The 118,349-nt window shown below is 40.7% G+C and overlaps 7 protein-coding genes across 9 annotated transcripts in view; all 7 read right to left on the minus strand.

Annotated features, from left to right (window-relative positions):
* Window positions 1-439, minus strand: part of LOC122649646 (rust resistance kinase Lr10-like) — a 1,351-nt gene extending 912 nt beyond the window's left edge. The window contains exons 1-2 of the mRNA XM_043842880.1: window positions 400-439; window positions 1-290 (exon numbers count right to left, since the gene is read on the minus strand). The exon at window positions 1-290 is cut by the window's left edge and continues 912 nt beyond it. Coding sequence (XP_043698815.1) covers window positions 1-290; window positions 400-439 — 330 coding nt within the window. The remainder of the gene's footprint in view (window positions 291-399) is intronic.
* A 7,068-nt stretch (window positions 440-7,507) lies between these two features.
* LOC122649653 (rust resistance kinase Lr10-like) lies at window positions 7,508-9,164 on the minus strand. The gene is made up of 2 exons (XM_043842887.1): window positions 8,926-9,164; window positions 7,508-8,838 (listed from the first exon to the last, which is right to left on the minus strand). The coding sequence occupies exons 1-2, from the start codon at window positions 9,104-9,106 to the stop codon at window positions 7,508-7,510; spliced, it is 1,512 nt and encodes a 503-aa protein (XP_043698822.1). The 5' UTR covers window positions 9,107-9,164.
* Window positions 9,165-14,213: 5,049 nt separating this feature from the next.
* LOC122649655 (rust resistance kinase Lr10-like) lies at window positions 14,214-15,746 on the minus strand. The gene has a single exon (XM_043842889.1). The coding sequence runs from the start codon at window positions 15,642-15,644 to the stop codon at window positions 14,214-14,216; it is 1,431 nt and encodes a 476-aa protein (XP_043698824.1). The 5' UTR covers window positions 15,645-15,746.
* A 9,539-nt stretch (window positions 15,747-25,285) lies between these two features.
* LOC122649656 (receptor-like cytoplasmic kinase 185) lies at window positions 25,286-33,186 on the minus strand. Its single transcript, XM_043842890.1, has 4 exons — window positions 32,691-33,186; window positions 29,411-29,702; window positions 26,716-26,812; window positions 25,286-26,668 (listed from the first exon to the last, which is right to left on the minus strand). Exons 1-4 carry the CDS (start codon window positions 33,184-33,186, stop codon window positions 25,286-25,288), a joined length of 2,268 nt encoding a protein of 755 aa, XP_043698825.1.
* A 2,600-nt stretch (window positions 33,187-35,786) lies between these two features.
* Window positions 35,787-52,141, minus strand: LOC122651893 (protein NRT1/ PTR FAMILY 2.7-like). 3 transcript variants are annotated; one of them, XM_043845454.1, is made up of 5 exons: window positions 51,920-52,141; window positions 51,619-51,836; window positions 50,822-51,369; window positions 36,215-36,646; window positions 35,843-36,173 (listed from the first exon to the last, which is right to left on the minus strand). In XM_043845454.1, the coding sequence occupies exons 1-5, from the start codon at window positions 52,041-52,043 to the stop codon at window positions 35,951-35,953; spliced, it is 1,545 nt and encodes a 514-aa protein (XP_043701389.1). In that variant the 5' UTR covers window positions 52,044-52,141; the 3' UTR covers window positions 35,843-35,950. The 3 variants fall into 3 exon arrangements, with proteins under 3 accessions (XP_043701387.1, XP_043701388.1, XP_043701389.1); XM_043845452.1 differs by lacking the exon at window positions 50,822-51,369 and adding an exon at window positions 39,905-40,461 and having other exon boundaries at window positions 35,787-36,646; XM_043845453.1 differs by having other exon boundaries at window positions 35,787-36,646.
* A 6,567-nt stretch (window positions 52,142-58,708) lies between these two features.
* LOC122651891 (probable LRR receptor-like serine/threonine-protein kinase At1g67720) lies at window positions 58,709-104,144 on the minus strand. The gene is made up of 17 exons (XM_043845450.1): window positions 104,004-104,144; window positions 96,105-96,111; window positions 82,023-82,127; window positions 70,524-71,055; window positions 69,718-70,223; window positions 69,386-69,518; window positions 69,180-69,251; window positions 69,029-69,097; window positions 68,866-68,937; window positions 68,166-68,234; window positions 63,842-63,996; window positions 63,501-63,742; window positions 62,325-62,451; window positions 61,966-62,034; window positions 61,677-61,863; window positions 59,565-59,700; window positions 58,709-59,274 (listed from the first exon to the last, which is right to left on the minus strand). The coding sequence occupies exons 1-17, from the start codon at window positions 104,112-104,114 to the stop codon at window positions 58,939-58,941; spliced, it is 2,928 nt and encodes a 975-aa protein (XP_043701385.1). The 5' UTR covers window positions 104,115-104,144; the 3' UTR covers window positions 58,709-58,938.
* On the minus strand, window positions 86,490-105,037 carry LOC122651894 (mitogen-activated protein kinase 3-like). The gene is made up of 6 exons (XM_043845455.1): window positions 104,835-105,037; window positions 104,587-104,716; window positions 103,294-103,431; window positions 102,837-103,169; window positions 102,132-102,315; window positions 86,490-87,162 (listed from the first exon to the last, which is right to left on the minus strand). The coding sequence occupies exons 1-6, from the start codon at window positions 105,035-105,037 to the stop codon at window positions 86,987-86,989; spliced, it is 1,164 nt and encodes a 387-aa protein (XP_043701390.1). The 3' UTR covers window positions 86,490-86,986.
* Window positions 105,038-118,349: the final 13,312 nt, after the last annotated feature.

Raw genomic sequence — 118,349 nt, forward strand, 5'->3', positions numbered from 1 at the left:
TCGCTTGCCTAAATTCCCATTAAGGACTTTAATGGCTATTGGAACTCCATTTGGAAGTTGTCCTCTATAGACTACACCGAATCCACCGGAACCCAATATTGTGGAGTAATTTTTAGTAAAATCAGATAACTGTGAAGGTGAAAATCTGGTGGGTATTTCCTCTGCCATATTATTGAGAAATCTCTCTACAGTGACTGCTTCTACTTGTCCGGCATGTGCTGGTCCTTCATCATCTTTCTTGCTGAAGCAACAACTGAGGAGGAGAGGTCCTATAGTCATAGTAATCCCAGCTGCAGAAGTTGGAATTATATATATAGGAGAAATAGATTATGAAGAGCTGAAAACATCAAAATTAATTTGAAACTATAATTAGTTTAATTACTTGATCAGATAGCTTACCTCCGAGCATCCATATTGCAGGTGCAGGAAAATCAGACATCTATCTGCAGAGAGGCTGTTGAGAAGGAGAAGAAGCAAAGAATCAAGTCTGGTGATCAAGAGATAAGATCAATATAAAATAATATACTAATATAAATAGTTCCCTATTCTTCTTCAAGTCTTCTAAGTAACGCATTTTCTTGGTCAGAAGCTTCCGGGCAAAAACTCAAGATGTGAACCAGGATGCTTGAAGTCAAGACCTCCTGATAGCAATGGGTATTTACGTATCACGTACTAGCTACCAAGTGCGTTGGGCACTTGACCATAAAACTCAAGCAGTTGATAGGGTCGCACAGTGAACAAACCAGGAAATGGGATTAGAGTTTCATAGTCAACCAACATACAATTTTTCATTTTTACATACAATTTTTCAAGAAAGAGGGGCGATTGGAAAAGGGTTAAATAAGCGTAACCCCTAAAATGCACACAATATTCCTCATACCCACTAAGGTTATGACAATTCCACATACTATCCCTGAAAATTCCACATGCCACCCCTACTTTACCCCCTAAAGTCATTTAAGTCCAAAATGCTAAAAAATGATCAAACTACCCTTGGTTCTATCTTTTTTAAAATTTGAAAAGATCTAATTGACCTTACCTATTTGCGAAAATTTGAAAGGATTAAAATGCCCTCATCTTCCCCAAATCATTGTTTTCTTCTACATACCCACCATCACCCCCATGAAGCCCCACCTCCAACTGCTCCACCTTTATCAATTCCACCACCGAGTCCCCCTCCCTTGCCATATCGAGAAAATTAAACAAGTACAACCAGATCGAAGAACCATCCCAGTATTGAAATTATGGGTCGGAAGAGGTAAACCTGACTGAGACCGATTTATCGGTCTTTGCAGATTGCTAAATCCCATTTTGAACACCGTATCTTGTCATTTCGGTTCTGTTTGTTTCGGCTTAGAATTTTACCTGGAAAATTTTACTCAAAAATTTTTACTTCAAAAATATAACTTATAAACTTTTCAATTCTAATTCTTGTTTGTTTTTTATGAAAATAAACATTGAAAAACTTTTCATCATGTAGAATTTCATAAATAAAATTTACCACGTGAAATCGTTTTAAACCTTGTTTACAAAACAAAATTATTACCTTTATTAAAATAACCAATTCTTTATGTGAAATTACTAAATTACCCCTTACGGAGGTGGGATCGTTTGTAATTTCCAAAATGGTATGGATGTTGCATATAGAGCTATTTTACGAATAAAATAACAAACTTGTACCAGAAGTTACTGGAAAGCACGTTACTGGATAAATATTTCGCAAACAAAGCATTATTACAAAGCACGTTCATTCTTCCAGTAATTGTTAGCAAACGTGGTTTCTATCAATGCTTGGTTTGCGAAAAATCGGATTATTGGATAAAAAATTATGGCCATTTGAAATTTATCGGCCAAAGATTTAATTTTGAACGAAATCAGAGGTCTCCTTTTCTTTTTCAATTATTACAGTCAATTCGTTTCAAATAGTTTTTAAATTGTTTACCAAAATAAAATAGTTTTTAAATTAAAGTAAATTAATACGAGTAATTGTATGACCTCTATATATATATATATATGGTTTAATTAATTGACTAATTGTTAATATAGTACCGTTAACACTTTCTCAAGCTCTCTGTGTCAAACCATACTGTTGCGTGTGAAAACCTCCGGTGCTTGGTTCGCCCGTGGATGAACCTGCAAAAACCAAGCAATGAGCGCAAGAGGGCCGGTGTGGCTCCGGCCTAGGACTCTCCGATGCTCAAGTCAGGTCTTCAACGCGACAGCGTAACTGCATAGTAAAAAGCAAGATGTGGAATAGTGCTCCATACCTGGATATTCATAGAGTAAGGAGGAGATGAGACGGTTGGGAGAGTCCTAGTATGGTAGGAGTCCTTCTTTCGGAAGGTTCTCTCGCGTAGAGCGGAGTGGAGAGTTATTTTCGGGGTCGGACTCTTATTAAGGTAAGAGTCCATGTAGAGTGCGATTCCGTGTTGCGCTGGGATCGTGGCTCGGTCCTTATCCCGTGATTCTCGGGGTGTGCTGACGTGGCCCGGAGATCCCCGGTGGGGTGCTATGAGAGCCTCAATGGAGGAGGGCTCGGCCTACGAGGTCGGCCCGTGGGGTCGGCAATGGAGGTCGGCCTGGGAGGAGGTTGGTCTCGGCCATGAGCTCGGCTAGGAGTCTATGGCTGACCCGTATAATCTCGGCCTCAGCCACCGGCTAGCTCGCTCAAACCAGGCTTTGTCAGGTGACTTATCGGATATGGGGTCGGCCCAATTTCCTGCTCGGCCCAACTCGGTTCTCGGACTGAGGTCGGGTCGGCCACGTGGCAGCCTCCGATAGGTGGGGTGTTTTATGCCTCATCACATACCACATGGAGTCAACCTCTCTCTCTTGAAAAGTTGAGACAAATTTTCTCTCGGCCCTAGACTCTGATCTAAGTGGAGACTCCAAAATTCTAATCCTTTTCTCACTTAAAGGAAAGGGAGAACAAAGAGGAGACTCGATCGCGAGAGTTCTATTAACTCTGTTTGGGTCATCACCTAGATTCTTTTCACCTCAATATTACAATCTTAATTCATGAACTTGCATAAGTGTGAGGGTATTTACTTCTATGCTGGAAGCCCGAAACCTGTATCGGGTGGGGTGGCATTGTCTTTGATATGTACTTTGACGCCCCACAAGTTTAGTATATTCATACTTGATATCAGGGTTTGAAATTAGGGATCCTTCAAATCAGTCAGAAAAAAGCCGCATTTGATTGCTAATTTTGGATATAAATAGGTTATAAATCACTCAGCAAATGGCCCATCTGATTGCTCGTTTTGGATATAAGGTGTCAAATAATTTGTAATCTTACTTTTTTTACTTTTTTTTTATTGATACCTCTTAAGGTGTCAATTTGATCTTAATACCTAAAATCATGGTCATGATCCCATTAAAGAGTGGAGAGCATGAGTGAATCTATTGTGGTACAAAACATTCATAAACCTCAAGTGAATCAATGATCATAACTCCTTGAAAAAATAAAGTATCCCTCATAAAGATTTTAAAAAAAAAATGCAAATGACAAAAAAGTCATCTCTAGGTTTTTTTTCCTCTTCCGCCGCTGCCATGAACTATCTCCGCCATTAGTGCGTGATAATCATTCTCCGCCTTTGTGCGTGTTCTACTCTCCACCTTCGTGTGTGTTTGCTCTGTTTTTTTAACCACCTCATCACCAGCCTCTCCATCATGACTACTGATAAAACCAACGAAGAGGATATACTGATGACAACGATGATGCCAAAGATGGGGAGCCTGCAGTTTCGTCGGCGACACTCCCCTTCGCTGCCACTTCTTTCCCCTTCCTTTTCCTCTAATCTTCATCTATTCCAGTCCAGTCGCCGGATGGAACCCATGGCCAAATCCACAAGCAAAAACCATCACTGTCCATCTGCTTTTTCCCAATAGAGCACCCTCCCGTAGATGTTCGGTGCTGCCCAGGACGCCTGATTGTTGCGAGGACATTGGTAATGGGGCTAGCTCAGTTCGGCAAGGCTGAGGTCAAGAACAGGATTGCCTTGTTTTTTATGCTCCAAGGCTCTGTTTCAGTGTCTGGGGTTTCTGTGGAAGGTTTTTTCTTTTTGATTGTTTGTTTGCAGGTGATGCCGACTCAGGTGCTTATGACACCGATGTCATCTTCGGCTATGATGCTCCAGCCGCGTTTCAATCTTCACAAACCCTCTCTTGTTGCTGGACGAAGCTCCACTTACCGATCTAGTAGATCCTCGCAGATCAGTTTGAAAGTAAGCTGTGGCAGCGTTTATGGTGGTCTTTTTGCCGTCAATCAAAGCTCCACTCGTCGATCCAGCTGACCTAAGCCGATCCGGTAAGTTTGCTTGAAAGTAGACTGTGGCAACGTGTCGGCACGCATGGACAGTGTGGCGTTGGATTGTACGACACAAATGGGGCCCTTTCTATTGGCACGTTAGTGCATGCGCTTAAAATTAGCTGTTTTTACAGTTTGGTCTCTAGGGAAGTGTCTGTGAACCAACCCCTAGCCTGGATGACCCAGTCAATGGCATGTGAGATCGGGTCAATTTCCACTCCTTGGTATTGGATACCGTATATCCATACCTCGTGTGTATCATGTTATCTATCGGTTTTATGTATTGTGTTTTCCTTTGTTTGACGTTGGACTCGCATGAATGAATAGTCTTGCTTCTACCAAAAAAAAACAAAAGAATCGATGATCATAAAAAATAAAATAATAATAATAATAAAAGTTAGTCCAGTTGTAGCCCCCAAATTGCAAAGGTTCCATTTGTTTCATCGTAGATTTTTTTCCCCAAAAATTATTGTTAATTTTAATGTTATCATTTTTATGCCATAACATATGATTGAATGATCAAAGGAAGAATCCAATTAAATGATGCGGTGGAATCCTTCCTGAGTGCCAATTGCATCAATGGTCCAAGATACCCTACCATTATTTCTTTTGTGAAAATAACATCATGAGATGATGAAAGTTGTTTTTTAATTTTTATTACTGCATTTCATTGAAATATATATATTTTTTCCTTTTAACCCTTGTGCATTTTGCATAAAGACATTTTTTTAACATTGAAATAAACTTTGCCAAATGGAGTTATTTCACTAGGAGTTGAGGGAAACTTCATGTTATCGTGGATTCACACTTCATAGTATCATTTTCTATAAATAAAAATGTGAACAAAAGAACGCAATCGGTTGTGAAGCATCTGCACCAGTACAGGGGCCAATAAGAGTATGCGCAAGAATATTTAAATTAATGAGATTTTTTAGTTCATTAGGGGCTGAGCGGTAATTTCATGTAATCCTGTGTCTAGGTGTAAGTACTACACGACCGGTTAGCATTCTTATTCCTAAAAAATATGGAAAAAGTTCTTTGATCCATCTTGACAAGGTTTGCTAGGAAAATTATCACCTCAATTTGCCTGCCCGTCAATTTCCTCAATTCCCTCTAATGGAGGGAGGGGGACCCCACACAGGTAGTGTGTTCGGGCAAGGGGTAGGGTGATCATTTTTGCCCCCCTATTAGATGGAATTGAAGAAATTGAGAGGCAGGTAAATTGAGAGGATAAAGATCCAGTTTGCTAGCACCTCAATTTCTATTTCTCTCTTCCTCACATGAAATGACTTCGTTTCTATCCAATATACGATACCGTTTTGTCGCTCCTCGTTGGTGCACTCTACTATGCCACTTGCTAAGAGAACACTGCCATAAAAATATGAGCAATTGAAATTTGCATCTTTATATATGAGTAGGATATATCTCTTCCAATAAGTAGTAGATGTTTTCATTCTTATGAAACATCATAGTAGGTTGTTATTAGTGGAATAAATTTAAACTTAATGAGTCAAAATATGTAACCTTAATTTTTTGCCCTTTATTTTCATGACCATTTTTTTCTAATGAGGGTAATAGAGTCATTTTTATATGTATATTCGAAAAATATACCATGACAATGACACCTTTCGATAAAGACATAATGATATTTTCTTTCGTGTAAGAACGCCTAGTGAAACAATTCACTTCGCTACGACTTTCTTACCCCAAATTTTCACCCCTGTTATTGATAGGGCTGCAATAGGGTTGGGTTAGGCCGAGCTTTTTAAAACCATGCCCAACCCTTAGTCCCCTTAGTAGGGCTAGGCCCGACCAGCCCTGATTTAGGGCCTGAAAAATCCAACCTTGACCGCCCTCTAAATTAGTCTAGGCTAACCCTTATTAGCCCTAATACTGAACAACCTTAGGCATGAGGAGTATTGATATGGACCTTTTGAACTGGCTAAGCTGACAGATTGATTGGTTGATTATAACTCACTAACTCAAATAAGGATTTACCGATTACAAATGGAAAAAAAAATATATTAACACGCAAACACCTCTTAAAAAAATCTACGCACCTCATGCCCACCTTGGGACTAGAAAATACATATAGACATCATAAGCTTTGAGAAATCATATCAGAATTCAACAAGAATAATTGAATTTGAAATTAAAAGCCACTGGACAGTGGACACCCATGATATGGTTCCTTGCCCATCTTAGCCTTAAGGATTACAAATGGCACGAGTGGAAGATGAAATATGAATTTCTGATCCTACTCTTTCAGGGAAGAAGGAAGGGACTCAAGGGAATTGCAGGGGCTAGGCCAAGCTGGAAAGAAGATGAAGAAGAAGAAGACATGGTCGGGTTGGGTTGGGCTGTGCTCAGCCCAAGGCCTCAATCCTGGCCCGACCTAGCCTTTATTCAGCGCTAGAAATCCCGACCCAGACCCGCCCTCAGAGCGAAGGTATCTATCTCAGTCTAGGCTCCGTTCGGACTCAGGGTGGATTTGGGCAGGGAGGGCCAAAATTGCACCCCTATGCTATTCAATATATAAAGGATTTAAATAGTAATTTCACAAACTAGAACCCATCTCTGCAACCCATGTTTAGGAAGCCCCAACATCCCACGGAAACAACTGGAAATTGAAACTCCGCCTAAAAACTGAATAACTAGAATTGTGAAAAGAAGGGATTGAAGAAATCACAAGAACCATCCACTAAACAGTAAACATCCAGGAAGAATAATTTAACTGACTAGGTACGGCGTGTACTCAACCCCAAAATAAATGGCATTAACCGACCTAAGATTCCTACCAAGGAGGTTCTTGTCCAGTGTCTTCAAGAATTAATTCAAGGCTGGAGCTGAGGGACCTTCAATCTTGCTTTGAGAATCCTCCTCTGTTTTTGAATGCGAACCACTTGGGCGACAAGAAGCACTTTCAGCCCAAGAGGGAGGACCTTCAATCTCTCTCTCTCTCTCTCTCTCTCTCTCTCTCTTACACACACACACACACACACTTTTGACACTTTTGATTTATCGATTGATATCTTCAGTTTCAGAAATGGATGTTTGCTAAACCACTTGATATACCACATACATAAAAGAATAAGAAAACTTTAAAGAGAGAGAGAGAGAGAGAGTGAGAAAACTCCTAAACAAAGAAGTAAACTCTTTTTAAATGCAAAATTACAACAGTTCAATTTTCCTATTAGACTACTTAGCCAGCTCAATCTCCATCGTCCTCTTAATTGGGGTATGATAGGATGTAATAGAGGATTTCTCTGTTGGCTCACTTGATGATGGAGAATTCGAGTTTCCATTGCTTCCAGTTGATGGAATGGCTGGATCCACAGGAATAGAAACCAAATACTGGAATGGGTTATTTGGGAGTGGAGCAATTTCAACTCCTCCCTCTAACATCTTCACCACATTGCTCATAAGAGGTCTTGCCTCAGGTGAGTACTGAACACACCAAAAGGCTACCAAACAAATTCTCTCTGCTTTTCTTTTATCTTCTTCTTCTTCAATCCCCAAAAGTTCCATTAGTTCCATTAGCTCCCCTTTCTCATACTTTTCCCAAGTCCATTTTGGGAGCCATTCCTCAGATTCACTTACATTAGACTCACTTACATTAGGGTTGAGGTTTCTTCTCCTACCCACAATCTCAAATAAAAGCATACCAAAACTATATACATCACATTTATGGGTCACTGCGAGTGCCCTCCATACCTCAGGTGCAGCATACCCTGGTGTCCCTCTAAAACCCACTATGGTTACATGAGTACTATCCCTATTACAAAGCTTAGCCAATCCAAAATCTGCAACTTTAGGGCATAGTTTTGAATCAAGAAGAACATTACCTGCCTTTATATCATAGTGAATTATTCTCTGATGACATTCCTCATGCAAGTAGGCAATCCCTTTTGCTGTCCCAATTGCAATCTGATGTAGCTTCTCCCACTCCATTGCCCTCCTGTTCTCTCCAAACAAGAAACTGTCAAGAGATCCATTCTCCATGTACTCGTACACAAGTGCTTGCATCATCGGATCGAAGCAAAATCCATAGAGTCTGACCAAATTCACATGGTATGTTCTTCCAATTGTGCTTATTTCTGCCATGAACTGCTCTTCAACTATCTTGCTTAAATTCCCGGTGAGGACTTTAATGGCCAGTGGAACTCCATTTGGGAGTTCTCCTCTGTAGACTACACCGAATCCACCCGAACCCAATATTGTGGAATAATCTTTAGTATAATCAGCCAACTGTGAGGGTGAAAATCTGATGGGTTTTTCCTTGGCCATATCATTTAGAAACCTCTCCACAGTGGCTGCTTCTACTTGTGAATTCAGAATTACATTGAAAGCTTCATTGGTGGTGGTTACCTTTGAGACTAATTTGGAGGTGGATGGTGAAGGAATTGGGTCTCTTTGACCCATTTCAAGGCGAGCGTATGCTGGTCCTCCATAATTACCCGCCCTGTTCAAGCAATTGATGATGGCATATACTATCGCAACAATCGCTAAAGTACTCACAACTGCAGAAGCTGCAATTTTTTTCCGGAGAATTAGAATATGAAGAGCTGCAAACATCAAAATTGGAAATTATAAGCTTAATTGATCAGATAGCTTACCTACTCCGGCTACAACGATCCATTTATTCAGCTCTGCAGCTGACTTAAAAACTTTAGAAAATTCATCTTCAGGTGCTGGGTTCCTATTATTGAGCCATCCAAATCCATAAGAATCAAAATCAGCAGGAGGAACTCGTGTTCCATTTATCCATAGAGAAGGTGTAAAAGTATACGAAGACATCTATCTGCAAAGAGGCTGTTATTTATTTTTTGCCCCCTTTTTTTCTGTGAGAATTTGCAGAGAGGCTGTGGAGAAGGATAAGAAGCAAAGAATCAAGTTTGCTGATCTGAAAATATACTACTAATATAGTTCCCTATTCTTCTAGTCATCTACAGAACCCGTTTTCTTGGTCAAAAGCTTCAAAGCAAAAACTCAAGTAGTGGGCAGCACAATTTGGCAATATTGGAGTTCCAAAGTCAATCCACATGCAATTTTTCAACCAAGAACAGCAATCCAGATCTTCTATGGTGGCGCTGCCCATAATGGTCGGAGCGGTGCACAAACAGGGAGCGGTGCAATGACCGCATTACTTCTGCCCGAGCGCCTTGTCCGAGTGGGGGTAAGGCAAGCATTGCACCGCGCCTTATTTGTGTGCCGCTCAGACCGCTATGGGCAACGCGCCGTAGAAGATCACGATCCCAAGAACAAACAAGTCTTTGAAAAGGATCGGACACCAGGCTGTTGGGGACACGGTTTGACAAATCAGTATCGGATCAGCTGGATCGGCTTATTAGGATCGATATTGGTGGAGATTAGTACTGATTGTTGGACGATCCCGTATCAATGGATTGATACAAACAAGGGTAAAAATATTTAATATATATATATATATATTAAATCCCATTCTGGACACCATATTTTGTCACTTCGGTTCTGTTTGTTTCGGCAAAGAATTTTACCTGAAAAATGTTACTTATAAGTTTTTCAATTCCAATTCTTGTTTTTTTTAATGAAAACAAACATTGGAAAACATTTCAACAAGAAAATTTAGAGCGTGAAAACGTTTTAAACCTTGTTTACAAAATAAAATTAGGGGAAAGGTTTCATACACGATCGTGTAAACCATGTATGTGAGAGGGTGGGAGTTTCAAGACATTAATTAATGGGTGAGACTTTATGACTTTTCCAACTCTTTGTGAGAGACCCTCTCACATACACGGTTTACACATGAAAATTTTTCTCATAAAATGATTACTTCTATAAAAATAACCATTTTTTATGTAAAATTATTAAATTACCCCTTAAGGAGGTGGGATCGTTTGTAATTTTCAAAATGGTATGTACCAGAAGTTACTGGAAAGCACGTTACTGAATAAATATTTCGCAAACCAAACATTATTAGAAAGCACGTTTATTCATCCAGTAATTGTTCGCAAACGTGCTTTCTATCAATGCTTGGTTTGCGAAAAATCGGATTATTGGATGAAAAATTATGGCCATTTGAAATTTATCGGTCAAAGATTTTTATTTTTTTTATTTTTCTTAAATGAAAACCGGTCAAAGATTTTATGTTGAGCGAAATAAGAGGTCTCCTTTTCTTTTTCAATTATTACAGTCAATTCGTTTCAAATAGTTTTTAAATTAAAGTAAATTAATAAGAATAATTGTATGACCTCTATATATATATATATATATATATAGTTTAATAAATTAACTAATTGTTAATATAGTGCGGTTAACACTTTCTCAAGCTCTCTGTGTCAAACCATACCACATGGAGTCAACCTCTCTCTCTTAAAAAGTAGAGAGAAATATCGGTCCTAGACTCTGATCCAAGTGGAGACTCAAAAATTTTAGTCCCTTTCTCACTTGAAGGAAAGGGAGAACAAAGAGGAGACACGCGAGAGCTCTATTAACTTGGTTATACCAGTCCTTGGATTCTGTTTGGGTCATCACCCAGATTCTTTTCACCTTAATATTGGAACCTTAATTCATGAACTTGCATAAGTGTGAGGGTATTTACTTCTATGCCGGAAGCCCTGAACCTGTATTTGGTGGCATAGTCTGTGATATGTACTTTGACACCCCGCGAGTTTAGCATCTTTATACTTGATATCAGGATTTTAAATCAGGGATCCTTGAAATCAGTTAGAAAAAGCCGCATTTGGTTGCTAATTTTGGATATAAATAGGTTATAAATCAGTTAGCAAATGGCCCATCTCATTGCTCGTTTTGTATATAAGGTGTCAAATAATTTGTAATTTTATTTTTTTACACTTTTCTTATTGACACCTCTTAAAGTGTCGATTTGATCTTAATACGTAAAATCATGATCATGATCCCATTAAAGAGTGGAGAGAATGTGTGAATCTATTGTGGTACAAAACATTCAAATCATAAAAAATTTAAAAAAATAATAGTAAAAGTCAGGCCAGTTGTAGCCCCCAAATTGCAAAGGTTCCATCTGTTTCATCGTAGATATTTTTCCCCAAAAATTATTATCAATTTTAATGTGATCGTTTTTATGCCATAACATATGATTGAATGATCAAAGGAAGAATCCAATTAAATGATGCGGTGGAATACTTCCTGAGTGCCAATTGCATCAATGGTCCAAGACCATTATTTCTTTTGTGAAAATAACATCATGAGATGATGAAAGTTGTTTTTTAATTGGGAGAATGTTTTCTGTGTCGCAGCCTGCGTTGCACCCAGGCACATGAGTCTGCCACTCAGGGGGGCAGGGTGGTCATTGCACCCACCCCCATGTGTCTGGCGCAGCCTGCGGTGCGGCACAAAGAACAGTGCCCCTTTTTAATTTTTATTACTGCATTTGATTGAAAATTTTTTTTTTCCCTTTTAACCCTTCAGCATTTTGTATAAAGACATTTTGTTTACATTGAAATAAACTTAGCCAATTGGAGTTATTTCACTAGGAGTTGAGGGAAACTTCGTGTTATCGTGGGTTCACACTTCACAGTATCATTTTCTATAAATATAAATGTGGACAAAAGAACACAATCGGTTGTGTAGCATCTGCACCAGCACGAGGGCCAATAAAAGTGTGCGCAAGAGTATTTAAATGAATGAGATTTTTTTGTTCATTAAAGGCTGAGCGGTTTTTCTATAATCCTGTGTCTTGGTGCAAGAACTACACGACCAGTTAGCATTCTTATTCCTAAAAATTATAGAAAAAGTTCTCTCATCCATCTTGACAAGGTTTGCTAGCACCTATATTTCTATTTCTCTCTTCCTCACATGAACTGACTTCATTGCAATCCAATATACAATACCGTTTTGTCGCTCCTCGCTGGCACACTCTACTATGCCACTTGCTAAGAGAACCCTCTCCCATAAAAATATCAACAATTGAGATTTGCATCTTTATATATGAGTAGGATAAAGATGGTTGTTATTATTGGAATAAATCTAAACTTAATGGGATTTTCTTATTGACACCCATAATGTCAAAATGTGTAGCTTTATTTTGTTTGCCCTCTATTTTCATAAACATTTTTTTTCTAATGAGGGTAATAGTGTCATTTTCTTATGTATACTCGAAAAATATGTCATGACAATGACACCTTCTGATAAAGACATAATGATATTTTACTTTCAAATTATTTTTGAAAAGGTTTTCTTTCGTGCCAAAAAGCCTAGTGAAACAATTCACTTCGCGACGACTTTCTTACCCCAAATTTTCACTCTTGTTATTGATAGGGCTGCAATAGGGTTGGGATAGGCCAAGGTTTTTAAAACCATGCCCAACCCTGAGTCCCCTTAGTAGGGCCAGGCCCGACCCAGCCCTGATTTAGGGCCTGAAAAATCCAACCTTGACCGCCCTCAGGATCAGGCTAGGCTGACCCTTATTGGCCCTAATACTGAACAACCTTAGGCATGAGGAGTACTGATATGGGCCTTTTGAACTGGCTAAGTTGATAGATCGATTGGTTGATTAGAACTCACTAACTCAAATAAAAGATTTACCAATTACAAATGAAAAAAATATTAACACTCAAACACCTCTTAAAATAAATCTATGCATCTCATGCCCACCTTGGGACTAGAAAATACATATAGAACATCATAAGCTTTGAGATATCATATCAGAATTCAACAAGAATGATTCAGTTTGAAATTAAAAGCCACTGGACACCCATGATATAGTTCCTTGCCCATCTTAGCCTTAAGCATTATGCATGGCACGAGTGGAAGATGAAATATAAATTTCTGGTCCAACTCTTTCAGGGAAGAGGGAAGGGACTCAAGAGAATTGCAGGGGCTGGGCCAAGCTGAGAAGAAAAGGAAGAAGAAGAAGACATGGTTGCATTGGGCTGGGCCGTGCTCAGCCCAAGGTTTCAATCCTGGCCCGGCCCGACTCAACCTTGACTCAGCGCCAACAATCCCGACCCTAACCCGCCCTCAAGGCCAAGGTATCTCAGTCTAGGTTCTGTTCAGACTCAGGGTAGATTTGAGCTGGTAGGGTCAAACTTGCAGCCCTATGTTATTCAATATATAAAGGAATTAAATAGTAATTTCACAAACTAGTACTGCTTTCCCCTTTCACAATGGATCGATGCCCCCTCACCCCAAAAACACAAAAAAGTCACTCCCTCACCATCTCTTTAACGAATTTTTATCACCTCCAATTCGCTGTCCGCTCCAATTCCCTCCAATCCCTCACACAGGAGCAGAAATGACCATCCTACCCCACCTTGGGCAGTGTGTTCGGGCAAGGGATACGGTGGTCATTTCCGCTCGTATGTGAGGAATTGGAGGTGATAACGATCTTTCACCCATCAAACGTCACTCTACCCATCTTTGCAACCCATGTTTAGGAAGCCCCAACATCCCACGGAAACATCTATCAAACGGAATTAAACAACTTGAAATTGAAACTAAGCCTATAAACTGAATTACTAGAATTGCGAAAAGAAGGGATTGAAATCACAAGAACCATCCCCTAAAGATCCAGGAAGAATAATTTAAAGGATCGAATTGTGTCTTCAAGAATTACTTCAAGGCTGGACGGACCCTCAATCTTGCTTTGAGAATCCTCCCTTGTATTTGAATGCGAACCACCTTGGGCGACAAGAAGCACTTCCAGCCCAAGAGGACCTTCAATCTCGCTCTCTCTCTCACACACACACGCACACTTTTGACACTTTTAATTTATCGATTGATATCTTCAATTTCAGTAACGGATGATTTGCTAAACCACTTGATATACCACATACATAAAAGAATAAGAAAACTTTAAGGAGAGAGAGAGTGAGAGAAAACTCCTGAACAAAGAAGTAAACTCTTTTTAAATGCAAAATAGCAACAGTTCAATTTTCCTATTGGACTACTTAGCCACCTCTGTCTCCATCGTCCTCTTAATTGGGGTATGATAGGATGTAACAGAGGATTTCTCTGTTGGTTCACTTGATGGTGAAGAATTCAAGTCTCCATTGTTTCCAGTTGATGAGATGTCTGTTGGCTCACTTGATGATGGAGAATTCAAGTCTCCATTGCTTCCAGTTGATGGAATGGCTGGATCCACAGGAACAGAAATCAGATACTGAAATGGGTTTGGAGGGGGAACAATTTCAACCCCTCCCTCTAACATCTTCACCACAGTGCTCATAAGAGGTCTTGCCTCAGGGGAGTGCTGAACACACCACAAGGCTACCAAAGAAAATCTCTCTGCTTTTCCTTTATCTTCTTCTTCTTCAATCCCCAAAAGTTCCATTAGTTCCATTAGCTCCCCTTTCTCATACTTTTCCCAAGTCCATCTTGGGAGCCATTCCTCAGACTCACTTACATTAGACTCACTTACATTAGGGTTGAGATTTCTTCTCCTACCCACAATCTCAAATAAAAGCATACCAAAGCTATATACATCACATTTATGGGTCACTGTGAGTGCCCTCCATACCTCAGGTGCAGCATACCCTGGTGTCCCTCTAAAACCCGCTATGGTTACATGAGTACTATCCCTATTACAAAGCTTAGCCAATCCAAAATCTGCAACTTTAGGGCATAGTTTTGAATCAAGAAGAACATTACCTGCCTTTATATCATAGTGAATTATTCGCTGTTGACATTCCTCATGCAAGTAGGCAATCCCTTTTGCTGTCCCAATTGCAATCTCTTGTAGCTTCTCCCACTTCATTGTCCCCCTGTTCTCCCCAAACAAGAACCTGTCAAGGGAACCATTCTCCATGTACTCATACACAAGTGCTTGCATTGTCGGATCGAAGCAAAATCCATAGAGTCTGACCAAATTCACATGGTATGTTCTTCCAATTGTGCTTATTTCTGCCATGAACTGTTCTTCAATTAGCTTGCTTAAATTCCCTGTGAGAAGTTTAATGGCCAGTGGAACTCCATTTGGGAGTTCTCCTTTGTAGACTACACCGAATCCACCCGAACCCAATATTGTGGAGTAATCTTTAGTATAATCAGCCAACTGTGAGGGTGAAAATCTGATGGGTTTTTCCTTTGCTATATCATTTAGAAACCTCTCCACAGTGGCTGCTTCTACTTGTGAATTCAAAATTACATTGAAAGCTTCATTGGTGTTGGTTACCTTTGAGGCTAATTTGGAGGTGGATGGTGAAGGAATTGAGTCTCTTTGACCCATTTCAAGGCGAGCGTATGCTGGTCCTCCATAATTACCTGCCCTGTTCAAGCAGTTGATGATGGCATATACTATCGCAACAATCGCTAAAGTACTCACAACTGCAGAAGCTGCAATTTTTCGAAGAATTAGATTATGAAGAGCTGTAAACATCAAAATTGGAAATTATAAGCTTAATTGATCAGATGGCTTACCTACTCCGGCTACAACGATCCATTTATTCAGCTATGCAGCAGACTTAAAAGCTGTGGAAAATTCATCTTCAGGTGATGGGTTCCCATTATTGAGCCATCCAAATCCAGAAGAATCAAAATCACCAGGAGGAACTTGTCTTCCATCTATCCATAGAGAAGGTGTATACGAAGACATCTATCTGCAGAGAGGCTTTTTTTTTTTTTTTTAAAAAAAAAAAGAGAATTTGCAGAGAGGCTGTAGAGAAGGAGAAGAAACAAAGAATCAAGTCTGGTGATCAAGAGATAAGATCAACATAAAATAGTATACTAATATATATAGTTCCCTATTCTTCTTCAAGTCTTCTACGTAACGCGTTTTCTTGGTCAGAAGCTTCCGAGCAAAACCTCAAGCAGTTGATAGGCTCGCGGGGTGAACAAACCAGGAAATGGGATTAGAGTTCCAAAGTCAAACAGAGATTCACTCAAGCAAGAGTAAGGACAGACGTGAAATTCATAAAAGGAAATGGACTTTTTGATCCGTGAAGAAAGGTCGGTCTGTGACAAATGAAAAAGGAAATGGGATTGAGATCCAAATTCATTGAAAACGACCGAATGCATCGCAAATAAAGGGTGTCAATCGATACGGTATCTGGTATTCGGTATAGTATCGGTACAATACCAAAACCAAACACTCTATACCGATGTCATATTGAGTATGTTAACATTTTCTTATATCGATACCGTATCGTATCAACTACAATATCATTTTCCCATACTAATATTATATCATACGGTATTGGTCCGGTATATTGTTTTATTTGGTATGTATATGGTCCGATGTACGGTATTTGTTTTATGGTTTTTATATGTAGGGTTTTTTACAATTACCACCCCAAAATCTTTTATATTTACTATTATCCCCCCAAAAACTTTGAAACAACTGTTACCCTCCCCTATTGCATACTAATAACCAACTGACCCCCACCGTTACAGAACAGTAACGGAAGGGATTAGTTGTGAGAGTGTGCCGTTGTCACAAATTTTTTAGGACCAAAATGCTCTTTTGGGGTGGTAATTGTAAAATACCTCCCACCCCATTACCGTCCGTTCTCCTCCTCGTCCTTCTCCTTCTTCTTCTTCCATGACGTCGGTTGCAGAGAAAACGGTGTGGACTAGGGGAAGATTGTACAGTGATAGGGATTGACCCAAACACCCACAAACCCTTGACTAAAACTGAAGCACAAGATGAGAAGAAATGCAGAGAAATGAAGACTACTTGCAAACATCTCAGCCCAAGAAACAGAGAACCTTATCAAGTTTACAACTTGGGACTACAGTTTCCATTAACGATTCAAACTACTATGTTCAGCCTGTGACCAAGCAAGTCTTTGATCATTTCCCTTTGTTTGAATTCCAAGAGAGCACAATCAATCCAACGGGATCTAATCCCAACTTTCTGTATCAAAGCCACCAAGATTCCAGAACTTTGAATCAGAATCAAACCCATTTGGAAACGAGCTCAGAATTTGGGTTTTCTTCAATTAGCCGTCCAGCTTCTTGTGATAATGTCACAGAGACAGATATTTCAAAGAATTCTATCACCACACCAAGAGTGAGTAATGGATTCTTCTTCAATGAAGCAAGAGAGAGTTCTAGCAACAGTTGTAACTGTGGAGAACAGAATTCATCAGAAAATTTTCTCCTCTTTTTTTTTCAAATCTAAGATTAGGTAGCTCATCTTCTCCTTGCCCTGGAAATCTTTATGAAGGGAGAGCGAACCCTTAAATCTTTAAGGTGTATGTGTAAATGCTCACTCCTTAACCCCAAAATCACCATCAAAGCACAAGAGCAGAACCCCAAAACCCACCCCTTCATCGCCTTCTAGCAATCCCAAACCAAAGATCCTAACAGTAACAACCCTAAAACTCCGCAGGCCAAATCGGTCTCAGGTTTCCTTCTATTACTCAACAAAATCATCAAACCACAAACACCCAACTAACCCTCCATCTCCTTCCTCCTTCCCCATCCCTCAAATCCTCCCCCTCCGAATCCTTTCCAAATCCCCATCCCTCAAATCCTCCCCCTCCGAATCTATTTGGTTTCAGGAAAATAAAATAAATTTCGATTAGGGCATAATAGATTCTGGTTTTACCATCTTGAATTGGGCCTGTTGACGGCCAAGTAGTAGTGACGTTGTTTACTGTAATTTTAGCAAAAGAAAAAATTATAATTTACATATCCAAATCTCAATCCACCCATGAAAGAACTATTCAAAACTGTTATTGCTTATATCCATCATACCTGAAATGGGAGCAGGAAGGAGAAGGAGAAGGAGAGGGAGACGAAGATGGTTTTTCGATCCTTCTTCAATTTCTTCTTACAGCGAGAATTGGATTCTGGGTTCGCGATGATTGCAGAGTACACAGCCGAACATGATTGAGATCTGAGAAGTCCGAAGTTGTACGAAATAAAGGAGATCGAGTGATTGCACAAGAAAATGTTGTGGCAGATGTGCTTATGAACAGAGACAACGCTGCTCGAACCTTACTCCCATGGTGTGAAAGAAGATCTTCTTTAAAGAGAAGAGACTGGTGTTTGAAATGTATACTCTGCTGCTGCACATAGCTTCCGGGTTGATCGAAGAGGAAGAAAACAGCGAGAAGAGAGGAAAGCTTAAAAGGAGAAAAACGGAAGGAAAAAAAACACAAAGAAGTTCTTCCACCGATTTGCTGCAACAGGTGAAGAGGAAGTGAAGAAGATGAAGTGCAGGTGAAGTGAAGAAAATTTTCGTTTTGACATAAGGGTATTTTGGTCCTAAAAATTTCGTGACAGCGGCATACTCTCACGACTAACCCCTTCTGTTACTGGTTTGTAACGGTGGGGGTCAGTTGGTTATTAGTATGCAATAGGGGAGGGTAACAGTTGTTTCAAAGTTTTTTTTTTTTTTTTTGGGGGGGAGGGGGGGTAATCGTAAATACAAAATATTTTGGGGTGGTAATTATAAAAAACCCTTATATGTATTATATATAAATTAATATATATTAGTATGAAATATATTATATAATATATATAAATTAGTATATATATAAACATATATTATGATAATCTGGTATGGTATCGGCATTCGATAATTCGGTACGGTTTTTGTATGTACCATCGGTATCAACATCCATACTGGTACCGTACCATACCGAGTGTGATACCATTTTCCCATATCGTTACAATATTGAATTGTCGAATATCGATATCATACGGTACAATACGGGTAATTCGGGAGGGTACCGATTCGATAAACGGTTTCGGTACCAAATTGACACCCTTAATCGCACTAAGAGTAATTTTGTAGAGTTATATGATGTAATAATTCTGTTAACATAGAAAATAGAGAAGAGTTCTATTGTAAAAATAAAAAATCAAGTACAAGATAATGGACCTCTTGGAAATTTACTCACCAAGTATGAGACTCATTCATCACTAAAAGATCCCAAATTCAAATAGAAACTCACTCATCTAAGAGTAGAACTCACTAACCACTAGATGTTATATTGTTAAATATCTTCTGCCTCCATCTTCAACTATCGACTCCTCTCCCTTCTCTTTTGTAATTTTGCACTTCTATTCGTTTTTAAGGACTTATGTGCTTCAATTAATTGCAGATCAATTAAGAAGTATTTTAAAGATATTTGATATTTAGAGCATTAATGCATTCTTTGCAAGGTTTATAATTATATAATAGATTTAATTGGACCTTGGTCTCTAAAGGGGTTGAAATGTACCAGATTTGACATTGCGAGATTAAATTAAAGACCTAAAACTTTTCTTTTGAGTTTTTATTTTTGGGAGAGAGAGGCAATTATGTTTTATTTTTTTTATTTTTTTTATAGATAAAATATAATATCTTAAATAAAACATCCTTAATTCTCCAACTTGCAACTTTCGCCACCAATACTATTATGAAACTTCCCTCTAATTCTCCAATATATATTATAGGGTAAATTACACATCACCCCCTGGTTTTCAAGCGAAACTCAAATCATCCCCTGATTTTTGAAAAAACTCAAATCATCCCCTCTACAATAACGGTGTTAGTCTACTGTTAGTTATTGGTGTGAAAGGACTATTTTACCCTTGTACTAAAATATTAGAATTAAATTTACAATACTAACCTTCCTTCATCTTCAACATTGGTCAAGGGTAGTTTAGGGATTTAAATTTATTTAACTGGCTGACATCATCACTTAACAGCATAAAACTAACGGTAGGGACTAATTTGTCATATTGGATCTAAACCAGGAGTTAATTTGAGTTTTTTCAAAAACCAGGGGGTGATCTGAGTTTCTTTTGAAAACTAGGGGGTGACGTGTAATTTACCCTATATTATATTGTTTGAATTATTATATTAATATTTCTTGTGACGTTGTATTAGTGTTATTATATATTTGGTTGCTTAAGTTGCTTGATTTGGCATTCAATCTTTATTGGACTATATTAATATAATTATAAGCTGATTGGAATATTTTATTACTATTTGTGTAATGACTGTAATGTTGCATGGTTTAGTTATTTATTCATTCATTTCTTTAAATAAGTGGAATTTGCTCTAAATAAAAATATAGAAAATGTTCTCTGATCCATCGAGCAAGCTTCGCTAACACTTTTTTGTATCTTTTTTTAATCTTCCTAACATGAAATGACTTCCCTTTTGTCTAATATATGATACCGTTTTGTCGCTCCACATTAATGTACTCTGCTATAGTCCTATGTCGTTTGCTAAGAGAACCATTTTCCATAAAAATATCAACAATTGAGGTGTGCATCTTTTTTTGTCCATTTTTAGTTTGACATGCAATTTCTTTTCCAATAGGGTTAATATTGTCATTTTCACATGTATACTCAAACAATATGCATGACAATGATATTTCACTTTCAAAATATTTTTGATAACCCTTTTATACCCCTATCTTAAAAAAAATTGGGAATATAGTAACGGATAATTAAAAGAAGGTGTTAAATTCTAAATACACCTACAAAGGTGTCATACATGTAATTATAATATCCAAATATCTTAAACTCACTATATTAGAGGAAAAAAGAACGCTAACTGGTAGTGTTGTTTTTGCACCCAGTCACAAGACCACATGAATTTATCATTCAGTCCCCAGTGAAATAAAAAATCCCATCCAGGTTGATCCTCCCACGTGTGCTCTCATTGAACCTCATGCCGATGTAGGCGCAACATAACTAGACAATGATCTTTTGTCCATATTATAATTATAAAAAAACAAATTCTTGGGTTTTGTTTAGTTTAGTTATAAATCAAACTTAACTTATAGTCTATGAATAGTTTATGACCCAATTTATAAAAATAAAAAAAACAGATTCATCGACTTTGGTATGACTCGGGCAAAAATACCAAGCCAATACTGACTTGAACCTGGGATGGTTCAAGTCAGAAAATAGCATTTCCGCAAAGTGCATCAGGTACTGGGTTATTGGATTACTTGATCAGATAGCTTACCTGCGCCAATCCATTTTAGAGCTGTGATAAGTGCATCAGGTACTGGGTTATTGGATTCAGGTGGTGTATAATAAGAATATTCAGACATCTATCTGCAGAGAGGGTTTGTTTTGTTTTTTTAAATGAGATTTTGCAGAGAGGTGTTGAAAAGGATAAGAAGCAAAGAATCAAGTCTGGTGATCAAGAGATAAGATCGATATAAAATAATATACTAATATATGCATAGTTCCCTAATCTTCTTCAGGTCTTCTATGTAACGCGTTTTCTTGGTCAGAAGCTTCCGAGCAAAAACTCAAACACTTGGTAAGCTCGCAGGATGAACAAACCAGGAAATGGGATTAGAGTTCTTAAGTCAACCCAAATGCAATTTTTCAAGCTAAGAGTAAGCAAATAGGTGGGATTCGAAAAACGGAAATGGAATTTTTGATCGGTGAAGAAAGATCAGCGTGTGACAAATGAAAAAGGAAATGGGATTGAGTTCCGAATTCGTTGAAAAGGACCGAATGCATCGCAATAGGAGACTCATTCATTACCAAGTGTGAGACTCATTCATTTCTAGAAGATCCCAAACTCAAATAGAGACTCGATCATCTAAGAGTACGACTGACTCACTCAATCACTACTAGATGTTACATATTGTAAACATCTTCCGCCTCCATCTTTAGTTATGACTCCCCTCACTTCTCTATTGCAGTTTTGCACATCTAATCTTGTTTTTCAGAACTTAAAGTGCTTAAATTCTCCAGCTAAGGATGTAAATGGATAATTGAAAATTCAAATTCGATCCACATCCGTATCCGTTTAGAGACATCCATATTCGTTTAGAGATATCTGGAAAAAAATCCAAATACTTAACAATAAAAAATTAAGTAAATAATGAACTTGAGAGTTTTTTAGGATTCAATCGTTTCTAGAATATGAGGAAAAGAGAATCATGGTCTAAGAGATATGGTTTGAGAGTGAATTGCATCTGCTAGGTAGAGGGAGTTCGGGTTACATAAGGTAGAGAAGTAAACGGATGGTCGAAAATCCGAATTCGATCCACATCTAAATCCATCCGAATCTGTTTAGAGGTATCTATATTCGGCCAAGGAATATTCAGATCCGATCACATCCGATCCATATCCAAGCCAAATTCGATCCATTTACATCCCTATCTCCAGCCTGCAACTTTCTCCACCAATACCATCACACATGAAAGTAATATGCGGAAGTGATTTGTAAAAGCCTGCTCAACCAATGAGATTGAGTTCTGTATTTGTAGAGTTGGTACAAGAGATATCTCTGTAGAGATAGTTACAATTTCTATTTTGAATTGTTGTTACAACAACGGGAAGGGGATTGTTATCTTATCTTTAGTTGAGAGATTGTAGGAGATGGATTCTTATCTCCAACTGTGAGAGACTGCTGGAGATTAGGAGAGCCAACGTTCACCTGTGTTTGACTTGGTCTTTCACCTATATATGAAACAACTACCATATGTATTTTTTACAAAATACAATGATATATAATGTGTATTGCCTATACATACATCGTATCGCATACAAACATGTGTTTTTATTTCAATGATCTAGATTTATTATTCTGGTCCGACAAAGGATAAAAAGAAATGTTGTAGAGTTTCCCTCTTTACCATGGGTGAAGACAATGAAGAGAAACTCGATCCAAACTTTAATATCACTTTTATTCCATTTATATTTATTGATACCCCATTGAAATATCCACAGATTATATCCAAATTCTGAAACTTACACAATAATTCATAGTTTTATATATTTGGTATCAAATCGGTCATATCGATTTCGGCCTGTGACCGATACCGAATCTATCAATAGTATCAGCAAAAAGTAATGTTTCTTAAATTTGCAATCAATTTAGAATTTTTTTTTTTTTTTTTTGGTAAGGAGAAATCTATTGATTGAAGAGTGAAGAACACATGGTGTCTTTTTACATAGATTGACAAGCCATGGAGAGGATATCGGCCATGATGTCATACACTCAATAGACAAGGCCTTCCTACCCAAGGTATCGGCCACATTGTTGAGGGACCTTGGTAAATAAGCAAAGGAATAGGAAACAAAGAAGGTAGAAAGATAATGAATATCATGTAGGATGTGAAGGGTATCCACTAGGGGAGTCTTCAATGGGGAAGTGAGAAGATTGATCAGATCCTTGCTATCAAATTCAATCTGAACCTGGTCATAGCCTTCTCCCAGCATATGCAGCATGGACGTGCGAATAGCTAGAGCTCGCCTTGAAAAATGTTGGAGAAAGAAATAGGATCAGAAGCAGCAAGAACTGGAAGGCCAAGGGTGTTCCTCACCACAAATCCAACACCCGATTTTTCTTTGGAGTTCACCAGCAAAACATCACAATTTGCCTTCAGATGGCCTAAAAGAGGGGGTGACCAAGTTGGACCAGGCTCCACAAGCGTACCGGAGTTGAGGGAATTTTCTTTTGCTGGGATGTTGTGGCACTCCAAAATTCTTCAAACGTAGAGGAGGCAAGCTAACAAACTTCTATTGGGGAGAGCTTCATATTAGAGTGCAAGGAATTCTTACAAGCCTTCCACAGATACCAACAGACGAAGGAGCAAAGACTAATCATAGGTCAGCCTCTTAGTTTCTCTTTAGACAATATATCCACCCAATTTGAGATCCAGCTTGCGATACTAAGAGAGTTGGTGTTTGAGAAATTTATATTCAGTTGGCACCCGAGCTACACTGCATGGGCGAAGGAGCATTCAAAAAGGATGTGGTTGATTGATTCTGGCGAGGATCCGCATCAGTGACATTGGGGATCCAGGGAATTTGACGCTTACATAGCTCTTCTCCTGTTGCTAACCCGGATGCACAAGCCTTCCAAAAGAAGTGTTTGATCTTTGGGAGTGTTTGGCAATTCCAAATCATCTTCCATACCGATTTTGGGATAGGAGCCGTAGAGTTATGAGATGATGAGGAAGACACCTTTGCTTGGAATTTATTGCTTTGCTAGTTTGACAAGAGATAGTATGTTGACTTCACTGTGAAAATCCCTAATTTTGAAGCACCCCACACCATATGATCTTCCCTTTGAAATAGCGGAAGCTGAGTTTGCATGATAGCATGTTTGTCCGCCGGGTGAAAATAAAGATCCAAGAGATCAAGCCTCCACTTCATGTTGCATTGATCAATAAGCTGTGAAACCATTAAAAGTGAATAGTCTTCAGAGCAATCGATTTAGATTGATAATGCCCAATATGTTTTAACATCGTATTAGAATGAAAACAAGCATAAACCCATCTCTGCATCTTACCCTCTAGGCCTCTACCCTCCTTGCCAAACTCCATCTCCCTCCTCGCACCCCATATGCACAACATGCTCCGTCCCTACGAGACCTCACCCCTCCCAGCTCCATGGACCCACCTCTCCATTGCCTCTTTCTGTGCCCTATGCTCTTCTCCCATGGCTAAGGACCCTCCTGCACACCCCGCCCACAACTTTCTCCCTCCCATCCCAAAGAAGCTTTCAAAGGCTTGGAAACAAGTTTCGGCTGCTGGGTTTTTAATTCCTGACCATCTTCGGAGGGGTTGGGCTTTTTTAGCCTTGCAACCAACTGAAGTTGCCGCCGCCGTTGCCCTTGAAGCTGTGGCCTTTTTAGGAGTCGACCGTCCTCGTAAGCAAGGGCCGAGGCTAGCAATTGTGCCACCGCGAATAACGGAAGCGCCAATGGTAGCAAGGAAAGGACATCTCTGGAGATTCAGTTGGGCTTCCTGGTGAGACCTGAGCGCAACCTGCCCGTGACGGGAAATCTCCAATGTTTTCTCATTCTACACTTGATTTTGTCTAGTAGTTATCAAATGGTTTTCATTTTTTGATTGAAAATGATTTTCATTAATTTTTTAAAAAAAAATTAAATTGATCATAAACGAAAAACATAAATTTGATTGAGCACCATTGCATGGAAAAAGAAGAACAAACGAATGTATACTAGATACATTATTTTTACATACATAAAAGAATAAGAAAACTTAGAGAGAGAGAGAGAGAGAGAGAGAGAGAGAGAGAGAGAAAAGTAAACTCTTTGTAAGTGTAAAATTGGAACAGTTCAGTTTTCCAGTTGAACTACTTAGCCAGATCTATCTCCATGGTCCCCTTAATTGGGGTATGATAAGATGTAGTAGACGATTTCTCTGCTGGCTCACTTGATGGAGAATTCAAGTCTTCATTGCTTCCAATTGATGGGATGGTTGGCTCACTTGATGATGGAGTATTCAAGTCTCCATTGCTTCCTGTTGATAGGACGGCTGGATCCACATGAACAGAAACCAGATACTGAAATGGGTTTGGAGGGGGAACAATTTCAACCCCTCCCTCTAACATCTTCACCACAGTGCTCATAAGAGGTCTTGCCTCAGGTGAGTGTTGAACACACCACAAGGCTACCAAACAAATTCTCTCTGCTTTTCTTTTATCTTCTTCTTCAATCCCTAAAAGTTCCATTAGGTCTATTAGCTCCCCTTTCTCATACTTTTCCCAAGTCCATCTTGGGAGCCATTCCTCAGACTCACTTACATTAGGGTTGAGATTTCTTCTCCTACCTACAATCTCAAATAAAAGCATACCAAAGCTATATACATCACATTTATGGGTCACTGCGAGTGCCCTCCAGACCTCAGGTGCAGCATACCCTGGTGTCCCTCTAAAACCTGCTATGGTTACATGAGTACTATCCCTATTACAAAGCTTAGCCAATCCAAAATCTGCAACTTTAGGGCATTGCTTTGAATCAAGAAGAACATTACCTGCCTTTATATCATAGTGAATTATTCTCTGTTGACATTCCTCATGCAAGTAGGCAATCCCTTTTGCTGTCCCAATTGCAATCTCTTGTAGCTTCTCCCACTTCATTGTCCCCCTGTTCTCCCCAAACAAGAAACTGTCAAGGGAACCATTCTCCATGTGCTCGTACACAAGTGCTTGCATCGTCGGATTGAAGCAAAATCCATAGAGTCTGACCAAATTCACATGGTATGTTCTTCCAATTGTGCTTATTTCTGCCATGAACTGTTCTTCAACTAGCTTGCTTAAATTCCCTGTGAGGACTTTAATGGCCAGTGGAACTCCATTTGGGAGTTCTCCTCTGTAGACTACACCGAATCCACCCGAACCCAATATGGTGGAGTAATCTTTAGTGTAATCAGCCAACTGTGAGGGTAAAAATCTGATGGGTTTTTCCTTTGCCATATCATTTAGAAACCTCTCCACAGTGGCTGTTTCTACTTGTGAATTCAGAATTATATTGAAAGCTTCATTGGTGGTGGTTACCTTTGAGACTAATTTGGAGGTGGATGGTGAAGGAATTGAGTCTCCGTGACCCATTTCGAGGCGGGCGTATGCTGGTCCTCCATAATTACCGGCCTTGTTCAAGCAATTGATGATGGCATATACTATGGCAACAATAGCTAAAGTACTCACAACTGCTGAAGCTGAAATTTTCAGAGAATTAGATTATGAAGATCTGTGAACATCATAATTGGAAACTATAAGCTTACTTCATCAGATAGCTTACCTACTCCAGCTCCGACAATCAATTTATTCATCTCTGCAGCTGACTGCAAAGCTGTGGAAAATCCATCAGGTACTTGGTTCCTATGATTGAGCCATCCAAATCCATAAGAACCAAAATTTGCAGGAGGAACTTTTGTTCCATTTATCCATAGATTAGGTGGAAAAGTATGTGAAGACATCTATCTGCAGAGATGCAGTTGAGAAGGAGAAGAAGCAAAGAATCGAGTCTGCTGATCAAGCGATTAGATCAATATAAAGACAAAGGAAAAAACCACATTTTGTAGGTTCAGAGAACCCTTTCCCTATACTAATGTGAAAAGGATCTCTGAGGCTGAGGCGTTCTCCATGCCCTCTGAAATTGTCAGAGTGATGTGAGAAGGCGTGGAGAATGCCTTTTAACTCTCCCATTTTTCGATAGTCAATTGGTTGACGCTTGTTGGAGATGGATACTCGACGTCAAAATCGACAGAACACGTGGGTTTACTTTTCTCCATCTTCTTCGACTCCGGCGGTTCTAGATCTGCAACTCCAGCCTCTCATTGCCATTTTTAGTTGATTTCGGACCTTCAAATCACTTCCGACATTCACTTATTCTGATTCCCTTTTCATTCTCCTCGGATTTCAACCAAAGAAAACCTAGGTTAGGGGTTTTTCTGCAAAAAGTCTCCTCGATCGCCGGCAATTACCACCCGGGGCAAGGACAAACACAGTGAGGAGGTGAGATGGACCTCGTGGTACCGCGACAAACTTCTCCGGGATACTGAGACAAACCTGTGTAATCAAGTTTACATGGGAACAAGAAGGTAAGGATTCCCTCCTTTGCCTTAATTTTTATTGAATTACAGTATAGGTGCCTTCAATGTATGCCACATGTTTGTGTAAATGTCTATTGCTTCTCACAAATTCCACAAAGATCATCTATTCATATGCAGAACGTGATAGCAAAACCTGTTGTTCTATTCTCATAAATGAAGCCGGTTCATTCTTCAAGAACGGAAGAACAAACCAGCGCACCCAAACGCAATTTGCCGTTCTTTTGTTCCCGCAAGTCTAGTATCTTCGTAGTTGATATCAATATTATTTGGATTCGGTGAGGAAATGCTGCATTCGATTGCTAGTTTTGGATATAACCGGGTTAACTCTATTCTCAAATGAACTAACAATTGTTTGATTCTAATTCCATGTTTTGTCATAAGGGTGTATTCATCACCTCTCAATTCTATAAAATCTTTCAACCCATCTATCTCTCTCCCTCCCTGAACCTTCCTTTTAAGCCTTCCTACCTTGAGATAGACCTGACTGGGATTTCTGTGTCACGAGACACGATTCTCAGAGAGACTACCATCCACAGCCTATTTGGGTCCGAGTTAGTTGTCAGCTTGTTAGGACATTGTCCATTCCATCTCTCGGATCACTGGTTTTGTACCAATCCCCTTCGCCCATAATAAAGTTAGGCGAATACCCTCCTGATGAGGCATAAAACACCCCACCTATCAGAGGCTACCACGTGACCGACCCGACCTCAGTCCGAGAACCGAGTTGGGCCGAGCAGGAAATTGGGTCAACCCCATATCCAATAAGTCACCTGACAAAGCCTGTTTTGAGCGAGCTAGCCGGTGGCTGAGGCCGAGATTATACGGGTCAGCCATAGACACCTAGCCGAGCTCATGGCCGAGACCAACCTCCCGAGCTCGACCTCCATTGCCGACCCCATGGGCCTACCTCGTAGGCCGAGCCCTCCTCCATTGAAGCTCTCATAGCCCCCCACCGGGGATCTCCGGGCCACGTCAGCACATCCCGAGAATCACGGGATAAGGACCGAGCCACGATCCCAGCGCGACACGGAATCGCACCACACATGGACTCTTACCTTAATAAGAGTCCGACCCCGAAAATAACTCTCCACTCCGCTCTACGCGAGAGAACCTTCCGAAAGAAGGACTCCTACCATACTAGGACTCTTCCAAACCGTCTCATCTCCTCCTTACCCTATAAATACCCAGGTATGGAGCACTATTCCGCATCTTGCTTTCTACTACGCAGTTACGCTGTCGCGTTGGAGACCAGACTTGAGCATCGGAGAGTCCTAGGCCGGAGCCACACCGGCCCTCTTGCGCTCATTGCTTGGTTTTTGCAGGTTCATCCACGGGCGAACCAAGCACCGGAGGTTTTCACACGCAACACCTCCCTCCAAGGAGCAAATGGATGCCCACTTGGCTAAGGTCTGATTTGGTGATCTCTATTTCAATCAGATTAATTTCATGAAATAGTCAACAAATAGAATTTTGGTCAAGAAGTTAAAATTATTTTGATTGTATCAATATGAAATATTTCAAGAAGAAAAAAATCCATTTGACAACTGAATTTCTAATTATAGATTCATATATTTCTTTGGGAAAGGTGGCAGTGGCGGGGGCGAGGCTAAGGTGGTGGTGGTAGTGGCGGTGGCTGTGTAGTGGTGGTGGCAATGGTGGTGGTGGAAATGGTAGCAGTGGTGTTGGCGGTGACGGTGATGATAGTGGGGTAGTGGTGGTGATGGTGAGACCATTAGGAGAAGAAGGGTGGTGTTTTTATTTTTAATATGAGATTACTACTTTGCCCATCAAAAAATATATATTTTTTTTTTTGATGAAATAAAAAAAGTGCATTAAAAAAAACATAACCGAAAGATTACAATACCTATCATCAGATAAAAGTAGCGATATCCTAGCATGTTTTGCCAGGTTGTGTGATGGCTGTATCAAAGTTCTAGATTGCTTAATAATATTTACAGACTCAAAAGATTCCAACATAGTACTAATGTCTAACAAAATATGATATAGTTCCCACGGCCAAGGATGGATTTCCTGACTTGTGATCCAATTCTTCATATCCTCACAATCCATCCAAATATCTAGCTTCATACAGCCCAGTGAAAGTGCCTTTTGGACTCCCTCTTTGAGTCCCCAGAGCTCGGTTTCCTGTGTTGATCCTGCAGTACCATAATTCATAGATGAAGCATATAGTTAATGGTTGTAAAAAATAGCAAAACTCCAATCTCCAGCTTTTATAGTATGGTCGTAACTTCCATATGAAATCAGGAGAATGGTGTCTCTTGGGTTGTTGTGCAGGAAGAAGTCAAGTGGAAGTAGAACTTGGTTAGGTGGAAGAATTTGGTCATGAGTGTCCTTGGCCGTGTAAGTTGGGCCCTCCAAAGTATTCTTAGTACAACTGCCATCACCGTATATTTCTGGTGGAACGACTCAATCTTCCGGAATGAGACCCCAACCCTCTCTTAATTCTAAAGCATATTCCAAGATGGGAAAGAGATTTAATGATATTTCCTCCCATGCCATGGGAGCTTTTTCACTTTCTTTTTTATATTAAAACTGGCATTCGTTCCTTTACTCGTGTATCTATTATTAAATATGATAGATCTTTCATCCAGCCAGCCCACAACTTGGCTTTTCAAATTAGAACTACTAACATCAGATCGAACAATTAAAGTAACAATGTATCCTATCTAAGAAGTTTTTAATTTTCACCAAAAAAAAAAAAAAAACATCTGATAGATCAGACAAGGCTTTAATCTTATGGGAGTGGTACAATAGAGCTTTGAAAATCCAAGACCATGGGAGAGTGCATAGTTGTGGACAAAGTGTTGGAGGCATGCATTGGCATACATGGAGTGCATGCCATTACACAGAAGGGTATATAATTAAAATTACGCTATGAAATTAGATATGCGGCTAATCCCGGCATGATTTCTCTATCCATCAATTAGAATAGCCTCATCAAATTATTCATATGAAAGGGAAGGTGGCGGTTGAGAGAGAGAAGGCACAAGTACAAGAATACCCCTAATTAGGAATAAAAATAAAACAAAAATACCCTTATAACCCAAATTACAACAGTTCTATTGTTTTCCTTTTGGAGGTTGATCAAACATTTAGTTTAGTGTATATGCTACCATGTCTGATTTGCTATGGGTACGTGGTTGTATCTTACTATATTTCCTTTCCCCTTCTTTTTATTTTGTGAGGTGTACATATTAAATAAGAGAGGAATTGTCAGCGATACAATGAAAATGGCTATAATTTAAGGATTTCCATTTCCAAACCCACACGCTGTTGTACAATGCAAGGACTTGGCTTGTTAGGAAGTAGAGTTGGGATTAAAAATTATATTCATGTACAAAGATTGCAATAAAATAAAATGAAAGAAAATCAATGGATCAAATGAAAGTACCAATAAAACTAAAATAGAATAACACAACAATGTAGTCAAGGCATGGCATGGGTGTATGGTGTACCTAGACAACCATGTGGCCCAAGAGTATGGTAACACATGTAACGTTCCAAAATACCACCCTAGGAGTATGGGTCATCACGATAACCAAGATCAAATATGGGTTAAGAAGTGAACATGATAAACCACCAAATATCTCAAAAGTCATCTCGTATTTTCACATCTTACAATAATACAGTGAAAGTCTTAAATAATAATAATAAAATTCAATAGGAACTAGAAACCTATGGTTCAATGTGCTGGTGGCACCATAAAATAAAGATAAAAGTAAACTACTAAGTCTCTGTTACAACCCACGAAAATCTTAAACCTGCAAATAAAGTAATATCTTAAAACTCCAACTAATGTCAAATTTCAATCCTTCCATACTGAAATAAATAGAATAAATTATGGTAATTCATAATCTTCAGACATCCTCCTCAACTAGCTCAACATGACCCTCACCAACAAGAGCATCACAACTAACTTTTAACAACCACTCATCGCACAAATATAGGCCCGTTTCTCATCCTCATCTGAAAAATACTAGAGGTAAGCTTGGGAAAGCTCAGTGAATAAGGGGAAACATTATCCACATGATATCAATAAAAAATACATGCATCTCAAAACAGTATGGTATTTCTACTTATGTAGTTTCATAAACAAAACAGATTTCAAATCATGCTTATCAAGACAAAAGTCTTTATAATAGTCCATATGGCATTATTATCACATCAAAAAATCAAAGAAATAGTCACTAGTAATGAGACTCAGGCTTTTGGCTCACAAAACCGGATACCATGTTTCTATGGTGGGGAAAACACATTCCTTAATATAAGATTCATGTCTCACCCCTCAGTATTCATACCTACAATAATGGCAATGAGAGCGTCGAGCTCTTGGCTCACAAACCCGGATACCATGTTCCTACACAATGATATCACGTTCCTTATCGTATGGTCTCTTGCCTCACTCCTATCCTATTCATTCCATCCCAACATATAACTCCATGTTGAAAGGGTCGGAGTCCAATAATAACAATTATCCATCCACGTCATAAAGCATTGGGTCTCATCATACTTATAAAACCATCACGTTTCAAATAAATCATCATGCTTTAAATACATATGTTTTGAAAGAAGTAAATCAAATCATAAGGCAAAACCATCATGCACAATAATTTAATAGAACATGTTTTAAACATCATGCATATAATTCAAATCATGAATTTCTCAAAACACAATAAATCATGAAGATTTATGCAAAATAATCATGAGTTTCTCAAAACACAATATAACTTATTATTTTTTCCCTTTTATTTCTTTCTCAAAACCGTGTAGTGTATAATTCATACTTCTCTTTTTCGTATTCTCCTAAATTCTCTCATCGAATAGATAAATGATCAGAAGTAAAATCAGAGGAATGTGTATAAGGATGGATGGATGGATGATTTATTGATCTTCATGTATATACATACATACATACATACATGTACTCTATTAAAAGAATATCAATTTGGCTTGGTAGAATTGAACCAAGATTGTTTGGAATTAATTTATTTTCTGATCCAAGAAATCCATGGCTAGTAAGCCCATAGATTTCAAGTAGAACTCGGAAAGAAGGAATCTTTACTTTTTTTTTTTTTTTTTTTTTAAATTGAAATATATACCCGAGGCGCCGCGCATCAACTCACTGAATTGGTGATACTTCTGGTCCATTTTCTTTAAGTTGAAGCGATGCCTATGGTCCAAGACCTCCTCATACATCTTTTCCCACTTGTCAAAGGAGTACTTATGAGGAAACAAATTATCATCCATGGCATCCCAGATGGAATCCCATAACTCTTCATCGCCTTTCAAGTACTTCTCAGCCAGGCCTTTGAACTCTACATGCGCCATTGAAAAGAAAGACACATAGAATAAGAAGCCAGCCACTGTGATGGAAGGGACGATCCAGATCTTGTACGGGTGTGGGCTGCCCGTCCTGCCGTGCTGTGCAGACACAAGGCGGTATGCATTAACCGCTTTATCCTTGTCCGAGAGCCTTGCCCGAGTGAGGGTAAGGCGGTCATTGCACGTAGCCCTATATCTGTGCAGCATAAGCAGGACAAGGCAGCACACCGTAGAAGATTTGTACTCGTAGAAGAAGATGCACAGAGAAGGTGGCCTATTTTCTTGAATCAACTTCATCTACCTTTGATTCTGATGTCTTCTAAATCGAGCGGATCTTCTTTCTTCTGTGGTTGTTGGGTTAAAGTATTGGTCTCGGGAACAGGAGGAGGGCTTTCGTTTACGGATGAGAAGAACCTCCACCTCAACTTTGAAGAAGGAGTTGAAGTGACATTATTGATGATGGCAGGAGAAAAAGGGCTTGGAGGGGAGAGCAGATTGCGAGAATAGTTTATTAACAGAGCCGGTCTCCGGTCTCATGACTCTCTAAGAGGGTTTTTTGGTTTTTCCGGTTAGGGTTTTAGCAGTTCAGATGTCACTTAGGTTTTTTTGCTTTTCCGGGCAGGGTTTCATTGTTTTTTTGGTGCAACCAGGCAGGTTTTCATGGATGTTGATCTTGAGTAAGATTACAAGCTATACATTATAGGCTGTGAGAGAATCCTTCTCAAAGGGAAACTCTATCACAACAAAGTAGGAAAGTGTCCTACAAGCAGGACTGTAAATGGATAATCGAAAATCCGAATTCGATCCTCATCCGTATCCGTTTAGGGGCATCCGTATTCGATTAGAGATATCCGGAAAAAAATCCGAATACTCCGATAAAAATCCCAATCCGAATACTTCATTATAAAAAATTAAGTAAATAATGATCTTGAGGGTTTTTGAAGATTCAACAGGTTCTAGAATATGAGGAGAAGAGAACCAGGATCTAAAACTATGGATTGAGAGTGAATTGTATCCACTAGGGGGAGGAAGGTTCGAGTTACACAAGGCAGAGGTGTAAACGGATGGTCGAAAATCCGAATTCGATCCGCATCCGAATCCGTTTAGAGGTATCCATATTTGACCAGGACATATCCTAATCCGATTACATCCGATCCATATCCGAGCCGAATCCGATCCGTTTACAGGCCTACCTACAAGGAAGATTAAAGAAGAGATTAAGATAAAATAGGTATACTGAGATTTGGTAGATTTCTATTTTAATTTTGTGGGCTGATTTCTATTTATGAAATTGTTTGGTTTGATTTATGCATCATATTTCAATAAAATAGAAATTAACTTTAATTGAAATTCTAAAATTGGTGAGAATTTCTTTCAATTCCGAATTTTGAAATTGCATTCACTCTTGCTCTTTGATGTGCACATGGTTACGTTGATGGGTAAAGTAATAATTTTTATATTTATTAAAAAAAAATGGGTAAAGTAATAATTTTTCTATTTATTAAAAAAAAAAAAACCCTTGTCCTTCCGGCCACCACCCCTTTCTCAAAGACTCAAAGGAATATAACGAACATTTTCTCAGAAATTGAACTATCAAATGGATTTCGTATTCTTGAAATATTTCATATTGATGCTATTAAAATAATTGGAAAGAGAAAGCTATATAGACGCGTGCGGTGCGCAGCGGTCATTTCACGTGCTCCAAGTTAACATTCTTTCTCCCTAAAATAATAATTTTAAATTTTTAACTTAAAATCTATTGATTAATTTCAAAAAATCAATCCAAAATTAAAATCGAAATAATATAAAATCTGCAATGACAATTAATAGCCAAAAAGATGTCCTCTTCACTAGGAGGGGATACTAATAAGGCCCGGATCTCTTCAGGAAGGACCTTATTAAAAATGACTTAAGGAATGTGCTCCCTGATTTGGAGGTATCTAGGACTGAACAGACCCTTAAAATCACCCACCACTTCATGCTTAATATCATTTAAAGACCTTAACTCTATACATCTAAAACCTTATTAAATAGTATGCAAGTATCTTAAACTCACTGCAATTTAAAATCCTTGACAATCCAGATTGAGTTATTTCTGTTTTTGTGCCTAAATTTTGGTTTTGATTCACACACCGAAATGATAATATGAGAATATATCCCCAGTTTGGGCCCATGCTAAAAAAAAATGAAAATTATATGGTTAAACCAACTTTAGTATGGAAATTATGTGAACTAGTAATAAAGCTTGATCTTTTCGTCTTTATTGGAAAAAAAAATGTGTTATACTAGAAAGGTAAAAAGGTTAAGGATTATTTGACACTTCAAGGGTTGTCAATAAGAAAATCCCTTTTTTAACTAATATCATCTATTTTTTTCATGTGTTTGAACTTTTCTAAGAGATTTATGAATTTTTCGATCGTGTCACAGTGAATTTATACTAACAAATTTCAATTGATCAAGGGCGTACCAGAATACAATGAACGCTGATATATAAAGTGAGAAAGTGTGCGTGCTTTAGTCTCTTCCAATAATAGACCGTCAATATCATGTGTGTGCCGGGGTTTGGAGAGGGTTATATTGTACAGAACCTTACCCCTACTTTTAAAGAAAGATTGTTTCCAGATTTGAACCCATGACCACTTGATCACAATAGAAGGCCCGCCGTCAGAAAAAATAGATGACAGTTTGAGTATGGAGCTTCTAAAATCAAATAAAGATAAAAGATTAAGAAATTAAGAGCGTAAGGTTGCGTTTGGTAACACTCTCTGGAAATGGTTTCATCGATTTATTTTGAATAGAAATAGCTCTTTTAATGTTGTTTAATCTAGAATTTGTGCATAAAGATGGCAATACAATGTGATGGATGACACTCGACAAAGACTAACATGCTCTGGACCATCCATGCATGATCCATCACTCTTGGTCCTCATGAGACTCTGACCTAGAATTGTCAATATTTTGGTACTTGTACAACCTTGCACACGTTAGGTAATAGCCAAAGTTGGCCACTCCTATCACCACCAACATCCAGTACACGCAATCCATCCTCCCTCGGTTGATATTATCCGGCAACCAACCGGTGATCCTCCGTACCAAATCGATCACCGCCGTGCTCAGATAAAATCCGATCCCGATGATCAGTGCAATCATAGCTGTCGCCGTGCTTCGCAGTGGCACCGGAAATTCTTGATAGTATAAAGAAACCTGTCCTGGGAAGTGTAAGGCTTCGCCGGCGCCGACGATGAGTAATGGTAATGCCAACCACAATGCTGACATCGGTAGGACGGTTGGTCCGGTCTGGTCCTCGAGATGGTGGGACCGGACGACGTGGAGCCTCCTCGACTCCACGAGGGCAGACCCTGCCATGGCCATGATGTTGAGGACATGGCCGAGCCCTATTCGTTGGAGTGGAGTTGGTGAACGACCGGTCAACTTGTGCCACGTGGTGGGGAGGAAACGATCGATGAAGGAGATGGAGATGGATGTGGATAAGAGAGCGAAGACGTAGAAGGAGCCAGCAGGGATTTGGAAGTGGGGCCCAAGATGGCGATCCATGGTGAGGGCTTGGAGGACCGTGAGGCTGATCTGGATTCCGATTGGTGCGTTCAAGAAGATGCCAGTAGACCAGAGCGGGAAGAGTCGGAGTAGGTTTTTGAGGTCTTCGACTTGGTCCACCGTGCATAGCCTCCACGGCTTTGCTATTGAACCGTCCGGTCGGGTGTCACCTTCGGTTTGTATAGCTGCACGGTTCAGGAATCTGCACAAAAATTTGTATATTTTATGTTAGATTGGAATGACGATGGCATTGGTATCAACATTAATAAATTCAGATATTTTTATTGTATTATTCATGCATGTAATGTATGTAATTTTTGAGAAAATTTGCCATATTTTAATTTTATTTTATTTGTCTGTATTTTTTATTTTATCTATTATTTAATAATTTGTTTACACTAATAATACATAAATGGGGTAGGAGAGAGAGAAAGAAATATAGAGACAGAGCAAAAGGGGGATCTGGCTCCTCTCCAAGGAGCTCAGCACCTAGAGAGTGCCTAGGGGGCATCCAAGGATTGGGTTGTGTTGCACACATCTCAGTGCATGCCTAGGGATGTGTGTGGCATAGGCCAATGGTTGGATGCCCCCTGAACGTGTTGAGAGCTCCCTAAAGAGGAGCTCAATTCGAAAAAGGAGTAGTAGAGATGGACTTTTTAAAATTTGTTTAATTAAATTTACCATTTTTTCACACAATTCTATTTTATGGATTAGGAGAAAATCGACCGTGACTAACTCCATCTAATTAATCCCACACATATTAACAAAAACCAATCCCATCCTCGATTCCATACTCTTGAACCTCGAATCTAATGGTTACTTTTACAAGATCAATCCACAAGGTGTAGCAACAAGATTGTTCCCCACATAAAAGCCATTATATCTGGGAGGAAGTTTCTCATCAACACATGACTAATGATTTTGTTTTTTGATAGAAAATATGATTAATTATTGGTGCGTGACTTAAGCAAGGTGTCAAGATTACATAAACTCAACAACCAAGGAGTAGAAAGTGACTAATTTGTTTCACACGCATAGGACAAGACTTTCCTAGTCACTTAGCTAGGGAATCAATCACACTGTTAATCTCCCTGAAGATAAAATGAAATGAGCAATCTCCTAAACAAACAACATACTTGATCTCTATTTGACTAATGATTTGATATTTCCATATGGTTGGAGTCATGGCAACCTATGATCCACCATTGACAAAGTTTTTCCATTTAGCTTTTAAGAGGTTTTTATTCTGGCTGGAAACAATTCTAGACAAATTTTACTATAGCAAATAATTTTCAAAACTGATATGAATACTTGGAAAAGTTTTATTGGCCTAAAAAACTAAACCATGAAATAATAATATAGACAATATATCTATTAAAATTGAGTTTTACTCGATTTGATACAAGTACTAGTTGCACATGCAAGGGAGCATTTTTATGAGGGTGCGACGATCATTCTATGCACTCTTATGTCTAGTCATAGAAGCAGAGCATCGCACGCATCAAGATAGTGTTCTCTCTTTCTTTTTAAAATAATAATTTAATTTTTTAATGAAAAAATCTATTCATTAATTTCATGAAATCAATCGAAATAATATCAAATCTGCCCTGACAGCTATAGAAACTCTATCCTTATGCAAGTAGAAAAGGCCTGTTAGCCTTTTCCCATCAACCGATGGGATATTGATTATATATTGAGAATGACTTGCCAGCTACACTAGAAATGGTTTAGAGGAGATGGGCGAATACAATTAACTGTTCCCACCACCAATTACTCAAGAGTTTATAAGATTCGTTACCCAAAAAAAAACAAAAAAAAAAAAGAGTTTATAAGATTCCTACAAATTATTAACGATCAGCACTCTTTTTTATTTGAAAGGTTTTGACTAGTGAGACTAAGACAACAGAAGGACACATTGCCAAAAACTAACTCTTTAATTTAATGCCTGGCACTGTAACTGTTACCCACCTGTTGCCTAGCTTCAATAATGTCTACTTGCAACAGTAGTTCCACCAATTTTAACTATTCTATATCAAGCTTGGGAGCCCTTATTTCTTTTAAGTGGCATAAAGACTCGAATCATGAGCTGGGTGAACCAGCTAGGAAAGAAATTAAATATATATATATTTTTGGGTCATCCCCTATTGAGGGTCCATAGTATGGAAGAAAAACTCGATTGAAACCTGTCGAAATCATCGAGTTAACTCGGTTTTGTAGGGTTCCGAGATGAGTTGAAGGGGGATTTTATAAATTTCTGGATTCGATCGAGTGTCGATGGTTTCGACCATATTTCGATGGTTTCAACACATATGTCCATCGAAACTAGAGGAAACTTGACTCGAAACTAGGATAGATAGGTATTTATGTCAGAAACAGCCAAAAACTAGGACAGACACTTAGTTATGTCTAATATTATTTAAGATGTTATGCATAAATAAGAAAATACTCACTTATTTGAATCCAATAAAAATAACTAAAAAATAAAATTCCAAAAAGAAAAAAAAAGTCAACCCCCAATTCAAGAACAAAAATTGGATTTTCAATGGTAGGTGTAATTTTCAACTTTCTAATGCTGGGGTTTTTCGTAAATCAAAAAATTTCATAAATCTTAATATGATAAAACATTGCTAAAAACCAAAAGTGTGGTAAAATATTCATTTGTTTTGATATCCAAAAAAATATTTTCATTCAGAGCAATTTTGACAACATTCGAACACACCAAATTAAGTTTGACTGGTACATAACTCCTTCAATATAAATCAGATTTAAACAATCTTGGACTTGTTGGAAAGCTACAACACAAAGTTTTCTAACAAATCCAATGTTTTTTAAATCTCATTTATATTGAAGGTGTTATGTTCCGGTCAAACCTTATTCGATACCACGTTCAAGAACAATATACAGTATCAAACTTGGATCAAAATCACAATAATATTTTTGTTGTTCTCTATGTGAAACTAATGCATGGATTGGGTTTAAAGTGTCAAAAATAAGCAGCACAACAAGAATTAGGACAAAAAAAATTACTTTTGGGTCTCGAAACCAAGATTCGAGTTAATTGGGAGAAAATTCCAAATTTCGACCGAGATATGGTCGAAATCGAGATAAACTCAGTTTCTAACTGATCGAAACCCGAATATTTTAACCTTTGTCCATAGTCCATTACAGGTTGGTGTCCCAACTAAAGGAAGGATAGTTAGGGGGGGTGGATTACCCGGATGTGGATATTCACATCTGATGGGACAAGAATCCCAAGCATGGGTGACAATTATAAAAATTAAAAAATAAGGGTTGGAAGGTGTTATTTGAGTTTCAAACAAAGTTTCATTTTGTCCTATACTTTCAATATTTTTAATGAAAGGTTTTTGTGCTTGATCATGTTCAACAATTGGATGGGGGAGAGAATATATGTATAATACCATTTCTATCCCCTATTGGATGAGAGAATATCAATTGATACCTGAAACTTGGAGTGGGAGCTGAAGAAGTCAACTTTTCAACCTCAGTCTTGCCGTAGTAATAAGAAGTAGAATCCTGCAGGCTTTGGGTTTGGGAATAAGACACCATTAATGGTACTTCTAACTTCAGCTTCCGAATGGTTGCGACCACAACCCTAGCCAAGCTTATGAAAGGGCTTCCCTTTGGTGGCTTCACACTTCGATAGTACCGTTTCCCGGTCAAGAAAACTGCCAAGGCGACGGCGTTAGCGCCGGTGGCTAACCCAAACCCCCAACCCCATCCAACGTTGTCCTCTACATAGACGATGGCCGTGAAATTGATAACAGAAGAGACGTAGAGAGTGAAGAAAAACCAGTTAAAGAAGACCCCCTGATCCTTTGGCTTGTCGAACTGATCCGCACCCATCGTTGCTATGGTGAAGCGCGTGCCACCAACTCCTATGGACCCCAGAGTTAAAGCACTGTATAGGACCCCCAGTTGAAGCCTTGACGGTGTTTCCCCCTGTGAAGAAGGTCTTAGGGAGTGCATCGTCGCCGTTAGAGTTAACAGAAGTATACCCTGCATGCATGCATGTGCATTAATGGTCCATATATGCATGCCTTATTTTGTATTATTCAAAGTAAGTAATTAATGGGAGAATGTTCTTTGCGCCGCAGCGCAGCCTGCGTCCAAGCACATGGGTAGCCTGTGCAAGGGATAGGGTTGTTGTTGCGCTCACATCCATATGCCTGGTGCAGGCTGCGCTATGGCACAGAAAACAGCGCCCCTAGAAAATAATATAATGGAGACTTGATCAATATTGTAATTGATAATACCAGAAGAGAGACAAGAGAAGAAAAGGTGATGACAAAGAAGCAGCCAAAAAAGGAATCTGCGAGAATGGCACCGGCGATTGGTAAGAGAAAGGTGCAAGCGCTGACGATGTTGTAGATCTGGGCGGCGTCGACGCTCTTCACGTTGAACTCTTGGATGAGATAGACGATCAGGTTTGCTATCCACCCACCAGATGCCAGTGTCAGACCCATCACCCCAACTATATACAGGATTCACCAAACCCCACAAATTAATTAAACATGTGTTGATTTGATATCATAGATTTTTGATAAAGAAGAGAGAGAGGAAGAGATCGAGTGAGAACCTGTGATGAAGGGGAAGGTAATCCAACCCCCTCGTTTGGGATCGATAGTACTGTTTGTGGTTTGGGTTTCTGCGTGGGAAAGTTCGCCATGGAATTGCTGTTGTTGTGTGTCATTGCTTGACATGTTTTCCTTCTACTTAGCTAAGGTAGTCAGGGAGCTAGGGTAATCTACTGCAGGAGGAAGGCCCTTGAGAGACGACTGAGTATAATTAAATACCTTTTTTATAGACAATTGGGCTCTCCTCTAGCCCAGCAAAACAAGGGGTGTCTTTGTTATTTTACAGGTGGGATCCAAGTGAGCCCCTCCTTGAAACGACCATCCCCCTGTATTTTCTGGACTGGATCCTCCAGCTCCCGCCACGGCTAGACGAGAGTCAGATCCTTTTATAGACTCTTATTATGACCCAAAAATCGAAACAGGAGGAAGTGACTGCCCTACCCCACCCGGATGGAGTGCTCAGGCAGTGGATAGGGTGATCATTTCGCCTCTACCTGTGTGAGGCCTGCATCCACACCGGCCACACAGGCAGGCAGTAGTAGAGGATCCAAATTGAAAAAGGGATCATGAGCAACCCCTTTTAAGTCGATGAGCAATCAAGTAAAGTAGCCCAAGGCAATTAACCTTCACAAAGTACTTCAATACAGCAATCATCCACCTTCAAGCAGGGTTTTAGTAATTGGTATCGGAGTCTCGTTCAATACCGATCCTTATCGGACAGATTTATCCCTGTTTCTTTTGAAAAATTAAAATTTTTTTAAATTTTTACCCTTATCTATATCGATTCACTGTTACAAGACCAGTCAAGAATCGACCGATCCGATACCAATTCCTCAAACCATAGCTGCAAGAGGAGGTTAATATTATGAATTCATCACAACTTGGATTCATAGATAAGGTTCGTTCAATGATAAGTTAATATGCCAAAAGGATCCTGTGCAGCACCCTGCCGTGCAGCGCCGGGCTGGGTGCTGCACAGGAGCCAAGTCTCTTTGTTCGTGGAATTTAATGTCAAAGGTCTCTTAAACTAATCTTAATTTTCTTTTAATAATTCAAAAAAGGGAAGAGAATCAACTTATGGATTAAGTAGCTATCGTAACGCCCGGACAAACCGGTTTTTCCCTTGGCTCCGCGACTCCGCCTGATTAGAGTCCGACAAGAGGAATCGACTTTTGTCTCACTATTTCAAAAACAAAAAAAAAAAATAAAAATTGCACGTTCTGAGTCAACTAATTTTGGTTTTCGATGTCTTTCCAACGTAACATTAACAGTAAATGGCAATACCTTTTAAAAAGCTCAAATATTACCTAGTGCGTACGAGTGGATGGAACAGAACGGGTCCTCAATCCTTATAAAGTGATTTTTTCTAATAGTTTATAAGAATTCTGAAATGTAAACCGCACCTTTTTTCATGCTTATAAGTGTTTTTTTTTTTGTAATTTTTGGGGGTAAAGATATTCATTAATGAAAAACACGAGGAAAAAACAAAAAAACAAAATAAGAGTCATCCTTGTGCAATAATCAAGAAGAGAAAAAAGAAGAAAAGGAATTAAACTAAACACAATCCTTTTGGTTATTGGAAAGGAAATTCGCGATGGAATAGACTAGGTGCACCCATTGAGAATATTGATGATCATGAGATTGTCACTTTTAATACAAATGTTATGATGAGCTTGTGAAGAAGTCAATATGAGTGTCTTTCTCATAGCAGCTATTTCTGCAACACAAACATGAGTGGAACCAAGGCCTTCTGAGAAGCAGAAGTGGAGGTGGCCAGAGGAGTTTCAACATTTCTCTCCAACATTAGTCGGATCAGGATTTCCTCTACTTGCACCATCCACATTAATTTTAAAGAATCTTTTCGAAAAGAAACTCCAAGATATAGGTTGATGATTTGTCGAGTGCCTCACACCTGAAAAAAATGTTGAAGGAACTCATTAGAAAATAGTCTTGCTTTATAAGATATGTTAGCATTAGTAGTTACTTTTTTATGAAATGTCAAATCTACATAGACTATCTATAGAAACCAAAGAACAGTAAGGAAGGACCCACTTCTGAGCAATTGGGATAGAGGTAGGATCCGGATCCTCTACTTCCAAAACTAGTACTTCCATCCTACTTTTGGCAGCTCACGTACAATGCGCCACCTGGCCTAACCAGCATCCAACGGATGTTATTGAATAAATTCAAAATATTTTGAAAACCCCATAAGATCCTGTTGGAACCACCTTGAACCCTAAACCAAACCCACCTGATCGATTCGACTCATCAACCCAAACCCATTTCACTCAAACTAAACCCAAACCTGTCGTCTGCTTGGGGTTGGATTCAGATCGTTTAGGAGAAAATTCCCAAATCTTCCATTGTCGACACTCTTCTCTGCTTCCACCAGACTGTTGACGATACACCGTGAGCTCCCTTCTTCCATGTATCACGGAGGTTTTCACTGCGCCATGGAAGAAGGGAGCTCACGGTGTATCGTTGGCAATCTGGTGGAAGCAGAGAAGAACGTCGACGAACGAGAGGATTTGGGATTTTTCTATCTAAATCCAATCCTAGGCAGATGAGAGGCTTGGGTTTACTTTGAGTGAAATGGATTTGGATTGATAAGCCTAACCGATCGGACGGATTTGGTTTGGGATTCAAGGTGGTTCAATCAGGATCTCATGGGGCTTTCAAAATATTTTGAATTTATTCAATATCATCCGTTGGGCCTGGCAGGGAACTGGAGAAGATAATTTTCCATCCCCATAATAGATTTCCACGTCGTCATTAACTTAAATGCATTCATAGACTTCAAGATAGTTTAGGGGACTGTTTATCTTTCAAAACAACAATAATTGTGTACATGATCTCATATTTTGAGTATTTTCACCATTCCTCTAACCCATCAAATATGAGTGCTTATCTGTATGGTTTTCCTCCCAAAGTTGCTAGCTCCCAGAATTCAAGTCTTTGTAGGCCTTTTTCGTCTAAGGAGAATAGGAGATCAAGGTGCCACTTTTCCAAATTGGGGCTTACAAAGCCCTAGGCATCAATGGTATGTCAACCAAATTTTTAAGTCTAATTGGGATATCGTTGGAGGTGATGAATATAAATTTTGATTTCATAATTCGGTCAATATCTTTTCTTTTTTTGGCATCCAAACATAGCCTAAGGCTACTTTTGGATGCCAATAAAATATATATATGGATGCCAATAAAATATATATATATATATATAATGAGCCAAAATTCATGATGGTGCAATGATTGATTATTGTATCTATATCTCTTTACAATTCTAAATTTTTAAAATTTTTTCTGTTTTTTTCTTTTCTTGGCATCCAAACATAGCTTAAGAGTCCTACAATCACAAGAACATATCTTTGTCGATTAAATGGATGTTTGAACTCTTATAAAACATGATAGTAGCCAGTTATTATTGGAATAAATCTTAACCTAATATATATAGTGCGCAAGTATCTGAAACTCACATTGCAACTTTAAAAATCCTTTGACGATTGAGTTAATTCCCTTTTTTTTTTTTTTTTTGGTTCGTATTCAGTTTTGATCACAAACACCGAAATAATTTGGAGCCCTTTTTTTTTTTGGTCCATGATAAAAAAAAAATAAATAAAAAAAGGAAAATTATCATGAAACCCACATTGGCATGAAAATTATGTGGAATTTTAGAATTGCAGTCCATTGAAGCCTGTTGTCTTTTCGTTTACTGTCATTTTGATAAGAATTTCAAAAAAACTCATCTCTAAAACGGTATCGATGTTTGATCAGCCCTTTTCATTACTGATATGGGATTGTTAGACATTTGTTTTTTCATGTGTTCAAACTTTTTTGAGAGATTTATGAAGTTTGTGTAACAAGGAATCCTTTTCTTCTGTGTCAACCATGGTTTGAGGTATCGGGCGATTCTTATAAGTATTGTTGGCCAACGATCCCGATCCCGATACCGTGCTAATACAGCATCAGTGAAATGGTATGGAACAAGGGTAAAATAATAAATAAATAAATAAAATTTAAAGGAAAACCAGGAGTAAATTTGTTGGATAGGGGCCAGTCCGTGTCAGCCTATATCACTATTGTATCGGTTTTGAAGGTGAATTAAACAACACACAATCCGATATTATGCTCTAAAACCATGATGTCAACCGAAGATTTTCCCATAGGCTACATTTGTAAACCCTGTTTTTTTTTTTTAACCCGAACTTATCTGGGACCCGGGCCGACCCCTAGGATTTTATTAGAAATCAATATCAAGAATAAAGAATTACAAGGGGGGGACATTCTCGCCTTACCCCAAACCGAAACCAAAAGTCTCTCAAACACTCTCATCTAGAGCTCACCCCCTACAAGACCCCCAACAAAACAGAAGACCCTAAGTTCGCAGCACTGGAACACCTAGAGCATCCTCCCTTACAATCCTATGCAATCCCTGAGGGATGTCCACTTCACCATGATACTCCAAGTTCGAAGCTGAGACACAAGCTAAATTCGCCAAGAAATCAGCGGCTCTATTACCTTCACGGTATGTGAAAGAGATCATTGGCCTAAGGGAATCCATCAGGTTTAAAACCTCCTGGAACCAGTACCAACCTTCCCAAAAGCCACACTTCCTTCTAGTCGTGCATAGCACGGTAGTTGCAGAATCTGATTTCACATGAAAGTCCATACAGCCCAATTTCGCACACAGCATTAAGCCATCCCTTAGGGCCCGGAGTTCAGCCAAAGCATTGGTACACGGCCCATAGAAATTAGCAATTGCAGCAATTATGTCCCCCTCCATATTTTTAATAATACCGCCACCCCCCCCCCCCCCATCCCCGGATTGCCCTTACACGCACCATCAACATTAAACATGTCGAAGGAGTAGGGGGGCACCAATAAACCGGAGTAGGCGACTTATAAATAATATGAGGGTGCGAGATTCCGAAAAACTGAAGTAGCAAGGATTCCTTGAAATTTGGGGCTTTTTTAATCGAGTGAGCATAAGGGATCTCATTGATCCACTGCTTTATTACCTCAATAACACGGCTGGCTGGACGAGCTTTCTCTCCATGTCGGTGATTATTTCGTTCCTTCCATAATTCCCAAATAATGAAAGAAGAGAATAAACCAATAAAGATTAGAGATTAGAGTTCTCAGGCAACAACTCAATTCTTACAATGGAAGATAGCTTCTTCACAGCAGATACAAAAGACTACCAGAAGAAAGACGCACCACCATCAGCAAGATTAACACTCTCGATCTCGACCATCCACGAGTGTTCCATCACTCTTGGTCCTCATGAGACTCAGGGCTAGAATTGTCAATATTTTGGTACTTATACAACCTTGCACACGTTAGGTAATAGCCAAAGTTGGCCACTGCTATCACCACCAACATCCAGAACACGTAATCCATCCTCCCTTGGTTTATATTATCCGGCAACCAACCGGTGACCCTCCGTACCAAATCGATCACCGCCGTGCTCAGATAAAAGCCAATCGCAACGATCAGCGCAATCATAGCTGTTGCCGTGGTCCGGAGCGGCACTGGAAATTCTTGATAGTATAAAGAAACCTGTCCTGGGAAGTGTAAGGCTTCGCCGGCGCCAACGATGATCAACGGCAATGTTAACCACAATGCTGACATTGGCAAAACGGATGGTCCGGTCTGGTTCTCGAGTTGGTGGGACCGGACGACATGGAGTCGTCTCGACTCCACGAGGGCAGACCCTGCCATTGCCACAATGTTGATGACGTGGCCAGCCCCTATTCGTTGAAGTGGGGTCAGTGAGAGACCAGTCAGCTTGTGCCACATGGAAGGGAGGAAACGATCGATGATAGAGATGAAGATGGCCGTTGATAGGAGAGCGGAGATGTAGAAGGAGCCAGAAGGGATTTGGAAGTGGGGCCCAAGGTGACGGTCCATGGTAAGGGCTTGGAGGACAGTGAGGCTGCTCTGGATTCCGATCGTGATGCTCAAGAAGATGCTGCTGGACCAGAGAGGGAAGATTCGGAGCAGGGTTTTGAGGTCTTCCACTTCCTCCACAGTGCATAGCCTCCACGGTTTTGCGATTGAGCCGTCCGGTCGAGTGTCACCTTCGGTTTTTAGAGCTGCCCGGTTCAGGAATCTACACCAAAAAATGCATATTAGTAAATTCACATATTTTATTGTCTTATTCATGCATTTATGGAATTTTTTAATATACATTTATTTTTAATAAAATTCATGTATTTATGGAATTTTTTAATGTACATTTATTTTTAAGAAAATCATTTAGGAATTTCTATTTTTCATGTTTTCTATTGCTTAATATTGTATACAAATATGATTTTTGGGAAAAAGTACTCTCTCTGGGAGCATGGTTCCTGTGTTCAGACACAGAATGGGGCGAGATGATCACCTTCAACCTCATGAAAGACGAAAATCCTACCCTTATTGATGCTTCCCCACAATATTGACACAGGGGCCACACTCCTAAACCTTCAACCATGACTTTTATACCAAATGTACCCTAGACCATTATCTTCTCTCAAAATTTTTAACTTTTATCGACATGAATAGTGCTCATATTAATTTGGTGTACTATATGGGACCTATCACCGTACCATGCTTAACAAATATCAATAAAATCAGACAAATTAAATTGAATGTTTGAGTGAGAACTATGGGAAGAGGCAACTACATTGTGGGTGACTATGTCTGTAATCAATTAATTAGTTGCCATTTGAAAGGTTGTTCTATCTATTCTTTTTGCTAGATACAAGCAAGGGAAGCAGCCCCCACCTACGGTAAAGCCATCAATAGGGACAACGCACCGATAATGATATAGACAATATATCCATTGAATTTTATGAGCTCGATCTACTCAGTCGATATACTAGATTAGCTTCTGGCCTAGATATAATTTAGAAATGAATCTTTTTAAGCATCACTATGCTTAGTGATAGCGTTTCACTATTTACCATTTGAGAGTACATAAATTAGTCCATTTGATAGCACTTCACTATTGGCCACTTAATTAAAATTGTATTAATGAAATGTTTGCCAATATATTGTCATATAGCACAAAGTGAAATATGAAGAAAAATCCGGTTAGCCTTCTCTTAAACAACTGATGGGATATTGAGAATGACAGCCCTTTTACATCAGTCCCTAAACAATCGATGGGATATTGGGAGTGACAGCCCTGAGTGACACTATCCTTAGATGGGAAAGATACTCTAGAAATGATTAGGAGGAGATGGGCAGATTTCTTATTAAAATTTTCCTCCATCAAATGGGATCCAGATCTTCTACGGTGCGGGCTGCCCGTCCTGTCATGCTGTGTAGACACAAGGTGATGTGCATTGATCGCCTTACCCCTATCCGAGCACCTTGCCAGAGCGGGAGTAAGGTTGCCATTATACGTGGCCCTGTGTTTGCGCAGCACAAACAGAACAGGGCAGTGCATCATAGAAGATCTATGTTGCATCAAATGCTCTACTCAAAAACCCAAGAGTTTCAAGGATTTAATATTGCATTAACACATTAAATACCCCACAAAGACTCTATATGAGGTCAGTCAGCTTTATCTTTTTTTGGAGAATGTTTTTTACGTGAGATGTAAGGTCCACGCCCGCACAACAAGGGCCGGAATGATCGCCAAGGCTCCCATGTATGACTAAAATACTACCCCTTTTTATGCCACCGTGTGCGTTCTCATTGGTTGGCACATGACGTGGCCCCTGCATCCCACCCAAAAAACAGCACCCATCTTTTTTATATGGGGTGTTGTTCTTTGTGCCGCAACACAGGCTGTGCCAAGACACATGCGATGGGTATAATGATCACCCTGCCTCTTGCACAGATTGTCTATGTGCCTGGACGCAGCCTGCGCTGTGGCACAAAGAACAATCTCCCTTTTTATATATATTTGAGAATCTTTACTAGCGTGATACTAAGACAAAAGGAAGACACAAGGCAACAACTTGATCACTCCATTGAAAATGTTGGTGTACCTAGCTGCTGTTGGCTAAAGCTTTAATAATGCCCACTTGCATCAATAGTGACTCCATCAATTTCAACCATTATACCTTGGGAACCCACGTGAGGTACGAAAAACTAGGAAGACATCGACAAAATGACTGATTTCTGATATTATCTTGGTTTGAAAAGTAAGCCAGAAAAGCAGGAGAACCGACAAGGATCGAACCCAACCATTGGGTTGACAATAACAAAAGGGGGTCACAACTCAGAAGGGCCCACTACTGAATCGAGTTTCACCATAAACATAACCATCAAGTGTCAAAACAGTGCTGGGAGTGAGGACCCCATTGCATAATGAAAGCATAATGAAACGATTCAGATCCTCTATTGCCTAGCGCCTTGTCTGAATAGAAGTAAAATGGTCATTTATCGTCCTAATGTGTCTTGATAGTAGAATCTTACTGGGAAGCTCGGCAATAGAAAATCCAAATTGATCAATAGTGCCATTCCGAATTTTTTTTTTTTTCTTCTTGTTATAGATCAAGCAAAACTAATCCACCACCAAGAATCTCAAACTGAAACAAACTTTCATTCTATCCTATATTCGATATGCTAATTTTTCAAAGGATTTAATCTTGTTCAACAAAGGTTTTTTACATAGAAGAGATTTTGTTATCGATATCCCTTAAGGTATCAAATTATTTATAAATCTAAACTTTGATCCTGACATAATTTTTTCTTATGAAGGTAATAGTTTTATTTCATATGCTTATTTGAAAAATAGCATGATAATGATATCTTTTGAGTTTTGATAATGACATAATCATATGTTACTTTTAAATTGTTTTTGAAAACCTTTTTAGATCTCTATCTTAAAGAAATCTTGGGAATAATACAAGAAGCAATTAAAATGTGTCAAGTTCTAAATACACATATAGAGTTATATATCATTCATGCACTCCTTATAAAAAAAAATGTGATCACAACATTGCAAGTTGAGCGACCATCGTGTTGCGCTCAACTCACAGGCTGTCACATGGAATTAATTCCGATCTAATAGTTGGTAGATGGTGGCCTGACATTTTTTTTTTTATTCTGAGTGGTAATTTTGAATTTTGAGTTGTCACTATCTACCAACTATTGGATCGGCATTATTCCATGTGGCGACATGTGAGTTGGACGCAGCATGATGGCCACTCAATCCCAGGCCGCAGAGGATCCAAATCTAAAAATTCCAATCCACTGCGTTATGGGACCCAATTCCACAACATTCTCACCTCATTCTGCTCGTCAAATAAACGGGACCTAAGGCATTAGGTGGAGATGAACAATGGGATATGAAGATATATCAAAGGTCTTAGATAACTTATGTGAGACTATACCTTAATGAGCTTGGATCACCTACTTGTATGTGTACACTTCATGTACCGTTAGGTAATGACATATGACGTATCCACTACCATTAGAGTTGGGCTCACGCTCACGTAATAAAATAGCCTCCCAGTCATTCAGATGGAATCCACTCCATGTAGGTCCTACTAAGTGGATTCAATCTGAACGGTTGTGAGTCATTCTCATACATTCACATACGTGATCGTAATCCTAGCTACTGACATTAAGAGTGCATGAAAAAATATTTATGGAAGCAAATATGATACATGTCATCACCAAACCATACGTGAAGTATACATGTGTATGTAACCAGACACATGTTCCATCCACTGGCATTTAGGTCGCAAAAAGAACATTTCTGGAATAAGGAGAACATGTGTCGCAGAGCCGCACTCTTTTCTGTAACTCCCAACATCTTAATTAGAGTAAAAAAATTGATACCTGAAGCTTGGAGTGGGAGCTGAATAAGAAGGCAACTCTGCAACCTCAGTTTTACCATAGTAATAAGAATCTTCTTTGCTTTGCTGGTTTTGGGAATAAGACACCATTAATGGTACTACTAACTTCCACTTCCGAATGGTGGCGACCACAACCCTAGCCAAGCTTACGAAAGGGCTCCCTTTTGGCTTCACACTACGATAGTACCGTTTCCCCACCCAGAAAACGGCCAATCCAACGGCGTTAATGGCGGCGGATAACCCAAAACCCCAACCCCACCCAACGTTATCCTCTATGTAAACGAGGGCGAAGCTGATGACCGAAGCAAAGTAGAAAGTGAAGAAAAACCAGTTAAAGAAGACCCCTTGATCCTTCGGCTTATCCAACTGATCCGCACCCATCGTTGCTATGGTGAATCGCGTTCCACCAACCCCTATGGAGGTCAACGTTAAGGAACTGTATAAAACCCCAAGTTGAAGCCTTGACGGCGTTTCTCCCGGTAACGGCCTTAGGGATTGTAACGTCGCCGTTAAAGTTAACAGAATTATACCCTGCAATTGCATACATAGATAAGAGGGAAAAAAATAAAAAAATAAAAAAATACAATACTATAGAAGAGAAGAAGATATATATAATTGAGGGAGAAAAGTTCCTGCTAGGGATGCTCGGACACAGTGGGAATTAAATGACCACCTCACCCCCATGAATGATGGAAATTTCATCCCCAATGTGCCGGTGCGCATTCATTGGAGTAGCCCCTAGAGATGAATAAGTATTGGTAGGTAGGAGTACATATTTACCAGAAGAGAGACAATAGAAGAGAAGGTGATGACGGAGAAACAGCCGAATAAGGAGTCGGCGAGAACGGCACCGGCGATGGGGAAGAGACTAGTGCAACCGCTGACGACGTTAGAGATCTGGGCGGCGTCGACGCTCTTCACATTGAACTCTTCGATCAAATAGACGATCAGGTTTGATAACCACCCCGCAGATGCCAGCGTTAGACCTATCACCGCAGCTACATAACATGTATGCACAGCCACACATTAAAAATGTATATATATGGTATAGTTTGATACAGTAGAGAGAGAGAAAGGGAACCTGTGATGAAGGGGAAGGTAATCCAACCCCCTCTTTTGGAATAGGTATTGCTTGTGGTTTGGGTCTCTGCGTGTGAAAGTTCTCCATGGAACTGCTGTTGCTGTGGGTTAGTAGTGTCTGCCATGTTTTTTCTTCTTAGGGATTTTACTTAGCCAAGGTGAGGGTGATGATCTACTGGAAGAATTGAAGTAAGCTTTTGAAGCTAAGTAGATCTGAATGTGAATAAGAAGAACTAGCTATGTTTGGCACTTGAGAAACTGAGAATTGATAGATAAACACCCTTTTTATTTATAGACTCAAATTGTGGAAAGTCCACAAGAAAGAGAGAGGTATTGTCACTCCACTTAACTAAGTCTTCTTTGGAGACTGCCTTTGAGCATACGTAGCTACCTTATCCCCTTCTTTTTTTTTTAAGTCTATGAGATATCAAGTAAAGTACGACCCGTTGCATGATCTGTATTGGTTATCGAGGAACAGTATGGGTATTATCGACTTTGTATTAGATAAAAGATAGATCATTTAGGATCAGGATCGTCTCCAGGGAGCAGGGAACGCCCAGGATGCTGCCAGCTGTTGGGTTGTGCTATACACATCCCTAGGCGTGTGTCGAAATCGAACACAGCTCAACCGCTGGATGTCCCCTGGCACCACCCTGGGCGCACGTCTCCCTAAAGACGAGCTAAATTCGATCATTTATGACTATTGATAAGTGTGTATTTTTTCTTCGCCCACGGTGTAGGAAATTTTTTTTCAATTTTATATGACAAACAAGACTTAAGAATGTGCAATCATTCGCACGACATGCCCTATTTCCAAGTAAAATAAGATTTATACACGACTAAAGTACTAATGCATTTTACACGCCAAAATCTAATTTATTTTATTTTATTTTATCTTTTTTGTATGATTCTCATGTCAATTTGTAAGCCACCAACTATGTTTGATTTATTTATAAACCCAACCAAATCAAACCTCAATTTTTTTACAGACCCCAAATTTAAATTCATAAATAAAGTTCAATGCGAAAGTATTTTTTATTTATTTCTTTAACAGAACAAATTAAACTTGATCTGTTTTTGTCCATTGAATTTAATATAAAAAGTATCTTTACAATAATTTATATTGTCTTAATATTTGAATAATTAAAATGGGTGGAGAGAATCAACTTATAGAATATATTGTAAGGCTGGACATACTCTCACATGGCTTGGCCTACTTAATATACAACAGAAAGAATCAACTTTTGCAGTCAATTAAAAAAAAAAAGAGGGTTTACCACACAAGGAGGGAGTTCATATTCTTGTACAAGAATGGTTCTCGTACGTCAAGGCGGCGTACGAGAATAGTTCTCATACGATCTAAACGTATGAGAATATGAATCAGCTCATTTCCACACTCACGGAATTGCACCAATGGGTGTCCTGAAACAGATACCAATCATATGGAGTCCTTATTTTCATAACAGGTCATAGTCGGAAAACAAGGTTTTCAACTCAATTTGTCCTTTTCAGAACTTGGAGTTTGGTGAGACTGTCAAACTTTATCATGGCAAATTATGTTGTGACCCTTTCACAGGTAAGGAGAAAATATAAACTAATATTACAGACAATCACAAAAATTTTTAAAATTTTGCTTAGTTGTAAACCACACTTATAGTCTATGAATACTATATGGTCTAATAAAAATATCAGATTCAGTGAATTTTACGTGACTCGGACAAAAACACCGAGTCCATAAAAACTCAGACTTGATCTGATCATTTCTTACATTTGGAGAACTATTCATGACTCCTAACCCAGAGTTTCATGTTTTTTTTTTACTCGACTTAGATTATTCGTCTTAGTAAACCTAGCTTCCCTACCATGGAACATAAAAAAAATTATAAGGAGAAAAGTTCTTTGTCCGGGAGTGTGGCCTATGCCAACAGTCCCACGAGTCTATCTCTCTCCTCCTAATATGAAAAGATATCTCTGCCCCCTTGTTTTGAGGAGAGAGATAGACACATGGGAATGTTGGTGTAGGCTACACTCTCGGACAGAAAATTACTTCCCAAAAATATAATAAAGAAGTGAAAGAGAATGCTATTTAGTCACGTATGGCCCTGTGCCTAGACACAGGGCCACCCAAAATGACCACTGCATCCGGATGGATTTTCGCTTTTCTATAGGAGCATGACAATCATTTTGCACACTCCTATGTCTAAGCGTGGAGGACGTGCATCGTGATAGAGTTTTTTCTTCCAATAAAGAGACTACAAACTAACGTGTGGCAATCTTTTTTCCATTAAAAAAATAAAAGGTAAAATAATACTCCACCTTTTGTGTAAGTCCAGCTAAGTTTTGGTTTAACGAAAAAAACAAATACCACATGTGGGAATGCAATGCCTTCTGAAAAAGCTCAATAAAACCTGGTCCTTGGTCCGTACGAGGTTGATGGAAGGGACCCTTGATCCTCCTCGTCGAATGAATTCTCCGACACTTGTCAATTCCAACGGTAAAATATGAAATGCCATCAACCATTAAAATTCGAATTTTTATCAAAACAAAATTAAAATTCTAATGCATGTGAAATATTTCTGGGGAGAATGATTTTTTGCACATGGGCAGCCTGTGCAGGACTGCAGGGTGCAGGGTAGTTATTGGATCATTATTCTCTCCGGTTTCTTGTTGGGAATAGTTGTTCGGTTCTTTTTATAGAAGGTTGGAAATGACGATCTAACCCCTTGCCCGAATACATTGGCCGAGTGAGGTTAAATCGTCATTTTCGCCTCCTTATGAAAGGAACTGGACAACTATACTAGACAAGGAACTGAACATGATAAAAATTCGAGTGGACGTAATCATGTGTCTGGGCGCAGCCTACACTGCGGCACAGAGAACAGCGCCCCATATTTCTTATATTCATTGATGGGAAAAAGAATTCTATCAGGAGTGCAGCCTATACCAACACTCCCATGAGTCTATCTCTCTCCTCCCCATGTGAAAAGATACTTTTGCCCTTTTGTTTTGAGTAGAAGAAAGATAGACACATGAGAATGCTGGCGTAGGCTACACTCCTGGACAGAGAACTGCTTCCCTTCATTGATTTTCCAACTTAAAGCATTTCTTTGTCCTTCCACCACCCCCCACCTAAAAGACGATTAGATGGTTTTCCTTCCAAAAAGAAAAGGGAGACGGGGGTTTGGTTTTAAGTTAAAGGGTGTTAAACTAAGGTGTCAAAGGTTTGGTTCGGCTCAGGGATGTAGTAGGTAAAATCGAAATCAAACTATTTATAAAATGATTTTCAGTTAGCCCATTTATTATATTATTTCGGTTTTTCGATTTGTAAACGGTTTGGGTTTTCGATTTTATACAGTTTTGATCTCGGTTTTATAAACAGTTTGAGTTAATCGGTTTGTAAATGGTTCGTAATAGGTTTCAAGGTTTTAAAGTAATTTCCTGAACCTATTCATGCCAAAAACAATTTATAAGAGGGCCCTATTGAACTTGAACAAGGGAAGTTAAAGGGATTAAGGTTTGAATCTGAAATGGAGAGATCGGGAAAGAAATATGAAGTATGAAGGACTGTGTGCGACTTGAGAGTTTCACAAAGGGGGAACGAAAAGGAATTTTAATCCTCTGCAGTATTGCACGGTGTGCGGTGCATATCCTGTGGTACAGTAGAGGTCATGTGTGCCATGTGTGCCATAGGATGTGTACCGCACAGTTGCGGTACTGCAGAGGATAAAAGGATCAACTGTGTGAAAAATAACATTGTTTGGTTGCGTGGCCCTTACGCCCAGATGGAGGAGCACATGAAATTATTGCTCTACCGCTATGAAAAAAATAAATCCAATACATGTTGATGCCCTTGTTCATGCTCTCATTGCCTCCCCCCTCCCCTCACATTGGTGTAGGGGTCACGTGACCAAGCAGCAATATCTTACCCTAACATATAATTATGGGTTGATATTCTCTGTGCCGGCCGTAGCGCAACCTGCGCCCAAACACATGGGTCTGCCATTTAGGGGGCAGGGTGGTCATTTCGTCCACCTCCGTGTGTCTAGACGCAGCCTACACCCAGGCACAGAGAACATTTGGCCTATAATTATTTATGCTTTAATGTTAGTTGGTCACAAATGTCGAGATGTAAAGTCCACCACCGAGTTGCTATCACCCACCCTATATTGAAACAACAATAAAGTCAAGTTACAATTTGTCACCATGAACAACAAGATTTGGTGGTGTTTTCTATGCTCTCTTACAAGGCACCGTGACTCCGTGAGATGATGTCTCTACCCCTTAGATAGATGCCCAGGTGTGCTCACCCATTGACTCAGACGTTTATGTAGAGACCACACAACCAAGTAGAGATCTCTTACCCAAAATATAAATACGTGGTTCATATATATTGGTAAATACTGGTGGGACTTGGATGGATCTGGTATCCCCACTTGGATATGCTATGTTGATTGGAAAGTGGAAACTAGGTCAAGCTTTTTGTAACATGAGTTATTTAACTAGAAGGTTAATCCAAACCTATGATATAGTTAAATTCAGATCCCAAAACTGCTAGCTTCACAGTCCAATTGAATTCCAAAAAAAAAAAAAAAAACTTCTATTTTCTGTGAGATTTATAATTAAATAAGACACCAATACTTAGTATTACATAAAGATCAAGCTGAATATTTAAATCTTTACTAGATTCAAATTTGGATTCTATTTTCTCCAATCAGATCCATGCATGTCATGAAGAATTATAAGGGTGTACCCAATGCCCAAGGCTCCCGCTACTACAGGGTTTGGGGAGCATCATAATGTACACAGTCTTAACCCCCACTTTGCGAAAAGACTGTTTCTCAATTCAAATCCACAACCACTAGGTGGCAATGGAGCAATTTTACCATTGCACTGAGGTGCACCCCCTAAACCTTGAAGAATTAATATAAAATAAATAAATTTGAATGTAATATAAGCAGTGCTAATATAGCTAATAATTTTGTAATTGAGATGTTAGTCAGATTAGATCATTATGGGATCAAGTAGGGGTAAATCTGAATCTGATCCATTTAGTTGTCTGATCATCCCAAATTGGTCTGATCATAGTTATGTCAGACCAACACCCTAATCAACGTGTTGGCTGGTGTGGCCCAAATTGTCACACAAGGATCAATACGGGATGTGGGAGTTAACTGCGTCAACATCCTTGGTGGAAGGAAGTGAAGGTTGGTGGCTATGGATATAACACCAGTCCTAGCTTCGAAGACGCATGGAGATAATCCCATCTTTATCTACATCTGAGACAGATATGTTATAGACACCTCATTTTGTCACCTCTGGAGACCACTTAGAAGATGATGAGTCTCCCTCAAGGCTAAGAATCGTGTTGTTTACTGACCAAGAAGGTCACCCACACTCCCTAGGTTTGTCCAGGAATCTTTTATAAAAAAATTACCAAAATATCCCTAACATCAAAAAATAACAAGAAAAGGATTACCATCCTTGAAAGCATGCTTGTACGCCCAATATGTGGATTGCTTCGTCATATCCGTATTTGGTATAAAAGCTAGATCAAATATCCCCTTTACGGGAAAAGATTCCACACTAGAGGTAGTCCATGCCAGCTAGTTCAAGTCCTAATTTTCTTACCAAGATGAAGTATAATATAATGGAAAGAAAAAAGAAGCTTTTGAAATCCAACATACAGATGAAAAATAGGTCAAATGTTCTCTGTGCAGCAGCGTAGGCTGCACCCAGACACATGAGGGTGGGCAAAATGACCACCCTGCCCCCCTGAATGGGCAGCACATGTGTCTGGGCGCAGCCTGCGCTGCTGCACAGAGAACTTCCGCCCTAAAAAATATGAGTGAAAGCCTACAGAGGCCGGATGTTGCACTATGTTGCGAACACTTCACAGCAGCAACTTGTGGATCAAGATAGACCCAGAGGAAGAAGTCCAGCTTGGTAAGGGGATCACCAGTCCTAAGGAGGTAAGTCTGGACTCTGGATCCTCCAATTATTTCCATCCTTGGTATCAAATAGGACTGCAACAAGGTCAGGTTGGGCCGGGCCTTTTAAAACCCCAGCCCAACCCTGAGTTCCTTAGATGGGGCCAAGCCCAACCCGGCCCTGCCTCATGGCCAAAATAATCCAACCCTAATCATGGCGAAGGGAGATGAATGAGCTGGCCAGGCTGGGAAGAAGAAGAAGACAGGTTCAGGTTGGGCCGGGCCGAGCTCATCCTGAGGCCTCAACTCTGACCCGGCCCTGACTCAGGGGCAAAAATTACCAACTCTGACCCGCCCTCAAGGCCAAAGTATCTCAACCCAGGCCATGTTCAGGCTAAGGCCGTCAGGACCAAACTTGAACCCCTGATACAAGTATCAGACCAGACCCAAAACCTGATATATTCATTTTTTGGACATTACCGCCAACCTAACATAAACCATATGGTGGGTCACGTGCACCGCAGGCCATAACCCACGAACACCCATGAACCAGTAGCACAGCCATCGCTGCCGCTGCTCTTGCTTGAGGGGTCATCTTAGGCCAAGCCCTTTCCCCATGAGGGAAGTTGTGGCATTGTATTCCACAAGAGAGGTTTCAAAATTTGTGGCATGCGACTATGCGTCGTGCAATAGACACATCAGCAATCTGGGCTTCTAATGGCCACTTTGCTGCTCCGATTTGGAGGCAGAGCAGGTGATGCCCTGAAGTTTCAGACAGCTGGACGGTAGCAAGGGCCCATTGGGACTCACCTGTACTTACTCATCTCTTAATTATAAGTTGTTTGTGATGGAAGGGACCCTTGGAGCATTGAAGTATTTCACTATCATACGAAATATTTTTCAGCTTAAAAGGAAGCTAAAGACCTTCAAATATATTTCCATGGCATTTTTCCTCTTCTGCTTTTCTCAAGCGCATGAAGAGCATTGGGCTTCTTCTGTTACTCGAGTCTATAACTTCAAAAACCTGGACTGTTGAAGAAAAATTAAAATAAAAATATTAAGAAATTTATACACTGGTAGATGGACAAACAGCCTATCGGGCTGACGGATGCCTGATGGACTCGTCAAATGAAATGTATGGCTCAGCAACTCCCAGATCAATGGAGCCAATATTGATCAAAGAATGTAGAGATCCCCTTGACAAATCATCAGAGTTACCTTCTCTTCTGACTTCTGCTCCCCTTTCAATCAATATTGCATCCTGAATTTCCTTCAGCACTTCTGATATCGATGGCCTCATACTCCCATGGGATTGGACACACATCATTGCTTTCTCAGCAATCTTCCACACTGACTGAATGTCGAATTCATGTTGCAGTGAAGGGTCAATGATTCCCTGAATGTTCCCACTCTCAATGTGTGTTTTTGCCTGCAATATAATGGGCAACCTTTTCAGGGACAAACAAGAACAGATACAACTGCCTTACAAGGGTTAAGAATTTGCGGTGAAGTTAAAAGATACGGTTCAGCTGCCCCACTTCTATCCATCAAATGTTGCGAGAAAATTATATACAGAGAAAAAATGATGAAAGAATTGACATAAGCAGGGCAGCTGAACCAAGACAATCCACATGCCATGTCATCCCTAGCAATTGGGCTAGTTGTGGCATGTAAAGGGTAAGCAAGGCACCTAGATTGAAAAACAAAAGTATAACTGACCCACTGGACAATGTTGCGGCAGTTAACACCAAAGCTTTCATTAGATATCGCTTCTTGACCAGATATCAACTCAAGAAGAATGACACCAAAACTATATACATCACTCTTGTCTGTCAACTGCTGAGAGACATAATACCTGTGTGTCGAGATACAAAATCAGACATGCTGGAAAGAGAATAAAGAACTGATACTGAACACAATGCTACACAAATACACATACTAGACTGTATATAGTTTAAATGCTTAATATTGCAGCCTACCTCACACAAATTACTTGTGGCCACCAACTCATTAACTAATGTTAAAACAGAGATTGCATCTTCCATGAGGTGGAAGATACATCAAAATACACCATAATATGCACCCCACGTTAAGGAAGAAGAAAAAGGAAATGAAAGAGAGCAGAGGAGAGGGATAAAATTCAAACCATCCAAAAACCCTACCTACATTAGCAGCAGAGTTCCCCTTCCAACCACACAATCAAGTCTCAACAGCACAGCCAAACCCAAGGAACTATAATCCATCAGACAACTGTTATAGTGTAGATTTTAAGTGCAAAGGAAAGCTACTAAGCAACAGGTTTACTGTTACATAGGATTTTAAACCATCAACGCATGCAGCTGGAGCACTTATGGATTTAGGAGGGAACAAGAACGCATTAATCCTTGAAAGTTCAAGAAGGGAATTCAAATAAGTGTATGGATCACCTACCAGAAAAAGAAATCACTTGTCGTATATCATAGAAAATTTCTCCACTGAAACAAGAGTACCAATAAAACTCCCTTTTGACCAATTATATCTATATTTAACAACATTACTCTTTTAACTTCTGAGAATGTGACTGAAAACTCTATGCACATGCCAAGACAAGCAATCCTTTCAAACAGATCGATCTTCACCAACTTATTTATTCACCTCAACAGATATGCATGAATTTTTTGCACACTAGCTTATCCAATCCAAGATTTGTAACACTACAATGCCTCAATGACAAAAACATTTTAGAATATCCCTCAATAGATATGAAATAGTTCCCTGGTAAGAAAAATAAGTTCATATCAATATTCTGAAACCCAGCCTGTCCACTCACCTGTTTGAGTGCCAGGTTGCACCCTAGTCAATCACCAGGTTGACCAGCTCTGTTTGAAAGTAGGGTACAAGCACACATTTTGATATACAAAGAACCACTTTTGACACAATTAAAGCCATGTCGAAGTGGTTAAGTACAGCATCTAACAATATAGACTGGAGGTTAGGGGTTCAATCCTTGGAACCAATTAAAAATAAAATTTTACATATATGCAAGGTACACAAACTGTTTGAAGATCCATGGGTTGTTTACAGTTCTAGCGTCTCAGTTTGATGGTTCAACAATTTAGGTCAGATGGACAAGCCAGCAATTTTATTTTTCCATTAAAGGGGTTGGGGTCACCTAAACCAATACAGCGACTGTGTAATGGTCAACCGGTTCAACCAGCAGGGCCAGGCTCTGCCTCAGAACCCCTTTTTTATGATTAAAGGCATCAAAAGTGGGATCACAGTCAAGAGTAATAAAATTGAGACGGATAAGGATCAACATTCCTAAGTGTGGCATTGGCTTACATAAAAGATAACTGCAATTAAGTTTCAATTACCCTTTTTTTTTTTTGGCATGTGTACATCATTTATGTATGCACAGTTGGAAGTGTACCCAGTGCTGGTTAATAAAATACTAAGTGGGTAAGGGGGGGACTTCATGAAGTGTGTCCGAGATTTTCACACAAAGCAAGTAAAGATGTCAGTATCAAATAGAAGCATCAGTGCTAGGATTCAGGGATTGCAATGGAGGAATGGCTCAGTCCTGGCCTATCCTGGTCCCGATCAGCATCAGACTGCCCTATTTACTGACAAGATTAGACAAATTTCTTGTGGATAAATCCAACCCTGCAAGTGGACCAGACAATCCACTAAGGATCAATCTGGATTGGGCAGATCCTAGAAATGTCAATTTTGTGTCAAGCAAAGACATCTCAAAGTTTCATTAATACATAAAAATACTGCAAGTGGTCTCTCCAGCTCAAATTTTCACGACATGGTGTTACAAAATCGTGTTACTGGAGTTAAGGGCCTTACTCAGGATCTAGATATCCTACAGTTCCCCGAACAATGCTTGAGACATGGGCAGCTCCATCTACTGCAAGTTTCGATAGACCAAAGTCTGAGACCTTTGCTCTCATGTGCTTGTCAAGAAGAATGTTGCTGCTTTTCAGATCCCTATGGATGATGGTTGGAACACAGCCTGTATGAAGGTACTCAATCCCTGAAAGAAATTCAAGTCTACAGCAATCAAATTTATTTCTCTGGATAATTGTTAGGGTTTCTCTGACAAACTCGGAGTCATACTATTTCCATGGATATTAACCTTTTGCAGCATCTTCAGCAATCTCCAGGCGCTTGAGCCAACTGATACTTCTCTCCCGTGTTAAAGGTCCTGAAAAATTTATGTGTAGGTAAGTTAAGATCAAGAATCCAGAGCTCAGTCTCATAGTCCAGATCGGTCCTGGGCGATACTGTTGTGGATCAAGGATCAGCTGATCCAAACAGAAACAGAATTATTAAAATATACTAAACATTGCAGATCCTGTGCTTTCCCAGATTGGATCGTCCTTGTCCAATATTGATTTGGATTGGGTGATCCAGACAACCCAATACCAAGTTACCAAACCAGGGTTAAGATGCAACGTTAAGCTGCTCCTGACCAAAGGGACAAATAACACTTACCATAAAGACGTTCCTTCAGAGTTCCATTATGCATGTACTCATAAACAAGGATACTCTTCCCTTCTTCTTGACAGTATCCAAGAAATTGAACCAGGTTCCTGTGATGTATTCGAGAAAGTAGAGTTACCTGGATCAAATAGAAGCATTGATCACTTTACAAGAACCAAAACTTACAAATCAAAACATCTTCCTGACTTCTATCAGCCGGTAATCCCAATAGTACCTTGAAACCAGCCCTTATAAAACTGTAGTTCTTTCTCCACACATACAGTCCTTATTTTCAGTTAATTATTTTTTTGAGGCAACCAATAGCCAATATTTCAGCCCCAATTCTAGCCCTATATCCCAACCGTAGGCTCCATCTGGTTGCAAGCAAAGTGATATGAGGGGACGTGAAATTAATTTAAAAATGAAAACAGAAAGTTTTGTAATGATGATTGTATAACTAATTCCATATTTACAAAATATGGAAATTAAAAATTAAAAAAAAGGTGTACCCAGTGCACGAGGAATCTGTCTTCCTCTATTCAAATCCAAGGAATCCAATTAAAAAGGAAAGTATACTGACTAGATTTTGAAAGTTTTTAAGGTAGTTATGTAATCATTGTTGGTAATGATTGCAAAATTTTCCACTTCATTTATGTTTTAATTTCGGTGGGCAAGCCTTGGTGCAATGGTTAAGTTGTGCTATTGCAACCATCAGGTTGCTACGGGTTCAAAATATGGAAACAGCCTCTCCGCGAAATGGAGGTAAGGCTGCATACATTTGCCCCTCCCAGACCCTGCAGGAGAGAGAGCCTCGTGCACTGGGACGCATTTTTTTATTTATGTTTTAATTTCATTTCCCTTCCCGTCATTTCATTTGCAACCATACACAGCTGTGACTCTTTTGAATTTCAAATTCCACCAAATTATGCTCATTCCTATATTCCTGGAATTACATTCATAGGTTATCTTCCCTGAACCCCGATATTTCTCCCGATTTCCACAGTTATCTGCTCCCCTTCAAATGAAATGTTCACAGTTTCTTGATGCAAGATCCCCAGCAAAATCAAATTTTAAACCATGATTACATATTTTCAGCATACGGTTCTAAGAAGATTAAACTCCAGAAGAATGGGTATAGATGAGAATATAAGAGCGGACATATACATATCCAATAACATTTGAACCAACCTCATTTGAAAATTCACGCTTCCCTTGATAGGAATTACTAGTTAGAACTTTGACTGCAATCTCCTTTCCATCTTTCATCTTTCCATAGTAAACTACTCCAAAGCCCCCTGAACCAATTTTCTTCTCAAAATTCCTGGTGGCATCTTCGATTTCAGAAAATGCAAAGCAATGTGCGGCTTCCGTGGCAACATCACTTAGGGAAGACACTGGGCTCTGGGCAGGCAGTGGAGGAGGAAGCTTCTCTGAAATAAAAAAGAAACCAGAAAACCCAGGTTCTGGGACCATTTAGATACTTAATGAGGGAAGAGGGATAAGGAAACTTAGACATATCAAAATCAGACCTTCCGTATAATATTTCTTCGCTCCCTTATGCAGAATTATATAAGATACTATAGTAGCAATGAGCAGCACAGCAGCACCAACTGATGATCCAATAATTACTTTGATGTTGCTCTGTCGATTCCCTCCTTTGTGAAGATCGATATTTCCAGAATAACTATGAAGCATCAAAATAGAACATTAAAAAAAAAAAAAAAAAAAAAACAAATTAGAAGAAGCAGAAAGCCAATAGCAGGGGGGGAAGAGGAGGTTTGGAACAAGATAAAGCCTACTTTTATAAACAAAATTCAATTCATCATCACAAACTTTATTTTATCAACATTCCAGGAAATCTGTGATTGTTTCACACTATCTGATCTGATCAGTGTTACACTAGCCACTAGGAGTTCCTTAATTATTTTCTCTTTCACTTTTATGATTAAAAAGAATTCACAAGTTTACTCAAACAGTAATTTGTGCTCCTTTCTTAACATCTCGGAATAAGGACATATTCCCAAATGTTTTTTTTAATTCTTAAGCTTACCACTACACCATTGCCGTAATCCTTGTCTTTGTCTTTAGCCTCCACATCCATCAACCTTGAGGACTCGAGTCAACAAAGCATTATCCCAACTTAATCTACCTATCTGACCACATACATACATTAATCATCTCTCAATTATTCCAATTCCGATTCCAGCCAATTCGTACAGGATTTTCTAGGGCTCAGTCCGATTCCCAGCCAATTCCGGTTCAGGCAGAGGCCTATGCTGCTTACTTGAACCTTGGACACACAGGAACTTAAAACAAGGAGAGGGGGGGGGGGGACAAGAGCCTCAATATTACCAACCCCATAAGGTCATCAATCACTTACATATTCAATCTTATTCAGTATTTCAGTTGTGTTTTTTTTTCCATGAAGCATTTAATAGATTGTTAGAAACAAGTTGAAAAAGAAATAGGTCAAACACCACATTGCAGATATTTATTCAGAAGAAGGAACTCCCTTCAAAACTCAAACTGGAAGTCAGGATATGCAGAAGAAAAGATAAGAACAAAATGAAGGTGGCATATCAAAAAGGGGGAGGGGGGAAGACGAAGAACAGGAGAGCACTCCATAAGAGTTGACTTCCACATATGGGAACTCACCAAAACAATACAAGTTCTTCAGCATAACCTCCAACATTTCTCAACCCTATCTCTTTGTAGCTTACTCCAAGAAGGATTCGGGGACAGCCACAAGCTCTGTATGGGAGTATTCTATGATGGACTAGTTCATTTTATCTAACGCTTTCACCCTGGTTGTATTTCTTTGTAAGTTTATAAATGTATACAAGAAGTTAGTCATTTCTCTGAGACACAATTTCCAAAATAAGGAGGAAATGCTTCCTATCGTGAGGAAAGCCCATGGTATTGGAGCTTCTATGACGACCAAGTAGAAGATCATTTTTCAGCACTAATCTCGTCTAAGGTGCTATCTTCATTTTCAACTTCGTTGAACAACACAACCTTGGCTCAGCTCTCAGTCTTGGTCCTAGTTAAGCCCGATTCTAAAAATTACTTAATCTGGAAGGAGCATGTGAGAGGCTGGTATGCCAAAGCAGTTGGGAACCTCACAAGATGAAAACAGTAGAAAATCCATCTTAAATAGTGCAGAAGGTTGATCATCTTATGAAAACGTAAATCCATCATAATTACTATAAAGTGCTAGTGACGGTCATTCAGCAAGTCACAGCCCGAAAAACCTAGAACAAATTGGAAGACTCCTTCATGGAACTATGTAAGAATTGAAAAGACAATCACGAGGGAGCTTCCATAGGGTCACAGGTTTAGGATTCTTCCATCTATTTTTGTTTTTCTGTCTTAGGTTTATCAGTAGATTGGCCCAGGGTTTATTTCATAATCAGTGGTTTTAACAATGGAACAGGTTATTGGTTATATGAGTTGAAGTTACAAAAGGAATTTTCTTAATTTCAGAAAGCATTAAGGAGCAGTTTAGTCCTGTGGGATAAGATTAATTTTTAATTACTCTATTAGAAATAGAAATAGGTTAATTTATTATCTAAGTCAATCAAGGACAACAACAGACCCCAATGTCGTGGATCATAAATATGGATGTAAAGCTTTACTCGACAGTTTTATGGTTTTATTTATTAATATTGTTTGTTAAGGTTACATCTAAAAGAGAGTGTGTGTGTTCAGGACTCGTGCTAAAGGGTTTAACAAGATTTTTTATGATGCCTGCTGCCCACCTGACACAGCAACAAACCCTCCTTTACCTGGGCTTGGGACCAGCAATTCACAATAGCAGAGATAAAACAAGGATCAACCCACCTTAATAATTGTAAATCAGAAAGACAATGTTAAGGTGGATAAATGGAAAAATTAGAAGAGAGAAAATAAGAAATGAACAAATTACAGGTTTTTTATTACGAGGGGTGATAGGTGACAAGTTGAAGGAGAATTGTTTGAGTGATGGTTTGCAATTAGAGGAGCTAAAAGAACTAGGGGCAGGCCGAAAATTCTGTGGGAAGTAGTGACAAAAAATATGGATGCCTTAGGGCTTTACTATAAATATGGCTTTAAACAGGGTTAAATGGAAAAACAGGATTCATGTAGCCAACTGCATTTAGTTGGGAAAAGGATTAGTTGAGTTGAGTATGGATACAGCTAAAGGAGATGGACTCTTGCAGCAGCCTTGAGTTTAATGATCAGAGCCAAGACAGACACCCACATGAGGCTGCAAGGGCATGAAGCCAAGTATAAAGGTAGGCGGCTCGTCTTAGATGCTTTTGACTTAAGCCTCCAAAAAGGGTGATGGTTGTCTAACCAGCATGTAGCCATTGCATCATTCACTGCTTCATGGCTTAAAGCAAATTATGTCTTACTTCATCATTTCATTTCTTGAGTTGCCTCTGAGTTCGCCATGGAGGACCTTATTCCTCTCTACTCTTTCTTAGGCATTGAAGTTTCTCACGCATTTAACGGCTTTCCTGAAAAAAAATAAGGTAAAAGTATCCTTAACTGTACAGATACATATGATTATAAATCTGCAGTACTGCTGCTAAATAGTCTTCCTCATCTACTCCATCCCCCCTTCTTATGTCACTTCTTAGTATTGTTGACAGTCTTCAGAGTTTGACTCATCTGCCCGGTCACTTCTTTTGATAATAATCCTTCCTCTCAGTTCATGCATGATCCTGCTTCTCATGTTCAATCTATAGAATGCATTACTACATATTTTCAAGGTACTCTACTTGTGACTAATTTGGACGTGTATTCCTTCTCCAGCGCCTGATTGTGCTAGGTGCCCGATCACCATCTATCCTCTACTGGCTATCATACCTTCTGTTGCATGGTCAAATGTTGTTCCTTGTGCTCATGCCACTGCACAAATGAATTGGATCTCCTTCATTCTTCACACTATAGGTCGTATTATGTATTCTTGCCACACTGCTCTGCGATAATTTGAGTGCAGTATACATATCTATAACTCTGGTACTTATGAGCAGGCATAACACATTAAACTTGAGATCATTTTTTTTCAAGGAAGAGTTGCGTAAGGCTTTCTTGTTACTATATATGCACATTATTTTGATCAGCTGACTGAAGTTCTCATTAAGCCTATAACCAACAATATTTTTTCATTGATTGAAGGGCCTTCTCCATCCTTCACAGCACAGCTCAAGGAGTTAAGGTTTCAAAACCAATCTCAAAGAGGATACTATAACAGATCCTCAAGGTCCAAGCGTGACTAGTACACGCAATGTATGAGTTTGTTGATCTTACCTAATGTCTTTCCCTATAGCTGTGTTCCCTCGTAAGTTTGTAGGCCCATAAATAGGATTGTTATACCATTCATTCATTGTTAGACCGTTTCCAAAAATAAGAAGACAAATGTACCTTACTGCATCTCTTGTAACCCAAGTTGTACATTGAATGGTAACATTTCTCAAATCTCAAGTTTTTGAATCACCAAAATGGCAAAATATTATGAGAACACTCACACAAGACTATGGCAACTAGAACTAATATGCAGAAGGATCCAGGATTTCAATGGTTTAAAATTGCCCAACAATAATGCAAATCATCTTCTTCCATTTACAATTATTTAAAATGAACTTCATATGCTGATGTAAAACTGATAGCCTGAAATGACCCTAAAAGCAATGCCACAGATTACCATGTAAGAGAAAAATAAATTTAAACAGCCACAACAGTCGCCTGTAAATGACAAGAAGTAAGTAAGCATCAATTACATCTCCTGTTTTAGTATACAGATGGGATTCCAGTATGTTAATTAGATTACACGAATTCAATTGCACAGGTACAGAAGAAGATACCCACTTCAAAATCAGATTTTTTTTGAGAAGACTACTTGGCACTGTTCCGGACAAACTATTATTCTGCAAATATCTGCAACCATCAGAAACCCTCTTCGATAAGTCAAATAAATGAGTTCTTCAATACATCTCAACCCCAAAAGGAGAATGTGCAAAGTACCAATAACTACTCTGGAAAGCAATTAAAATGAAAAAACAATAATAAAAAGAAGAGTAAATACAAAATATTTTCAGGATTATAATTGGGATCATTGACCGATTCCACATGTGCTACAATTCACATTTCCTTCATTATATAGGCATGTAGTGGTGGAACTTATTCAAGAATTTTCTAGACATCGATCGCCTGTATGCAGGCTTGTAAAGGGTTTGGAGGCTGGTAGAACCCAACTGTTTCGATCTCTTTTCCTAGAAGCAATAGGATAGAACATGCATTGCAACAAATCCTTTCTCCATTTCTCTTTTCTTATTTGGTTTTTTTTTTTTTTTTTTTTTTTTTTTTGGGGGTGGGGGTGGGGGGGGAGAGCTTCTCATTTATTGGAATAATTAATTATTTTGATCCATAGTAAAGTCAGCAGCTGCAATAAGGGCTCGTAACACCTACAGTCACAGATATATTCCCCAGTGCCACCATAAAGTATGATCATATGATGTCCCATAAATTGTTTGGAATTCATAGTAACTGATTTTCAGGTAATACTTACAATTCCTTCAAATCTTGTAGGACTGCTAAAGACGAAGGCAGCTCGCCAGTCAACTGATTGTTCTCAAGATGACTGTGACAAAGAGATAACAAATGATGACCAGGTTAAATTTAAGAGGGGGAAACAGGACTAAGAACACTGAAAAAAAAAATCGGTTTTTTACATGATTTTCAAGTTTACGCATCCAGTAAAATCAGGTATTGAACCTGTGAGTGAGTTCCCATCAAGCCATCTGCAGTCATAAGATGAGCAGTCATTTGTACCAAGGAAACTAATTCTATATGCGGAAACTGTTCACATGTTTTAAAACTTACAACTCAACTAAGCCTGTCAAATTTGTCAGCTCTGAAGGAATGTTCCCTGTCAAATTCTTCCTTGACAAAAAACTGCCAAGATATCAGACAGCAATGGTTTAACATAAATCAGTGGCGGTAGTTTCTGACAGATGGGTGCAGAACAAGCTCTCAACAGAAAGTCAGAAACCGAGGAAAATGTATTGGAAATGTGAGAAAAGAAGTACATTGAAACTATCCTTGGTTGTGGATCTGAGTTACATTGCACCCATGACCATGGAACTGGCAAGCATGGATCACCACCCTCTTGTGCCCAATCTGCTGCCGAGTAGTGAGACATTAGATTGGCAGCAACTATTCCTGTAGGACATGAAACATTCCATCAGTAACTCCCAGACTAACACTGGGACCAAAGAATGCCATTCAGAAGATGCAATCAGAGATACAAATCCAACCGATGACTAATAATAACTGTTCATGCAAAAAAGCTGCACAAGTATTTCTGGCAAAAGAATAATATGCACATGAGGGCACAGCATACAAGGAGTCAAATCAATACCATCAAGAGAACCATCATTTATCCGCAGGTACTTATTTATCTCAATAGCATTCAAGAGTGGTCCCCTGGATGAGTCTGAAGTTTTTTGAAATTGAAAGTTCAGTATAAAGGGTAGTGATATGTTGATTAATACTGGTTCATACAGTCGATCTTTCCCTAGAGCATTTTCTTGAATATTGACTGCAGCTTTGGTGATGTCAGGTGTGCCAGGGAGGATTAACCTAAATTTCCTAGTCTCATTTGGACTCAAATCTTCAATTTCAGCAAAGTACGTGCATGCCCACCCAAAACCCGGGAATCCATCCAAGTTCAAGCGGTAAGTCAACACTCCACTTGTACCAACAACAGCTGTCTGCATCACTTTTTCAGGTGGCCTTTCATCTCTGTAAACATCAATGGGCATGATGGTTGAGATTTTCTTCGTGCCCGCAGCAACATCCACAAGATAGTTTGCCTTCTTCAAAGAATCAGACTGCCATATTCTGTCAAATGGATCATCTGGATACCTGAAAAGGAAAATTCTCTTACAGAAATGACACAATAGAGGAGTAAAAGAAATATAGGAGGAAAGAAGAAGAAAAAAAAAAGGGTTATCACTTGACAGCTTATCTAACTTAAAATTTTGAACCATCCAGTTGTAAATAATGTATTAGGGAGGAAGTATAAGAGCCAAATAGATCCATATTTGATATAGTTTTCCTTCTAATGCAATCAGACAGCCGAATAACCAAACAAGCAATCATAAGTAGGCAAAGCACAAAATAGCCAGGCAGTAAGCACTTTTAAGCATATGGCTTGAGGCATACCTCACTGGAGCATCACTATCTGCACCAAAGTTAATTCTTGCAGATGTACTAAGGAAAAACTGATTTTCGAAATCTGTATAGTAAACTGAATCATTAAATTGCCGAAGCTCAAGTGTAGAGATAAACGGCTTCCCAGTTGTAGCATTGGATAAACACACACTAATTGTAGGAAAAGATGCCAAGAATATCAACTCTCGAACCTCAACGGTATTTGCATCGGAGATCACAATTGTCGACCAATGAGTGGCCCCAAATGATATATCAAATTTTGGGTACACATTATTGTTGTCAAAATTACCATATAAGAATGACGCCCTGACAAGGTAACGTGTTCTAGTCACAACATTAAGTGAATAACAATACTTTCTATTATCTGCTGGGAAATGCCTCAGTGTCATATATTGCTTCCGGGTCTCATTTGTAACAAATATTTTAGCTGTTTCACCATAAATAAATTGATCGTCAGGCATCCACTCAAGCCCAAGATCATCTGTGAAATTTTCCTTGCCTCCACAGTCTATGCTTACAAAACCTGCTTTGCGTGATCAATGTGTCAGTACAGTAAACCACACAGGTGCTAAGCAAAATAAGTACTTCAGAGATCTTGGTTTCATGTTTTAGTACAATATTTCTATGTGGGTCAAATAATTCATCCAACTGGTACACTCTGTAATCAGTTGTCAAACACCAAGTGAGAGACTCAATATAGATTTTCCCTATTTATGCATAATGCAGCACAATGGTTTCTGTCATGACCCAAACCGGATATAAGTAGGGGTCCGGCCCTCATGGGCACTAATCAAACGATCGCTAAAACAAATATTATTTTTCATAATAAACCATCAATAACCAAATCTCAAACATAAATTATTTATCATCGTAGTTGAAACCATAAGAATTCTACTGGTGGCAGTCTAATATTATTCAAAATCAAAAAGACATTAAAACCCCAAGTATCAAAGTTTACAAAGTGGAAAATCCCTAATATATCCATCTAAAAGTAAGATAAATCAACAAGAATTGAAATCACATCCTCAAGTCACCCTCGAGCACTCTACCATGATCACTTCCGTTTCCCCTGAGGAAGTTTCTACTAAGCCTTCTTCCTCTCCTTCCATTTCTCTGGGAGATCTCTCCCTCAACTGCATTTTCTGTCCTTCCAAGTAACACTTCATCTTGGTTTCTTGACTTTGCCTGTTGCAACCACAGGACTAATGATTCTACAATCTTTTCTTCAAAGTCATTTAGTTCCTCTATACCATCTATTCATACTGTTGACGGCTCTCATATGCATGTTGTCACATAGGTCATGTTTCCACTGCCAACTTGTTCCTACCCTCAAACAGGACAGACTCTTGGGACCAGCCATAAATTGGGACACCTGTTTGAATTCACATCTCTTCGCCTTCCCACCTTCATTCAGTTTGCCGCCTCTATGGCATCTAACACACCTAAGAGATAGCATTCTCGACTGAGTTATATTTCTCTCAGTAAGTTATGTAATTTGATTTCCAGTGGATAGTTAGGTCGCATTAAGGATAAGCATTGATTGTCAGTCATGTCAATTTGCAAAACAAACTGCATGACCTTTTAATAACAGTGATTCACTTTCATCCTCACCTTTTGACTTAGTTCATTTTGATGTGTAGGGGCCCGGCTTCAAATAGTACCATGGGAGGATCTCAATATTTTGTCATTTTTGTTGATGATTATTCTCGTTATACTTGGATTTATCTTATGCACAACCGATCTAAGTTACCTCAAATTTATTATAATTTTTGTCAAATTATCAAAACTTAGTTTTCTTGCATCATCAAAATTTTCCGTTGCACTTGGGTTTATTTGTTGAAAGATAGATCTCAATTCCTTAGTGTGTGTTCATAAACTTTATCAAGCAATAAAAACTCAGTTTGATGTGTCCATTAAAATATTTTGGTCTGATAATGCACTTGAATACACTCAAACTGAGATATCTAATTTTTGCCTCAGTCACGGTATAACTCATCAAACTAATTGTTCGTACACTACACAACAAAATGAGGTGGCCAACGCAAGAATAGGCACTTGTTAACAGCCTTGGGAATTAATGCTTAGATGATCTGATCGATCACCCCAGCCTCTAATTTATAACAAAATCAAATTACAGCAAGATATGAATTCCCCCCAATCCTATTCCTACTAGGAATTCCCACTATAACTAGGAATCCCAAATAGAAATCGTATAGGGGGGAAAAACAGGAATAAAACAATTAAAACATAAACAAAATAAGTAATAAAAGCCAACTAGGACTAGGTTACCCCTAGTGGGTAATGTAGCCAATCTCAACACTCCCCCTCAAGTTGGAGCAAAGATGTCGATCATGCCCAACTTGACTAGATTGGGATGAAACAGCTTCCCAGACAATCCCTTAGTGAAGATATCTGCAAGTTGATCAGTAGACGTCACAAAGGGAATGCAAATCAGCCCTACCTCTAACTTCTCTTTAATGAAATGCCTATCCACCTCAACATGCTTGGTACGATCATGCTGTACTGGGTTGTGTGCTATGCTGATTGCAGCCTTGTTGTCACAGTACAACATCATAGGAAGACGAATAGGAACACCAAGATCTTGTAGCAACCCTTTACGCCAAAGTAACTCACAAATACCCTGTGCCATAGCTCGAAACTCAGCTTCGGCACTAAAACGAGCAACAATATTTTGTTTCTTACTACGCCACGTGACAAGATTTCCACCTACAAAGGAGCAATACCCAGAAATAGACTTGCGATCTGAAGAACCAGCCCAATCAGCATCAGTGTATGCTTCTATCCGTAGATGACCATGCGTAGACAAAAGAATTCCTTTTTCAGGAGCTGATTTCAAATAGTGCAAGATATGAAGAACAGCCTCCATATGAGAAGAGTAGGGATCATGCATAAACTGGCTCACAGTACTCATGGTGATAGCAATGTCAGGACGAGTGTGTGAAAGATAAATCAGCTTCCCTACAAGTCTTTGGTACCGGGCTTTATCAACAGGCTCACCCTCTTTCTCCTTGAGTCGAACAGTAGGGTCCATAGGAGTATCTAAAGGATGACAGCCTAGCAACCCAGTCTCAGCCAATAAGTCTAGGACATACTTCCTCTGGGCGAGAAAAATGCCTTTAGAAGATCTGGCTACTTCAATCCCAAGAAAGTATCGTAGTTTCCCTAGATCCTTAATCTCAAATTCTTGTCCAAGGAAGGTCTTCAACCGTCTGATTTCATCACCATCATTGCCAGTAACCACTATATCATCAACGTAGACTATAAGAATAGTGAGTTTTTCACCAACCCTCTTTATAAAGAGTGTGTGATCAGCATTACTCTGCTTATAGCCCACAGAAATCATGGCCTTGTGGAACCGCCCAAACCATGCTCGAGGTGACTACTTCAGCCCATAAAGTGCACGCTTCAGTCTACATACTTTTCCTTGGTTTCTGTCACAAGAGAACCCTGGTGGAATGTCCATATACACCTCCCCATCCAGTGTTCCATTTAGGAAGGCATTTTTTACATCTAGATGCTGCAAATCCCATCCAAGGTTGACTGCACAAGATAATAACACACGAACAGTATTTAACTTGGCAACCGGTGCAAAAGTTTCTTGGTAATCAATGCCGTATGTCTAAGTGAACCCCTTGGCCATGAGTCGTGCCTTATGCCTATCCACAGTGCCATCCACCTTCTGTTTCACCACAAACACCCATTTACATCCAACGGTTTTCTTCACAGGTGGAAGAACCACAAGTTCCCGTGTGTTATTTTTTTTCAAGGCTTCCATTTCTTCCATCATAGCTGCCTTCCACTTTCCGTCTGATAAAGCTTCCTGCCAATTGTTAGGAATACGAACAGAAGAAAGAGAGGAAACAAAGGCACGGAAGGATGGGGAAAGGGAATCATAAGAAACGACATGAGATATAGGATGTTGAATGCAAGTTCTGACACCTTTGCGAAGAGCAATAGATAAATCAGGAACATTACCAGGTGGAGAGGCAGGTTCTGGATCCGGGTTCGGCAATTGGATCGGTACTGGAGCAACAGTTGATTGAACCTGCTTATGTTTCCTTGCATAGGTCTTCATATTACTAGCATCAATCCTCCTCTGAAATTCACTAATAGTCCTCTGGATAGGAGTCTGGACCGGGGTAGCTTGCTCCCCCTGTATAGGAACCTCTCCCCCTGACTCAGGGGAAGTACTAGGGGCAGGCCGAACTGGTTCAGGCTCATGGTAAACAGACTGAAGTGGAGGTGGAGAGTCAATAGTCAGCACATCTTCACTAACACTCTCCCCGTGAAGAGGTGGGGACACATAATATGGAACATTTTCATGAAAGACAACATCCATGCTGACAAAAGCCCGGCGGGATGGAGGGTAGTAACATTTGTACCCCTTTTGGGTAGTAGAGTATCCCAAGAAAATGCAGCGGAGGCTAAGTGGGTCAAGTTTACCAGGGGACCTTGTATCCCTAGCATAACAAACGCAGCCAAACACCTTAGGTGGGACTATAAAGGAAAAAGAGCCAAGTAATAGCTCAATAAGGGCTTTTGAAAGAAGAACCCGACTGGGAAGCCTATTAATTAAATAGGCCGCAGTAAGGACAGCATCCCTCCAATAAAGGGAAGGGACATTGCGAGCAAACATAAGAGCCCTAACTACCTCCAAGAGGTGGCGGTTTTTTCTCTCAGCCACATCATTTTGGGCTGGAGTGTCGACACAGCTGGTCTGATGGAGGATTCCATGTGCAGCAAGGTATTTTTAGAACTGACCTTCCATATACTCTTTCCCATTGTCACTCCTCAAAATTTGAAGAGGGGCATTAAATTGGGTCTTAATCAGTTGATGAAAGTGCTGAAAACATAAAAATACTTCACTTTTTGTGTGCATAAGGTATACCCAAGTGAACCTAGAATAGCAGTCAATGAAAGTGACATACCACCGATGGCCAGTCAGGGAAGCTTTCCTACTAGGCCCCCACACATCAGTATGAACGATATGAAATAAGGAAGAGGATTTTTTATTAGAAATAGGATAAGTTGAACGTGTCTGTTTAGCCAAGACACAAGGCTCACAAAAAAAGTCTTCCTTATTACAGTCTTTAACTAATGCTGGAAATAAATTTGATAAAGTACCTAAGGGGGGATGGCCTAGTCTAGAGTGCCATTTATGTAAGTCAGAGGAGAAAGATGCCGAAGGTTAAGTCTGAGTATGTTTAGGATCGCCATCAAGTAGGTACAATCCACCATGCACTTTACCCGATCCAATCGTCTTCCCCGAGTCCAGTTCCTGAAAGACACAGTGAGTGGGAAAAAATGTCACTTTACAATTCAGGGATTTAGTGATACTGCTAATGGAAAGAAGGTTACTTGTAAATTTGGGAATATACAACACAGATGACAGTGTAAGGGAAGGAGAACAACCAATGGATCATTTTCCTGAGATGGAGCAGAGGGACCCATCAGCAATTTTGACTTTGTCCTTACCAGAGGCAGGAGAATATGTATTAAAAAGGTTAGAAGAACCTATCATATGATCAGTAGCTCTGGAGTCTATGATCCATGGAGTGGATACTACTGATGCACAATGACCAGCAAAAGAAATACCTGTACGGGCAAAGAAGGAACCTGAATTGGCAACAGACGTAGTAGAGGTAGTTGATGTGTTCAACATACGACGCAAAGCCTGAAGTTCTTCCTGGGAGAAACCAATGTCAGCAGTGGGAGTTGGAGCTACACTTTTAGTATGATTGGCTCTATTTTTAGACTTAGGACAACCACGTTTGGCCTCAAAATCAGTTGGCTTCCCGTGTAATTTTCAGCACTGAGCCTTAGTGTGATATGGTTTATGTCAATGCTCACACTTAACAGGCTCTTTGGTAGTAGTAGTAGAAACAGCAACACTGTCAGAAGACGCAACAGGAGTGGGGCCAGCAGTCTGTAAGGCTGATCGCTCAACATTAGGAGTAATCATCATGGCAGCCCTTCGTGTTTCTTCACTGTGAACATAAGAAAAGGTCTCCTCTAGAGTGGGGAAAGGAACCCGTCCAAGAACTTGCACCCGAATAGGGTCATAGTCATCATTGAGGCCAGCCAGGAAATCATAGACACGGAATTGATCTACATAGGTGTGGTAGGCAGTAATATCAACAGCAGTAGTAGGCTGAAACCGAGCATAGTGATCCAATTGCTGCCATAAACACTTGAGGGCAGCATAGTATTTGGTGACAGACATCTCCTTCTGAGTAGTGGTTTGGAGTGTCTTCCTGATTTCATATAACTGAGCACCATTACCTGAACGACCATAAGTGCCCTTGACAGCTGTCCATATTTGTGTAGCCATGTCAAGGAGAAGATACTGACTAGAGAGGTTAGTGGTCATAGAGTTCAGAACAAAGGACATTACCATTGCATCATTGGCAGCCCATTTAGTACGAGCAACACCTTCTTCAGTAGGCTGTTTGGTGGTGCCAGTAAGATGGCCAGTGAATCCCCTACCAGCCACTGTCAGGGATAATGATCTAGCCCAAATTAAGTAGTTGGTACCATCAAGCTTAATGGCAGCAGCATAGGGAAGAAAATCAAACCTTATTTGATCTCCTCCAGAAGTAGCAGTAGTCATCTCTGAGTCACCCATGATTCAGCCAAGCAGAAAAAATCAGATCTGCCCTGTGGTAACAAAAACAAAAGCTGGAATACAGCAACCAACTGCCCTTAAACCAAAACCAAGAAGCAGGGTTTAAGAAGAACAAAAAAACCCTAAGAAAGGTAATCGATCTGGTTTTAGGGGTCTTCAAGTGCTGGAAAAAAAAATCTGCAGATATAAGGTCTTCAAAGGGTGAGAAAAAATCTGCTCGATGGTACTGATTGTTGATGAAGTAGCTTCTGTGATAGCAGCTGTCCAATTGAAACTGCAAGAATGGATCCCAATAATCAAACCAGTGTCAAATTGATAGAGGAGACTGATCTGCAGCTGGGGAGAACTCCAAACATAATCGCAGAGGAAGGTGCAGCAGCTATCGATCCAAAAAGCTTCTTAAAGCATCAAGGGATGAGGTGATTAATTAGGGCAGCATCTAAACAACAGATCACCTCATTAGATCTGCCCTAATTCAGAAGAAGAAACCAAAAAAAATGAAGAAGATCGAGTGGAAGAAGGGGAGGGAAGATGGGATCGAATGAAAGAAAAAAAACAGAGAAAACTGAGAAGGAGAGAACCAGAAATCGAGAAAGCTGTTCTTAGATCAGATCCTGCTCTGATACCATGTTAACAGCCTTGGGAATTAATGCTTAGATGATCTGATCGATCACCCCAGCCTCTTATTTATAACAAAATCAAATTACAGCAAGATATGAATTCCCCCCAATCCTATTCCTACTAGGAATTCCCACTATAACTAGGAATCCCAAATAGAAATCGTATAGGGGGGAAAAACAGGAATAAAACAATTAAAACATAAACAAAATAAGTAATAAAAGCCAACTAGGACTAGGTTACCCTTAGTGGGTAACGTAGCCAATCTCAACAGCACTTATTGGAGGTAACGCGATTTATTATGCTTTACATGAATGTTCCCAAACGTTTTTGGTATGATGTAGTTCCCACTGCTTGTTACCTTATTAATTGTATGCCATCTTCTGTTTTGAATAACAAAATTCCATTTTCTATTCTATATCCTGACATTTTCTTGTTTGTTTCACCACCACGCGTCTTGGGCTGTGTTTGTTTTGTTCATACTCTTCACCCTACCATCAATAAATTATTTCCCCGTTCTATTAAATGTATTTTTATTGGTTACTCTAGGACACAGAAAGGGTATAAATATTTTGATCCGGTTTCTAATAAACAGTTTATTAGTACTGATATCACTTTTTTTGAAAATACACTCCTTGTTTTTTACTAGTCCTTCTCTACCTATGTGCACAATAATGATCTTCTAGGTCCACCACTGCCAGTCCCTACCAATACCAACTAAACCAATTCAGGTATATCGCCGGCGTCAACAACCTGCCTTACCATCCCCCTCCACCCCTACTGTCCCAGATACACATGTTCCTGAATTATTGCCCTCAACTACCAGTGTTCTAGAGATTCCATCCACTACTACAGATGCCGCTCCTCCACTCCCTCAATATGATCCTGATGCTGAAGTCTCCACCGACTTACCAGTCGCTGTCCGTAAAGGTACTCGCTCTTACACTCAGAAAACTCACAAATCCTTGATTGTTTATCCTATTGAGCAGTATGTATCTTTTTCTCATTCCTTCCCACCTTCACACATTTGCTTCCGCTTTATCCATTAACATTGTTTCCCAAACCCACCATGAGGCGTTTTCTTACCCTGGATGGAAGGCATCGATGACACAGAAATGGATGCTTTATTGCTTAGGAAGAGTTGGACTCTGGTCACATTACCTACTGGGAAGGATCTTTTTAAATATCGATGGTTTTATATTATCAAATACAATTTGGATGGTTCTATTGAGCGGCTTAAGGCAAGTTTGGTTGTTGAAGGTTATACTTAGACTTATGGTGTTGATTATTTTGAAACCTTCTCATCTGTTGCCTGCTTAAATTCTATTTGTGTTCTTATCTCTCTGGAAGTCAACTTAGATTGGCCCTTGTATTAGATTGGTATTAAAAATGCATTTCTCTATGGTGAACTTCAAGCGGAGGTTTATATGAAGCAACCTCCAGGGTATGTTGCTCAGGGGGAGAATTCCACCAAAATATGTAAGCTTCATAAGGCAATCTATGGGATGAAACAATCTCCAAGAGCATGGTTTGATAAGTTCAGCTCCATTGTAACTCGATTTAGGTTCTCATAGTGTTACTCTGACCATTTCGTCTTTGTTCGCCGCCAAAATTCGAAAGTTGTTGTGATGCTTGTTTATGTGGATGATATTATCATATCTGGTGATGATGTTTCTGGTATTGCTCAAGTTAAATTCTATCTTCATAAGGATTTTTAGATGAAATACTTGGGTTCTCTCAAGTATTTTCTTAGTATTGAAGTTTTACGGAGCAAGAAAAGTGTTAATCACAAAGGAAATATGTACTTGATCTTCTATCTGAAACTGGAATGCTTGCTTCTAAACCGGAAGATACTCCCATGGATCCTCATCAAAAGTTTGGTTCCAGTGAGAGTGAAGATTTTAAAGACATTCATCGGTATAGAAGATTAGCTGGGAAACTTACTTATCTTATTGTTACTCGACCGGATATATCCTTTGTTGTCGGAGTTATTAGTCAGTTTATGCAGACACCAAAGAAAATTCACTGGGATGTTGCTTGTCGTGTGTTACGTTATCTAAAAAAAGTACCTGGTAAGGGTCTTATTTATCAGCCTAATCAGAGTGTTAATCTTATAGGGTTTTCTCATGCTGATTGGACTGGTGCTAATGGTAATAAAAGTTCTACTACTGGTTATTGTACCTTGGTGGGTGGTAATTTAGTCACCTGGAAGAGCAAGAAATAGACTAGTGTTGAGGCTGAGTATCTAGCAATGGCACATACTACAGCTGAATTAATATGGGTAAAATCATTGCTTCAGGAATTGGAATTTCCAGTCACTCAACCTATGAAGAAGTTTTGTGATAATCAATCAACTATTTATATTGCAAGCAATCCAGTGTTCATAAGAGAACCAAACACACTGAAGTTGATTGTCACTTTGTGAGAGATACAGCTATGAATAAGTTGGTATCGACTCCATTTATTTCAAATACTAACCAACTTGGTGACATGTTTACCAAACCACTGTTTGGGCCTGCTTTTCGAAGAAGTTGTTCGAAGCTGGGTCTAGGTGATTTGTACACTCCAGCTTGAGGGGGAGTGCTGAGAATGTATCTCAGTTAGAATATTCCTTATTCTAACCGAGGTACTCCTTAGTCCTTGTTTCTATTGTAATCCTAGTTAGAGTCAGTCGATGTTAGTTTGAGTTAGTTGAGGCCTAGTTTATTTTCCTATTGTAACTAGGTTTCTATTTTCTATTTATGATTCCTAGTAGGACTAGGAATCCTGCCTTTTCTATGTAATCTGAATTAGTATAAATAAAGTGATGGCTTGTTCGATCCAACATAGCTAGTCAGTCCTCTTTTCCCTTCTTCATCTCTCTCTCTCTCTCTCTCACATCTCTCTCGGTTCTCTGGATTCTCTATTGCAATCCGTTACATAGGCAATTCGGCTTGTTGGAAAAAGAAAATGGAGCCTGTATGCTGCATGTCAAAAAGTTGTCCAAGCAATGTAACCAATTCTTCAACAAAGGATTGAGATAAAAGCTGTTAAAGAAACCCACTTTAGGACCATAAGATCCAGAACAATTTACATGCTAGTTCAAATCCTTTAAGCTACCTACTAAGTATTTACAAAAACAATTCTAACCAGACCCTTCAAAACTCCCTAGTCGTGCAGTATTGCCAAACACCTGACAGGTAGCTTAAGCAGAGAACCACAAAAGAATAGAACCAACAAATAGGAAGTTGGTAGGTACCACTGCGAGACAGATATAGCAGAACAGTCTACGGATCAGTTGCTGAAACTTCTACAAAATAGTCAAATAAGGCAATTCTAATTGCCGATGATCATATAAGAAATGGAGTTTTCTGGGTGGGGCCCATATGGAGCCATCAATTGGTCCAGTAGACCATATCAATGTGAAAAGGACCATGAAATCGGGGGAGGGGAACTGGCTGGATTTTTTGAAGTATTAAACCTATCAGTTTTGAGCTTATTCAGCACCTCTAACTCCTGACACTAGGGCAGTGTTAGTACTTTGAGCTCAACATTTTCTTTAAGTAGGATTCGAGTGGTAGTCATGTAGCCAATTTGAATTTTCTTCCAGTCTCTTTGGGTTCCCAGTTTAAGTCCAGTGTTTATGGTTGTCTATATTTCATTTTCAGAAGTCAAATTTGAGTGTAGGTACTCTTCCTATCAACTTTTCTCTAGTCTTTAGGAGATTAAAATTTACAGCTACGGCAGACTTCTGTAAACATCTCTTCAACCATATCAATCCTCAATTTGACATACTCTATACCAGTTTGAGCAACCCTCAGGCTTGTCCTTCATCACATTGTAACCGGAGGGGGCAAAAATAAATAGAATCATAAGCGTTACAACAATATAAATCAGTTAAACCGAACATTATAAAAAGAAACGGGGTTGTCAATTGTTTCCAAAACGACTGCAAGAAGTAATTGTTCGACAGGTAATATCAAAAATCAGAATTGAACAGGGCAGGGCGTTCGCGAATATTGTAAGGCTCATGCAGAACAGAGGAATCATGAAAATTTAGAACGGGGAATATCAACAACAACAACAACAACAACGAAATAAAATATAAAAAAATAATTAAAAAAAAACTTAGAAATACCTTGGATTTAATAGAAAAATCTAAAAAAAAAGCGTGAATCAATTACTACATCTTTCCTATGTTCAGGAAACGAAGTAGAAGAAATTGAGAAAGAAAGAGGACAACGTACCAGGCATCTGAGCATTGGCCGCGGTGATGAAGAAAAGAAAAGAAAGGGAAAGCAAGAGGAAAGGCTTCGCCTCCATCTCTACAGTATACGAATCTCTTACACAGGCGTGTGTGTGTGTGTGAGAGAGAGAGAGAGAGATAACTAAGAAGTTCACAGTTTAGCTCTGGTGTTAACACAACTCTGAGAATTGAAAACAGACAAAGAAAGACAGAGTGGGAGGGTTGTTTGTGAGGGGAAAAAGAAGAAGATTGGGAAGTAACGAGAGGGGGAAAACTAAAAAGTTGGGTTCGTAGCTTTTCAATTTTTTATCATTTATCCACTATCATATATATAGAAATACGAGAAGGAATAATGCCAGTGAGAGAGAAAGAGAGAAGGAAAGGACAGGGAGAAGGGCGAAGGAAGAGACTAGAGTTTCCCCACTACCAGTGGCCACTGCCACTGAGGCCTAAGCATCCAATCAACTTAGTTCCCACTAACCAACAACTTTCTTTATGATGGCCGGGACAGGTGGACTCCCACAGGTTCTCTCTCTAATCCTTTTCTTTTTGCTGAAATCAATCTCTCTAGTCTCTTCTTTCCCTCTTCGTGTGGCTGAAGCTGGACTGGTAAATCTCTCCTCCGGCCTCGGTGAGAACAAATTGTAGAGCTTTTGAAAGGAAAGGAGCGAACCAGAAAGGGAGAAGATTGAAGATTTTCCTTCTTTTCTTGGCATCGCCTGCAATCAATCTGTACCAAACACTTCTCCATCTTCATCCATGACTATAAAGCAACCCAACAGTGAGAGTGAGAGAGATCGAACACATGATTTAAGCTTCATTCGGACTTTCTAATTATGAATTTCTGTGGAACCTTATGTCATCATCGTAAGTGGATCTAAGACTAAGACCATATCACTCCCACAGAGTGGGTTTTACTGTGAATCCCATTAAACGAAGAGTACGGAAATAAATAAGTTAAGTGTCTATCTCTCTCTTTTTTTTTAAATAAGAGGGCAGAGATGTCTTTTCACATAGGAAAGAAAGAGATAGACTCATGGGAGTGCTAGCATAGATCACACTCCTAGACCGAGATCTTTTTTCCTCCCTATAATCTTTTTGCCCAACAATCCCATTTCCATTCACTGTGAGTGGAGGCAAACTCATTGAAGTTGTGAGGTCTCTCCTTCTCTCCTAATTTCGGTCTATGTTACGCTTTCACTATTTACTTATATTAAAGATCTATCTTCTTTCTCTGGGGGTGCAAACATTCTGCTATTGTATGTTAACTCATTTTGTTTTCATTGTTTTACAAGTTTCATATTGGTGTTAATATTCTGTCCACCTTGTCCATGTTCCTTGTTCTTCATATTCCATCTAATCTCTCCTCAAAACCAACTTACTGATATGTCTTCCACTTTACTCTTACCGATATCTCTCTTTGTGCGTTCTCTTTGTCCTTCGTTTTCACTTTCATTAAGAAGTATCACCCCTTTGTCGCAAATAATGGAGTATAGTCATCAAATTTTCAAAATTTCAGCAAATGCAAACATTAGCGAAGGACTTTCCGGTACCGGAGTAAGTGCAGGAAGCAATTGCAACCGTTTGGGATGCAGGATCCTATCGGCAATGATGGAGTCAATCTCTGAGGGTTTTGTGAAGCTGTTATTTGGATCAAACAACAAGAACATCATTTCCTATCTTCAAAATGATTGTTCATCTTCGTCTTTGCAGATTCGATCAATCTTGGAGAAAATTACCTTCATGTTTGCTTATTTTGTTTGTTGTATTTTCAACTTTATTCCAAAAAAGACTAACAACTTGGCTGACTCCCTGACTTGGAATGCACTGTTGGTGACGTGTACGACGATTTGACTCAATTCTATTCTATGAATCCAAAAGATGTCCTCTTCTCCTTCCATTTTTTGTTTTACGTTGATTTTAATAAAGACTTTTATTACCAAAAAAAAAAGTTTTGAGGTTAGAATTGTTAAAGCATTATATTTATGCATGGAGAAATTCATTTGATCTATTTATCCAAAAAAAAAATTAATCATTTCATCTAAATATTAATATGTGACGACATGGATAACATCACCAATAAATAATACCATATAATAAAATTAGGATAAATTACACATCACCCCCTGATTTTAAAAAACTCAGATCACCCACTGATTTTTGAAAAAACTCAAATCACCCCTTGGTTTAGACCCCCAATATGACAAATTAGTCCCTACTGTTAGTTTTATGTTGTTAAGTGATGATGTCAGCCGGTTAAATAAATTTGAATCTCTAAACTATCCTTGACCAATGTTGAAGATGAAGGAAGGGTAGTATTGTAAATTTAATTCTAATGTTTTAGTATAAGGGTAAAATAATCCTTTCACACCAATAACTAACAACAGACTAACACCGTTACTGTAGAGGGGGTGATTTGAGTTTTTTCAAAAATCAGGGGTGATCTGAGTTTCGATTGAAAACCAGAGGATGACGTGTAATTTTACCTGACAAATTATGAATGGTTTAATATTAACCTTCTAGTATCAATCTAGGTTCTTTTTAAGAGTTAAAAATAATGACGCATTTAAAACAAATAATAGAACAAATACCCTTTAGAAAGTACATTGCACATGATCTCAAACTTGGGGAGGAAGAATACCCTCACCACCTATGATGTGACCATGTGATGGTACTCTTGTCCCATCATCAACTCTCAATCCTCTTTATGTGCTGTCAAAATTACCCTTTTCCTTGGCCTTGGTACGTTGCCCATGAAACTTTGGTCCTCCTTTCATTCATTGTTTACATAGAAATGTGCATAGGGTGTTCACGTGGGAGTGTGAGGGTTGCGCCGAAACATAGAGAGGAGTGAAATGATTGCCCCGCTAGCAAAAACATGCACCCTGTTGATGCTTGTCAGCCTGCGTGTGTTGATATTGGCCCCATGCATACATAGGGGCCACGCTTCCTCACAGAGAACTCTTCCCATATACCTTTTGTTACACCCATAAAACGGTTTTAAACAAACCCTAGATGGACTGGACCACCCATCTAAATTACATGGATAAAACACCTATTTGTGCCATATAGAAAGATGGCATGAGAATCATGACTGTTGGATGTTTGGGAATCATCAGTATTGGGTATGTGTCAAATTTATATTTAAATTCAATCATTTGCTTTACCATATTTGTCCCTACATCGTTACATAGTCAGTGCACCCTCTTAGTAGTTCTGAAATTTTCAAAGTCAATTTGACAACCTTTGGTTAGGCCAAAACTTGACTTATGAGAAGGGGACATCCCCGAAATTTCAACCCCATCTGATCTACCCTATAACACGACTAAGTAAGCTACCAGGATCACTTAGATGGGCATAAGACATGGGCAGCCAATCTATAGAACTTGATTAAAGAGATAGATTAAAAAAAAAAAAAAAAACCAAACAAACAAAAAGAAGTGGAATTTTTATCAGCCTCCCAAATTTAACTTATGGAATACTTCTATAATTCCACCGATAAAGCAAACTTTCACTTCTCCTTCTCTTCGGTTTTTTAAAATGCTTAGATTACCTTTCAATAACACAATTTTCATTTTTTTTTCACTTCGCTTTTAAGTCGTATTTATTGATGAGATGACTTAACTATGTCTCCATATCCCCCAAGCATATTCTCTAAATTTTTTCATCAAACTTGTTGACTAATTAAAGCATATACTAATTTAAGTTAGGCTAAATTAATGTGTAGATAGATGATTGTGCCATAAAATTGGTATATATAGATCGCATACATCAAGTACCAGACATTATTGAATTAAGGGTGATTATGTGAGCATTAGAATTAAAAAACTAGGCATTTGAAGATTAAGATAACATTAAATTTGCATGTAATTAGGTCATCTTAATACATACTTAAATAAGTAGATTTAAAACTAAAGTGAAAAAATATATAAAAATGTGCAATATTTTTTGGTTAAAAAAAGAAAAAGAATTTAAGTAAATATAAGTTAAATTTAGAGACTCTAAAAGGCTCAACCTTTTGCTTGATGTGTTTAAGGATTTGTCCTTTATTAAAGTGCTGATAATCTTTTTGAATGAACTTTACATAAAGAGAAGTGGCCTATTCTTTTTTGGTGCCTATACTTTTTATACCCAAACCAAGGGATTGCTCATGCCACTTAAAATCTTTTATTTCTCCCTTGGGAAATCTTTATTTTAACAGCTCATTTGCTTTTTTGTATGAACCTTAGTCACCAAGGAACAGAAATTCAGATATCTTCATTGGCTTTTTTTGCTTAAAAAAAAAAAAAGAGGGACAAAAAGAGGGGGAGGGGGTTATTGTTTCTGAAAAGGCATTCCCCAATCTAGGTGATCATCCAACCAGTTAGTTGGAATCTTGGAGATTACAGATAAATCGAGATAGCCTAGCAGCAGGTCAAGTGACAGAGAGAGAGAGAGAGACAGAGAGGCCATTACAACTTGAGTTCTAAAAAGAAATGAAGTGCTTCTTATTTCTTATTTAGGATACCCACTGCAAATTTTCTTTAATTCCAAGATACAATTAAACAAATCCTTCTGACTACATATATTTACAATGTACTAATTTGCATAGATGCACCAGACAATCTGATGATCAAACTTATCCAGTAATTAAATATCGGCAAAACGAAAACCCGGGGTCTAACAAGTACATAGGAGTTATCAGTTTTACACACAAAGGTGACAGACTTCCCTACAATCATTAAATCTGTAGGCAGAGTCCCATAGATGGGCATCACAGTCTGTAGTCACAGAACTAGAAACAACACAAATGTACAAATATTTCTCCTTGGAGTGCATCATTTGCAATCTTCTGATGCAACAGCCTTTGACATAATTCTAACAAGTTGAAGGTGAAATTGAAAGTCAGTAGTCCCTTCATGATGCATCATGTGTCCTGATATTGTGTATACTGATGCATTCATCTACAATAACAAGACCACAGGCTTACCAAATACCATAATCTGGATTAAATGCTACGGCCTCTCTGTATATCATCTCCTTCATCTGCTCTTCCGTTAAGGCCTGTCTCTCAAACTCAAAAGAGAAGGGTTCTGAGCAAAATGGTTCATCAGCAATATCATGCAATCTTGCAAGGTAAGGATGAGCAAGTGCTTCTTCAACTGCAGCCAAAGAGAAACTTGACATTCAGATATGGTAAAAGTATAAAGAAGAATTGAACTCTTAAAGGAATACATCATCCAATGTTTTCAGAGTTAGTATTTTTCATATAATTATTCTTCTTCCATCTATGTCACTGTTATGGTGGTGGTGCTTCTCCTTGGTTAACACCATTAGTTTGCTGATAACATGAAAAATGGAAAATATAGCAATCCACCCACAACAACCGTATTGCTTCCTCTTCATACTTTTTTTTTCCTACCCAAAACTACCGGATAGCTTCCTCTTAATTACTTTTTTTTCCCCATCCAAAACTACCAGAGAGCTTCCTCTTCGTACCTTTTTTTGGAAGAGGAAGAGGGGGGGGGGGTAAAGCATTAAAGCCTTCATACTTCATACATGATATAGAGCATGCATTTTCTCTCTCCTAGGTATAAGAACAAGAAAAATGACCTTCTAATGCTACTCTCACCAACTGAGTTCTGTAAATGAACAAAATGTTATTAGATAACACATTAATAGACTAAGAGTCCTACTGCATAATTGGTCATGGATTCTTCAACATGGAACGACAAAACAAGATTACACAGCAAAAACATGTACATTAATGACAGATAATTCCTTTCACCAACCACAAATCGTTAGGAGAAGACTTGGATTTTCATGTTCCCAAAACAAGTGTATCAAGTCTCACCTTGTTATCACCATTAATAAAGAGTAATTTTGGAATCTCAATAACTTCCCATCAAACATCATACTGTGAGAGATGCCAAACTATAAAACCTTTAAAGTTGTTGAGTGTCATCCCCCAACCCCACCCCCCCCCCAAAAAAAAAAGAAAAAAGATTTAGATGCCAATGACACTTCAAAGTCAAAATTCAAGAACGAGCTCAATTGTGCCATGTTTACTGTAATCAATGCCTTTTCCTCCCTCGCTTTCCCAGGAAATTAGACCAGCAGTTATCCTTCAGCCGCTCTCCTTTGCATTAACAAACAAAATGATGCTATAATTGTGTAAAACATCTTTCTTCTAGTTGTGGCATGTTGTCTTTGTTATAACCTTCAACAACAACATAGCCTTATCCCAACTAAATGGGGCCGGCTACATGGATCTTAGTGTTCTCTAAAGTTTCGCTTAAAAGCTCAAACTGTTTAGGAAGGGCAGTGTCATCAACACTCCCCCGCACGTGCAGGCCAAGATCCAATGGCCCTTACCCAATTTTTGCACTTCCCAGGAGTCGAACACTCAATCTCACTGCTCTGACACCATGCTCACTACCGTTTCACCTAAAAGCTTGAACTGTTAGGGAAGGGCAGCGTCAATGTATACAGCAACATCTTGCTCTCCACTCAGCTCTATTCAAAGACATACAAGATACTAGGCCTAAGCTATGCATGTCTTTCCTCACCACTTCTCCGAGGGTTATTTTAGGCCTGCTCCTAGCTCTTTTAGTTCTGTTAAAGAGTATATCGAGCATGTAGGGTTGTAGGCTATCTCCTCTCTTCTTCATCACTCTTGGTTCTGGTGTTTTAGGGTTTTAACAAGTTCCTTTAATCTGAATCAAATCACTCCTCCATACTGGAGCATCCCAAGGCCTCCATTGAACATGGTCATCCCACCTCAAATGACTCTCTCGTAGCTTATCATGTGTCGGAGCTACTCCCAACTCAGCTCTAATATGGTCATTCCTTAGTTTATCCTTCCCAGTTTTGCCACACATCCATCCCAACATCTTCATCTCCGCTACACTTAGTCTATCTATATGTCTTTGTTCTTACCTCCGTAGACCCTTAATTTGATTTGAGCAAATTACAAATAAGGATAACATATGGACAAATAATGACATCAGATGATCAGATTACATAAAGGGTAATCAAATAATTTTGCAAGTGGCCCTTAAATACTTAGGGCCAAAGAGATAATTTTACCCTTTACTTAAAGATGTGAATCACTAATAATTAAAAGACTATACTGGCCCCCACGGTCTTGTAGGAATATTCCACCAACTCAAATATGGGGCTGTGACACTGTTTACGTGAACAGTGTTTTTGTCTCTTCATGTTTTGATCTACATCAAGCTGGCAAAATTAACATCTATGCTCCAGCTTGAGGGGGAAGTGTAAATCGAGACTATGTAAAGTCTCGGTATCAATGCTAGCTAGCACTAATACTGAGATGGTTAGGGGTAGTTTAGGAATTGTCTTTTGTTTTTGTATTTTCTGATTATGTCCTTGGTTACTCTTAGTTATTATATGTTGAATGAAGTGGGAGTTTCAACATTAAGTCGAAAACTCTCAAGGTTACACAGACCTATCATACCTCTATGTTCTCTCCCTATTCTCTTATTATTTACATTGCCTAATGCGACTGCATCACTACCCCTAGACAGAGTATGCATAGAGTAAGTAGTTTACAAGGCCCTTCCTGGAGACAAATCTCTTCATATATGAATAAGTGTTAACCTGATAAAGAATGAAGCCTGCCATGGAAAAAAAGGATATGCGTCCTGCCCTCATCTTCGCAAACTTGACATTGTTACTCACAATTGTGTACTCACCATAAAGGGTGCAAATGAAGAGAGCTGTATCCAACTGAGTAAACATGAGATAACTTCAAGCTTGTTCTGGCATTTATGTTTATTCCAAACCCAAACTTGGGCTGCCCATCACTTTTTTCCTGCAGTTCACTAATCACTGCTTCTTTCCTCCTTTATTTTGAGCATCATTTTACTTTCATTGCCAGAGGATAAGTGTTAAATTATGTACACCAGAATACCATGGGGGTATTCTGGTCTTTTGGGCGTTTTATTTATTCTTTATTTATGTATTTATGAGCAAGGGTAGAAATGTAATTAGGGCTGTGACACGGTTCACGTGAACAGTGTTTCCCCTTGTAATCTCTTTTATTATTATTATAAATAGAGAGCTTGACTGATCTCATTGATCATTCAAGTATTATTCCACAAACCTGTTTTGTTAACATGGTATCAGAACCAAAATTTCTCTGATCTAAGTTTTCAAAACCCACCCCCTTCCTATCGTTTTTTCTTTCCTCCTCTTCTCTCGATTTCTTCTCTCTCCCTTTTTTTCCTTTGATTCTCCTCCCTTCCTAAGGGCAGCACTACAGAGGTGATCATATGATCTAGTTGCTGCCCTATTCTCACCTCTGTTTTTCCCCTTTATGAGATAATTTATTTGGTTCGATTGCTACTGGTTCCTGTCTGCGATTTTTGGAGTTTCCAGAATTTTGAAGCCCTAGCCACTACCATTGATCAAGGCTGGTTTTCTGCATATTGGACACTCATCTGCGATCTGGACCAGCTGCCCTCAAGCCTCTTTTGGTTGTTGAAAACCCCTCCCCCCAATCAATTCCTCTTTTTTAGGGTTTTCTAAAACCCTGCTCATTATCGATTTTTGGGAATTGGGCTGTTTGCTGCTGTTTTTTTATTGGAGCTTCTTCTCTTCATCAAGGACATCCTCTACAAGTTCCTGGACAGATTCGATCAAGCCTCTTCGTCATTTTTTTTTGGATCCCCATCACCACATCGATCTCCAATTTCGGGTTCTCTTCCAAAACCCTGACATTGTCGATCTCTGTGGAAGGGATCTCTCTGTTTGTTGCTGATTTTTTGGGAGCTGTTTTGCCCTTCATATTGGCCCACTCGACCTTGATTTCAGCTCTTGGTTTGGTGTAATTGCTGGTTTTTCATTCTCCACAGCCTGGTTGCAACTATGGGTGACTCTGCTGATTCCATTGCAACTTCTAATCAACCTGGACATGAAAAATCAGATTATCATACTTTTCAGCCCAATCCCATCAAACTTGATGGCAGCAACTACCTATTGTGGTCTCGGTCAACCTCTTTTGCTATTGCTGGCTGTGGTCTCACTGGCCACATTGATGGCACTGTTCCCATGCCTACTGCCCCAGGTGCTGCCCTGACTCGTTGGCTTGCCAACAATGGGTGTTCTTATGTCTTATTTGATTGGTTCTATGACTCGGACATTGCACATGGGTTCCTCCTTTTTGATACAGCTTCTCAGGTTTGGTTAGCCTGCAACGAAACGTACGAACAGCTTGGTAATGATGCACAGGTCTATAAACTCAGGAAGAAGGTTCTTCATACTACTCAGGGGGACTTAACAGTCTCTAAATATTATGCTACTCTGCGCAACCTTTGGCAACAGTTGGACCATTTCTCTGATTACCAACCTGATAATGCTACTAATCTGGCTGCCTATAAGAAACATGTGGATAAAATCAGGGTCTATGACTTCTTAGTTGGGTTAAATGTTGAGTATGACCCAATTCGTGTTCAAGTGTTGGGCCATTCCCCTTTTCCCACACTTGAGCAGTCTTATGCCTTGGTCTCCTCTGAAGAAAATCGTCGAGCTGCTATGTTGCACCCTGCTGTCCCTGACAGATCAGGCCTCCAGACTACTGCACCGGCTCCTTCTACACCAGTTGGCACTCTCTCTTTGGGTGGTACTACTATCAGCACCATTACTTGTGAGCATTGTCATAAGCCTTATCACACCAAGGACAAATGTTGGAAACTTCATGGGAAGCCCGCTAACTTTGAGGCTAAACAGGCTGCCAAGCGAAAATCGAAAACTAAGGCCAATCACTCTGAGTCTGTCACTGCAGCCCCTACTACTGACACTGGCCTATCTCAGGAGGATTTACAGGCATTCCTACGTGTGCTAAAATCTTCCACTGCTGCTACCTCTACTACACCAGCTACTGCCACTTCGTCTACTCCCTCAGGTTCACACTTTGCTCGGTCAGGTATTTCGTTTGGTGGTCATTGTGCCTCTGTAGCTTCCCATCCTTGGATCATTGATTCTGGAGCTTCAGATCACATGACTGGATCTTCTAGCCTCTTCCATCATTATTCTCCTACCTCTGGGAAAGACAAAGTCAAGGTGGTTGATGGTTCCCTTTTCTCCATTTCTGGAAAAGGAATCATTAACTGCACTCCTTCCCTTCTTTTGTCCAATGTTTTACATATTCCAAATTTTACTACTAACCTTCTTTCTGTTAGTAGTATAGCTCATGATCTTAACTGCAAAGTAACCTTTTTTCCTTCCCATTGTGTTTTTCAGGATCTGGACTCTGGGAAGACGATTGGATTGGGTAAAGTGCATGGTAGCCTGTACCTGCTTGACGATGGACGTCTCACTCCACCTCCATTACTATCACTACATCAGAATTCCTTAGTATCTTCTGAAATTTATCAGTGGCACTCTAGATTAGGTCACCCCCCTTTAGGCATCTTAGCATCTTTATTTCCTACTTTGGTCAAACATTGTGATAAAACCGATTTCTTTTGTGAGGCTTGTGTTCTAGCCAAACAAACACGTTCAACTTATTCTATTTCTAATAAAAGGAGTTCTTCACTTTTTCACTTAGTACATTCTGATGTTTGGGGCCCCAGTCGTAAGACTTTGGTTTCTAGTCACCGTTGGTTTGTCTCTTTTATTGATTGTCATTCTAGACACACATGGGTTTATCTTTTACACACCAAGCATTTCCATAACATGGTCAAAACTCAGTTCAATGCTACTCTCAAAGTCTTGAGAAGTGATAATGGGACCGAGAATACAGAGACTCAATTTCAGAAATATCTTGCTGATAATGAGATTGTTCATCAGACAAGTTGTGTTGATACCCCAGCCCAAAATGGTGTGGCTGAAAGGAAGAATCGACACTTGCTGGAAGTGGCCAGAGCGTTGATGTTTTTGCTCCATGTTCCCTCCCAATATTGGGGGGATGCTATTCTTACTGCAACCTATCTTATTAATCAGTTGCCTTCCCGTGTTCTTGACACCCGCAGTCCGGCCAATATTTTACATGGGAATTCCACCTTTGTGGTTCCTCCTAAAGTTTTCGATTGTGTGCGTTATGCCAGAGACACTAAACCTCATGGCAAATTTGATCATCGTGGGTTAAGGTGTATTTTTTTGGGTTACTCTCCAACCCAGAGAGGTTATAAGTGTTACCACCCTCCTTCTCGTCGTACTTTGGTCAGTATGGATGTGGTCTTTCATGAAAGTCTTGCCTATTATCAGTCTACACATCTTCAGGGGGAGAATTCTGGTTCCAGTGAAGATGTGCTTGTGTTTCCTCTCCTTGAAATTCCTCCTTTGGCTGCTGCCCAGCCTCCTACTGCTGCTGCCCAGCCTCCTACCGCTGCTGCCCAGCCTTCTTTGGTTGCTGCCCAGCCTCCTTTGGCTGCTGTCCCTTCATCTGTAGGGACTCCTTTACAAGGGGAGTGTGTAGAAAATAATGGTGGTAATGATCATTGTCAGGGGGAGTTGACTCCAGTCCAGAGAACCATCAGTGAATTTCAGAAGAGAATTGACAACTATAATATCATCACCTACAAGAGACACTCCAACAGAGGGCAGCATCAATCCACTGTGGCACCAATACCTATCCAATTGCCGACCCAGGAGTCAGATCCTCCTCCTCCTTGTTGTGAGACCTCTCCTTCCGATCTACCTATAGCTCATCGAAAAGGTACTAGGACTTGCACCCTGCATCTCATTTTTCGCTTTGTATCTTATAGCTCTCTTTCTCCATCTTTTCGTGCATTTGTGTCCTCTCGTTCTTCTGTTTCTATTCCTAAAAACTGGCAGGAAGCATATACAAATGGAAAGTGGAAGGCAGCTATGTTGGAAGAAATGAGAGCTTTAGAAAAAAACAACACTTGGAATTTTGTAATCCTCCCTCCAGGAAAAAAACCAGTGGGATGTAAGTGGGTGTTTGTGGTCAAACAAAAGATTGATGGGTCTGTGGATCGGTATAAGGCACGTTTGGTTGCAAAGGGCTTCACCCAAACATATGGCATTGACTATTAGGAGACTTTTGCCCCGGTTGCAAAATTGAATACAGTTCGGGTTTTACTATCATGTGCAATTAATTTTGGATGGGATCTCCAACAGTTGGATGTGAAGAATGCCTTCCTAAATGTGGAACTTTATGAGGAGGTATACATGGATATTCCACCAGGTTTTTCTTCTGACAATAATGAAGGCAAGGTGTGCAAATTGAAGCGAGCACTGTATGGGCTGAAGTAGTCACCTCGAGCATGGTTTGGTCGGTTCCACAAGGCAATGACATCTGTTGGCTACAAGCAAAATAATGTTGATCATACTCTCCTTATAAAGAGGGCTGGTGAGAAGCATACTGTTCTTATAGTGTATGTGGATGACATTGTGGTTACAGGCAATGATGGGGATGAGATCAACCGGTTGAAGAGGTTTTTTGGGCAGGAATTCGAGATTAAAGATCTAGGGCTGCTACGGTACTTTCTTGGGATTGAGGTTGCCAGATCTTCAAAAGGCATCTTTCTCTCCCAAAGGATGTCCTAGACTTGTTGGCTGAAACTGGTCTGTTAGGATGTCACCCTTCAGATACTCCTATGGAGGCTACTGTTCGTTTCAAAGAAAAGGAGGGTGAACTTGTTGATAAAGGCCGGTACCAACGCCTAGTGGGAAAGTTGATTTATCTCTCACACACTCGTCCAGATATTGATGTTGCCGTGAGTACTGTGAGTCAGTTCATGCATGATCCCTATTCTTCACACATGGAGGCTGTTCTTCGGATTCTCCACTACTTGAAGTCAGCTCCTAGAAAAGGCATTCTTCTGTCTCCTAATGGTAACCTACGGGTAGAGGCGTATACAGATGCTAACTGGGCTGGTTCTGAAGATAGGAAATCTATCTCTGGGTACTGTTATTTTGTAGGTGGCAATTTGGTTACTTGGCGTAGCAAGAAGCAGAATGTGGTGGCTCGTTCTAGTGTCAAAGCCAAGTTTCAGGCTATGGCACAAGGCATTTGTGAGTTACTTTGGTTGAAAGGCTTGCTATAAGATCTTGGTGTTCCTGTTCATCTTCCCATGATGTTGTACTATGATAACAAAGCTGCAATCAGCATTGCACATAACCCGGTACAGCATGATCGCACTAAACATATTGAAGTGGACAGACATTTCATCAAGGAAAAGCTGGAAGAAGGGTTGATTTGTGTTCTCTTTGTGAAGTCTGCTAATCAGGTTGCTGATATCTTCACTAAGGGATTATCTGGGAAATTGTTCCATCCCATTCTAGTCAAGTTGGGCATGATTGATATATTTGCACCAACTTGAGGGGGAGTGTTAAATTATGTACACCAGAATACCACCATGGTATTCTGGTCTTTTGGGCATTTTATTTATTCTTTATTTATGTATTTATGAGCAAGGGTAGAAATGTAATTAGGGCTGTGACACTGTTCACGTGAACAGTATCGTAAACAGTGTTTCCCCTTGTAATCTCTTTTATTATTATTGTAAATAGAGAGCTTGACTGATCTCATTGATCATTCAAGCATTATTCCACAAACCTATTTTGTCAACAATAAGGTCATCGATTATTCTATAGTCTTTTGATGTAGGGCTTTGACTAATTAAAAGATCCATCCACTACAAAAATAAACCAATGTTGATTACATGCATATAGGATTATGTCCGATTGAGTATGCTAATCGCTGAGGATACTTTTTGGCTTCATGAGACTATTGAGGGGGCATGTGCCTAATTAGAATTATGATCGGATGCTTTAGAATTAAGAGTCTTGAGATATAATGGATTGAAACAGAAAATACGGAGTGGATTTTAGTAAAATGAGAAGAAAAAATGGAGATATTATTAAGATTGATGACCACAGGATATCTCAAAGTGATTGTTTCTGTCATCTTGGTTGAATCATCAGTAGGGAGGGAAAGATTGAAGATTCTGTTGCATGTTGAATTAGGGTTGAGTGGATGAAATGTATCGATGCATTCCATTAAAATTCATATTAAATTCAAAAGAAATTCAGAAGTAGGCATTAAGGCCAGAATGTCTTAAGGAACTGTAATAAAAAATACAATGTATATGTAAAATGAGTGAAGGTGAGATGAGGATATTAAGATGGATGAGTGGATAGATTAAAAAGAGCAGAATCGAAATGAATGTGTGAAAGAGATGATTCCCCCATGCAAGGACAAACAAATGCACCAGCGAAAGGGATTATTATTATATTGAGAAAATTGAAAGTGGTGAAGGGAATGATTGAAAGAAACATGGTTGAAGTGGTAAGCTATATGAGTGCCTAAGTTGATATGGCCTTGAATAGACTGGAATTGAAAGAAATGATTATGTATTTGGCCCAAAGTAGTCAAAATAAGTCTTAGTGAGTAAGAGTCATGCATAAAATAAACGATGAACTTGCTACTAATATACTATATTACTATTGGACTATGCTCATGCAGTAATCACCTTCTTTTAATTTGACATACTTCCCACTTGTGGCAAAAGGTATCAAAGTCTACCGTGAATTGCATTGAAGGGTTCTTAATAAAAAAAAAAGTATGCATTGATGGGTGACTGACACATAACATGGAAATATAATGAGAAATGAGGAATAGAGGTTTTTTGTGAGTTGTATACTATAAATGAAATGAGAAATTTTCTTCTTGAGTATTTATGGAGAGGTCAAGGCTTTCCCATGGCTGCATATTTTGTCACTACGACTTGAATTTTTGTGTAGCACAACAATCAGTTAAATTAAGTCCACCAATAACTTTCAATGCAAAACAAAAAAAGAAATGATATGTGGTTTAGCATGCACCTAAACTGATGCCATCCACATCATAGGGTCCAGCCCCATATATTGTATTTGGTGCACACCACCAAATGGATCTCCATCTCAAAATGAACAAAGAAATTACACCAGGGAAGACTTCTAACTATTCTGTTTGGACTTAAAACAAAGTTGTGTAACAAAACCTTAACAATCAGAACCTGTGAAGAAGAAGAGAACTGAGAGAGAGAGAGAGAAGTTGCTGAACCATGATAGACTCTATCTATCGTGGTGCCCTGCTGCCTTTATTTATAACATCTCTTAGTAGAAATCCTACTAAGAGTCGATGTCTAACTACAAAAGGAATTAAACTAACAAGAAAACACTAAGCTAAATATATATATATATGTAAGTACCGTGGTCCTCGAGACGAGGGTTCCACAGCCTTATGGCGACAAAGATTGGCTTCGATGAATAACGGCTTATCGTTCCGATATATCATCATGGGGATTGGGATCATGCTTTATAAAGGAATGGAGTCGCCACCTAGGATTAGGACCTAGGGCCCAATGGGTGTAGCCCCATCCGGGGTTAGCGGAAAGGACTACGTGATTCCATATGGTCTGGCCAGAGATTCAGGGTAAGTAGTCAAGTTACGAGGGTGTGAAGGTGTTAGGCACCCACCTCGCCCGGATAAACCGGTCTTTCTACTAGATGCTGATTTTCGAATATTCTCCCTTAATAATATATCCTATAATAACATGTAAGGCTAAGTGATGATGCACTAATCATGACAAAGAAAGAAAAATCATTTACTATGTACACTAAAACGAGTTACTTTAATTGTCTACATTATGCCAAAAATAATAAGAAGGAAAGATATAGATACCTGTCAAGAAATACACGAAATAAACGAAAGCGCACTGAGTGCGAAATATGTGATGTCCCACGGCTCAGGTGGAGACGGACGATCGGCTTGTCTCTCTCTTGTCGGACAGAGTAAGGACTATATGAGATGGGTTTCACTACTCAAACTTCGGGCAGAGTAACGGCTATATAAGGGATTCTTGTTATCTGTATACAGACAGAATAACGGCTGTGAAGGGAGTTTTTAGTTATCCGTACACTGACGGGATAACAATACCCAAGAGCAGAATCACTTTATGCTCGGATGGGTAACCGAAGGATCTACCCAGGTCGAAGAACTCCACTCACTCACATACTCATGAGGAAAAGACGGGGGAAAAGAGAGTGAAAAGGGGGCAAAACAAGCCCTGGAGGGTCTCCTTACCCGAGAAAAACTTGAGAAATGAGGGAAGGGGACCCTCCTATTTTGGTTCAGATGTAGGGACAAGAGTCCTTCTTGAGAGAGATACTGATGTCTATCCGTGTCCTGTTGTCATCATCGCCAAGGGGTGACAAAATTCAGTGCCTACAATATATATATATATATATATCTCAAAGGCTCCAGCTTGGAACAACAAGAATAGACATTAACCGTAGAAATAGTCTTGAACGTGAGTACAAAGAACTTCATTCTAGTAACAATAATCAACTCAAGCACACCAATGATCAAAAGCAATAGTAAAGAAAAAATCTTCTTGTCAAATAAACCAAACAACACTGAACAAAATAAGCGAAAGTACAATCCAAAATATTATAGCAACAACAACAACATCAACATCATAAGCTCTTCTCAAGGAAAGTAGGTAGTAAGTAGTAATCTCCGTAAAGAAGACATATAAAATTACAGCATAGATCATTGCAAACCACTGGTAAAAGTGTAGTACAGGTTATTGCAGACCACTGATAAAATTGCAATATAGGTTATTGTGAACCACTAATAAAAATGCAGTATAAGTTATTGTGGACCACTGAAAAACATGCACTATAGGTAATGCAAACAAAGTAACAGCATCAGGTTACTCGAGACTAAGTAGCAGCAGCAGGTTGCTGTGAACCAGATAGTATAAGGTTGCTGTGAACTAGATTGCTGCGAACCAGACAACATAAGGTTGCTATGAACCAGTGATAAATTGCATCGTTACTGAATACCACAAATAACTATCTTCATTGATAAAATTGTTGCTAAGGACACCAGCAGATGACACGAACAAAACAATAATAATCTTCAACTGATGATTTGAGAAGAAAATAACAATCTTCAAATATCTGATAAGAACTCCAATCTCCCCCTCATGTGTATAGCATTACACGTGTGCATAAAAACAAATAATGCAAAGGATGCAATAAAAAAAAATTCCACCATTATATACCAACAATAACCAGCATCACATAAATCCCATAATCAAGAGCAGTCGCAAATAACATCAATAGCATCAACAGACCAGTTCAAAGCAGATAAAGAATTCCACAGCAGGACACAAGCATGGCAGAATAGTAATAAATTAGCAACCCAAAACCAGAAAGCCTGAGGTATCCCAAATTCTGATCAAAAGCTCTTTGCAAACAATAACAATAATCCGCAAAAAATTGACTTCATTAAATGGATGGTATGCAAACCAAATAATAATATCCAAGATGTACAAGATTATGACAAATTAGTAATTAATCCATGCAATCCCAGGTTTAAACCCAATTAGTGGCCCATGCAAAAGAGGTAAAACCCAATTATAATGTTTAAGGGATCATAGTAATGGCAATCTGGTAACAACTATAATGTTTAAGGGGCTCTTGGGTAGATAAAAAGGAAGGAATGGTCAAATGGTGAATAACCAGAAATTTTTACAGGGCCATTGATAATTAAAGAAGCAATGGAACATGAAGGAATTAAAAATTATTGTTTGGAAACGATCTTGGAAGCAAATAAAAAATAAGGGACATGGGGGAATAAGAGTTAATAGAAGGAATAATTATGGGATATATAAAAATATATATTTATGAGGTTAAAGACACCATGATTGTACCCTCCCAGACCCTGCAGTAACAGGAGCCTCGTGCACTGGGACACTCTTACAGTGATGGATCTTCCTTAACCACTCCGATCAAGCTAAAAATTTAGGGATAGGTTCCTAACCCCAAACTCTCTTGAATGCATCCAATAGGACTACGTATTAACATCTATGACATGGAAATCAAATCTCTGAAATCAATCTAGGCAGACTCTGCAGAACCAGTTCTGTAAACAGTGTTGTAACAACACGGAGGCTACGTTTCAAGCCCAGCTTCTAGGGTTCTGATCACTAATGGGTGTGAACACTTCCCAAAGCTTCAGGCCAAAAGACTTAAAGAAGAGGGAGTTCCAACACCTCTTTCCATAGCCCAAACTAACGCCAATAGAGAAGCAGCAGAATATAGCAAGCGAAAACGAGCAAAGGTCCTTCCATCTCCGATAGATAACAGCATCAGCAAACAATACCAAAGTCATTAGACCAACAACAATAAAACACCATCAATCGATAGCAGAAAACCCTAGAAAGAGCTAAGCAAAAAGTGCTGCATCTTCCAGGTACGATCGCTTCGACTCCTCTCCTTTCAACAGGGTCAAAACTTTTTTTTAATGGATTAACAAAAATAGAAGAAGTGCAGAACCAGAAAGACAGCATCATATTCAGGCACAAGAAACCCTAGTTTCATGTTTCAATGACAAGGGTTTCTGAATTTTTTTCTTCTTCATGGCTCTGATACCATGTGACAAAACCTTAACAACCAAAAGAAGAAGAAGAGAATTGAGAGAGAGAGAGACGATGGGAGAAGTAGCTGAACCACGATAGACTCAAACTATCTATTGTGGTGCCATGCTTCCTTTATTTATAACATAATCAACTAGACTGTTAGTAGAAATCCTACTAAGAGTCGATGTCTAACTACAAGGAATTAAACTAACAATAAAACACTAAGTTAAACATATATCACAACAGGGACACTCCCCCTATCGGGACTAATTACAAAGAACTAAAGATACCGCAGGACAATTGTACATATCTTAATAAGTTGCTTTAAAGCACCAAGAAAAAGAGGGAAGGAAAATGGATTTGAAAATAAAAAAGGGATTTTGAACCCTTTTAGAAATAAGTTCATTTCTGTTTTTTATTTGAAACAATTTAAAACAGCTATATGTACATTGAGAAGTTTGAACCAACAAGGCTACAACCAGTAACTCGTCTTCACTTTCCACACATCCTACGTAAATGGTTTTACACAAATTTTTAACTTATACGCATGTTTTAATGGGATAATCTTATTCCCCTCTTCTTCGCATCTCCTCCAGATTCTACACACCTTCAGTTTGCTGTGGAACATCTATTGGATTGACAAATTCAACTTGTAAGGCATTTTACTTCATAAGGAGTCTCCCTTCACTTGGTCGACAACATTATCGTTTGCTGCTTATTTGAAGCCTTATCCTTTCATTGTAATTAAAATTTTGAATCCTAAGAGAAACAATCATTTCCCAATTCCCATGTTTTGCTTACTAATCTATCCATAGACTCTAACTAGCATGCATGATCCCTGGGAAAAAATTTACACAAGGACCTGATACTACTTGTAAAAATGTAGAGGAGAAATGGCACCAGATTCCACATACTGAATCACAGAAGAGAAAAAAATATAAATATTTTCAAAGCACAAAATGCACCTTTCTCTTCAACATGAGAAAGAATACAAATTAAACTCCAGAGCTTGAAAACATGAAAAATTGCATCCATTAGCCAGCTGACAGAAACTTCACCAGTGACTTCTTATTACTGAATGATTTTCATTAATATCACTTTTCCAACAATGGAGTCGTGACAATACACATTAGACATTAGACTTTTATTGTTTTAAGTTGTTCACCATCATGCATAGTTTTTCAAAGGCATAGTAGACAGACTAATAGGTAATCTTTTTATGTGGTTGACTAAATTGGTCAGGATCACCTATGAGAAATTGTTTTTTGTCTCCTTCACAAATTTCTTTCAGCTTAATAGGTCATTGGCAAATTACCAACACCTCCTCAACATTTATTTATTGGACAAATGGAGTGGTAATCATTTTAAATGTGTTTGAGCCTTGTGTTACTGGATGAAAATGACCTAAAACACAGTATGTTTTTCACCATTCAAAAATACATTTTGAGTTGGTTTCTCTTTTGTGTCCCACCCCCCTTTTTTTCATTCTTTCTTCCCACAAGGGAAAGGAAGGGGAGGGAAACAAATTGTAAAAAGTGCTTTATTTAAAGGATGCCGAATTAAGGAGAAGAATTTGAATTTTCTAGGGGTCATAAACCTGACAAGCAACTTCATCCTGCCTTTTGATGAGTGAAGCTTTGTCATAGACAGACTATGTTAGTTCCAGTTAGACATTAGTTGGTCACAATCTGGACATGGAACACCAAACTGCTTACAAGAGAAATTACCTGTAATTCTTCTGGTGGGGTCAAATGTCAACATTCTCTCCACAAGGTCAATGGCATCAGGATGAACATGTGGGAATAACTGGGTAAATGGCTGTCGAGGATGTTGGGCAAGTTGCCGGATATACCTCTTTGAATCTTCATTTCGAACAAAACCAAGCTCAGATTCATTTGGTGTGCCAAGAAGCTAAAAGTAGAAAACCAAGTGTAAGCATCAACCACAATATAAAATGCAAATTTTATTAAAAAAAAAGTTTAAAGAGAATTAAAATCTATTAAAGCATTGTCATAAAGGACATTTCATAAGTTCCTCGATATATTTAAGCATTCTAGTCAAGTATGTACCCATATAAGGGAACAGTAAAGGCCCCAACGCCAAGTGCTTTGCCATCAACATAAATTCAACCAGCAGAATAGAAGTTTGGGAATCCATCACAACTAAAAATTAGAAATGTGCAAGTGCGCTGAAACTGGCAAAATATTTCTGTTTCTTAGGTGCAAAAATCTACCCCAGGCAAAATTTCAAACGTTGTGCCTGCATCTATGCGTGTATGTCCATGTGGCTGTGGTTAAGAAAAGCTTTCCTAATTACATCACAACTTTTTTTTCCCTAGAGGAAAGTCTGATCCAAGCCTTAACCTTACTGTAATTTAAAAGCAGAACACTATATCACCAATTACGCACTATTTATTTTAAATGTTTTCTTACCTCTGTCAGCAAACGCATCTGATGCACGTGATCTCTACCTGGAAATAATGGTTTCCGGTTCATCAGCTCCATAAAGATGCAACCCACGGACCACACATCAATTGCAGCAGTATAATCTGAAGAGTTCAACAACAATTCTGGTGCCCTGTACCATCTTGTGACAACATATTCTGTCATAAACTCACTCTCCGAGGTTGGCCGAGCAAGACCAAAATCACAAATTTTTAGATCACAGTTTGCATTAAGCAAGAGGTTGCTGGGTTTTAAATCTCTATGAATAACATTTGCAGAATGTATATACTTCAGCCCACGAAGGATCTGATACAAGAAATACTGCAAACGACAATTACGAACGACACATCAATGGTTAATAACTGAAGACCCATTGCTTCTTGATAAAAAGGATCAAATCATCAACTTACAATTGGACTAGGCATGTATGAGAAAAAGAATTTACCTGGCAGTGCTCTTCTGATAACTCTTGATTGGAGCGAATTATTTGGTGAAGATCGGTGTCCATGAGTTCGGAGGCAATATATACATCACAAAATGCACTTCGTACAGGTGGTGGAACTACATCTCTTATACCTATGACCTGTTTTACATAAACCATTATTAGACTTAAGGGGAGGAGCATCAACACTCTGTTTAGAAGTACGTGACGAAAATCAGAATCACGATCAACCACAAAATGTTCAAATTAATGCTTCATTTTGCTTGACATGAATATTTCAGTCTATCACCAGACACAAACTACAGCGATGTGATGGCTGCAATCACGAACTCATGAGAGTTGTTAGTCACAAGCTAAATCATGCAAAGATATCCAACCTATCAAGATTCAGGAAACATGAAGAAGGAAGAATATACACTTAAAGAAGAGTATGTTATAAAGTAAAATTTCCTAATCTGCAAATATATCTCTACAACAATGATAATGCAAGAAGACATCTGATGTTCAAACATGAATACAACTAGTGATACACTTGAACATACTTGTCAAAAAACTGACTTTGACCAAGGAAAAAGTTGCTTAGTTGTACATATTATATTGGATTAACGATGACCATTATAAAAGCTAGGGAGAGGGTTCCCCACGACACCTAGCCAGTATGGGGAGGAATCTGCAAGCCACAACAATGGCCCACATGGTCAGCGCAGGAGAGAGAAAATAACAATGAACTCCTTGTAAGAAGGAAATATACTCTGGTATGGGGAATTTTTCCCATAAACTAAGTTATAAATGAAACAAATCACAAAGAAAAGGGCACCACCCATTGTAGTGCATGGCCCTCCATACCACCCTTCTTCAACCTTGTGTCACTGATATTGAATTTTTCTAATAAGTAAGTCAGAGCATTCTACTTAGAGAAATTAAGTTTACAGAATGAAACTCAGTAACCAACTGTAAACTGATGTAACTGTAAAATCCCCGAAAACCCTTCTCTTACTAACGGTCGCTTTTAAACCCCAAGATCACTGTGCCTCATGAATCATCAAAGTAAATCATTCCACACACAAAGCTAATCAGGGAGGAAAACTGCTTCCTTTAAGGTTTAATTAATAAAGCGGATTAGAGAAACATGGATCAGAGATCAAAAGCAATCACTGTAGCTCAATTAGCTAAACTCTGGAAAAAGGAGCTCCCAAAACCATTATTGAAAGAGTAAAGGTCGCACAAAAGATGAAAGAAGTATGATTTTAAGCAATCAAAGTGTAAAGGTTGCATAAAAGGGGGCTCTCGACATACATTTTCGTGATCTAAATGTCGGAGGAGCTTAATCTCGCGGAGTGTCCGTTTGGCATCCATGTGATTATCGAAAGCATTGGCTATTTTCTTGATAGCAACCATTTCATTCGTCTCCGAATTCAATACAGAACTATAAGAAACAAAAGCAGATCAATGAGTAGAGTTCTCCCCCAAATTAGAAGCGAAGATCTTATCCAACCAATTCTATTTGAGAAAGCAAGATAAAATGAAGAAAGGCTTCAAAGTACCAAACTATTCCGTAAGCACCACGTCCGATGGGCATCATAGGAGGGCGATACTTGGAAGTGATCTCAAACAGATTACCGAAGATTTTGTGCTCGAGATAGCGCCCCCCGTGTGTGGGAACTGCCGGAAAATCGGCAACCTGACTGCCGTTCGTGTTCGGAGAAGCATCAGCCATCACCAAATCAGTTGTAGCTCCTTCTTGCATTTTCGGTCTCTCTCTCTCTCTCTCTCTCTCTCAGTCTGATCTGAATCTGATGAGTTCTGATGATTCAGAGAACAAGAGATTTGTGGTGGTTGTGTCTGATTTATATGGAAGAAAGTTAAAACGAAGACTGTTTACACTTTTCAGAGAAGTTCCAAGCAACTACTCCGAAGCGAATACGAAAGAACTAGGAGAAGAGAACCGCGTAATAAAAGAAATTGGACGGTTGACGATACAGCCGCCTATAATCCGACGGTCCTATGTTACAACGGTCTTCTTTGTCAACGGTTTTTTGCGATTTTCTGCGTTTCCCTTCCATGTATCGAATCAAATCACACGCTTCCTCACATTTTATCGTTATAGAGCACTGGACTCCACTGAGTTTCTTTACAACCGCGGTGAAGAGAGAACCTCTTCATCTACGTGATCTAACCTTCTGAACCGGCCTTGATGATATTTACTGGAAAGGAGATTTATACGTTGTGGGATGGGGATTGATACATCCAATATTCATCGGGCCAATCAACGACCGCCATGTGTCACAGACGACCTGCTCCATAGCCAAGGGGAACGAACCGGGGTCCCAGCACTCGGGCGCAGCCAGCACCCAGGCGCGGCCACCACTCGGGCGCGGCCACACATCCGGGGTGCGGCCTCACCCCAGGCGCGGCCTCACCCAGGCGCGGCCACCACTCGGGCGCGGCCTCACCTAGGCGCGGCCACACATCCAGGCGCAGCCTGCACCCAGGCACAGCATCGTGGGCACGTGAGGTGGGGGCTACCCATCTACGACCCGATCGTATCGCTAAGACTCATGTCACCACCAGGACTCTAGACCACCGCTTAGAGGTCAAGTCACCCAGACGGATTCAAGCACCAAGGACGTTATCACCACACGTGGGTATCTATCCACCAAGGATCTTGATACCACTAGGACACTCCCTCCTGCGGGGAGATGATCAATCAGGATAGAGCCCCGTTACCCAGGGCCTCTATCCACTCAACGGGACAATCGCCATCAAACTGGGACTCTCCACACCGCCATACGCTACTATAAAAGGCAAGGTACACAACCCCATCAGGAGACATCTAAACTCATACTGAATAATCACTATTCATCTATTTGCGCCAGGAGATCTAACTTTGGCATCGGAGAGCCCTAGGCCGGAACCACACCGGTTCTCTCTGTTGACCCCTTGGTCCCCTTGCAGGTGACGGCACTCGTAGGACCGCTCGATGATTTCTTGACGCAACAGATTGGCGCCGGCGGTGGGAACGACGCTAGCCATTACAGCTACTAGCTCGCTTCCATATTCATTCAATGGCACGAAGGAAGACTACCACCACCAACAACGGAGCAAGGAATGGATCACCACCCCCAGAGTGCTCTCGCAGAGCCAACGACCCGAACCATGTCCCTCTGGAGGAAGAGATCCCCCTTAATGACTAGTTCGTGGTCGACGAGCCCAACAATGACGAGGCCGACGATGCGGGGGTAGAGGTGACACCTGACCCCAATGCTCCAGCCACTGTGGGTCAGATCAACGACCTGCAACGACAGATCCTCGATGAACAATGACTCTTTCGAGAGTACTTGACGCAGCGTGCGACGTCTCATCGTCGAAGGACTTCACCATCAGCAAGGGTGGAGTCCGTACCTCGACAAGAGCCGAACCCTAGGAGATCATCTCCCAGGGGCGTGAGATCAGAGAGACTTGCGCGACAGGCAACCCCCACTCCGCAGCGGGGGGAGCCTTCCCAGCATCCCAGGAGAACAAGAGACCTCTCACCACGGTCAGAACGTGGGAGGACGCCAACACCCAGGACGAGGGTGTCTAGCCCGCAGAGATCGGTCCGGAGGTCTATGTTCGACGGACGACTGGAAGAAGGTCACATACCACAATGAAGCCGGACCTACAAAGAAGAAAGCCCCTCACCTTCACGACAGGGTTCATCACGGTGTGACCATTCCCCATCCCGCCAACACTCAAGGCGGGAGGGGACATCCAGGAGAGAGCGTGAACGGGGTCGCAACAAACGTCCGGCCAGGTGTGGGGGGCAGACACGGGACGAGGAGCTCGATCAAAGACTCCGCGACCTGGATGAGAAGCTGGAAGGGTTGAAGAAGCAGACCAAAGGCGAGACGCATTCCATACCTGGACAACACCCCTTCTCGGCAGAGATCATGTCAGCCACACTACCTTCCAGGTTTCGACTACCCACCTTTGAACTCTACAGTGGTACCACTGACCCCAATGACCACATCAACTACTTTAATGGCATGATGACGCTGTATGGGGGGTCGGACGTGGTCTCCTGTCGGGCATTCCCGGCATCCCTCAAGGGAGCAGCCACATTATGGTTCTCCAGGCTACGACCGAGATCTATAGGCTCGTTCGCAGAGCTATGCGAACAGTTGGTCACCCGCCTCCAAAGCAGCGTCAAACAGAAGAAGACCACCGTCAATCTACTGAACGTGGTACAGAATCCTGGGGAATCTCTTAGGGAATACGTTACCAGGTTCACCAAAGAATCCCTGGAGGTTCGAGACTTGGATGACCAGACACAGCATGCAACCCTAGCAGGAGGTATTAGAGACCTGGACTTGATCAAGGACCTAGCACGTCATGAGACCAGGACTATGAAAGAGCTCTTGGAGCGGTGCAATGAGTTTGTAAATATGGCCGAGGTACTACAAGCTAGAACGAAAATAATTGAGGCCAAGCCACAAGACAACAAGAGGTCAGCACCTGATGACCGCAAAGAGGGTAAGAGGTCGAGGACAGAGTGTCGATAAGAGAAGAGCGACCGCCCATCTAGGAGGACAGACCGCCGCCCAGAGAGAAGTGAGAGGGCAAGCACCCCCGAGTTCACACCACTGAACACCACCAGGTCCCAGATACTCATGCAGATCCAGGACCGTGACCTACTCCATTGGCCACGACCCATGCTAGCAGGACCAGAGAAGCGGAACCCTAACAAATACTGCCTCTTCCACAAAGAGAATGGGCACGACACAGAGGAGTGCTATCAATTGAAGAGAGAGATAGAACAACTGGTAAGAGCAGGAAGCTTGAACAAGTATGTGAAGGGGAGACGTGACAACCGCTCAGGCCAAGGAGATAGAGGCCGCGACGGAGACAGAGTGGAACCGAGACGAGAAGCAAGAAGAACAAATCAAGAGAGAGACCGCCCAGAAGAGCGGAGAGATGCCACAGAACCTAGTGGCACCAAGGGACCTCCTATCCTCACCATACTTGGAGGACCGGGACAAGAGTCCACCAGAAAAGCTAAAGCTCATGCCAGGTTCGTGGGAGTGGCAGAGAAGCCCAGCAAGATAGCCAGGACCGAGGCGGTAATCTCCTTCTCGGATGAAGACCTAGAAGGACTAAACTTCCCGCATGAAGATGCCCTGGTAGTACAAGTGGAGGTAGCCAATCGACCTGTACACATGGTACTGATAGACACAGGGGCGTCTATTGACATACTCTCCTTGGACGCCTATCGACAGTTCGGGTTCGGGGACGACCAGCTCAAACCAGAGCCCACTTATCTCCATGGATTCTTAGGTGCCACCGCCTGCATCAGAGGTACCATAGAACTACCCGTCACCTTCGGGGTACACCCTCAACAAGTAACCACCATGGTGAATTTCATGGTAGTCAGGTCCGTGGTGTCCTTCAACGGCCTCTTAGGGTGACCATCACTGACAGCCCTTAGAGGAGTCATATCGCCACTTCACCTAAAGATGAAGTTCCCCACCGAGAATGGGGTAGGCGAAGTCCAAGGAGATCAGAAGAAAGCAAGGGAGTGCTATGCCACCTTGATGAAAAAGAACAATGACAACACCCATGGAATGGCACTCTGCCTAGAGAGCATGATCAGTGACCAGAGAGATGAACTGACAGAGAGAAGGGGAAGGCCAGTGGAAGACCTCATCCCCTGGCCCCTCAGCCAGGAAGACCCCTCCAAGGTCGTTCAGGTTGGCTCGCTGCTAAACAAGGAACAGAAAGAAGGGCTTGGACACCTCCTCCAAGCGAACATGGATGTCTTCGCATGGTCGACCTCCGACATGCCGGGAATACCATGTTCCATAGCGGAACACCGACTACATGTTGACCCAACCAGGAAGCCTGTTCAATAGAAGCGGCGTAACTTCACCCTCGACCGACAAGCAGCAATCAAGGAGGAGGTCGAGAAGTTAAGCCGATCAGGGTTCATCAGAAAGGAGAAGTTCCCAACCTGGCTCGCCAACGTGGTCATGGTACCAAAGCCAAATGGGAAGTGGAGGATGTGTGTCGACTATACCGATCTGAACAAGGCATGCCCAAAAGATGAGTACCCACTGCCCAGGATCGACCTACTGATCGACGCCACCGCCGGCCATGAGATGCTGAGTTTCATGGACGCCTACTCCGGATACAGCCAGATCCTCATGTATGAGGATGATGAGTCTTACACCGCATTCTGGACGGACAAAGAGAACTACTGCTACCATGTCATGCCGTTCGGGTTAAAGAATGCAGGGGCCACCTATCAGAGGATGGTCAACAAGATGTTCGAGGGGTAGATCGGGCGCAACATGGAGGTATATGTGGATGACATGCTCGTGAAAAGCATCCACGCCAGCCAACACCTGACCGACCTAGAGGAGGCATTTGCAGTACTGAGGAGGAACCAGATGAAGCTAAACCCTGCAAAGTGCGCCTTCGGCGTAACGTCAGGAAAATTCCTGGGGTTCATGGTTTCAGTCCGTGGAATAGAAGCCAACCCATCCAAGATCAAGGCCATCCAAGAAATGGCACCTCCTCGAACGGTCAGGGAAGTGCAGAGGTTGAATGGAAGGGTCGCCGCCCTTTCCATGTTTGTGTCACGATCAGGTGATAAGTGCTTACCATTCTTCAAAACATTGAAGAACCTCCGAAGCCCTAAAGATTTCACAAGGACGGAAGAGTGCCAGAAGGTGTTCAGAGAATTGAAGGAGTACCTAGAGAGCCCACCACTGCTTGGGTGACCAGAACCTAACGAAGAGTTACAACTCTACCTGGCCGCCACCCCTGTCGCGGTCAGCGCAGTACTGCTGAAGGAAGAAGACAAAGTCCAGAGGCCCATCTATTAAGTCAGCCATGTCCTGATCGATGCAGAGACCAGGTACACTAGGATCGAGAAGGTAGCCTATGCATTGGTAACGGCAGCCAGAAAGCTACAACCATACTTCTAAGCCCATACCATCATAGTCCTTACAGACCTACCCCTGAAGAAGATACTGCACAAGCCGGACGTCTTCGGGCGATTGATAGCATGGGCGGTGGAGCTAAGTGAGCATGACATCAGGTTCCAACCAAGGACAGCCGTCAAAGGCCAGGCTCTTGCAGATTTCATTGCAGAGTGTACCATGCCTGAGATCGAGTCAGAAACAGGGGAGCCGGAAGAGAAGGATCACGGATCGTGGGATATGTTCGTGGACGGGTCGAGTAATGCGGCAGGAAGCGGCGCGGGTCTCATATTAACCAGCCCCGAGGGATTTGGTATCCAATATGCTCTCCGATTCACCTTCCAAGCATCCAATAATGAAGCAGAGTACGAGGCATTGCTAGCTGGACTCCGGGTGGCCAAAGCCATCCAAGTCACACACCTATCCACCCGAAGCGACTCCCAGCTCGTGGTGAATCAGGTGAATGGAGAGTATGAGGCGAAAGATGAGAGGATGGCATCATACCTAGCACGTGCTCAAGCATTGATCGAGGGTTTCGTGAAGTTTGAGATGGTTCGAGTTCCCAGGGATGAGAACACCGCCGTTGACGCCCTATCCAGGTTAGCCAATGAGGAACTCCAAAATTTGGCCAGCGCAGTCTATGTTGAGATCCTGCATGAGCCAACGTATAAGGAAAAGCAGGTTAACGATATCATGGAGGGACCTAGCTGGATGGACCCTCTACTCAACTACCTCCAGAACGATGTCTTACCAGAAGACAAGGCCGAGGCAAGGAAGATCAGGATGAGAGCTGCAAAGTACACCATCCTAGACGGGGTACTGTACAAGCAGGGGGCAACAACACCACTACTCCGGTGCCTAGGACCCAAGGGGGCAGAGTACGCCCTAGCCGAAGTCCATGAGGGGATATGTGGAAGCCACATGGGGGGACGAGCCCTAGCCTACAAAATCCTCCGTCAGGGACTATACTGGCCACGAATGCAAGAGGAGGCCATCCAATATGCCAAGAAGTGCGAGCAATGTCAGTTGTTCGCCCCAATACCCCATCTACCCGCCACCAAGCTGACATCAATCCTCAACCCCATACCTTTTGCCATGTGGGGACTAGACATCTTAGGCAACTTCATCGCAGCACCGGGAAATAGAAAGTACCTGGTCGTCGCGATCGACTACTTCACCAAGTGGGTTGAAGTTAAACCCTTGGCCAAGATAACAGAGACAGAGATGGAGAAGTTCGCCCGCGACGACGTCATCTACAGGTTCGGGGTACCACGGATCCTCGTCTCAGACAATGGAAAATAATTCAATAACCCCAAATTCCAAGCATTCGTCACAGCTACAACATCGACTATCGGCCTGTGTCGATAGCATACCTGAGCCAATGGTCGGTGGAGGTCACCAATGTAACGCCACCGGAAGGAGTCAAGAAAAGGCTAGAAGGAGCCAAAGGCAAGTAGGTAGAAGAGCTACCAAGCGTCCTGTGGGCATACCGAACTACAGTACGGACGCCCACAGGAGAGAGTCCATTCCGCCTAGCATATGGCACTGAAGCATTGGCGCCAGTAGAGGTCTGCGCCATGTCCCATAGGGTTCTGCACTTCAATGAACGTACCTATGTCGACGGACTGCGGGCGAACCTAGACTTTATAGATGAGGTCCGCGAGAGAGCACTACTAAGGAACGTCGCCTACCAGCAACGTACTACCAGGTACTATAATGCCAGGGTCAAGGAAAGGCTATTCCACCAGGGAGATTTAGTACTACGGCGGGCAAGTGCATCACAGCCACAGAAGGCAGGGAAGCTGTCACCCAACTGGAAAGGACCCTACATAGTCTCCAAGCAGATATGCCCAGGGACTTACCACTTGAAGACTCCAGGGGGCAAGAAGGTAGACCGTACCTGGAACTCAGAACATCTGAAGAAGTACTACCAGTAGAAGCATAGCAAGTAGTGGTAGTGATAAGAGCGATAGCGATAGGAGTAGCGATGAGACGACATCACTGTTTCAAGGACAATGTGAATTTCATTTAAAATAAAAGAGATGTTGCAAGAATACTTGTCTTCTTCTACCACTCAATCGAATCACGGCCACTACATTAAGGCGACATGCCAACATCGAGGCTTTATGCCTAAAGCGACATGCCAACATCGAGGCTTTATGCCTAAGGCGATATGCCAACACTGAGACTTCATGCCTAAGGCGATATGCCAACACTGAGGCTTCATGCCTAAGGCGATATGCCAACACTGAGGCTTTATGCCTAAGGCAACATGCCAACATCGAGGCTTCATGCCTAAGGCGATATGCCAACACTGAGGCTTCATGCCTAAGGCGATATGCCAACACTGAGGCTTTATGCCTAAGGCAACAAGCCAAACAACGATGCTTTATGCCTAAGGCGACATGCCAACACCGAGGCTTCATGCCTAAGGCGATATGCCAACACTGAGGCTTTATGCCTAAGGCAACAAGCCAAACATCGAGGCTTTATACCTAAGGCGACATGCCAACACCAAGGCTTAATGCCTAAGGCAACATGCCAACATCGAGGCTTCATGCCTAAGGCGACATGCCAATACTGAGGCTTTATGCCTAAGGCGACATGCCAACATCGAGGCTTCATGCCTAAGGCGATATGCCAACACTGAGGCTTTATGCCTAAGGCAACATGCCAACATCGAGGCTTTATGCCTAAGGCAACATGCCAACATTGAGGCTTCATGCCTAAGGCGATATGCCAACACGGAGGCTCTACGCCTAAGGCAGTAACCAACCAAGGTTCGAGGATCATCAAGGCACGACACCACTACCAAAATCTCATGACTATCAAGGGTCAGAGAGTATCAACGCGCAAACAATCACCAGGAGACAATGCAGTCAAAGAAAATCAAAAGCGATCACATAGAAAAGTCATAGTAGTTACAAACTTAAGTTCAAAAAAGAAAAAAGGTTGAGACGTCTACAGGATCGGTACAGCCGCGGGGTCAAGGGATCACAGAGGGATGGGTCACCTCCGACCCAGCAGGGGACATCATGTCCACCTCAAGAGGACGCGCAATAGCACCCCCCTCAGGCAGGACAGCCTCCACCTCTGACACCGGGACGCTCTCCACCATAGCTACACCCGAAAGCGGTTAGTAAACTCAGAGAACCCCAAAATAGAGAAGTCATAATCGGGGGTCACCTCCAGGACACAAGCGGCTAAGTCCGGACCCCTCCCTCATAGGCGAGGCTGAAGCTGCGCGATCTGACGTCGAGAATGCGGGGGATGTCTGGAACTCAGCCACAGCTCGCTCACCTACAGATGCCAACTCCGCCTCATGCCTTCCCCTCAATGAATGAAGCTCCTCCTCCAAGGTAAGAACCCTAGCCGAGCTCTCGGCCGCACCAGCAGAGGTCGCATGCAGCTCCTCAGACACCTCCAGGAGCTTCCCAGACGCCACCGCAAGCTCCCCCGACACCCTCTGTGCGTCGGCCTCGGCTCTCTCATGGGCATCAATCTGTCCCTGGAGCTCCCTCTCCATGTCACGCAGGGTACGCTGTATCTGCACCTCACGAGAAGCATGACCCTCCAATCGAAGCACCGCCTCAGCAATACGGTGATGGACCTACAATCAACATGGCAGGCGGTAAAACAATCTAAAAATAAAGGGAGCAATGAACATGACGAGACAAAAAAAAAGGGATAACTCACCGAGGCCATATCATGGTAGAGGGTCTGAGCCAGACAAGCATTGCTAAGCCTCTGCAAGGCCATCCTCGCGGTAGGGAGCCTGCCCCTATCCACCCACTCCCGCGACACGCCGGCTTCGGCCAAGGTCGAGTCCTCCGGCACGCCCAAGGTGATCACCAGGGACTCACCCAGCGTGGGAAGATCAGTGGCAGTACCGCCAGAGAAACTCACACCTTTCCCCTTGGAAAGGGGCAATACAGAAGATCCGGAAGGAACGACAGAGGGAGGCAGAGGCACAGAGCCAGAAACGCCATCATCATCAGGAGAAGTACGGGGAAGGAGGACACGCACACCAGAGCTCATCACGCGGGCATGTCCTGGCCCACCCTTCCGCTTCGCTCCAACAACCACAGGCGTAGAAGTGCCACTAACATCGGTCCCTCCAGCAGATGGACCACCCTGAGAAGCGGCCTTCCTCCGCAGATTGCCACAGAGCAAACTGAAGTCTGGACGCGTATCCACTGCATAGACCGCCCAACCAATCAGATGACATATACATTCAAATACCAACATGCCAATCAAGTACAAAAGACAATGCTCTTACTAGGACTCAGCTTCCAGAGAGACAGGAAGGCCTCCGAGTCCAACTCCTGGACGTGGAACGGATCGCGACCCAGGCACAGCTTGAGGGAGTCACCCTCAAAATCACTCAGCTCAAGCCCCTGATTGACCCTCTTAAGGTCAATAACCTCCCTAACAGTCCGTAATGGGCATCGGGGGACCGTGGCAAAAAAGAAGCGATCCCTCCAATACTTCACGTGACTAGTGATCCCCGTGAGAAGCTCCACAGAGGCATAGGGCCCCTTGAGCACGCGGCGAGTAAAGTGATAGCATCCATGGTTCCCCTTCTTCAACAGATAAAAGTGGGAGAAAAGGGGAACAGTGGCGGCACGCCCCAGGCGGGCGAAGAAGACATAGAAACCCAAGATCACCCTCCAAGAGTTGGGCAACACCTGCCCAAGGGTGAGGTGCCAATGCTCTAACACTAACTCGACAAAGCGAGGGATAGGAAGGCGAAGGCCCTGGAGAAAAAATGAACGGTAGAGACAGATCTCACCCGCACGGTGAGAGAAGGCATACTCGCCAGGCCCAGGAGCACGCAACATGACCTCGGTGGGAATATGGAACTCCTCACGGAGGGAGACCAAGTCAGAAAGTGACAAGATGCTAGCAATAGGGCCTAACCTATCAGCAGGACCGGTGGCTGAGGATGCCGCCCTAGAGGGCTGACGATCCCTACGGGGACCGGAGACACTAGAAGGTCCCACTCCTCCATCAGCATCACTAGGGGAGGGTATAGAGGAGGGAGTACCCATAGAAGAAGGCGATCCGGGGGAACGCTCCTCTGAAGATCCAACCCCGACTGAAGCAGGGCCAAGGTCACCCGAGAACGACATGAAGGACAAGAGGGGAATGAACTACTTACTCGAGAAAGCAATCTCCCCGAAGCTGGCAAGAAAAATGAAAGGAATGCCACCTGCAAAATATAAACAGCAGATCCATCACATACAAGAGGAAGAATAGGGAAGAAGAGCGAGGGTCCATCACACCCACGCCGCGGCCACCATAGGCGCGACATCACCGGCAAGGCGTGGCCACACCCAGGCGCGGCCACACCAAAGCGTTGCCACACCCAGGCGCGGCCACCCAGGCGGCCACACTCGTAAGGCATGGCCACACCCAGGCGTGGCCACCCTAAGCACGACCGCCCCAGCGCGGGCCACACCCAGGCGTGGCCACCCCAAGCGCAACCGCCCCAGCGCGGCCACACCCATAGGCGCGGCCACCCAGGTGCGGCCACACCCGCAGGCGCAGCCTCACCAAGGCGCGGCCTCACCAAGGCGCTACCACACCCGCAGGCGCGGCCTCACCAAGGCGCTGCCCTACAAAAATAAAAAAAAAAAGAGAAAAAGAAAGAAAGGGGATCGATTTACCTCAGCAAAAAGGCGACCGCGAGAAAAGACAGGCACACGACGATGACGTAGCCACACCACGAGGCACAATCAAGTGATAGAGGTCACAAGAGGCAAGGCACTCAAGCCTTCCAAGCAAACCAAGGCACCAAGAGAACACAAACCAAACACAAGGACCCAAAATCAAGCAAAGTGGATGCTAGTGGAGGTGACCCAAAAACAAGCACATGGTGGGCACCAAAGAGAGGACAAAAGACAAAAAGGGGAATGCAAAGGGGGAATTAAAGGAGAGCAAAAGGGGAGACAAAAAGTAAGAAAGAGAAATGAGAAGTGAAAGAAGAGAAAGTGAGAGGAAGGAACATATACCTACAAAAAACAAAAGAAGAAAAAGTGTAGGAGGAAAGGTTTGAACCCCCAACCTCTCCTACCTCATTAGTGGATTTACAGGCAAACCCCACAAGGAAACTCTATTCGTAGCGGACCCCTCACTATGTAAAGGCATCTATTCTCTTGGACATCCTATCCCAAGAGAGTGGGGGGCAAATGATACATCCAATATTCACCGGGCCAATCAACGACCGCCACGTGTCACAGACGACCCGCTCCATAGCCAAGGGGAACGAACCGGGGTCCCAGCACCCAGGCGCGGCCACCACTCAGGCGCGGCCTCACCCAGGCGCGGCCACCCCTCGGGCGCGGCCTCACCTAGGCGCGGCCTCACCCCAGGCGCGGCCTGCACCCAGGCACAGCATCGTGGGCACGTGAGGTGGGGGCTACCCATCTACGACCCGATCGTATCGCTAAGACTCATGTCACCACCAGGACTCTAGACCGCCGCTTAGAGGTCACGTCACCCAGACGGATTCAAGCACCAAGGATGTTATCACCACACGTGGGTATCTATCCACCAAGGATCTTGATACCACTAGGACACTCCCTCCCGCGGGGAGATGATCAATCAGGATAGAGCCCCGTTACCCAGGGCCGCTATCCACTCAACGGGACAATCGCCATCAAACTGGGACTCTCCACACCGCCATACGCTACTATATAAGGCAAGGTACACAACCCCATCAGGGGACATCTAAACTCATACTGAATAATCACTATTCATCTATTTGCGCCAGGAGATCTAACTTTGGCATCGGAGAGCCCTAGGCCGGAACCACACCGATTCTCTTTGTTGACCCCTTGGTCCACTTGCAGGTGACGGCACTCGCAGGACCGCTCGACGATTTCTTAACGCAACAGGGATCATTATCCTCTCCGGTTCCCCGGTTCCTGTACGAACAGTTGTTCGGTTCTTTTCATAGGGGGTTGAAAATGATGACCTAATCCCTCGTCCGAACACACTGTCCGAGTGAGGTTAAGCCTATGAGAGGAACTGGACAACTATACCGGGCAAGGAATCGGACAGGATAAAAGTGGAATGAAATCTTTCATGTCAGACCAAGGAAAAAAAAAGTATCAAAAATCGTATCAGTCTCCAATAATACTAATGCCAATACATTCATATCAGTTTGGTATCGAGTCATATTGGCCGAGTATCAAGTCATATCGATCTAGTAACAAATGAAACTTCAAAAAAATACCATGTATCGGCATCGATCGACATCAATATCATTCTTTGATGGTACTGACACCTATCGACCAATACAATTAATATGATACCGATACTTTAATCCATGATGGGAGGAGACAACAAGAGGTTGATATAGAGAGAGAACCCACATATTATGAAGAAAATAAAGTATGAAGACTACATACCCTAAAGTAGATAGGATTGATCCACCGGTCACTCATAAAAGACCATGAAAATGGCCCCTTCAATACTGTTATAGGTCTTTGTTTTTTTGGTGAAATTCAATCCATTATAGTCAAGTCAATGTTGCGTAATTTGGAAAGATCAACTCACTCTCAGTGGTTAATTGGTCTAGTTGGTCCTCAGCCACAATTTTTTGTTTTTTTTACTTCTCTTTTTATCAACACTTGTCAAGAGTTAATATGACAATAATACTACCTGATAAGCTAAAGCAAATATAAAAGAAAAGAAAAAAATATGTTAACGAATAAAATAAAGATATGTTATGGATCTTAAATGAAAGCCCAATGACTTTTTTAAAGAGAAAAAGAAGTACACGTTGTCGTGTGTATTTTCTTCTCAGATTTTCTCTCTCTCTCTCTCTCTCTCTTCGTTAAATATGCGAATATTTTTTTTGACCTTACGTAGTTTATTGTTGTGGAGTGTGACGTATGCGATACGTCGGTACTTCCATGTCTCACTCTCTCCTCATTAAATATGTGAATTTTTTTTTTTGACCTTACATAGTTTATTGTTGTGGAGTGTGACGAATGCGATACGTCGGTACTCCCATATGTCTATATCTCTCCTCTTCAAAATAAAGGATTAGACGTGTCGATTTGGGTCTTCTACAGTGCGACAGGGAGTGTA

This window comes from Telopea speciosissima, chromosome 2 (assembly GCF_018873765.1).
Source record: "Telopea speciosissima isolate NSW1024214 ecotype Mountain lineage chromosome 2, Tspe_v1, whole genome shotgun sequence".
Lineage (NCBI taxonomy): Eukaryota > Viridiplantae > Streptophyta > Magnoliopsida > Proteales > Proteaceae > Telopea > Telopea speciosissima.

What these genes read in the sequence shown, in the direction of transcription:
- LOC122651891 (XM_043845450.1), bottom strand. Translation starts at nt 104,114, where the DNA reads ATGGGTGGTGCCCTTTTCTTTGTGATTTGTTTCATTTATAACTTAGTT. An exon ending in GGCCAATGCTCAGATGCCTG is followed by an intron (nt 71,056 to 82,022) that starts GTACGTTGTCCT and finishes CACGCAAAGCAG; the next exon opens with GTTTTGTAAGCATAGACTGT. An exon ending in GTAGGATATCTAGATCCTGA is followed by an intron (nt 59,701 to 61,676) that starts GTAAGGCCCTTA and finishes CTCGACACACAG; the next exon opens with GTATTATGTCTCTCAGCAGT.
- LOC122651893 (XM_043845452.1), bottom strand. Translation starts at nt 52,043, where the DNA reads ATGGCAGACACTACTAACCCACAGCAACAGCAGTTCCATGGAGAACTT. An exon ending in TACCTTCCCCTTCATCACAG is followed by an intron (nt 51,837 to 51,919) that starts GTTCCCTTTCTC and finishes CATGTTATGTAG; the next exon opens with CTGCGGTGATAGGTCTAACG. An exon ending in GCTCCCACTCCAAGTTTCAG is followed by an intron (nt 36,647 to 39,904) that starts GTATCAATTGAT and finishes ATTTTTGTGCAG; the next exon opens with ATTCCTGAACCGTGCAGCTA.
- LOC122649655 (XM_043842889.1), bottom strand. Translation starts at nt 15,644, where the DNA reads ATGTTTACAGCTCTTCATAATCTAATTCTTCGAAAAATTGCAGCTTCT.
- LOC122649656 (XM_043842890.1), bottom strand. Translation starts at nt 33,186, where the DNA reads ATGAAGTTGATTCAAGAAAATAGGCCACCTTCTCTGTGCATCTTCTTC. An exon ending in CCAGAAGTATCACCAATTCA is followed by an intron (nt 29,703 to 32,690) that starts GTGAGTTGATGC and finishes ATGGTACTGCAG; the next exon opens with GATCAACACAGGAAACCGAG. An exon ending in TAGGTAAGCTATCTGATGAA is followed by an intron (nt 26,669 to 26,715) that starts GTAAGCTTATAG and finishes TCTTCATAATCT; the next exon opens with AATTCTCTGAAAATTTCAGC.
- LOC122649653 (XM_043842887.1), bottom strand. Translation starts at nt 9,106, where the DNA reads ATGTCTTCGTATACTTTTACACCTTCTCTATGGATAAATGGAACACGA. An exon ending in GATCGTTGTAGCCGGAGTAG is followed by an intron (nt 8,839 to 8,925) that starts GTAAGCTATCTG and finishes AAAAAATTGCAG; the next exon opens with CTTCTGCAGTTGTGAGTACT.
- LOC122651894 (XM_043845455.1), bottom strand. Translation starts at nt 105,037, where the DNA reads ATGCAAGAAGGAGCTACAACTGATTTGGTGATGGCTGATGCTTCTCCG. An exon ending in AGATGCGTTTGCTGACAGAG is followed by an intron (nt 102,316 to 102,836) that starts GTAAGAAAACAT and finishes TTCTACTTTTAG; the next exon opens with CTTCTTGGCACACCAAATGA. An exon ending in CCCCACCAGAAGAATTACAG is followed by an intron (nt 87,163 to 102,131) that starts GTAATTTCTCTT and finishes CTTTGGCTGCAG; the next exon opens with TTGAAGAAGCACTTGCTCAT.